This window comes from Dromiciops gliroides, chromosome 1 (genome assembly GCF_019393635.1).
Source record: "Dromiciops gliroides isolate mDroGli1 chromosome 1, mDroGli1.pri, whole genome shotgun sequence".
Lineage (NCBI taxonomy): Eukaryota > Metazoa > Chordata > Mammalia > Microbiotheria > Microbiotheriidae > Dromiciops > Dromiciops gliroides.
In genome coordinates this window covers 428,624,760-428,768,938 of record NC_057861.1, presented here as the reverse complement: position 1 = coordinate 428,768,938, position 144,179 = coordinate 428,624,760, and the positions used below count along the sequence as shown (strand labels likewise).

The following is a 144,179-nucleotide window of genomic DNA, read 5'->3' as shown; positions in this document are numbered from 1 at the left end:
CCTCTCATTTTACCCTTGAGCAAACAGTGGCCTAAAGATTTGCCTTGTCACAGAGCTGTGAATTCAAGCCTAGTTTTTCTGGGGTGCATTTCCAATGTTCTTTCAGCATCAAGTGAGTAGTTCACAGAGCACTGAATTTGGTTTCAGGAAAACCTAGGTTCAGATCTTACCTTAGAAACTGTGTGACCCTGGACAAATCACTAGACCTCTCTGATCCTGAGTTTTCTCATCTATAAAATGGGGATAATAATAGAACTTACCTCCCAGGATTGTTGTGAGAATCAAATGAGGAAATATATGTAAACAGCTTTGCAAACCTTAAATTGCTATGTAAATGTCAGCCATATTGACTATTAAAACACTTTGCTTCTTAGTTACTGATGCAATGAAGAGCTCAGCTTCCTTCCTAATAGGATTTTGGAGGGATTTTAATTAAATCTCACCTTTGACAGGAAGCCTTCCCCAACTCTTAATTCCAGGGCCTTCTCTAGACTGATTATCTCACGTTTATATCCTATATAACTTGCTTTGCATATATTTGTTTGCATGGTGTCTCCCCATTAGATTGTAAGCTTGATCAGTAACATTCGAACACACAGTACCCTGACCCCAACATTTTGATGTCATTGGTTGTCTTTCAAAATGAAGGATGAATAAAATTGTAAGCTCCTTGAGAGCAGGGACTGTCTTTTGCCTCTTTTTGTATCCCCCCACACTTAGCACAGCATCTAGCACGTTGTTGCTGTTCAGTCATGATCCCAATGACCATAGCATGCCAGTACTAGCCATGGGGTTTCTTGGCAAAGATACTGGAGTGGTTTGCAATTTCCTTTTCTGCTCAATAATTCTCTGAAACTCAGCAGCAGGCATGTGATAAAGGCTCATTTATTCTCATTCTCACAAGAAAGGGTACCCCAGTGTGCAGCTGATGGGTGCAAAGAATGGGGGCTTGCAGGTCCCATTTTAACCCTTAATTCCTAACTCAAATGCCCCCCCCTTTTCATCACTGATCGATTACTCAAGGGTTACAATCTACAGACAAAAACTAGCTAACCAGAAGGCAGTATTCTTAACCCTAATTTCCATAATTATTCTTAGCCAATCGGAGAGGTGACACAGGGACATTTCTTCAATCTTTCCTTATATGGACACAGGCCAGAAGAGGACCTCATTGAGACCAGCTACCTGAACCATGTGATCTATTTGCTGGAGGGGAAGGAGGGGGACTGAGAACTTTGTCATCAAACCGGTCTGGAGGAGTGTAATTTGAATGGTGACTGTTTTATCCTTATTGAGAGGAAACCATTCCCTTTCCTCACAAGTGGATTAAGGCAAACAGAGGCTAAATGTCTGAGACTGGATTTGAACTCAAGTTTTCTGACTCCAGGCCGGCCCAGTGCTCTATCCACTGAGCAACCTAGCTGCTTGCCCATAATTTCATCCATGCTGATTTCTTCCTTTTCAGACCTGATCTGCACCTTTCCATTTTTCACTTGTTCTTTACTTCATGTGCACCTGTCTTCTCTAGCCTTGATTTGAAGCTCTTTTGAGGCTAGAAAATGTGTCTAAACTTCTTTGTATCTTTTGTAGCCACCAGCTCACTGGCAAAGAATTGGTAAAGATTATTTTTGCGCTTGAAGGGATCTAAGGGGCCACTGAGTCCAAACCCCTTACTTTACATATGAGAAAACAAGAGGATCAGAAAGTTTAAGTGGTTCTTCCAAAGTCACTTGGAAATTAAGTGGCTGGGGCAGGATTTGAACCTCAGTTTCTCTGACTCAGAATTTGTCCTAAGACAAATTATAATCCTACTATTGTTTTATTGTGTTTAACGTTTGGAAGATTATTTTACATAGCTGGATAAGATTATTGCACATAGCTGGATAAGATTATTACATGTGATTGAATTATATGTGATTGAATCATAGTGTTAGGATATAAACTCATCTTCTGTAGGTTCTTGAAAGCATCCTAGAGATAATTCCAATAGCAGTCTGCTTTGAGTCTCATCCTGCTCTTAAGCAGCTTTGAATTCTCTTGTTGGGTGAATGAATTAGTAAATGAAAAAACATTTATTAGTGCTTAATAAGTGCCAAGAACTATGCCAAATGGGCAACTAGGTGGTTTAGTGGATCAAATGCTGGGTCTGGAGTCAGGAAGACTCATCTTCCTGAGTTCAAATCTGGCCTCAGACACTTACTAGCTGGGTGATCCTGGGCAAGCCACTTAATCCTCTTTGCCTCACTTTCCTCAGTTGTAAAATGAGCTGGAGAAGGAAATTTTCTGGAACTCAGTGGTAGTGATGTGTCAAAGGCTCAGGCTCATTTATTGTCATTGTCACTAGAATGGGCCACCCCGTGTGCAGCTGGTGGGTTACCCAAAAATGGAGGCTCCCAGGCCGTTTTATCTCCTAGTCCTTAATGCAAATGGACCCTCCCCTTTTTCATCATTATTTTCCATTACTCAAGGGTTACAATCTATGTGCAAGAACTGGCTAATCCGGACCCCTCTGCACCCCCACCCCATGGGATAAACCTCTCTATCTTGATTCACTCATCACTGGATACACTTTCCCAGGCTCTTATTAAAGCCCATAAGTTAACCCTCACCTGTGGATACACTCTTCCAGACGGTTCTAAAATAGTTTTTTTGTTTTGTTTTGTTTTGTTTTTTGGTGAGGCAAGTGGGGTTAAGTGATTTGCCCAGGGTCACACAGCTAGTAAATTGTCAAGTGTCTGAGGTCAGATTTGAACTGAATCCAGGGCTGGTGCTCTGTCCACTGTGCCACCCTAAATTAGTTTTTTAATTGATCCCTATTGAGAGGAGTTAACACCATCCCCAGATTCCTCACACTGAGTATTCATTTTGAAAATTACTGAGTAGTCAGTATGGTAACATCTATTAAAATGTTATTGAATTTTTTTGTTTGTTTGTTTTGTTTTTTTAGTGAGGCAATTGGGGTTAAGTGACTTGCCCAGGGTCACACAGCTCGTAAGTGTTAAGTGTCTGAGACTGGATTTGAACTCAGGTCCTCCTGACTCCAGGGCTGGTGCTCTATCCACTGTGCCACCTAGCTGCCCCCAAAATGTTATTGAATTTTTAATTCATTAATGTAATATTTGAGAGACTGTGGGCAACAATTTTGTTTGTGAAAATGTTCTAGGTTCACTGCAGTTAATTTGGTAAGTTCTCAAGGATATTTTAGGATTTTCATCTATAAAACAGGGATTTGTCACGTTAATTTATGAAAGAGCAAGCATCTGATGCATAATTGATTTATAATGCATAATTGGGGGCAGCTAGGTGGCGTAGTGGATAAAGCACTGGCCCTGGAGTCAGGAGTACCTGAGTTCAAATCCGGCCTCAGATACTTGACACTTACTAGCTGTGTGACCCTGGGCAAGTCATTTAACCCCTATTGCCCTGCAAAAAAAAAATTATAATGCATAATTGCATGATTTTTTTCCAGTTGCAGTTCCTATAATGTCCTTTGCAGGTGATCATGGGCAACTACTTGATCTGTGATAATGATCTGGCCCCTCTACACTTTGTTGGTTGATTTCTCAAGTACCTTTTGAGATCTATATTTGTAGTATGGGGATTTGTGAAATGAAAGATAGTGAGCTTCTGATATAGAACTCTAACTACCAGGTTATGTCTTGTTAGATATGGAGAAGGAGATAAATCTTTGCAGACCGCACTAACTCTTTGCACTTTCAACCATTTCCTTGAATAATCTGCATCGATCACTAAGTCAGGAACTCTTAGAAATAATCCATGTGCACTTTCTGGTGGTGATGAGCTGGGCCTGAATTGCCATCATAAACCCCTGTTTCCATAAACATACCTAGATGATACAGGGTGGTACAGCAGAAAGGGCACTGGACAAAGGCCTACGGGGCTGTGCATACCCTTTGACCCAGTAATACCACTACTAGGTCTGGATCCCAAAGAGATCATAAAAAAGGGAAAAGGACCCACATAAATATTTTTGTAAAATATGTATAGCATCTCTCTTTGTGGTGGCAAAGAATTGGAAATTGAGGGAATGCCCATCAATTGGGGTATGGCTAAACAAGTTGTGGTATATGAATGTAATGGAATACTATTGTGCTGTATGAAATGATGAGCAGGCAGATTTCAGAAAAACCCGGAAAGACTTAAGTGGACTGATGTTGAATGAAGTAAGCAGAACCAGGAGAACATTGTACACAGTAACAGCAACATTGTGTGATGATCAACTGTGATAGACTTTGCTTTTCTCAGCAATACAATGATCCAAGACATTTCCAAAGCACTCATGATGAGAAATGCTCTCCATACTGAGAAAAAGAACTGTGGAATCTGAATGCAGATTGAACCATATTATTTATACTTTTTCTTCTGTTTTTTTTCTTTCTTGAGGGTTTTCCCTTTTGTTCTGATTCTTCTTTTACAACATGATTAATGTGGAAATGTTTGATGTGATTGTACATATATAACATATATGTGTGTGTACATATGTGTATACATATACATATATGTGTGTGTATATATATATGTGTGTGTGTGTATATATATATATATATATATATACATACAACCTATATCAGATTGCTAGCTGGCTTTGGGAGGCGAGAGGGAAGGGAAGAAGGGAGAAAAATTTGGAACTCAAAATCTTAGAAAAATGAATGTTGAAAACTATCCTTACATGTAACTGAGGAAAAAATAAAATATTAAGAAAAAAAAAAAAGAAAGATCACTGGACCTGGAATTAGGAAGACCTGACTTCAAATTTACTTCTATTGCTTTCTATCTGTATGAGCATAGGTTCCTCATTTTACCTCTGTCTGCCTCAATTTTCTCAATGGTAAAATGGAGATAATAATAGCACCTACTTTCCAGGGTTGTTGAGATCAAATGAGATATTTGGAAAGCATTTTGCAGAGGACCTGACACATAGTTGGCATTCTATAAAAGCTTATTCCCTTCCCCTCTATTCACATTTTGTTGGATGAGTTCGTGTAGATGTCACCCATAGAAGGCCTTCTGACTCTATTCTTGCATCTTAGCCATATTGTAGGTTCCATCCAATGTCAAGCCACTTTCAGTTTTATTCAGCTATTTGGGGTGGGGACTAGTTGTCAACCCTTACTACTACTCAGTGATGTTTGCTTTTCCAATAGTATTTCTGAAAATATTGTTGTTATTATTATGGTTAGTACCTTAGTAATTACTTTTTGACTGGTAACTGGTCACCTGGGGCAAACCCGCCAGACCAGTGAAGATATATTTCATCACTTAGTAAATGGGAATTTGAACCCAGGAACACGTAGATGGAAGGAATTGTACTGGGAGTAGAAGAATGGTAGCACTCCTACTTTGTCCAGGTTTTTGGAGGTCAAATATATAAGGTGATTTAAACATCTTTAGCTATTTAAAGGCCCCCTGGAAATATCTATTTATAGTCTTTCTTCATACCCAATCTATCTCTAAGCAACTATTAAGCTTCCTGAAACTAAGAAGCTGGTCATCTTAAGCAATTTGTTTACCAAGTATGCTTAATATACTCATTAATGTAATGTCAATAGATTGGCCATCTTTTCCCCCCTATCTATACACTCACATACACTCTTGGATGACAGACAGCTGCAAGGCATCTTTCTTATTACTTTGTAATGAGTCCAGGAGGGGCTCCTTATGTGGAATGATATCCTCCCAAAATACATTCCCCAGGCTCACTGAGCCTTAAAATTCCATTAACAAGGCTTGAAGTCCACAATTAAAGATGTAACCTAAAATGCAAATACCTATAAAAGAGGTAGCAACACACCAGCAAGATGCAAAGGGTAAATAACTGATATGGGGTCAGTCCTTACAGCACATTCTGAGGCGGGCAGAAGGAAACACTACAGGGGAGGAAAGGACACAAGGAAGGAAGCAAGAAGCACTATGAGAAAATAAAAACAAACAAAAAAATTACTGATGTTGGAACTTGACATAGGCTGTGGGCCAAGTCCCTTTATCTACTAAGAAGTAAAATGTCAGGTAAAAAGAAAGGAAGAAAAGAGCTTTAGATGTTTTATTGAAACAGTTTCTATTCCATGTGTTGGGTAGATTTTCTGGAGAAATGAACAAGAATCACACAGGATAGGAAGGAGGGTGGGGGAAGGATTCTGATCTGTGTCACCGGAGGGAGAAAACACACCTAGATGAAATCATAGATCAAAACTGCCTCGCTGCCAAATTTCTCATCTTCTTCTCATCTCATCTAAAAAAAAATCATAGGATTTAGGCATTTCAAATGCTTGTTGAGTGATTAATTCTTCTGCCTACAAATCCCTAATCCTTAGTGTCTGACACTTAAAGATACACTAGAGGATAACAATTTGCCCCCATATGATGATACTTAGCTCTAGCATTTTGCTCATGACAAACCACCTGCAAAAACCTAAGTAAAAATGGCCATCGGGGTGGATAAAAGGAAGAGGAAATGGGATGGATAGGTATTAAGAACAACTGACAAGAGAGGAACAGCTCAAGAGTTTCACTGGCCCTCATGTAATGCCAAGAGACCTGGGAGGAATTGGGTGGACCCCCTTCAGAAGATCTATGGAAGGAAGGATATAGATAAGAGTCATGCATGATGAAAAGCATGGAGGGCTTATGATCTACATGTGACAGGCTTTCCTGCACATGTCTGGATAACCTAGCATGGAGACACCCTACTTCCAGGAGAAGACATCCTGTGTTCCCCTACTACATGGGTGGCAAGAGTCTCTTTACATTGGCTCTATAGCCAGAACAGAGTGCATCTTTAAAACTACGAGACTAGGGGGCAGCTGGGTGGCACAGTGGATAAAGCACTGGCCTTGGATTCAGGAGGACCTGAGTTCAAATCCAGTCTCAGACACTTGACACTTACTAGCTGTGTGACCCTGGGCAAGTCACTTAACCCTCATTGATAGTCATGGTCTCTTTTTCCATGGCATCCAGAAAGAGTGATGATCCTGTTCACCCACAGGAGGAAGCTAGGTGGCTCAATGGAAAGATTGTTGGGTCTGGAATCAGGAAGAACTGAATTCAAAACTAGTCTCAGACACTTACTCGCTGTATAATCCTGGGCAAGTCACTTAACCTCTGTTGGCCTCAGTTTCCACAACTATAAAACAGGGATAAGAATAGTACCTACCTCTCAGGGTTGTTGTTGAGGATAAATGAGATAAGATTTGTGATGCACTTAGTCACAGTACCTGACACATAGTAGGCACTTCCTTCCACATTATAGGTACCATGAACAGAACTAGTAAGGGAGGAAGAGTTGCTTTCTCCTCCTTCCCCCACCCTGTGGCCCTGAGAAATAGGCTTGAGGTTGGGGGTTTGGTTTGATTTGTTTCATTTGTCTTTTTCTGTTATATAAGCAGGTGGTAGAATACAACCATGGCAAACTTAATGCCAAGATTCCAGGCTGGATATATTGTCCAGGCTGGAAAATCCTGAGAAGTCCTAGGCTTAGGCCCAGGGGGACTTTGGACTTGGAACTTGCTGGGAACCTTGGTAGGACCAGGGCTTCTTAAACTTTTTCCACTTACCACCCCTTTTTGCCCCAGAAATTTTTATGTGACCTGGGGTATTAGATAAATAAAATTGGTACACATAACCTTTTAACCGTTGCCAAATTTTTCATGACTCCCACATTCAGTTATGCAAGCCTATATGGGTCACTGTTACCAATGAAGAGAGTTCCCACCAATGAAGAGAGTTCCCACATTGATAACACTGACATTGAAATATAGAAATAGAATGATCCTTAAGGATTAGCAACAACTTTGAGGGTCTTTGACACTTATGGTTATTACAAAGCAAAATGAAAAGGTGTTGGATCTCTGCCAGTTTTGTGATGGCTCATTTCTTTTGATATAAAACCTAAACTCATTGTACCTGATCCTTACAAGGACAACCAATTGAAGTAGGCCAAGGATAGGCCAAGAGCCAAGCACTCAAGCCTACTTTTGATTCTGTTTCTAAAATTATTTGCTCTGAAACCTCAGGCAAGGCATTGGATCAAAGGATCATAGATTCAAAGCTGGGAGAGACTTTAGAGGTTATGATAGCCAGTGCCTTCATTTTACACATGAGGAAACTAAGGCACTAAGAGGTTCAAATGACTTGCCTAGGATCTTGAAGCTACCAAGTATCAGGAGAGGATTTGAACCCCTTGCCTTCCTTACTCCACTTTCAGTGTCCTAGCCACTACAACATATATTGAATCTCTCTCTTTAGATCATGTCATAAGAAAAAGACCAAATTTCAGATCACTAGACCTGGGTTCTAGAAGTGTGAGCCAGCTTTGATTCTGACTTGGGATGTCACAACCTCTCTGAGCCTCAGTTTCTTAATTTATAAGGAGAGGAGCTTGGACTAAGTAGCTCTTTAAAGTCCATAAGAAAAAAAAAATAAAGTCCATAAGAGCTGTAATATTTTATGATGCCTGACTGATTTTCTCTACCAGCAAATGGGAACAATTAGCCATCATCACAGTTCATGGTATTCTGTGGCTCATTGACCTAGTTATTCCGCTGGATTGTGGGGGAGGGAATCAACACACCATAAGGGTGGCTTTAGTATGAAAGTAAAGGGAGAGCAAAAATGCAGCTAGGTGTTGCAACGATTAAAACACTGGGCCTGGAGTCAGGAAGACCTAAGTTCAAATCTGGCCTCAGATACTTACTAGCTGTGTAACCCTAGACAAGTCACTTAACCCTGTTTGCCTCAGTTTCTTCATCTGTCAAATGATCTAGAGAAGGAATTGGCAAACTGCTCCAGTATCTTTGCCAAGAAAAACCCAAATGGGGTCACCAAGAATCAGATACAACTGAACAAGAACAAAAGGGAGGGCAAAGGAGCAAACAGGCATGAACTGTCCATAAATAGAAACATAAGGAATGGGGGTTGGACTACAGAATGGAAACTTTGACAGTACAAAAGTATCCACAATACATTGCGATACTCCAGTGGATCTTGCAGTGGGTCTGAGATCTCACTCATGGGCTTTTCCTTCCTCAACAATGTAGATTCCAAACTCACTCAACAACTTACCCAAGATCATTTGACCATGTGACTGCAACACTGTAATCTATGCCTCTCTGAAGGGAGTATAGACTTTCCCTTTCACAAAGCCATGTTTATAAATAAAGCCCAATGTTTATAGAACAAGACCTACTTTTAAAACACACACACACACACACACACACACACACGCCTCTCAATCTACCTGGCTAGCTGGCAGGTCCATCCCACAAAGACAAGCAGTCAGATGTCAAGAACATGCCCATCATTGAGTTAGGACTTTTGCAAAGATATTTTTTTTTTAAAGATGTGGGATTTCAAGTTGTTTCCGTCCCCATACACTTGGCCTCCTTCCCCTGAATAGGAAAAACTTCCTCACTGGCTTTTTTTTTCTTTTGGCCTGAGCAGCCACGTCTGCCTGGATCTCAGGTAATAAGGCTAGAAGAGAAAGAAAAGGCTAACTTGCCTCAAGCAAAACTACTAACACAATCAGAGTTGGAGAACAGCTGAGGCTTTTCCCCAGGCAGATGTTAAGCCTATTAAAAATACTTCATTCAAAAAAAAAATAGGGGCAGCTAGGTGGCACAGTGGATAGAGCACCCGCCCTGGAGTCAGGAGTACCTGAGTTCAAATCCAGTCTCAGACACTTAACACTTACTAGCTGTGTGACCCTGGGCAAGTCACTTAACCCCAATTGCCTCACTAAAAACAAACAAAAAAAAATAATTCATTCAGAATGGACGATGACAGTTAGAACTAGAAGGAAATTTAGAGATCTAATCCAACACTCTTGTTTTACAAATGAGGAAACTGAGTACAAGAATGGTTACTGTGCCCAAAGTCACACATAGAGTAACAGTAGGGGCAGTCAGCATTCAAACCCAGGTCCTCTGACTCCATATCCAGCCTTCTTTCCACTCCTTTAGAATTAGTGCCTTCCCTCTGAGACCACCTCCAATTTATCCTGTACAGAGCTTGTTGGTACATAGTTGTTTGCACATTTTCTCTGCATTAGAATGTGAACTCCTTGAGAGCAGGGACTGTCTTTTCACTTCCCTATGTATCCCCAGCACTTGGAAGTGGGGGAGAAAAGGGAGAAGCTTTTTTTTTTTTTTGCATGGCAATGAGGGTTAAGTGAGTTGCGCAGGGTCACACAGCTAGTCAAGTGTCTGAGGCCATATTTGAACTCAGGTCCTCCTGAATCCAGGGCCGGTGCTTTATCCACTACACTACCTAGCTGCCCCAGAAACATTTTTTTAAAGAGCCTATTATGAAGCAGGTAGATGTCAAAGTAGAGCACCAGCCTTGGAATCAAAGGAACTCGGGTTCAAATCTGACATCAGACACTAGCTATGTGACCCTGGGCAAGTCATTTAACACCAATTGCCTACCCCCCCCAAAAGAAAAACAACCCAATAACAAGAGGCTACTATGTGCCAGACATTATGCTAAGTGCTCTATAAATATTACCTTGCTTGATACAACAATCCTGGGAAGAAGGTGTTTAAGACAGTGACTGGCACATGGTTAAGTAGGCACATAATAAATGCCAGTTGACTGATATAAATCAGAAAATTTAGAACTAGAGGAGATATCAAAGGTTATATTGTCTAACCCCCTCATTTTACAGATAAACAAGCTAAAATCACACAAGAAGTAATTAGCAGACCCAGGATTCAAATCCAGGTCATGCAAACTCAGATCTAATGATCTTTGAACTAGACCCTGTTGTCAGATGTTGTTGTACAGTACTACCATGTTTTTCTAAAACCAAACACAAAGCACAATTTGTGAAACTAAAAAAAAAAATCCTATCTGCTGCTGTATAGTCTACTCTGCACACTTTGTACTCTAAAGTTCAAAGGTATGAGTAAGTAAAAGTCTTGTGTATTTGCTGGGGAGAGCAGCAATCTAAGGATTGTAAACAGACTTGATATCTGGTAAATTTCCAAAAAATATCTACCTACATCTTATTTAAAACAAAGAAAAAACCCCTCTGTTAACCCAAACTGATGTGACATTACTAATTTTCTCTTATAAAATGGTCACTGAAGGGGTATACCTACATTTGCTAGCCTATTCTACTTCACCTTGAATATGTTTGGCTTCAGGGAAACCAATTCAAATTACTTAAAAATATAAACAAAATGCTTTTTACATACTAAAACAATAGATTTCTGCAGCCCCATATTGGAATCCAAGGCTCAGAAGGTCTGATTTAAAGTTGACTCTGAATCATTCACTTCAATAAGCATTTATTAAGGTACTTTGCTGTGAGCCATGTACACAAAGATAAAAACAAAAAATAGTTCCTGCCTTGAAGGACTTTCCCTACTGCTAGAAGTATATAACATGCATATGAGGATTTAAAATAATAATAATAATAATAATAATAATAATTTATCTTTTTGTACTGATGCCTTTTGTTTTTACATCACCTTCACTTCCAAAAGTATTCCCTTCACCTGATCCCCAATGCAGAGAACCATTCCTTCTAATAAAGATTAAAAAATTAAGAAAAAAAATGAAACAAAACTACTTAATACTTCAGCAATGACTATAGCCCTTTACTTTTTCTTTTATTTATTTAGAATTTTCCCCAAGTTACATGTAAAAAACCAAATTTTTTCACATTGATTTTTTAAAACTTTGTGTTCCAGATTTTCTTCCTCCCTTCCTCCCCAACCCTCCCTAAGAAATCAAGCAATTCAATGTAAGTTATACATGTGCAGTCATGCAAAACATCTCCACATTAGTCAGGCTGTGAAAGAAAATAGACAAAATAACTTTAGAAAGAGGAACACTAACTGTGTTACTCTCCATCCTATTTCCTCCCCTTGATATTTACTCTATTTTCTATCTTCTTTTACCCTATCCCTCCTCAAAAATGTTTTGCTTCTGACTACTGCCTCCCCCAATCTGCCCTTCCTTCACCTCTCCCCCCTTATCCCCTTCTCCCACTTTCCCAAAGGGAAAGATATATTACTATACCCATTTGAGTGTATATGTTATTCCCTCTTTAAGTCAATTCAGATGAGAGTAAGGTTCACTCACTCTCTTGCTTATTTCTATTGTTATGAGTGATTTGGAGCAATCTTTAACATGTTTGTTTATAATGGGGCCACTTCCCCAAAAACATGCTTAGTCATCAGTTCTTGGAACATACATGTCCTCTGCCTACATGACCATGTGGGAGTTCTGCTCATGTATGATTCATCACTGGATTGAGCCCCCTTGCTGGCTATTGAATCAAAACTCTATAGGTATGCTAAAGGGTTGATTGGTCCCTTGGCCTCTCTCTAAATCTTGAAAAATAAAATGGAAGCCACTCTATGAAAGTTATGTTTGAATGAAAGGCATCCTGAGAAGTAAAGTTCATTTTAGGTCATATGGATTACTTTTCTAACTAGAAAAGTTGCTTATGCAGTTAAGAAGCACTGGTGATAGTTGTCAATAAAGGTTTTAAAATGTCACTTCAAATTTCTTAACTTAAGGCTATTTCAGAAGACAAATATCTAAAATTCTTTTAGCTTGCTATCAGTGATCACTTTACCTAACTTTAAAGGTTGTTTCCTATTTTTTACTCCAAAAATCTTCTTTGCATCCTTAATGTCTTTATATAATAAGCTGATTGTCAGTAGGACCCTGGTGATGATCAGCGCCTCTTCCCTTTTCTGATACCGCCTTTTAACTCCATTATTTTTTTTGTTAATCATAAAAGTATTTTATTATTTTCCAGATTCATGTAAAGATAATTTTCAACATTAGTTTTTATAAGATTTTTAGTTCCAAATTTTTCTCTCTCCCTCCCTTCCCTCCCCCCTCCCCAAGACAGAAAGCAATCTGATATAGGTTATATATGGACAATCATATCAAACATATTTCTGCATTAGTCATGTTGTGAAAGAAGAATCCGAATAAAAGGGAAAAACCTAAAAAACAAAAAACAAAAGTAGAAATAGTATGATTCAATATTCATTCAGAATCCACAGTTCTTTCTGGATGTGGAGAACATTTTCCATCATGAATTCTTTGTAATTGTCTTGGATCATTGCACTGCTGAGAAGAGCTAAGTCTTTCACAGTTGATCATCACACAATGTTCCTGTTACTGTGTAGAATGTTCTCCTGGTTCTTCTCACTTCACTTAGCATCAATTCATGTAAGTCTTTCCAGTTTTTTCTGAAATCAGCCTGCTCATCCTTTCTTACAGCACAATAGAATTCCATTACATTCATATACCACAACTTATTCAGCCATTCCCCAACTGATGGGCATCCCTTCAGTTTCCAATTCTTTGCCACCACAAAGAGAGCTACTATAAATATTTTTGTACATGTGGGTCCTTTTCCCTTTCTTATGATCTCTTTGGGATACAGACCTAGCAGTGGTATTACTGGGTCAAAGGGTATGCACAGTTTTATAGACCTTTGGACATAGTTCCAAATTCCTTTAGGGCCATACTAACAGAAGCATTTGTTATTGTTGTTGTTCAGTTGTTTCAGTCGTGTCCAACTCTCCATGACCCCATTTGGAATTTTCTTGACAAAGATACTAGAGTGGTTTGCCATTTCCTTCTCCAGCTCATTTTACAGCTGAGAAAACTGAGGCAAACAGGGTTAAGTGACTTGCCCAGGGTCACACAGCTAGCAAGTATCTAAGCCCAGATTTGAACTCAGGAAGATGAGTATTCCTAACCCTCAAGCCTAGCACTCTACTGTGCCACCTTTGCTACCCATCTCACCTATTTACATAGTAAAAAAAAAATAGCAACAATAAAAACCTCACCAAATATTGATTCAGAAACATATTAAACTGAAAACATGCATATATAAATTAAAAGAACCTCTCAGACTTTTAAATATAGTTCCTTATTCCCTTTAAATCATCCACTGTAAAGCCCTGGGATTGAAACTAATGAACTGAGGTATAAATTAACAAGAATTACTCAAGATGTTGTGATAAAACCAGTGTAATTGGAAAGCCAAAGGGATTTCAAATCATGATGTCAGGTGGGGCTTCCTCTGACCTATAGCAGAGTTATTAGTGCCATTAAGAGAGCAATTCCTTTTCCTAGCATAGCAATGGACTTCAAACTCCCCTGTCATTTGTAAACTATGCTGCTTTAGATGGGATATACTACTCTTTTCAACTTTCAGTGTCTGACATTACCATCATTTGGTAGGGGGGGCAAGGCAATGAGAGTTAAGTGATCTGCCCAGGGTCACACAGCTAGTAAGTGTCAAGTGTCTGACGTCAGATTTGAACTCAGGTCCTCCTGAATCCAGGGCTGGTGCTTTATCCACTGTACCACCTAGCTGCCCCCATTACCATAATTTTAATGTCCAAATGAGTCATTCAAAGATCTAAACCATGGCCATTGGCCTAGAGTCTCTTAAGCAATATCGAATGACTACAGATTCCAAATGGTACCAGCCAAGGTTACAATATGGCCCTGCCCAAGATTTCTGCTGAGCACACCACAGCATTTTATGTGTTTTTATGTTGATTTCCTCAGCACCTATTATTACAATGTGTAGGTACTACACCAAATTAAACATTACAACATAAGGTACAGTCAAAGGATTACACAAACTACAAAGACACAGTCTATTTGTTGAATGATTCAGACAATAAAAAAACAAAACACCAACAGGGAACATAAACAAAAGTTTAACATTCAGGGAAGTAAATTACATTTGTATTATGATCAAAAGATCAAGAAATTCTGGTCTAAAATCAGACTCTTAGAGGACAAGGAAGCTTAGAAGTAAGACAGTCCCCTCTTTTCCACCCCCATCACTTCTATAGCATTATTTATAGGTGGTCAGCTTCCTTCTGCTGGAATACTTCCCTTGATGGGGGACTCACTACCTATGAAGTCAGCATTCTCTGTCTCTGTCTCTCTCGGTCTCTCTGTCTCTTTCTTCTTCTTCTTTTTCACAACACTAATTGTAACAAAGTTCTTCCTTAAAGTCAGCTACAATATTCCTCCTTAGTGACTTGCCTTCCTTCTTCTAGAGCTACCCTATGGAACTACATATGTCATTAGAATTTTTTCATTTTTCTTTTCTTGTTTAAAAAAAATCAGTCCACCAAGTATTTATTCAGAATTTATGATGCAAGTCATTTTACTAGGGGTGGAGTATGCAAACACAGAAGGAAAAATAAGTTCCCTCTCAAATTCGTGATCACTTGAGGAAGGACAATGCATAGTTATTCATAACGAGGGAAATGAGGAGAGGCTTCCAGTTAAAAAATACCTGGGTAGAGCCCTGAAGGAAGCTCAGGATTCAAAGAGATGGAATTGAAAAGGGAATGTGTGCCCAGGAAGGAGGTGTCTGTCCAAAGGCAGATATACAGCAGATAGAATTCTGAGTTTTGGAAACAAGAAGTAGGCAATCATCTGGAACCTAGAGTGTATGAAGTGAATTGATATACAATAAACCTTCAAAAGTAGGAGGGCACCAGATTATGATGGGCTTTTAATACCAAGTTGAGGAGCTAGTATTTTATCCTAGAGACAATAGGGATCCTGAAGTAGGAAAGTAGTTTTTTGAGTAGGAAATTAAAATGCTAAGTGAGATTTGTGCTTAAGAAAAATAATTTGGTGGGGCAGGTAGGTGGTACAGTGGATAGAGCACTGTTTCTGGAGTCAGGAGGACCTGAGTTCAAATCTCACCTCTGACACTTGTTAGCTGTGTTACCCTGGGCAAGTGACTTAACCTTGATTGCCTCAAAAAGAAGAAGAAGAAGAAGAAGAAGAAGAAGAAGAAGAAGAAGAAGAAGAAGAAGAAGAAGAAGAAGAGAAAAGAAAATTTTGGCACCTTAATAGAGGATGGACTTGCAGAGAGGAGAGACTGAAAGTCATGCATCCAATTAGGAGGCTGTTAAAATAACCTAGGCAGGAGGGGTTGAGCGCTTGAACTAGGAGGATCGCCATTAACATACATTTTCAAAATATCTTATTTTGGTTCTGAAAACAAAACTCCAAATAGTTCACTGTGTTAGCATCGACCTAGTGGTCATTTTAAAGAAATTCCTCTTTCAGTTGACAGTCTTCAAATATTTGAAATCTGTTATCATGTTTCTTCTTATGCAACCTCACCAAGTCTTTTTTTTTCTAGACAAAAGAATATGGGGGCAGCTAGGTGGCGCAGTGGATAGAGCACTGGCCCTGGAGTCAGGAGTACCTGAGTTCAAATCTGACCTCAGACACTTAACACACTTACTAGCTGTGTGACCCTGGGCAAGTCACTTAACCCCAATTGCCTCACTAAAAAAAAAAAAAAAAAAAAAAAAAAAGAATATGATTTCCAGACCCTAAATATTCATTGTTGCCCACAAATCAATTAGCTTCTTGGGTAGTCACAACATTCCACTAAGTTCAATTTGAGCTTTCAATCACTTCAAACCCCTAAGACTCTTCTTGCTGAATAGTCAGTAAATGAATGAGTATTAAGTGCCTACAATGCATGGAATGAAAAGATGAAAGGGAGAGAGTCTTTGCCTTCAAGAAACTTACATTCTAATAAAGAGAGAAAATACATACAGCAAATGATGAACAGGGAAGGAACTTTTGGTCTGGAGATAAGCCAAGTGTCTCCCATCCTTTATTTATGTGAATGATTTTTTTTAACCTAAATTCAGGTTCTTACAGCTATCCCTATTAAATTCCATCTTGTCAGTTTGGCCCACTCTTCTCATCTGCCAAGATCTTTTTTGGATCCTGATCTTGTCACCTACCACATTTGGTATCTCTCCCAGTTTTGTGTCATCTATACAGTCAGTGCTTTCCAAGTGAAATGAGTTCCAAAGGATTGGGTAAGTCCTATCATCTGTTCTGAAGAGTTGAAGTCCAAGTTCCTCGAGCGGTGGTATCCTAGCCATTAAAGTCTAGCAGGAGCTGTAAAGCCAAAAATTATTTGTGACAACTGAATCCTAGAAGTTCAAAATTCAGCATTACTTTTCTAAACTACGCCCTTAAATAAGCACTGCTGAGACAGAGGTCCAGATGTCTGTGTGCTCAGGACTGCCCACAACAACAGGCATGTGTATTATGACAGGCATGTGTATTATGCAAGACTGGAAACCCTTTCCAAATAGTGCAGGGAAAATAGCTCTGTTTAAATTGTTATGCCAGGAACAGAAAATGATACTTTAATAATGTTGTTTTCCCTACTGAATGAATTTCAAAAGGGAAATTAATTTCCAGAAGTATATCACAGCAAGGGTATTTTATTCCTTTGGTCTCTTCCTCCTCCAGGATTCTCCTTGACTAGTAGGAAAGGAAGATACATTGAGTTGATCTTCTGCCACCAAAACAGGCTGGGCAATTTTTTAAGATGTTGGTCCACCAGCAAGCTGGCAAGTTACCTCCATGAGACCTCAGGTATAGAAAACTTCTCTCATGGGAAGAACAGCAATATTAGCCCATTGGCCAACAGGCAGAATGTGCAATTCTCCACATGGGAAGTCTGACCTAGAGATAAGACCGTGTTCAATTTATAGAAGCTATGCTGCTCAGCCAAGATTTCTTCCATAAGCTTTATTCTTTTTTTTTTTTTTTAGCGAGGCAATTGGGGTTAAGTGACTTGCCCAGGGTCACACAGCTAGTAAGTGTTAAGTGTCTGAGGCCAAATTTGAAAAATGACTGAAAATCTCAAACCAGTTATTTTATTGTTAAGGGAATTAAAGGAAGACCACAGAGGTGAAGAGGCAGTCCAGTATAATGAAAAAGGCACTCAACAGTTTGTGAGTAGATCTGAGATCAAGTCCCAATAAGCAGTTGTATGATTTTGAGCAAGTGACTTCTCTATACATCAATTTCTTAATCTATAAAATAAGGAGATTGTACTAAATGACCTCTAAGGCTCCTTTCTACTCCACTGCCTTTAGTCTCATGCTTGCTGAATATCACACAGTTCACTTGGTCAAAAAAACTTGTGGAAAATGATAAAAGACTCTCCTTTTAAGAGACAGATATGAAAGATATATCTGATAAGAGGGAAAGCAAAAAGAATGAAATATGGACCCAAAACTCCTGCTTAAATTTCATTTCTGTAGAAGTTTCACTTTTGTTAGTATACCAACTTTCTATCAGAGAAATTAAAGTTAATTAGGGGCAGATTTTTTAAAAAAAAATGTTTCCTTGACCTCCTTTGTATGAATTTAACCACCATAGGTATGCATAGAATATCAGCCAACAAAACCTTTTCTTTTTTTTAGTGAGGCAATTGGGGTTAAGTGACTTGCCCAGGGTCACACAGCTAGTAAGTGTTAAGTGTCTGAGGCCACATTTGAACTCAGGTTCTCCTGACTCCAGGGCCGGTGCTTTACTGCGCCACCTAGCCGCCCCACCAACAAAGCCTTCTAATGATCTATGCATACCTATGTTAAACACACAACTCTAGTTCAGGTTCTAAACATTTCTTATAGCCTCTTAATTGGTATCCCTCCCTGCAGTCTTCACACTCTGGCAAAGTGACACCTAAATGAGTGGTCTAACCTTGTTGCCCCCCTACTCAATCAGCTCCAGGGGCTTACTGTTACCTCTAGGATTAAATACAGACTTCTCTCTTTGGTCTTTGGAAAGCTTTGCCATATACCTCCAGCCTCTCTTCCCAGAATTTTTACACTACTCACCTTCAGACACTCTGTGGTCTAACCAAACTGACCTATTTGCAGTCCTCACAAACAACATTTTATTCCAGTCTCTGTGTCTTGGCACTTCTTCTTCCTGCCTAGAATAGACCCCACACTCTTCAACGGCCGTTTTTGTTGTTGTTGTCTAGACCTTTCCTTTTTATTATTGTTATCCAGTCGTTTCAGTTGTGTCCAACTCTTCATGACCCCATTTGGGTTTTTCTTGGCAAAGATACTGGAGTGATTCTCCATTTCCTTCTCCAGATCATTTGACAAGTGAGGAAACTGAAACAAACAGGGTTAAGTGACTCACCCAGGGTCACACAGCTAATAAGTGTCTGAGACCTCATTTGAACTCAGGTCTTCCTGACTCCAGGCTGCTCTATAAACTTGCTACCTACTGCCCTAACCTCTTTCAAAGTTCCTATCTAGCACTATATGCTTCTTGAGGCCTTTCCTGATCCCTACAATTACTGGTGCCTCCTCACTCAAAAGTATCTTGCATTTACTCTGTATATATTTTTAATATACTTAAATGTGTACATGTTATATCCTCTATTAGAATGTAAACTCCTTGAAGGCAGACATTGTCTTTCTTCCCCCTTGGCATAGCTCCTAGAATATAGTAGGTGCTCATAAACATTTGTCAATTGATAGGAAAGACCTTGTGTCACTTTGTGGTCCCCATGATCTATAAAGAGAAGGTTCTTAGAATGAGTCCCAGGAGGAAAGGAGCATCTAGCATTTTTCGGTCAGAAGGACAATGGTTCACTATGGGACATCTTGTTCACAGCCATGTATATAAACAAAAGCAGACAGAAGTAAGGGTGGTTGGAAGAATACTGTAGCAGTCATTATGTGGGGCTGGCATACAATTAATTCTGTTTTGTTTTTCCCAAGCTAATCGCCCAAGCCTCAGGAACAAAAGCTGAGTGATCAAGCACTGTTCCAAGAACAGTTTTGATATCATTAATTATGTTGGTAAATAAACTCAGAAACAGTAAATGAAAACAAATCAAGCCATATTTCAGCACCCTTGGAAAGTTGGTGTCTGCCAAATGGAAAAGTCCTAAGTGATAGAGGAAAGAAGAGAAACGTGAGCTCGAGATCATAGTAGTGCACACACGTCTAAAAAATACAAAGCATGGAAAATAAAGAAGAAAACCAAAAATTTCTAAAAAGTTAAATGTTTTAAGAAAAGGGGGGGGTACAGAAAGAAACACAGACACACACAGAATCCAACAGGAATTTGCATGTCACTCAATTAGTCACCTGTAGAGTCATCCAGAAAAGAATGCCAAGACTTTTATATAATTTAATGTCTTCAGATGCAAAGACTAGTTGGACAAGTTTTCAGACAGGAATTAAAATTAAGGCAAAAGCAGCAGACACTGCCATTACATAGCAGGCCTAAGGTTCATTAATAAAGAGAAGATTCATGATACATACAATAGAATTTTTAGTGAGATTTTTCTAAAGAACAGTCCAAATCAGCTATCTTGGCACATTCATGATGAACAATTAGTAATCTACTACATAGTTCTATAGTCATATCATTCTGGATTCATAAACATAATAACAGCATTCTTCTCCTTAAGAGCTCCTTTCATGTTAGGATGTCAAGCTCTTTAGAGACATTATCTCATCAACCTCATAACACACATGGGGTGGGTGGGTCATGGAGCAAAGACTTGGATCATAGAATTCTTGGTTCTCAAATTGCTAGTCTAACCACCTAATTAGGTTGAAGCTGAGGCTCCATTTCCTTGGAAGGCTTTTGATGAAAACAAAATTGGAAAAAAGGGCCATTGGTGAAATTCTGGAGGTGTCATTTCACTTTTTTTTTGTTTTTTGATTTTTTTTTAAATTATTTTTCCCCAGCAACAGTGGCTGGGATGAGGTGGAGACAATCAAAGGAAGAGGGTGGAGGACACCAGGCATCGGGGTCATGGCTACCCTTTCACCCAGCACTGCTTAGCAGGAATGGCAAAGAATTGGAGGGTGTTGATGTTCCCAGTATCTTTCCCAACCCCTCTTCCTGCCTCCCTCTGTTATTTCCAAGTTATCCTTATATAGCTTGTTTGTACATATTTGTTTGCTTGCTATTTCCCCACAATTAGATTGTGAGTTCCTTGAGGACAGGGACTGCCTTTGGTCTCTTTTTGTATTCCAGGTGCTTAGCACTGTGCCAAGCACTGAGTAGGCACTTAAATGCTAATTGACTGATCACTGAAAAGGGCAAATGTCCTAGGAGTTAGAACAGCTTTTAGGTGAGGAAATGCTTAAAAAAAAACAAAACAGCTTACAGTTCAGGTTGATGAGAAGACAGCTAAAAGGAAATATAATTTGTCTTTTAAAATTACAAAGAGTATAGATAGAAGAAATGTTTTTGTTTGTTTGTTTGTTTTTTGATGAGGCAATTGAGGTTAAGTGACTTACCCAGGGTCACAGAGCTAGTAAGTATCAAGTGTCTGAGGTCAAATTTGAACTCAGGTCCTCCTGAATCCAGGGCAGATGCTTTATCCACTATTCCACCTAGCTACCCCAGGATATGTTTTTCTTTTAGTTCAAATCCAGCCTCAGACACTTGACACTTACTAGCTGTGTGGCCCTGGGCAAGTCACTTAACTCTCATTGCCCTGCAAAAAAACATCCAACAACAACAACATATCCCAGAATTCTGGGTTAGGGAAACACTTCCCTGAACAAGGAAGTTTTGGGACAAATACAAATTTTGGAAAGAGGCCTGGATCCAACACTTACTAGCTGTGTGACCCTGGGCAAATCATTTTACTTCTCTGGACATCAATTTCCTTATCCCCTTATAAACTAAAAGGGTTGCACTCAAATTTTTTGATTTTTTTTTTATTATTCTTTTTTTCCAGCAACAGTGGCTGGGATGAGGTGGAGACAATCAAAGGAAGAGGGTGGAGGACACCAGGCAAGAGGGTCACTGCCACCCTTTCACCCAGCACTTTGCAACTTTGCAACTCAAATAAGTTGTATTGCTATCTTTTGCTCTTGTATCACCTACATTTCCCAATACGTCCCCCCTCCTCCTCTCAGCAAGCTATCCCTTATAACAAAGCATAAAAAGAAAGAGGGCAAAAACCAGTTCAGCAAAACTAACCAACCTATGAACAAGTCTGACATTATTTGTGGACTGGATTATTTCTAGGAACTATTCTAACTTTAAGATTTATGATTGTGTGACTGTCATTTTTTTTATTTAATTTTTCAACATTTTTTCAGCTTTGAATTCCAAATTCTCTCCCTCCAGCCCCACCCCCCATTCATTGAGAAGGCAAGCAATATCAATTATATATGTGAAGTCATGCAAAACATATTTTGATATTATATGGCTCACATTTTTATAATGGCAAGGAAATCTACTCTGATCTCTCAAGGCCAACCAGTTGAAATGTTCTGCTAATTTTACTTCCCCAACATCTCTTTTATCTATCCCTTCTCCACTCACCCTGCCACCACTCTAGTTCATACCCTTACCACCTATTACCTAGATTATTAAAAGTCTCCTAACTTGTCTCTCTGTTTCCAATCTTTCCTACAGTCCATTCATCCCATGATTTCCCAAATAATCTTCGGAATTGACCATGGCAATCTGTTGCTCAAAATCTTTCGGTAGCTCCCTGTTTCCTCTAGAATAATTGATCAACTCCTTACTCTACAATTTAAGGCCCTCGATAATCTGACTCCAACAAAACCTTTCTGGCTTTGTTCTATATTTCTTTTCTTCATATACTTTGAATTCTAGGCAAACTAGATTCCAACTCTCATCCTTCTTCCCTACCTCCATTCATTTGCACTGACCATCCTTCATGCCTAGATAGTATACTTTTCTTTACTCTGCCTGTTGAAAGGTTCTTTCAAGTCTTGGTTCAGATGCTACCTCCTCCATGAAGTCATTCCTGATTCCTCCAGCTGAAAATGCTCTTTTCCTTCTCAAATTTGTGTAGAGCACTTGGTTCAAATTTAATCTTTACCTTTAGTCATTACACTATCCTTCCCCAACTAGTAGTTCCAAATGTCCCTTAAGGGTGGGGACAGTTATCATTGACAATCTTTATATTTTCAGTACAGAGCACAGTACCTAGAATCAATCATAAGCATTTGTTAAGGATTTACTCTGCTCTAAGATCTGTTTTTTGGGGGGTTTTTTGCGAGGCAATGAGGGTTAAGTGACTTGCCCAGGGTCACAGAACTAAGCTCTGTTTTGGGTGAGTATAAAGATTAAACAGCTAGGTGGTGCAGTGGATAGAGCACAGTGTCTGGAGTCAGGAAGACATGAGTTCAAATCTGGCCCAGATTCTTACTAGCTATGTCACCCTGGGCCAGTCACTTAACCCTGTTTGCCTCAGTTTCCTCATCTGTCAAATGAGGTACAGAAGGAAATGGCAAACCACTCCAGTATCTTTGCTGAGAAAACCCCAAATAGGGTCATGAAGAAGAGACCATGAAATCACTAACCTGTGACTTCATTGGTCACTCAGTCAGTCCTTGATATAAGGAAACTGGTAGCCCTCTACCAACACAGCTCAGCACCTTCTTTGAAACTTATATCCTTGGAGAGCTGCATAGAGCACTAAGAAGTGAAGCAACTTGTCCAGGGAGGGTCCCATAGCCAAATATCAGAGGCAGGACTTGTACCCACATCTTTTTGGTTCCAAGGACAACTCTCTATTTATCATACCCTACAGGCTCTCAGCACAGGCAGAGGCCCTTGAGAAATGATTCAGACCCACCTACACTCTCTTGATATTTTAGAGAAACATTCTTTCCCTCTTCTAGAATATCCTCCTATTCTCTTTTCTCTTCTTTGTTCTGTCCACTAGACCAGTGACTCATTCAACCAACAGTTTCTTCCCTAATTTCCACTCAGCTTTCACTAGTTTCCCTTTTTCCTTTTTTTAAAAAAACAAAACAAAACACCCAAAGGGCCCTTTCAATATCACTTGGTTCAACTCCTTTATTTTGAAAATTAAGAAATGGAGGCCCAGAGAAGTTGGAGTGACTTACCTACAGCCAATAGTGGGAGAGCCTGGATTCTTTATGAGCAAGATAGAAGATAATTTTTTTCTCGATTCTACACTGAAAGAAAATGTGCTCCACTCCCGCCCCGGCACAGCAGTCCCCTCCTGCCAACCTTCTAAGTCATCTTTGACTGGAAAATGATCTCAGCCCGTTCTTTTGTGGGTTCTGCTGTTTCAGGAATTGTTCTATGGCATTCTTTGGAGGTTTTTTGGAGTGATCATGTCATGAGTTCCAAGAGCTTACTGCCTTTTCTCTGCCATCTGCACTGAAAGAAAATGAATGAAACAAGTAATACATCAATGGAAAGAAGAAAAATGACTATTAAATTAGGGCAGAAATGTCCTATTGAATCACTTGGACAGTGAGAGATGCCAGAGACAAAGTCATCAGCCTCTTCCCCACCCACTGAAGCCAGTTAAGAAGAGTATGGACTTGCTAATTTCCAAGCCACTCATGGGAGTTTTTAGGCCCTGGGCCAGGGATAGAGTAGGAATGAGCTGGGAACACAGGGACATGAACCTTCTTCATCAGATGGAGAAAGTGAAGTTATTATGGATGTGATTCTGACCAATAAGGAGAATTGGTCAATGAAGTAGAAATGAAGGGAACTTTAAGAGGAAGTGACCTTTCCATCTTATAGTATGTGATAGGGAAAGGAGAGGAAATTTAGGTACAACTAGATAGTGCAATCAAATACAACTTGCACAGTGCTACAACAAGCAGCCTAGATTGGGTGTGGGTGGATAGGTGGGGGGGGGGGGTAAAAAAACAAACACTCAATCAATCAACAAGTATTTAATAAGTACTTACATGTACTAGTCTGTATTAGGTGCTGAGTACAAACTGTAGAGGAGTACATATAAAGGCATATACATATGTATAAAGTGAATTAATACCTATATATACAAAGTAGTTAAACACAAGGCACTATAGGAAGAAAGTTTTTCTTTGACTTGCTCCTAAATTGGATTTAAGTGAGGCAGAGCTGTGCGGTCATCAACCTTACTCTTTCAGAGTCATCAAAGTCCACTAACAAGATAAAAATCAAGATGACTGGTGATTGCTCTGGATGCAGAGGATGACCAAGCTCTAAGCACTCCCAGTGCCTGCTTTAGCCGCCTTCACATCCTGTTGAAACAAAATGTTCACATCCACCTGTTCTCTCAGGGAAGTCTTCATGTGCTTGGGGTAGACACTCCCCTAACTCACCGACTGTAGGTTACCCTCCACCTGGTTTAGCCAATCTGCTGAGTTGGTTTTATGGCCAGTGCACATGCTACAGCTTCTTGGAGCCACAGATGAGAACCAGGTGGCAGGTGGACACCAAAGGTGGATAAGTAGGATAAAAAAGGCTTAGCAGCCTTCACACCAGAGATACCAGTCCCTCCTTGAACATCGCAAGGGAATCAGGAAAAGTTTCTTGCTGAATCAAGCTGAAGTTTAAGTTATGTCTTAAAGAAAGAGAAGAACTCTATGAGGTAGGCTAAGGGAGCACATCCCAAACACATGGGACAACTAGTGCATAGGTATGGAGACAGAACCTGGAGTATTGTGTGTTAGGAACAAAGAGAAAGCCAGTGGATAAGGTGGCTAACATAGCATAAAATTCCATAGAGAAAATGGACTCCAGAGGCATGTGAAATTCTCAGGGATGAAGTCCTAAAGATATATACACTGACAGAATAAAACTTAGACCCTCTGTTTTCCAGAGCTAAGGCCCAGCAAGCAAGCTGTGCCCTGAGTTTGGCAAGACAACAATCCTTTGCGATCACCCTCTGGATGATCTCAACCCTGGCCTAGTCACATAATTCACCAGGTGGTCTCTGATCAGACAAACACTGCGCAAACTCGGAAAGTCCTACAATGAATCAAACTTGTCACATGTTTGCTGCTTCTTCATTGTCAGTGTTACAGCTCACTGGGCAGCTACCAGTTTAAGTATTGAAATGTTCCTCCACTGCCTGGCCCCCCCACACACACACACACTAGGGGTGGGGCCCCAGCACATATATCTGTAGCTCCTCCTTGCTTGTAAGCCTTTTTCCTCACTCTGAAAATAAAACTTTAATTCCTGACTCACCTGTCTCTGACCTGTTCTGTTTGGCTCTGGCCATTCACAGGTTAGAGGACGGTTCTGTCCTGTTGACAACACAAATTATTCTGATGAGGAAGAAAAGGAAGAAATGTGTAAAAATACTGGGATGGATATATAGGGAATTTATTGACCAATTTAGTTTTTTTTTTTAAAAAAAAGATATACTGTAGCTCTTTCCGCCATCTTGCAGTGCCGCCACCATGGTGTGCATGAATATCCTGGCAGATGCTCTCAAAAGCATCAACAATGCAGAAAAACGAGGAAAACGCCAGGTTCTCATTAGGCCGTGCTCTAAAGTAACCGTCAGGTTCTTAACTGTGACGATGAAGCACGGTTACATTGGCGAATTTGAGATCATCGATGATCACAGAGCAGGAAAAATTGTTGTGAACCTCACAGGCAGATTAAACAAGTGTGGTGTAATCAGCCCCAGATTTGATGTTCAATTGAAAGATCTGGAAAAGTGGCAGAATAATCTGCTACCATCCGGTCAGTTTGGGTTCATTGTGCTTACAACCTCAGCTGGCATCATGGACCATGAGGAAGCAAGACAAAAACACACAGGAGGAAAAATCCTGGGATTCTTTTTCTAAGGGTGTAAAACATACATACAAATAAAATGCTCCAAAAAAAAAAAAAAAAAGATATACTGTATATAGAAGGCAGAGGCAAAGGCAGGGGAGGGGAGGGGAGGGGAGGGGAGGGGAATATTTAAAAGAGCCTTGTCATGGCACATTATATCAGGAGTGCCAAAGCTCTGGATGAATTTAGAATAACAAAAAATCTATTATAGCTATATTTGGAGAGAGATAAAAAGCCAAAGAAGGTAGAAGACTGATGTTCTTGGGTAGGTGGGGCATTGCCAATGGACAATGAAAAAAAGACAGAACTTTTACTTTGATTCTATGTTTTCTACCCAGAAAAGTGTTTGAATTAGTAAAGACAAATATGGCTAATAAAAAGTTGGAACCCAAGAGAAGAGATTTTAAGTGACCATGTCTCTGTTCTCAATGAGTCCAAGCCACCTGAGATCAGTCAAAATGCATGTCAGAATAGTGGGGGAAAAATTGTCCTATATGACATTGTCAGTGATATTTGAGTAGATAGGAAGGACGTCACAATATTGGAGACAGTATACCATCTATATTCACAAACCATGCAGGAACCACAAATTGAATAGCAAAGTTCTTAATTAAAATAGAATAGCAAGATAATTAAAACAGGAAAAAAGCAAAAGAATCAGCCCACTCATAATCAAAAGGGCATAACTCCCTACAAGCATTAATGATAAGTAAGCAGGAATACTCACACAAGGAGTTGGAATTTAGATGTCTGTGTCAGTATGGAAAACTGCTATGGCCTTGTGAGGGTGGATTTTCTTCCTCCACATGGAATCAATCCCCTATGTTCTCTTCCTCCACAGTTTCTGGAACCCAAATATGACAAGCATAAGAAGCAGTGCTTTACTAAATCTGTCCCTAGTTTTAGACTGCTTCAGCTCTCATCACTTGCTCCAACATTCTCCCTGAAGCCACCAAGAAGGTGAATTTATACTCTTGGATTTTTCCTGTCCAAGAGCACCACTATCATACTTCCTATGTAGGGTTCTACCTTCTTTCTTCCAAGTCCATCATGACTCTTATTTCAGTGTCTCTTTCCAACCAGTCTCATAAGATTGTTACATGCTGGTGCTTCCCCTAAAGAGTGCTTCTTCCTTACTTCATGCAGAAATTAGTCCAAAGCTACTGCTATATTATTATTAAAGGGATGCTTTGTACGAATTTAGAATGGGAAGCAGTGATCATTATTCTATAGCACACCTGAATGATAGCAAAGCATTTGACGAAAAATTATTTAGGTAATACTTTTGAACAAGATAGAGAAATGTGGGCTAGATGAAAGTACAGGTAGGTGAATTCCGGAACTGATTGAATGAATGTACCCATGGATCAATACCAAGATCAGATGAAGGAAGTTGGGATTTTTAGCCTAGAGAAAAGTCCATTTAAGGAAGACATAACTGCTTCAAGTATTTGAAGGGTTGTCATGTAGAATTGAATTCTTCTTTTTGGCTCTAAAGGACAGAACAGGGCAGAATAGGCAGAAGTTACGAAGGAAGATTTAAGATCAAGGTGAGAAAAAAAACTTCCCAACAACTAGAGCTATGCAAAAGTGGAATGGTATACCTTGGGAGGTAAGTTAGTTTCCCATCACTGTAGGTTTAGAAGCCTGAGCGTCATTCATCAGGTATGTTTTTTATGAAATTCCTCTTCAGATATAGATTGGATTAGATGTCTGTTCATGTCTTTTCCAATTCTAAGATTCTGTGATTGTGTGAAATAAGATGATACAGATATCCCAAAATAATTTATAATGCCAACTACAATAAAGGCAAGTAGAAATCATTTTTAAAATGTTTGCTGATGAGAGTTTAAAAGACCATACCAGTGAAATAGAAGAGACTCCAGCATTTGGATTCATTTGAGATCATTAAAGTGATAATCAAGTTTTTAACAATGTTAATTATTCCGTGACAATAGATAAAAACATGGTTTTGCTTGGATTTTTTTTCATTCTCATTCCTGTTTTCTCAACAAACAGGAATAGGAAGATAAAAACTGAACTGATTACATAATTCCACATTTCAAATGGGGGGGATTGGATTTGATGATCTTTAAAAATCTGTGCTTTTATGATCTATGATTGGGGAATGGAGAAACAATTTGTGGTATACTGAAGTAATACTGTTGCACCATGAAAAGTAATAAATATGAGGAACTCAGAGAAACATGGGAAGATGTATATGAACTGATGTACAGTCAACTAAGCAGAAGTCGGAAGACAACATGGACAATGACTACAATGCAAACAGCAAGAGCAATAGAATGAAAATGAACATACAATAATTATAATGACTAAACCTGACCCTAAAAAAGAAATGAAGAAATGTACCTGCCTCTTTTCATTGGTGATAGGGTATGTGCATGTAGAATGTTGAGCATGCTGTCAGTCTTGGTCTTGGTATTGGATAGATTAGGGGAACTGCTTTTTTCTTTTTTTAAATCTTTGTTACAAGGAATAGCCCACCTCCATCTGAACAATGGCAAGGGAAGGTAGTACAGAAGTATTATCATCAGAGACAGGGTCTCCTGGATAATGACTAAATGGCTCAAAATCTATTTAGGAACATGGTGGGGAGGTGGCCTATGATTATAGCCCATAAAGAATGTTTATTGTTTGTTGGCCGGGAAAAGGTAACCCTAAAGCCCAGCTTGCAAGCAAAGAAGGAAGAAAAAGTCCACATAGATATTTGAGTTGGCCATAATGTGAAATGCTCAATAGATTTTCCAAATTGGGTCCTCAATATGGAAATATTAACTGTGTTTTAAAATATCATATTATGATATAATGCCTAGATATATTTAAAGGGAGGTTACTATGGTATAAACATAGAGGAAAAATGTTACTCTCATAGAAAACAATGACATTGAATTCCATTATGCCACTTTAAGGCTGTCTTCAAGACAATTATAAAAGAAAAGACACCTTTGAACCAGCAATACCACTACTAGGTCTGTATCCCAAAAAGATCATAAAAAAGGGAAAAGGACCTACATGTACAAAAATATTTATAGTTGCTCTTTTTGTGGTGTCAAAGAATTAGAAATTGAGGGGATACCCATCAGTTGGGGAATGGCTGAACAAGCTGATATATGAATGTAATGGAATATTACTGTGCTATAAGAAACAATATTTTTGTTTTTTGGGTTTTTTTTGAGAAGCAATTGGGATTAAGTGACTTGCCCAGGGTCACATAGCTAGTATTAAGTGTCTGAGGCCGGATTTGAACTCAGGTCCTCCTGCTTATTGTTTCTTATAAGAAATGATGAGGGGGACAGTTTCAGAAAAACTTGGGAAGACTTACGTGAACTGATGCAAGGAGGAGCAGAACCAGAACACTGTACATAATAACAGCAATATTGTAATGATTATCAGCTATGAAAGACTTAGCTACTCTGATCAAGATGGTATCCCAAGACAATTCCAAAGGACCCAGAAAAAACTGGAAAGACTTACATGAATTGATGCTGAGTGAAATGAACAGAACCAAGAGAACATTGTACACAATATCAACAACATTGTGTGATGATCAAATGTGATAGACTTAGCTCCTCTCAGCAATACAATGACCCAAGACAATGCCAAAAGACTCATGAAGGAAAATGCTCTCCACAAACAGAAAAAAGAACTGTGGAATCTGAATGCAGATTAAAGCATACTATTTTAACTTTTGTTGTTTCTTTTTGTTGTTGTTTCTTCTTTCTTGTGATATTTTTCCCTTTTGTTCTGACTCCTCTCTTACAACATGACTAATATGGAAATATGTTTAACATGATTATAATGTATAACCTATATTAGATTGTTAGCTGGCCTGAAGAGGGGGGAGAGAAGGAAAGGTGGGAGAAAAATTTGAAACTCAAAATCTTACAAAAGTAAATGTTGAAAACTCTTTACATGGAATTTGAAAAAAAATAAAAGGTCTGGCAAAATGAAAAAAAATTGGAAAATGAAAAAGAAAAAAGAAAGAAAAGGTAACATAATTTTGCTCTATCTATAGCACCAGAATGTCATTACATTTACTTGCAATGTGTTGCCTGCCTGTGAATTTCATCTTTCCAAAAGTGGTATCTAGGGGTCCTAATCTTTTGTTTAATTCTAGGTGTGGTCTCATTTTCTGCAGAACAAATGAATACAAGACAGGATACATATGTCTGGTGGAAACATGAATGCCAAAGATTTTATGTGCTTTCAGGGGTATTTCATAATAATTTCCTGTAGTTTGATGCTTTTGTCTTTTTAATTGCTCCATTTTGTAAGCACCTGCCAACTACAAATATTCCTGGTCACATTTCAAAAATTATTCATTATTATCATTATTATTATCCTGGGGCCATCCCAAACATTTGCAAGCAATGTTCAGAAAATGAAGGACCAAAAGATCATATTGAGAAGACAGCCAAAAGAAGAAAAAGAAGTTAGGAAGATAGCATTTTTAAATAATTTATTAATTAAGGTATGAATGACTCTCCACTGTTGTAATACTTGACAAGATTTGTAGTAACAAAAGAGATTATTTATTTTTTACTTTCTCCTACACATCAATGAAAAATAAAAGGAAAACAGACTATGGAACTTGGTCAAATAGAAGATGAAGTACTGTTTTTCCAAGAAATGTTCATTTTAAACATTACAAATAATTTTATATTCACAGAAATACAATCTACTGTGCTCTGGCTCACTTACTCAAAGCCAGATCAGCTAAATCTGACCCTCGGGTTTCCAGAAATACCCTGAAAGGCTTGGGACCCTCGATGACCAGTCCCTCCCATTACACAACCAATACCAGGTTATCTTCTGGGGGATGGGAATGTGGGGAGAGCAGCAGATAAAATCATTCTCTTTTCTCCCACTTTAGCTCCATCGAGAACAACAGGTCTTAGAAAAGTGTTCCTTAGTTCAAGGCCTGTGATTGGATTGAGGAAATGACTTTCTGTTTGTTATTCTATCAGGACCCCCTTGATTCAAAAATAACTATATTGGCCCTCAGAACTTAGAATGCTCAAAGTACAAAGTTGTTTTTAGCTATTGGGGGCCAGGAGATAAGATCAAGCATGGAGACTAGCATGGAAACTGACTAGATTAGAAAGAGCAGGCAGAATTTAAACATAGGTCTGAGGAATCTCATTCAGAGCATTAGTTTCCTTTTCCTGTCTCTTCCTAAGCAGAATAGTAAGCTTCAGCTTGGCTGCATAGGAGGCCCCTCTAAAAAGGGGGCTTTTGATGAGTACTGATGGCCTTCCATTTCAGAAATGTTTAGGTGTCTTTTATTTTTAAGGGATAGTTAAGGATGGAATTACAGAAGTAATTTTGTTCTGAGCTAGGAATTTCCCCAATAGTTCATATACATTAAAAAAAAAAAAAACCAACTATCCTCTCTCTCTGTTTATTTAGTGTGATTCAGCATTCCAGGCATCATGTTGACCATTGCTAAAAAGAACCCTAGGTGAACAGAGACACGGACTCTTAACCAGAGTATTATTGGACTTGAAATCTGAAAGACCTGGATTCAAATCCTGCCTTTGAAACTCATTCTCTGTGTTTTGCATGACTTCATATGTATAATGGGTATCATATTTCTTTCCTTCTCAATGGGTGGGGGATGGGGTAGAGGGACAGAGAGAATTTGGAATTGAAAATAAAAATGTAAAACTTAAAATTAAAAAAAACCCATTCTCTGAATGTCATCTTCCTCATCTGTAAAATGGGGATAATAAAACTAGTAGTCCTAATAATACTTCATAAGGTTGTTTTGAGGTCCAAATGAAAAAATGTATGTAAAATACCTTGCAAACTTTAAAATGCTTATAAATGTCATTTATTATACAGCATGTCCCAAAAGTTTAAGTGAAGATTAAGTTATTAAAGCTTAAATGGTTTTTAATTTTTAATTTATATTTTTCCAATTACATTTAAAAACTTTAACATTTGGGTTTTTTTATTTAAAATTCCAAATTCTCTCCATCCTTCCCTCACTTCCCCCCTTTTTGAGAAGGAAAGCAATTTGATTTAGCTTATACATGTACAGTCATGTAAGACATATTTCCATATTAGCCTTGTTGTGAAAGAAAACACAGCCCCCTACCTTCCCAAAATACCCCAAGAAAAATAAAGAAAAAAATTTTAAATATGCCTTGATCTATATTCAGACTCCATCAGTTCTTTCTCTGGAAGTGGATAACATTTTTTCATCCTGGGTCCTTTGGAATTGTCTTGGGACACCATCTTGTTCAGAGTAGCTAAGTCTTTCATAGTTGATAATCATTACAATATTGCTGTAATTATGTACAGTGTTCTGGTTCTGCTCCTCCTTGCATCAGTTCACATAAGTCTTCCCAAGTTTTTTCTGAAACTGTCCCCCTCATCATTTCTTATAATTCAATAGTATTCTACCACAATCTCATACTTGTTCAGCCATTCTTCAATTGATGGGCAACCCCTCTATTTTCAATGCTTTGCCACCACAAAAAGAGCTACTAAAAATATTTTTGTACACATAGGTCCCTTTCCTTTTTAAAAAAATCTCTTTGAGGGGCAGCTAGGTGGTACAGTGGATAGAGCACCAGCCCTGGAGTCAGGAGGACCTGATTTCAAATCTGACCTCAGACACTTAATACTAGCTGTGTGACCCTAGGCAAGTCACTTAACCTCAATTGCCTCACAACCCCCCCCCCCCAAAAAAAAATCTCTTTGGGATATGGACCTAGTAGTCTTATTGCTGAGTCAAAGTGTATACCCATACTCTTTGATCCAGCAATACTGCTGCTAGGTTTATATCCTAAAGACATCCCAAAAAAGAGGAAAGGACTTATTTGTACAAAATATTTATAGCAGCTCTTTTTTTTTTTTTTTGGTGGCTAAGAACTGGAAACCAAAGGGATTACCATCAACTGGGGAATGGCTAAACAAGCTGTAGTATATGATTATAATGGAATATTATTATGCTATAAGAAATGACAAGCAGGATGATTTCAGAAAGACTTGTATGAACTGATTTATAGTGAAGTGAACAGAACCAGGAGAATGTTGTATACAGTAGCAGTGATATTGTTCAATGTTCAATGAAGAACAACTATTCTCAGCAATCAAATGATACAAGACAGTCCTAAAGGACTAGTGATGAAGCATACTATCCACATGTGCTTTTTCACTTTTTTCTTTCTTTTATTTTTTTCTTTTACTTAAGTCTTCTTATACCAAATGACTAACATGGAAATGTTTTTACATAATTGTACATGTATGATCTATATCTACTTACTGCCTCTGAGAGGGGTGTGGGGAGGGAGGGATAGAATTTGGAACTCAAAACTTTAAATACAAATGTTTATTTTTTTTAAAGTGTATGTGCATAGTTTTATAGCCCTTTGGCCAGAGTTTCAAATTGTTCTCCAGACTGGTTGGATCAGTTCACAACTTTATCAAGAGTGCATTGGTGACTACTCATGTATAATTTATATTGAATTGCTTAAGTTCTTGGGGTGGGGGTGGGAAGGGAGGGAGGAAGAGAAGTTGGAACACAAAGTTTTTTACACTATCTTTTTTTTTTTTTTGTGGGGCAATTGGGATTAAGTGACTTGCCCAGGGTCACACAGCTAGTAAGTGTCAAGTGTCTGAGGTCAGATTTGAACTCAGGTCCTCCTGAATCCAGGGCCGGTGCTCTATCCACTCTGCCACCTGGTTGTTCCAGAACACAAAGTTTAAAAAAAAATTGATGTCAAAATTTGCTTTTACATGTGATTTGGAAAATAAAATTCTAAATAAATAAATAAAATAAGAGTGCATTAGTGTACCAATTTTTCTACATTCCCCTCCAGCTTTTGTCATTTTCTTTTTCTGTCATATTAGTCAAACTGATAGGTGTGATTTAGTGCCTCAGAGTTGCTTTAATGTGCTTTTCTCTAATCAATAGTGATTTAGAACATTTTTTCATATGACAACAGATAGCTTTGAATTCTTCATCTGGAAACTGCCTGTTCATATCCTTTGACCACTTATCATTGGAGAATGATTTGTATTCTTATAAATTTGATACTTCTCTATGTATTTGATAAAAGCTTAAATTGTTTTTTAAACTATTAATACTTAAAACTATAGGAAGACTTTTGGGATATGCTATACAATTGCCATCATCTTATTAATGCCTCAGCAGAAGTGGCTGCTGCTACCTCCTGTTAGCTGAAGACCGACAAATCATTACACACACACACACACACACACACACACACACACACACACACACACACACTGCTTACTTGGTGCCAGGTGCTGTCCTGGGTATTTTAAATATCTTATTTAATCCTCTCAACAACCTTGGGAAGTAGGTACTATTATTAACACCATTTTACAGTAGATGAAACTGAGGTAAACAGAAGAGAAATGACTTGCCTATGGTCACATAGCTAGTAAGGGTCTGAGGCTAGATTTGAATTCAGGTAGTCTTTCCTGACTCTAATCCCAGCACTCTATCCACTGTGCCACCTAATTCCAAATAGGAAACTCAGTCAATGGGACACAAAAGTAGGACCTCAGAGACTAGGTTCATCAAAGTTGAAACAGGACCCATAGAACAAGGTTAATCTTTAACCTTTAACCTCTAAGTCAACGTTTAACCAGTGAATTGCTTTAAGGATTCTAACATTATCCTACCTGTCCAGAACTAATCAGAACTGAGCCTGAAGGAAACACACCTGTGCCAAGATTAGGGGAAATAACATTTGGGAGAGAGTCAATCATTGTGTTACATTCCTTTCCAGGGCTCCTTTGACATAGTGTGAGGGGATCAGGGTTTATCTTCACCTTTCCTGTTTCCCTCTATAGATCATGGTCTTAGTCAGTGGATATATATGGGTTCTGGTTCTAAGCTTAGAAGTAATTTACATCTCTGGTCTGGAGCTGAGCAGTACCTTATAGATCATCTTGTCCAACTCTTTCTTTTAATGGATGAGGAAAGTGAGGCCCAGAGAAGTTCAGTAATTTACCCAAGGTCACACAGCTGGTAAGCATTCTTAACCACTCAGTTGCTCAACCTACTCACTTCCCATGAGATACTCCTTCATTCTACTTCAGCTATACCCAAAGATGGTCATACCTTTGATTTTGCCATCATCCACAAATATACCACATTTATATTCAAGAATCTGAAATCCCTTTATCCAACCATTATCTATTGGTTTTTCACCTCTTCCTTTGCCTCCCTTCACCAAACCCTATTCTTCATCCACATTGTGACCTCCAGTCCCTTGACCCTTTGGTTCTCCGCTGTACTAAACATGTTTTCATTTTCTCCTCATCTCTAACCCTTGGTGAACCAATTCATCTCTACTGTCCTCTTGAATTCCTAAGCCCATTATTATTTCACCAATTAGACCCAGCCAAGCCTCAGCCTTGGATCATTCCCACCATTTGATGCCTCCACTCTTACAGATTTGCTTCTGATCAAAGGTGGAGAAAATCATGCAAATGATGGGTTCATTACAAATTTATGTGACATAATATTAACTGGACCCTTACTGCTGCTAGGTAATCCTACTATACTTCCCTTACCAATTCACTATCCCATTCTTGGCAGCAGCTCTTCCAAACCTTTTCATCACTCTTCAAACTTCCCATGGCTCCCCCTCATCCCACTCTCTTACATGAGAACCTTCATATTTTACAGAAATAATTAAGACCATTCTCCTTGAACTCCTTCTTCTCTCTTCCTAATCTCCTATCACTCAGGTACCTTCTGCTATTATCTCCTCCTTCAGTCTTGTTTCATGTGATGAAGTGCCCTTACTGCTTACCAAGGCTAAAACCTCTATTTGTTCAAGTGATCCCATTCCATCTTGTCTCCTCCAACAAATTGCCTCCTCTGTCATCCACACTCTTTCACTAATGTCAATCTCTCCCTCTCTACCAGCCCATATCTCCCTTATCCTAAAAAAATCCTCACTCGAGCCTTCCATCTCCACTATCTTCCTAAGTCTTTTCTGCCTTTTATGGCTAAACTCATAGAAAAGGCCAACAACAATACACTTTCTACACTTTCCTCCTTCTCTCTTCTTGGCCCCTTACAACCTGTCTTCCAATTTTATCATTCCACTGAAACTGCTCTCTCCAAAGTTACTCATGATCTCGTCATTGTCAAATCCAATGGTCTTTTCTTGGTCTTCATTCTCCTTGACCTCTCTGCAGCCTTTGACATTGTTGATCTCCCTCTTCCCCTTGATACTCTCTTCTCTCTAGGTTTTCAGGATACCACTCCCTTCTGGTGCCTTTCCTATGTATCTGATAGCTCCTTCTCACTCTCCTTAACTGGATCTTCATTCATATCACACTCTCTAACCATAAGTATCTCTCAAGTTCTTTCATGGACCACCTTCTCTTCTCCCTCCACTTGATCTCATTAGCTCCCATGAATTTAATTACCATCTATCTCTATGCTGATGTAGGCCTTAAAATTAGCCTCAGGCTCCCCAAGCAGAGCTGCCCTTCCCCCTCCGTTTCAGCTGGGGTTAAGGGTGGGGGGAGGGGAACCTCTGAGCAGGGCTAAGCTGCATGGGAGGCTGGAGGGACACTGGAGTTTGCTTTGCCCAGCCCCCACCTCCTAGAGCACGCAGCATGGACCTTGGCAGCAGCCCTGGGGTCGGCCAGCCCAAGTTTCACCTAAGAGATGAGGTTCATAAAAAGAGATGCAGACAGATGTAAAGAAGGTCGACAAAGCGAAGGGGGCTTTGAGTTAGAAGAAAGGAGCAGTGAAGCAGGGGGCTTTTCAGTGAGGGGGATGCTAGAAGAAGGTTGTTCGGTACAGAGGACACTGAGGAGACCCAGGGGCAAGAGAGATGTGCCAGAAAACAGTCAGGTGGTATAACTTTGCATTTCTTTACCCTTACCTTTTACATTTATTTTTATAAATAAACCCTGCTTTGATTATTTTAAATAAAAGAGGCTTTTTGCTTATCAATTTGGGAGGAGCAGTGTGGGATTTTATAAATGGGCCATATTATATTAAAAGCAATCAGATAGCCAGCCAAAAGTACACAGATTAGGCCCAGTTAGTTAAAATATTTTTACATTGAAATGGCAACCACGAAGGGACTTATGGCCCAATTATAATTTTTTAAAAGTTATAATTTTTCATGTAAGTTCAGTTATAAATTTTTCAGATTAGATTAGCTAGTTAATATTTTTTTTACACTAATGATTCTCAAATCTGCCTACCTTGCCACAGCCTCTCTTCTGACCTCCAATCTTGCATTTCAACTAACTTTTAGACATCTTGAGCAAGATGGTTGACATCTTAAACTCAACATGTCCAAAACCTGCTCTTATCTTACCTTTTACTTCAGAGGACGACACTATCCTCCCAGTCTCTTAAAGTTGCAAACCTAAGAGTCACCTTTGACTCCTCACCATCTCTAACCCTCCATATCCAATCTGTTGCCAAGGCCTGTCAATTCCACCTTTTCAACAACTCTGTCATATGTCCCCTTCTGTCCTCTGATATTGCCACTACCTTTTTGAACCTTACACCTGTATTACTGCAATAGCCACTGGTGGGCATGCTTGCCTCAAGGCTCTCCTCACTCCAATCTATTCTCCATTCATTCACTGAAATTATTTTTCTAAAGCACAAGTCTGATCATGTCACTCCCTTCCTTAATAAACTCCAGCGGAAGGAGCAGCTAGGTGGTACAGTGGATAAAGCACTGGCCCTGGATTCAGGAGGACCCGAGTTCAAATCTGGCCTCAGACACTTGACACTTACTAGCTGTGTGATCCTGGGCAAGTCACTTAACCCTCACTGCCCTGCCAAAAAAAATAAAATAAAATAAGCTCCAGTGGTTTTCTATCACTTTTAGAATGAAATATAAAATCCTGTGCTTGGTATTCAAAGCCCTTCATAACTTAGTCCCCTCCTAACTTAACAGTCTTCTTAAACCTTATTCCCTGACATATACTCTGATCCAGTGATGCTGGCCTCCTGGCTGTTCCATGAACAAGAAACTTCATCTCTCAGCTCTGGGTATTTGCTCTGGTTGTCTCCCATGCCTGGAATACTCTTCCTCCTCATCTCTGCCTACTTACTTCACTGGCTTGCTTTAAGTCTCAACTAAAAATCCCATCTCTTACAAGAAGCCTTTCCCAACTCTTCTTAATTCTAGAGCTTTCTCTCTCTTAATTATTTCCCTTTTATCTTGTATATAGCCAGTTTGTACATATTTGTTTGCTTGTTGTCTCTTCTGTTAGACTGTAAGTTCCTTGAGTGCAGGGCTTTTTGCCACTTTTTGCAGCGCTAGTACTTTGCATAGTATCATACATACTAGGCACTTAAATGTTAATTGACTGACTGAAGTAGCATAGGCAGGATTTGAACCCAGGTCCTCTAATTTCATATCCAAAGCTTATTTTTTATTTTGTTTTTTTTACTGCAGATCTGGCAAAATCCAGCCTTGGACCATTTCCCACTTCTTTAATAAGCAAGATTTGCTTCATCCAGCTAATTCTGTAGTTAACAAGAGGTAACCACAAATGTTCTGACAGACTGCCTAGCTCTCCAATTTAGTAACCTCCTAATCTGTCAATTGTATCTATTCTTTTTTTTGGAGGGGGGCAGGACAATGATGGTTAAGTGACTTTCCCAAGGACACACAGCTAGTAAGTTTCAAATGTCTTGAGGCTAGATTTGAACTCAGGTCCTCCTAAATCCAGGGCCAATGCTTTATCCACTGTGACACCTAGCTGCCCCCCAAGTGTATCTATTCTAACACCTTCACCTAGGACCAGAATCTGACTGCCTTCGATGTCTGTCTGAAGACACCCCTTGGCAGGCACAGGGGACAACAGACAGGGAGAATTTTGCTCTAGAATCAGGGAGGCCTCTGTTGGGGAAGGAGAAGGGGCAAGAGATCCCTCAGCTCTATACCAGATCCAGAATCCAGCCCTCGCCTCTCTTGGGATTTAGTGCATCCATACAAGTTTCTCTACTCATATGGACTTATAATACTTCTCCTCCTTCCCTAATCATTTTTTTCTGGGAGGGATAAACATAAACATAAGATTAATATCCAATACTTCAGCTCTATTTTCTTGATCCTGTGGAAGAAAAAAAAAGAATCCAAAAAGCTGCTAGTCCTGTATAGTAATGTTCTTTGAGAAAACATGTACTTTTCATATAATATATATATTCATATATTATCAGGTTAGCTACAGATAACCTTTAGAAGATATGTAGAAAGCTAAATGAGGAATTACATTATTTTCCATTTTGCTGTGGCTACTTAGTTTAGAAATGCTGTCATTCTGTGGTTTTGTGGTTTCCTTTTTACTAATATGAACCCTTTATTATCTGTGTATATTAAAGGTAGATAGGATTTGAAAGCTATAGTTTCCTCATTTTGAATAATGCATCATTAGGTTTCATTCAAAGCTTAGACCTGAGATATTTGATAGATTTTTAAGATAGAGAAAATATCTCCTTTTCAAATCTGTTTTGGGAAGTTTATACTTTTTGAAACTATTGACTACATAATTCTCTTATGTTTTTGAATTCTGTATACAAAAATATCACAGGAAAAACAAGTAATTTTTACAAAGAGTTATTATTTAAATTTGAATATTTGACATTCAACATGCTCACACTGAGATATCTGCAACTTCTAAATCTGCATTCAGAAAAGAAGCCCTCTAAGAATGAGGTTCCACCACACCACATACTTTTAGTGTGGTCAAGTAATTGTTGCTACCAGAATAGAAACTTCCGTCCCTTCACTTGCACACACTTAAAAATGAAAACTAACATATAATCAGTTCCCATCATTGCTCCCTAGTGAATAAAACTGTGGTGAGAGCTCCCCTAGCAAATTACCCCTCCCCATATCCTCTCACCATACTTCATTTTCACCACATTTAATTTTGACATCTGCCTGTGATTCAGGTAAGAGAGGAAGGATCATAGGAAAGGTAATCTCGATGCAGTCCCAAAATTAGGTAGGCTGGGAAAGCAGTGAGCAGAAAGATCTGGCAAAGAGGATTAATCCACAGGCCACACAAAGCATTGCCTTCTTCATGGGGATTGACTACTCTGTCACCATAGCACCAAAAGAGATTGAACTGCTATCCCTAAACTACAGAAGCGCTCATCAATATTAGGCTGGCCCTGGTAGTCATTTAACAGGTTTGAAAATGAAATACCATTTCTTCCATTTCCATGGTGTCTCCAATAATACTGCCGTACTGACCTTTATCTGAGATTTGGGGTTACACTATCAAAGAATTAGAAATTTCTCAGAGTGTGTCTTCCCTGTTAATCTGTTAAACCACTGAATAATGTAAAAGTAAAGAACAACTTAAATTAACACAGGGGAAAACTATTATAGGATGCCATCTTCCATACAGAGGGCAATTTTTTTTTTATATTTGAAGGGGGCTATTTAGTATTTTTATTTTATAATAATGGCAGAGCTTCATTTGGATTACATGCAATACTTCTGAGTATTAAGATGTGGGAGAAGGTGACTAGAATGTTAAGGGACTGGAGACTAACCAGTATGGGAATGAGTTGATGGAAGTGGGAATATTTAACTTTGGAAAAGGGAGGCTTTGTGAGTACAGGGAAAGCAGAGGGAGGTAGGTTAGCAGAATTTAACTATGTGATGGACTTTGATATGGACGAGGAATTAGATGTGTTCTGTTTTGACCTGAAGAGGACAGAATGAAGACCAGTGGGTAAAAACTGCCATAGCTGTAACTAACAATTTTTGTGTCTGGGGAAAGCTTGGACATAACATTGACTCATATAAATTTTTTTTCTTTTCTTTTGCAGGGCAATGAAGGTTAAGTGACTTGCCCAGAGTCAAGTGTCTGAGGCTGGATTTGAACTCAGGTCCGCCTGAATCCAGGGCTGGTGCTTTATCCACTTCACCAACTAGCTACCCCAACTCATATAAATTTAAAAACAACATTTTAAATAGTTATCACTATACCAAATACTAGAAAGCTCCAAGCTACCTAGAATGAAATTCTTTAAAAATAGAGGCTACCAGTAAAAACACACACACACACACACACACACACACACACATCAAAACCATGTATAAACAACATGAAGTATATACATTACTGTAAAGAATTAATTGTTATTTGAGGTTTTTATGCCTTGGCGTGCACTGGCCTGGGGCTCTGCAAACCAAACGGTGCTCCACCCATTGGTTGTAGCCTTTGCCATGGCGCTGGCATCTCACGTCATCACCACTCACCTACGCCTACATGGACCTGGCAAAATTATAATGATTGGAAGCCTAGTGAGGGCAGTCATGTGACTGTCAGAGCGGCCATCTAATTGGCTGGGGGCTCTGGGGTTTCTGGGATTGGGGGAGTAGAATTCTCCATTCTAGCTGGACCCTGGAAGACTACAGGTGCTCTGCTGTGTATTCTCAGCTGATTCCTGGGCGGTAGTATTTCTTCAGGTTGTATAATTTCCCTTTCCCCATTTTATTTCCTTTCCCTTGATCCTACTGATCCTGTTTATGTTTTTTTTTAAGTTTGTTCTTGTTAAAATAAATCCTGTTCTGTTTTGAGAGAGGCTGCCGGTCTCCTTCCTTGCCCCAATATTGCAGCGAGCCTCTTAGCTAACACTCCGCAATTAAAAATTGGTCTCCACATTACTCTCATCCTTTAACTGGCATTGTCCTAAAGATCCTTTCAGTGAGCCTACTGAAGATGAAATTATACCCCAATACCTTTATTAAATTTCCAAAAACCCCACCTCATTTTATCCATCTGCACAATAGTCCACAGAATATTAAAATAAAATAATAATAAGATAGCAATTAGCAACCTGTCCCAGGACTGTTTCTATATGAACATCATCAAAAAGAAATTATGAGTTATATGATAATATTAATAATAATAGCTAATATTTATATAGCTAATATTTGCTATATGCCAGGCACTGTGCTAAGCACTTTACAAAAACCCTGGGAGGCAGGTGCTATTATTATCATTCTCATTTTACAGATGAGGAAGTTGAGGCAGACAAAGGTGAAGTGACTTGCTGGAGAGTTCAAATCTGGTCTCAGAAACTTACTAACTTTGTGACCCAGAGTTCAATCCTCACTTTATAAAGTGAGTTGGAGAAGGAAATAACAAACTACTCCAGTATCTCAGCCAAGAAAACACCCAAATGGGCTCATGAATATGTGGGTATGTTACTTTAAAATAATGTGAGAGAAAAAGCAGGTCATGATCTAGGACAAGCTGATTATACGTAAGTAGATATTTTACATAAATATACATCCATTTACAAACATCATAAAATATTTACAATTTAAATGAGAAACAGAACAATTTATAAAGATTAGAAAATAATTTTGAGAAACAATTTTATTTAGTGCCCATAAGATTATTTTTTCTGTAAAAGACTTGAATTTATAATAAAATAAATTGGGAGGTAAAACGGGGAGGAATTAACCTAATAATTACATGGAGGGGGGCATCTAGGTGGCACAGTGGATAAAGCACTGGCCCTGGATTCAGGAGACCTGAGTTCAAATCTAACCTCAGACACTTGACACTTACTAGCTGTGTGACCTTGGGCAAGTCACTTAACCCCCATTGCCCTCAAAAAAAAAAAAGGAAAAAGAAAAAAGCTCTGGTAATTACATGGATAGGGATCAGCTATTCTTGTCATAGTTTCTATAGATTTATCTTGCAATTTTCTTTCTTTCTACATTGATGCTGGATGTTTAGTGCCACCAGAGGTAAGAATCTAGGCAGCAGTTTTTAGTTTTTGACCAGTTCTGTAATAGCCCATTAGTATTTTGAAAAGTATTCATGCAGCATCGGGTAGAGCACAGATAAAATAGCTTGTAGACATAAGTTATCCTTTTCTTTTTATAGATTTGACATACCTTTTGAACTTCCAAGTGGAGATGTTCAACAGGCATTTGGTGACATGGAAGCAGAATTTAGGAGAGGACTACATATGTACCTTTGGGAGTCATCTGCATGGAGATAATCACACTTGTGGGAGTTGTTGAGATCACCTAGAGAGAAAATGTAGAGAGAGAAGGGAAGATGTGTCAGAACAGAGCCCCAGCATATACCTATCCTTAGGGAATAGGAAATGGATGATAATTTTGCAAAAGAGACTAAGAAGGAACTGTCACATAGGAAGGAAGAAAACCAGGAAGAGATGCCAAGAAACCCCAGAAAGAAAAGATTTATTTTGGAGGAGGATATAGTCAATAGTATCAAATCACTGAAATGTCAAGGAGGATGAAAACTATGAAAAGGTTATTCCATTCATCAATTAAAAATGACTAAATCTTCTATATCAAAAGAATAGTTTGAAGCTGTGGTATATGATGGTGATGGAATATTATTGGGCTATAAGAAATGACAAGCAGGATGATTTCAGAAAGGCCTAGAAAGACCTGTATAAACCAATATATAATGAAGTGAGCAGAACCAAGAGAACATTGTGCACAGAGACAGCAATATTGTTTGATGAAGAACTGAATGACTTAACTATTCTCAACAGTACAGTGATCCAAGACAATCCCAAGACTATCCACCTCCAAAGAAAGAATTGATATTGCTGGAACACAAACTGAAGCATGCTATTTTTCACTTTCTTTCATTTTTTCCTTTTATTCAAGTTTTCTTGTACAAAATGATTAATATGGTAATGTTTTACATAATTGCACATGTATAACCCATATCTGATTGCTTACCACCTCAGGGAGAGAGGGAAGGAGGGATAAAAATTAGAACTCAAAATTATAAATAAAAATGCTTATTTTATTTTATTTTATTTTGGTGAGGCAATTGGGGTTAAGTGACTTGCCCAAGGTCACACAGTTAGTAAGTGTCAAGTGTCTGAGGCTGGATTTGAACTCAGGTCTCCTGAATCCAGTGCTGGTGTTTTATCCACTGCACCACCTAGTTGCCCCAAAATACTTCTTTTTTTTTTTTTTTGGTGAGGCAATTGGGGTTAAGTGACTTGCCCAGGGTCACACAGCTAGTAAGTGTCTGAGGCCGGATTTGAACTCAGGTCCTCCTGAATCCAGAGCCGGTGCTTTATCTACTGCACCACCTAGCTGCCCCAATACTTCTTATTAAAAAAAAAAAAAGAATTGTTTGGGTGCCCTCCTATGGATACATGGTGGCCACTACCTTGAGGGAAGCCATTGTTCTTTTTCTGCAAGGTGACAGTGAATTCCTTTCAACCTGGTTAACTCTATATAAGATCATTCGTCTTTATGGTTGTATAGTTAAAAATCATAGTCCAATCAGGGAGAAAAAGTGGAGTTAAAATCCAGATGTTAAGAGTAAAGGAGAAGAGTATACATAGTCTTTCCTAGGATCATAGATCCAAAGCAGGAAGAAAGCTTAGAGATCATCTATTTGAACTGGTTTGCATATACTCTATGTATTGCAAATATCGATATCCATTTGCTGACCTTAAATTTTAAATGTGTTCTCATTGAAAAAAGTGTACTTATGTATGAGGGAGCTATACTAAAAAATATCTAATAATCTTGGCCACTGTATTTTATCCCTTTGGGGCTTGGTGCCCCACAAACTGGAAAACTCTGCCTAAGAATTGCCTTGGTCCCCTTTTCCTCACTGATGGGTATTTTAGTCTTGAGTTGAAAATCTTTTCTTAAACTGAAAGAACTGAGGGTAAAAATGTAAAAACTAACGTCTTCTAAATTCACAACGAACACCAAGCTGCACCATTTTGTAAAAGCAAAGGTGTGACCAAAGTTTCCAGCTGTTTGTAAAACGGTTTTCAAATGCTGACTTGTTATTGGAGACCTAAAGATGCTTACATTGAACATTAGGAAATTTGTGTGTGTTTTAAATATGGGGATGGGGTGTGTGTGTGTGTGTGGGTGTGGGTGTTGTGGTGGTGGTTCTTAGGTATTCCTCAATAAAGAATTACACACACACAGACCAATTAGAATTAAAGTGATCTTTTATTTGGTGCTAGAGAAAGTGACCAAGTGGGAAGTCAAAGGGTCAACCCTGGGGGAGGAGGGCTTAGAAACATTCTCCTCCCAGAATAGAGGGAAGGCAAAAGCTTTTAAAGAGGATAGATGGGGTATCCACCTGAAAGCTGGAAAGTTCCCTTTTGGGGTGGGGTAGAGAAAGTTTGGCTGCTTATCATACTCCTGAGTTGAGGGGGATTTTTTTGAAATGATGATCCTGACCTTTGGGGTTATCTGTCTCCTAGCTCTGGTCAGGTAGCAGCCATGCTTAATTGACTGTATTGCTATAGAATTTTCTCTCTCCTTACTTCTTAGGTATATCCATTCTGACATCTACTTGGTCAATCTAAACTTTAATAGTCCCTTGATTCCTCAATATGTCTGTCCTATTATCTGCTCATCTTTGGTTTTGCTTCTCAATGGAGAAACTACTTCTGACTTATCCTAAGCACAATGGTCAGGGATAAGAATGGTTTCCAGTGCATTGCCTTGCAGCTGTGTATGTAGAAAACTTGAAACATAACATAATTGGATATCAATAAGATAGGAATACCAATGAAAAGGGTATAAATATTATCCCCTCTAAAAAGTCCACTTGTTATACTTATTTTAGTATGATCTAGAGATTACAAGCCTAAACAGTGCAGTTACTTTGCATTTACATTTTTTAATATTCTGGAAGTTCCGATAATTTAATAATTTATCAAGACTTTTAGGAGTTTAATGACCTCAAAATCAGGTTCCCAGAACAGTATACAATGATGAAATCTGAAGGCAATAAACTGCACTCTGCACCAGAAGCCTGTAAATGGTGGAAACATTCTTGCTGCTGTTCAGTTTGCATTTTATTGGAAGTCTTTCTGACATCCTTTAATCTACTTGAGGACAAGATAGAGATTAGTTTTACCTGTTGTCTTTGCATCCCTACATTTAGCACTGAGCCTGCCATTTAGCATTGAGCACTGAATGGAATCCTCAAACTCACCTCCTCCCCCTTTATAAAATGTAAAAGAATTTGGTAGAGTATTTCTCTTGGTCAGGGAGTTCTTTCTTGAGATTGGTGAACTGGGGTTTTTTAAAAAAGATTTTGAAGATACATTTCAACATAGTTTCCTCTGTAATCTGATGTATTTTATTTTATGCATTTTAAAACATTATTCTGAGAAGGGATCCATAGGCTTCACAAAACTGCCAGGACAGAAAAAGATCGAGAACTCTTGTCCAAATGCAACTGATTTCATTAATGTTTTGTGTTTCTGCGTCTTCAGGGACAAGGATTCTACTGGACACTATATTGCACCCAATATTTCCTCTAAATGACCAATCCAGCTCTCAGATGGGCACTACAGAAAGGGTGGCTTGAAGAGCCCTTGGGGAGGCTTCACATCTTAGCTTCTCACAGGTATAATTTGAACCTCAGTTTCTGAGAGTGGTAATCACAGCGTATTATTTTCTCATTTGGTTCTATCTTAGTCCCTTATTTTATTCTATAGTCTCCCTAGAGTTCAGAAGTCACCTGCCCCAGAAGTCAACATCTACCCCATTCCCCCCGCCCCAGGTGAAGTCAGAGCTGCCGTCCTTCCCCCTCCCCCCCTGCCCCCTGCAGTGTCTGCATCTCTGCTCAGGGAAGAAAAAAGGGAGCTTTGGGACGGGGATGCCGGAGCCCATGGATGGGGGCGGGGAGGAAGGTAGGCGGGCCCAGGCCTGCGCGCGCCGCTGCCGCCGCCGCCGCGTCACCAGCGTGCCGCACGTGTCCGTGTTTACGTCCCTCGTGGAGCTGGACGACGTCAGCAGCAGAATGGTAACATTGTTGCGGTGATGAGGCGGAGAGTTTAGAGAGACGCGTCCGGCTCTGGTTGGGGTGGGAGGGGGCCGGCCTTGGCGTTCGGGGCTGACAGAGCAAGTCGACCCTAACGATCCTCGGACTGCATCCGCTTCCAGCCCTTCCCTGCTGCTTGCTTAGGCGTCCGGACGTACGTGGGGGCCTCGGTCCCTCTGACGGGAAAGGAGCGGCGAAAAGCGAAGCGGAGCGGGGGGGCGGCGGCCGAAGAGGAGCGAGTTGCCGCAGCGCTGGCGCTTGTAAACAGATCCCTTCACACGTGACCATGTGAACTACCTGCTCGGGCGACGCGTATTGTCTTTCTCGGCGGCCGGAGCCGAGCAACCGCCGCCGCCTCGCGCGCCACAAAGAGCGCGGCCGAGCCCCGGGGCCGCGAGCGCCTGTGCGCGAGACCGAGCGCAAGCGCGACCCGGACTCGCTCCCCCCAGTCCTCCTCCCGCTCTAAGATGGCTGATGGTGGCCGGTGAGGGGGGCGGCCGGGGCCGGTGAGTTTTTCGGAGCAGAGCGGGCGAGGGGGAGAGGGGGGCAGCCGGGGGCCCCGGCCCCGCCGCCCCGAGAGGAGACCCAGCCATGTCGTTCGCGCTGGAGGAGACGCTGGAGTCGGACTGGGTGGCCGTTCGGCCGCACGTCTTCGAGGAACGGGAGAAGCACAAGTTCGTCTTCATCGTGGCCTGGAACGAGATCGAGGGCAAGTTTGCCATAACCTGTCACAACCGCACGGCCCAGAGGCAGAGGAGTTGCTCCCGGGAGCCGGCGGCCGCCCGCGGCGCCGCCGAGGCCGGGCCCCCGCCGGACAGCCCGGGCCCCCGGAGCGCCGGCGGCAGCCCGGTCTCGCGTGGCCGAGGGGAGCCGGCCGCCGGCCGCAGGAGCCCCAGCCTGCGACGGAGCCCGGCCTGGGCGGAGGGTGGCGCGGGGCGGAGCGCGCACCCGCGGGGGGACGCCTCGCCCCGGAGCCCCGCGGCCAAAGCCGCCGACCCGGCGCGGGCCCCGACCAGCCCGGGCCGAAAAGCCCCGGGGAAGCGGGACGCGGTCCCGGCCGAGACGCCCGGCACGTCGTCGGTGCGGGTGGTGAGCGCGTCCGGCGCGGCCGCCGAAGAGATCGAGGTGTTGGAGCTGGTGAAGGAGGACGAGGCGGCGCCGACGCTCCTGGAGCTGCCCGAGCCCGAGGCGCCCGAGCCGCCCGCCGAGCTGGACTCGCCCCCGGAGGAGTGCAGCTGGGCCGGGCTCTTCTCCTTCCAGGACCTGCGCGCCGTGCACCAGCAGCTGTGCTCGGTGAACTCGCAGCTGGAGCCCTGCCTGCCCCTCTTCCCCGAAGAGCCGTCGGGCATGTGGACCGTGCTGTTCGGGGGGGCCCCGGAGATGTCCGAGCAGGAAGTGGACAGCCTCTGCTACCAGCTCCAGGTCTACCTGGGCCATGCCTTGGACACCTGCGGCTGGAAGATTCTCTCGCAGGTTCTTTTCACGGAGACGGACGACCCGGAGGAGTATTACGAGAGCCTCAGCGAACTGCGGCAGAAGGGCTACGAGGAGGTGCTGCAGCGGGCCCGGAGGCGCATCCAGGAGGTGAGGCCCGCCCGGGGACGGGGGAGGGGACGGGGAAACCGGGCATGCGGGCCGCTTTGCCGCCCGAGGCTTGACACTTTGGTATTTTGTAGGGAAGGTAGATTTAGAAGAAAGCTTTGAGAAGTTTTTGGCTGAATACCAGTAAATAAGAACTGACATTTATCTAGGAGTTTGCAAAGGGCTTCTTTTGAATGATCTCATTTTTTCATCTCATAGTGACCCTTTCAGATGGATGCTGTTATTATTCCCCATTTTAGGGATGAGGGTACTGAGGCTTCTAGAGATTTAATATCAGGGTCAGACAGTAAGTTGTTGGGGGGGGGGCGGGGCGGGGCGTGGAGCTTGGAGCCCAGGTCTGTCTCCACTGAGCCATGATACCTTAAAGAATTCTGGTGCCAGTGATGAAGCCGAGAGGCCCAATGGAACCTTGGAGTCAGAGAGCCTGAGTTCTTGACCTCTGGCAAGTCGCTTACCTTCTTTGGTCCTCAGTTTCCTTGTTGGTAAAACTATATTGAAGGTGCTTTCCAGTTCTTAACTCTATTCATCCTGAAGGGTCGTCGGTCTATAAAACCTGGTTCTCTTGGCTTTTTGAAGCATCTTGGATAAGTCATTGTGTAATTGGGACCCTTTGATATATGGTATGTTAGAGCACTGGTCAGGAAGTCAGGGACCTAGATTCTAGTCCCAGTTCTGACACTGTCTGTAGCTGTGTTACCTAGTTGAAGTCATTTAGTCAGTTAATAATCATTTGTTAAGCACCTGTGCCTGAGGAGGTGCTGTGCTGGACAAACAATGAGACACACTTGAGGAGCTTACCTCTTCTAAGGAGGGCACATTCATGTACACCTGCCACTTAATAATATATAGTATATATACACATACAAAATAGATATGCAGTGGTAGGGAGAGCTTCATTAACTGGAAGAATTGGTCTCTTAAAAAGGATCTGGTTCTAGAGCTGAACCATGAAAGGAGCTAAGAGATTCAGAGGTTGAGCTTTCAAAGTCTGGAGGCAGACTTTTCAAAGGTATAAAGTTAATCTCAGTCTATTGGGTTAAACAATCTCCAAAGATTTCAGACAGGATACTCCTTAAGGCTTCCACCTACCATTCTCTGTAGATTTCTAAATTGTACCAGAGGTGCAGGTCTCGGGGCTTATAGATCTATCAGACCCTGTAGAATACAAGCTGTGTATTTCTGTTTCCCACTAGTAATTTCCTGTTATCAGGACTTATTTCCTTAAGTCATGAGTGTTCTACTAGGTTTAGGTAAAGGCCTGTACGTATACCAGATAATTTGACTCACCATATGTAAAAGAAGCAACAGATGATATTAAATAATACATATATGCTTTGAAAGGTTTTACAAGCCTCAGGAACATAACCTTTTTTCACTCTGGACTCAGGTTTCAACTGTTCTCTTGAAGGTTGTTGAGCTCTTCAGCTTTGAGGAGATAAGTCACTAGGAAAAGATTTAATATTCAAATTTAGGCTAAACATTTTTTAAGTTTGGAAATTTTAGTGTAGATTTTTGAAAGTTTTTTCATACCAGTAGTATATGTTAGAAATAAATGGGACAAAGTCTTAATGAACATATGTTCTAGACTGTAGGGCTTGGAAATAATTCAACATTTAGCCCTTACATTAGCTACATCAAATAGAACTTTGAATTAAACCATTTAAAAATTATGAATTCATCGTTTCTTCTAACGGAAAGTTTAGGTTAAATTTTCCAAAGAATTTGTACTCTTTAAATCTTTGCAGTTTACCCACATTCATTTTAGCATTAGTACCATGCAGCTTGAATAAAAAATAGCACCTTTGAATTTTATTGTGCTTTGCTATTCCCAGAGCTTACTTTATTATTGATATAGTACCAAATCTTGATATTAAATCAGATAATATCCATCTTCTTTGTATAATGCACTTCTAAAATCTTTTATTAGAGTTTTAAAAATCATTAGACATTTCATTCATCTGTATTTACAACAATGCTTGGGTCTGAGTGGAGCAGTCTACTGAACTTGCTTGTGCACCAACTTCTGTTATAGGTGTCAGAATTATAAGGCACTTTTTTTGGGTACCTGAATCCCTTTGGATTGGGTCTAAAACAGAGCATGACACTGAATTTTGTGCTGGATCACAGGCAGAGCCAGTTTGTTTATGATGAGACTCCATGTCTTTTCATTTTTTGTCATTCTCTCGTTACTCTCTATGGTTTTTCCTCCTCATCACTTTTTTTGGGTTGTTATTGTTTTTTTAATACCTCAGGACAGACTGATTTGTTTTTTTTCTTTAACTCACATTGATATTTTACCAACTGCTTATCTTGTAATATTTGTATTAACAATATTTAATTTATATTTAAATGATGTAGCTTGGCTATGTATAAGCTGTTAATGTATCTTATGAGAAAGGAGAATGTTAAATTTTTATAGGAAGTAAATTTGGGTCAGAAATGAAGGTTGTCCTACATAGATAGGGGCAATTGAAAGATACAATAAGTATGGGTTTTCTGTAGTTCTTTGAAGGAAAAGTGAAATCCAAAAAAAGTCAATACGTTTTCAGAATGGGATTTATATGCTGGTCAACTTTACTTATCTTTCTTTATGGGGGTATCCAGTTTTTTATATTTTCAGAGCCTTTCAGGTTTTGGATGCTGTGTAAAAAAAAAAAGTCCAAAATAAGTAATAGGAAGTATCAGTTTATAAATTTGCTGGACGCTAACTATATAAATAATACTTAAAAAAAAGCAGTTGTTTAATATTAAATGGCAAAACATCTAATTAGTTGTTTCAATCATTAGTTTTAACTGATTGTTCAATTTCCAGAGAAATCATGGACAGTCTCAATCCTTTTGTGCCACTATTAGCTTCTTTCAGTGGAACCTTTTGTTCTCGATCATCTATTTGATTCACATCTGTTGAATTTAGTCTTGGTTTTAAAATCAAGTATGGTAAATCAGATACTATCCTTGGATATACACCAGGTAAACAAAGGTACAAATATAATTACTAGCTTAGATTTCCTTTCTCCCTCTCTCCCTCCCTGTCTCCTTTCTCTCCCTCTCTTCCTCACTATTAGGACAGAGGAACAAAAATCTAGAACTGGAAGAGACCTCAGAGGCCATCTTACCCCAACCCTTGCATTTTATAAATGAGGAAACAGGTCCAGGAAGGTTAAGTGTGGCCTATGGACATACCAGCTAATCATCACTAGGGATTTGGACCAATCTAGAGCAGGTGCTCTTCCCATTGTACCACTGTAATTTTAATCAATTTTAATTATCCTGCTAGAGAGCTGGCTTGGAAGCCAGGAATGATGATTACCTGGGTTCAAGTTCCACCTCTGCCCTTCCTGGCTGGCTGTGTGACATCTGGGGGAATAACAATTTTCTTCTGCTCTTGGAAATTCTAAGACTAAGTTGTAGAGATAAAATGTCATCCTGGAATGATGGAGTAGGGTTCCTCACTCCTATACCACTAAAATCGCAGATCCATTCCCTATTCCTATTCCTATTCCTAATTATTAGTAAGAACTCAAAATTTTATGGCACTTTAAGGTTTACAAAGTGCTATTCTCACACTTCTAGGATGTGTAAGTAGTGTAAATGTTCTTATCTCCATAATGTAGCTCCCCAAGAGGTTCTATCACTTGTAAAAGGTCACTCAATTACTAAGTGTCAGAGACTGGGACTTGAACCCAAGTCTGACTCCCAAGTTCAGTGCTATTTCCACCTCAGAGTTGCCCTTCATTTAGGTATTTTCTGTTCTTTGCCCTTGAAATGTTCCCATCCATTTAAGGATTATTTGGAGACCACACCTATTATTGTTGAAAATGTTCAGTAAAATGATTGAAGTTTTTAAAAATAGAATAGTCTGTACAACTACATTGTAAACTCAACCCCAGTGGTCTTTCCATTGCTTTGTAACCCTTTTCTCCCCCAGTAAGTTTTCTGAATGGTACCAGACAATCCTGTGAGTCCTTTAATATTAGTAAATTTAGTAGCTATTAAGTTAGAAATACTTTAAAATATTTTTAGCACAATTCTAGAATTTGAATTTGGTACAAGCATTTTCTTTTTATGCAAAACTTCTATGCAAATTATTTAATGGAAACTTGAGAATCTTTTTGTAACGAATAATCACTTCAAAATAATGTTTAGTAAGTTTGGAATTTTTTATATCTAATTTTTAAAAATCAAGACATACCAATCAACATGGTAGTTTATGATTTGGGAGCCAGCCGACTAGGACTTCTAAGATTAGTTGTGCCAGTAATTAATTTTGTGACCATAACCCCATGTTCTCATTTGTAAGATATGCCATGTCTGAACTAAGATTCTGTACTCAGCAGGGAGCTGTTGCAGTGGACAGATCACTGGGCCTGAATCCAGAAAGACCTGAGTTCTAATTTCAAACTCAGACACTTCCCAGCTATGTGAGCCAGCACTAGTCACTTAATCTCTGTTGGTCTCACTCTTCTCAAATATAAATGTAACAACATCCACCTTCCAGGGTTGGTTGCAAAGATCAGATGAGAGAATATTTGTATGTACTTAGTGCAAAGCCTGGCCTGGCATATAGTAGGTGCTTCATAAAATGCTTGTTCCCCTTTCCTCCCTTCCGCCCCCAATGCCTAGTACATTGTTAGTTGTGGGGAGGAGGGGAGACCACAAAGGTAGGCTTTTTGTATCCCCAGTCCCTCAAGCATACTTAACTAGGTTTGTTCAATTGATAATTTCACTTAATAAAAAAAATTACATTCTATTTTGAGTTTATAAAATCCAGATATAAAGAAACCTTAGCTTTTCTGCTCAAAAGAATGATGTAGCACCAAATCCAGAGTCGAGTGTACTTGACACTGCTTCCTTCTTTCACCTTTGGTGAACTTGGACAAGTCATTAACTTCTCTGGGCCTCATTTCTTCCATCTTTAAAATAAAAGGGTTCGGCTAGATCTGATAAACCTCCCTTCTGACTCTAAATCTATGATCCTGTGCCTCGGTAGCAATTAGCAAGGTATGACCGATTGAGAATAATAGGTTTTATATTAGTTGATTAATTTGTAGTACCTGTCAAAAAGATAAATTGAATTTAAACTAAGAATGGCCATTATAGAGAAAGCTTTGGATTTGTTACAAGGTGAATTTACCTTGAATCCTATCTGATGGTTTTTTAACAAATGGAAGTGCTTATGCAGTATGCTAGATGTTGAATAAATATTTGAAGAAATGGTACCACCAAAATAGTTATTCATGGACTATGAGGACCACCTAAAGTCACAGTGTGTTAGTGACAGAACCTGGATTTTTAAAAACCCAGGTCTTTTGACTCTAAAAACTGGTGTTCTTGGTACTATACAGTAGTGTTTCCTCCCGCTCTGTAACCAATTAAAATAATTATTTGTGTACAAAACAACTTTTCCAGTCTTATTTAGTCAGATCCATTTCAGGTTGTTACTCAGATAACTGAAAAGAAGATGAATAAATACTATGTAAACTTGGTAAAATTCAGAAATTGAAATTCCTGGTTACTTGCAAAAAGTAAAGCAAAGAGGTAAGACTTTTGCCCTCTGATTCCAAGTACTTCACAAAGATGGGGGGTAAAGGATAAGGGAACAAGCCTACTGAGTGTACCAGACACTGCCTACCCTGCCAGGCGATGTTCTAAACTCTTCGTCAGTATTTTCTTACTTGATTAGGGCATATTTCTTTACTGTTGACACGAAGAGTAATTCGAAAGAAGCCTAAATTCTATTTTTGATTTGTCATTGGAGTTTTTCTTTAATGATTATATTCAGAGTTGATTTACTCCCAAGAAAATTGCAAGTGGAACTTAAAGGCTAAAATTAGGTAATCTATAATTTTTTTAGCTGTTTTATAGAGTATCTCTGACCATTTATGAAATTTTTTGGGGGAAAGGCATTCATTTTCATACTATCTATATGTTATTTCATAGTTTAAAACCTATTTTTCTGGGCACATTTTTGATTACAAAGCAGACAGGTTTTTTCCTTCCTCAACTGATTTATGTATTGTCAGAAAGCAGAGGAATTGGACACATTCAGCATAAGGCAAAGATGAGAAGGTATGCCTTCACTGCACTGTTGGAGTTGTGCTACTTTAGTTCTGATGTTGCCTAACCATCAGCATTGATAGTCATTAAAATTTTCAAGTATGGTTAGGGGAATATTGGCTTTGAGCAATGGCAACACAGAATTGTTATAAATAATTACCAAGGATCTAACTGAGAAAATGATTATTAATTGTGGGGCTTTGGGGGAGGACCCACAGATAGCCCCACCCCCCAAACTGGCTGGTTTTTCTGAGCCAGCCCACAGTCCTTAGAATGGAAATTGGATTCTCAGTAGATGAAGGTCTCTGCCCTCTGAAGGTCTGTCTTTCACGGGACCCTGAGTTCAGCAGATGCTGACCTCAGCACATGCAGCTCATTTTGATATGGACCACCCTTGGGTCCTGTAAACCAGTGGATTTGAATGATGCCAGCCAATTAGCTTTGAGCAGTATGTAAAGGGCCTCTCTTGTCTGGTCTTCAAAGGGCTTACGTTCTTTCCCATGCCCTCTTGGCTAAGATGCCAGAGGAGGTATGTGTCATGTCTGTCCCCCCCTTGATCTCCTTTCTGTCTAGGTAATATAGGGCTTCTGAACTCTAATTCAGAGCCACGTGCTCTCTCTTTACTAACATTTAATATGATTAATAAATGCTTAATGCCCCAAACTGGTGCAATAGCCTCTAATTTAAAAGTAGCAATATATTAGAAATCCCAGCTAAGTTCCCCAATAACTAAGAACATACAGACTTCCCCCCCAATATTTCTTTCTTTTGGGGGAGGGGGCGGGTCAATGAGGATTAAGTGACTTGCCCAAGGTCACACAATTAGTGTCAAGTGTCTGAGGATGGATTTGAACTTGGGTCCTCCTGAATCCAGGGCTGGAGTTTTATCCACTGTGCCACCTAGCTGCAACCCCCCCCCCCCCCAAACAATATTTCAAACAACATATAACTAAGGACAGAGAAGGAAGCTTCCTTCACCAAGAAGTCAGGATTTTGTGGTCCCTTTGTATGTGGGATGGTGTTCTTGTGTTTCTTTTTAAAATTGTCTCTAAATAATAGTTTACATTTCTATAGTGCTTTACGTATCACACAGTACTTTTTTATTTCTTTTTTTTTTTTTAGTGAAGCAGTTGGGGTTAAGTGACTTGCCCAGGGTCACACAGCTAGTAAGTATTAAGTGTCTGAGGCCGGATTTGAACTCAGGTACTCCTGACTCCAGGGCCGGTGCTCTATCCACTGCGCCATCTAGCTGCCCCCACACAGTACTTTTACAAATATATTGGTTCTTTGAAACAGCTTAGCGAAAAGGAAAATCTCAGTCATGTATAGCACTAAGTGGCAGAACTAGGATCCAGGCCCAGGTTCTCTAGTTCCATATCTGTTGTTCTTTCCATCCTGCTGTGATGTCTCTCACAAATGTATGTCAGAATGCTATGACAATTTTGTAAAATAAACTAAAATGAAGAAATAACAGAGGTGTTCGTTTATAGAGAAGAGTTGTAAGTAGAACAAAGTACCATATGCATAATTTCTTCTGACTTGGAGATTTCATGACTGTATTATAACCCAGAAGTTGGATTTTGGAAGAATTAAGTTTAAATAAGTCTCCTTGCCAATTCAGTGCTATTTGGTTTGAATTGGGACAACTTGCTGTTTTGAGTACCCAGTCCCAATTCACAATCAGCTAAATAATAGATTTGGGAGTAAATTTGAGTTATTTTGCTTTCTACATTTTGTACAGAGGTCTAGATTCCTAGATAGTGGTATTTGTTGTTGTTTGTCCTTCCTGAAGATGGTGTCATGACTTGCAGTGAATTGGATTTAAGTGAGGCAGGGCTATGCAAAACCCACCAGCCTCACTCTCTCCTCTTTAGCTATCTGGGTCTAGTGGGAAAATAGAGATCAGGATGACTGGAATTGACCTAGATGCAGTGGGAGACCTTGGCTTTTTTGGTTTTGTTTTTGGTTTTTTTTTGGTGGGCAATGAGGGTTAAGTGACTTGCCCAGGGTCACACAGCTAGTAAGTGTTAAGTGTCTGAGGCCAGATTTGAACTCAGGTCCTCCTGACTCCAGGCCTGGTGCTCTAATCTACTGCGCCACCTAGCTGCCCCAACATTGGCTTAAAAAAAAAACAACAACCAAAAAACTAAGGTCTTTCCCAAGTCTGTTTGCCTAAGGCAACACCCATTCGATGATTATGGCCAGGTAAAAAAATGAAGCAAAAAATGTATCTTTTACCTAGTTAAAAAGAAAAATCAATCAACCAGACCATCTGGGGGAAGGAAGACCCTCAGGGTTTCAGCCAAGATAGTAGTGTTCAAATCTCTCTAAGTTATCATACTGCTGGCATTTGAGGGAATCTGAGATTGAAGTAACCATTTACCACTTAATTTCCTGAATGCAGAGGGCATCAGAATGGTGATGATACTTACCTTCTTTTTCATTCAGTTAACTGCACCCTAGATGCTTACATTCCTTTATCAATTTCAATACTTACTTTTATGGTTCACTTGATTTTTGGCCAGTTATTTAGGATTATTATTTTTAATTAAATTATTTTCAATTAACAATTTATTCTACCTTCTCCCTCCCACTCGGCCAAAAAAAACCCCACCAAAACTTTGTAACTGCATAGTCGAGCAAAGCAAATTCACGTATTAGCCGTGTCTAACATCATTCAGTAAATTTAGTCTGTTACTTCACTGATAAGAGGTTGGTTGCATTCTTCATTGTTGGTCCTTTGGAATCATGGTTGATCATTGTATTGATCAGATTTCTTCAAACTTCCAAAGTTATTCATTTTTATGGTATTGCTATATTATAAGTTATTCTTTTGGTTCTGCTTATTTTATTCTGTATCAAATAATAATCTTTTCCTGTTTTTTTTTTCCTGAATCTCACTTAGAACATGATAGTATGATAGACCATAATTTGTACAGCTGTTCATTGTCCAAATGATGGACAACAGTTCTTGGCTTCCACAAAAATGGCTGCTTTATTTTTTGTATTTTTGTATTTTTCTTGTTTTTTGGGGGACATAGTAGTATTGCTGAGTCAGAGGTGTGCACAGTTTAGTAACTTTGGGGGGGCAGTTTTAGTTACTGAGTATTATTTTTGAAAAACTGATATTTGACTACTATGGTTCTTCAGATACTTTTCCCCGCTTTTCACCATTCTCTCCAGTTCATTTCTCTGGTCTTATTGTCTTCCTTACAAACCTAGGTTCTAGTTAACATTCGCTGTTTGGTTTTTTTAGAATGCGAATCAGCACACCTTTGTCCGCTATATATTCATTGACAGCTTGAAAAATGTTAATAAGGGTCCTTTTCCTGGGCAATATAGGTCACAAGTGATTGATTGTGTTTTGTTTTGTTTTACTTCAAATAACTGTTGCCTCCTATCAAAGAACTTTGTAATTACAAGAAGGCTAATTTTGAATCCCTGACTATCTAATTGGGACATAAAGCTGTCAGAATCCACATTTCTTTCTTATAGGAGAAACAAACTTTATACCCACTTAAGAATTTTACAGTATTTAGCATTTCTGTGAATTATCAAACTTGTCGTTGCTTGATGTTTTGTTTCTTAGGGCACATGATGAGCAAAGCTAAGTGAGTTGATTTGAAAGTTATAATAATTAGTGATCCAAGACAATGCCAAAAGACTTATGGTGGAAAATGCTCTCCACATTCAGAGAAAGAACTGTGGAGTCTGAATGCAGACTGAAGCATACCATTTTCATTTAACGTTGTTGCTTTTCTGTTATTGTTCTTGTTTATTCTTTCTGTGTTCTGATCATCTGGAAATCTGACATTTTTTTTCCTGCCTTGTTTATTTCATCATTTCACACTACTAATACTGAATTCTCTTTCTACTCACCTATCTCCCTATTTCAGATACTTTGCTTCAAAGCTAATTATTTATTCCACTATCACAGGCTAGCCTTTCCTTTCCTTTGCTTGAGAGAGAAAAAAATAAGATTATCACCCTGTCTCCTAACTTGGAAATTCTCACCTGCTTCTTCCCCTTCCTTCCTTTATCAACAAGGGGTACTATAGACTGTGGGGCATCTATAGTTGCTATGTTAAAAAAAAAAGTTTGAGAAGCACCTAATATAGGGAATGAGAAAGAATTAGGGGGGAAAAAACATTGAAAAGGAGGGAAAAGCTATAAAACTCTGCATAGCCTTTGACCCAGCAATACCACTACTAGGTCTATATCCCAAAGATCATAAAAAAGGGAAAAGGACCCACATGTACAAAAATATTTATAGCTGCTCTTTTTGTTGTGGCAAAGAATTGAAAACTGAGGGAATGCCCATGAATTGGGGAATAGCTGAATAAGTTGTGATATATGAATGTAATGGAATACTATTGTGCTGTAAGAAATGATGAGCAGGCAGATTTCAAAAAAACCTGGAAAGACATACATGAATTGATGCTGAGTGAAATGAGCAAAACCAAGAGAACATTGTAGTCTCAACGTTTCGTGATGATCAACTGTGACAGACAACTCTTCTCAGCAATATATGATCCAAGATAATACCAAAAGACTCATAGTGGAAAATGTTCTCCATATTCTGAAAAAGAACTATAGAGTCTGAATGCAGATTGAAGCATACTTATTTTCACTTTTGTTGCTTTTTGTTGTTGTTTATTCTTTCTTGCTTTTTTTCCCTTTTGTTGGATTCTTCTCTTACGATATGACTAATGTGGAAATATGTTTAACATGATTGTAATGTATAACCGTATCAGATTGCTTTCTGGCTTCAAGAAGGGGGAGGGAAGGGAAGGTGGGAGGAAAATTTAGAACTCAAAAAAAATCTACACATAATTGGAATTTTTTTTATTAAATTAAATTTTTTTTTTAAAAAAAAGAGGGGATAGCCTGCTTTTTAAAGTAGCAGTATTATTTGAATTTGAAAACTGCTTGAGAAAAGATAGCCTTCATATATAAGCAAGCAGTTAATTATATGACAATTGGTGAAATCTTTTCAGAAGAGCATTCATTTTTGAAGACAGTTTTTAAAAACTCCAGTAGGAGCATCATGTATATTTCTTAACCATATTCTACAACTGCATATTTTGAACTTGCTGGTTGTAGCCAAAATTTAAACTAAGGTCTTTTAATTTCTTTCTTTGTAGAAATCAGGTTCTATGGTTGCATTTCTCAATTATTTATATTTTCCAATTTTCCTGAATCTGAGACTTATTCACAGTCCATCGTACTTCTGCTGCTTTTGTTCAGTGGCAAACAACTATTTAAAGATGAAATATGGCTGGGGTGTTATATATCATTTGCCTCAGTTCCATGGATTTAGGAACCTGAAAGAAGGTAATTTTTAGAGCCTGAAAGAAAGGACTTTTTCAATGTCATCTATCCAACACAGACCAGGGAAAAAAAAATCATACAATGAAGTAGTAGCAAAGCCAATACTTAGAACCTGGATTTTCTTAATCCTGGCCCATATTATATAGTTTACTCCTCAGAGCCGAGCCTAGCCTTATCAGCTGTTGAAACCAGTGTCTAAAAGTACTGGAAGAAATGGTCAACTCCATATTCTTATGCTTGCCAAATTTAGGGGTGAGAACTGGAGGCAGTCTGTTAGGTGTAATGGCCTGAAATTCTATCAATCACTGTTTTGGGGATTTGATTACATGTATGATTATGGCTTTCCTCTTTAAAATCTGTATGAACTCATTAGGAAGAATGCCTTGTTAAGGTTTTTTGTTGACTTTTGTTTAAAATTGGGTCGCCTATTTTTGCTTAATTTGAAATGGCAGAGAACAATTGTGTAAATTTTAAAAAATTATTTTTAAGTTTGGCATCTATGCTTGGGCGGGGTGGAGATAATACGGTTTTGGAATAACTTGCCATTAAGTTGTTTTAGGTTCATATTAAAATTAGTTTATATTAAGTAGTTTCGTGTAGTAGAAAGAACACTAAGACATTGTTTTTATTTATATTCTAGCTTTGCTACTTGCTATCTGTGTGAATGACCTTGGGCCTTCTCAGGGCTTTAGTTTCCGCAGGTCCTTCTTGCTCTTGAAACTTTTTCCACTTTTGACTTCTTTTCACCCAAGAAATTTTTACATGACCCTGGGTGTATATAGGTATATAAAATAGGTAAACATAACCTTTTACTGTTACCAACCCCCATATGGGGTCACGACCCACAGTTTAAGAAGCTTTGCTCTAGCAAACATTAATATTCCGGAGAAACAACGTAGTTTTTTTGAATGTGAGATTAAAAGTGTCTATGACACAAAACTGTTGGTTATTTCTGATCAGCCTCTCAAGTGCTGTTTGTAGCTTTCATATCCTTTGACAGCCTGGTCCAGGAAAAGTCAGATACCCCTTAATTCCTATAACTACTTTAAGACACACCTGTTACTGCTGTCACCCTTGCATCTAATGAATGCTTCAGTCCTTCCATCTTTGAGTTTCACTCCATATCTTTATATGAGCCCTTCTAATTGTTTATTGGATCTCTTGTCCTTTTTTTAGGTATTACCTGACATTGTCATCTTCACCATTGCTGATGTCCCTTCCTTCCTTTCCAGTCTTACATTTTACTCCCCAACCATGGCGGTCTATGATCTAGCAACAATAGTCTACTGATAGTTCCTCAGATACATCCTTTGCACTGCCTTTCTCCCAGTCCTGGAGTGCTTTGGCCCCTCATCTCTACCTCTTTGTTTCCTTGATTATATTTATTATTATATTTATATGTCATCTCCCCCGTTAGGATATATACTTCTAAAGGGCAGAGATTGTTAGGTTTTTGTTTTGTTTTTTCTTTCTTTGTATCTCCAGGGCTTAGTGCTGTTTCAGGCACATAAATACATATTTGTTGATTGCTTTAAAATGTCAGTCTGCTTAGAGAAAACTTCCGTTTATGTCCAGTTAAGAGGAAAATTGGTATTTTTATATTTTGTAATCTTTTTCAATATTTAATAAATATTAAGCCCTCTCTACCATGTGCAGGGCACTGTTTTAAGCACAGTAGAAGGTATATAGATGACACAGGTTTATGGATGATAAGGTGTGTACTTATATATAAAATTCACCTTCTAAAATAAGTCCATATAGAGTATAGTGAGGTCTGATGTGAGAGATTATTTCTTTCTTTCTGGGGAAAGTTGAGAAAACCCTTCATGGAATAGGTCGTATTTTATGCTACTTTGGGAGGGGTGGGTAATTTGTCAGCAGCCTTACATGAGAGAGGAAAGCATTCAGGAACACTGAGCAAAAGTATGAAGTAAGGAAAGCAGGAGACTTTGTTCCAGTATTTCCAGTTGGCTGCCACATAGCATACATGAATTGAGATGTGGTGGGAAATAGTATTTGAGATATAAGAAAGGATAGGGCCAAATTTTGGAAATCTTTGAATGCCAGACTGTGGAAGTTGGTAGCCCATGAAAGTCAGTGAAAGTTTTTGAGTAGTTAAGTAGTATGGGTAGACAAATACATTAGGAAGATTGACCTGGCACTGCTCTTTGTGGGTTGGATTTAGAAGAGATGTGAGGTAAGGTGAGAAAAACCGGTTAGACTATTACAGTAATTTTCAGAGATTACACTGAGATTATGAATCAGTATGGGTTTACTGGTAATGCCATTGACTGAGATAGGATAATGGGGGCAAGATGAACCTTTGAGATCAGTGGTATAGATGAGTAGAAGTGCTCAGAAGGTGGTTGAAAAATGAGCCTGGATCCTGGAGCTAGAAATCAGGGCCAGAGATGGAGTTTTGTGGAATTCAGCTCAAACTATCAAGATGATTATTTGAAGCCCTTGGGTAGGAGAGAGGTATTGAGAGAAGCCTGAGACATGCCTTGGGAGTAGGGAGGTTCAAAATGAGCCCTAGGGTGCAGTTTAGAATAGCAAGAAGAACCTAGTGTACATTTATATAGTTACTGGAACCCAAGAGTCAAATATTAATAATGAGTATAGGGCATTGATATTTGAAACAGAAGGATCAAAAAAGATGAGATCTGAGTAAAATATAGTTTGATTTGGCAGGAGATTGTTATTGACCTGTGAAAGGGAGAGAGAGAATAGGAGTGGAGTTCTGCTTTTGCTAGAATTTGGGGAGCATGTTAGTGGTAAGGCAGTTAACCTAGACTTTTTGGGGGGGGGGTTGGGCAGTGAAAGTTAAGTGACTTGCCCAGGGTCATACAGCTAGTAAGTGTCACGTGTCTGAGGCCGGATTTGAACTCAGGTACTCCTGAATCCAGGACCAGTGCTTTATCCACTGGGCCACCTAGCTGCCCCCTAACCTAGACTTTTAAAATTATTTCTACTAATGTTCTCCTAAATTGATGAAATATAATACTTGTATGCTCTCTTTAGATGGTGTGGATTGTTAAACCTTTTGTTTTCACCATAGCTGAGTTATCGAAGTTTGATTACCAGCTTTTTGTTGAGTTGTTTCAGTTGTGTCCAATTCTTTGTGACCCCATTTGAGGATTTCTTGGCAGAGATACTAGAGTGCTTTGCCATTTTTTTCTCCAGCTCATTTTATAGATGAGAAAACTGAGGCAAACAGGGTTCAAACATGGTCACATAACTGAGGTCATATTTGAACTCAGGTCCTCCTGACTTCAAGTCCAACACTCTATCACCTAGCTGCCCTAGATTGCCAGCTAACCATACTAAAATCACAAGATCTTATAGTTTAGAAATGTCAAAGGTACACATTTATACCTTTTCCTGTTAATCTTTGATAACATTTTATTTTCTCAAGATTACTAATACAGAGGGCAGCTAGGTGGCACAGTGGATAAAGCACTGGCCCTGGATTCAGGAGGACCTGAGTTCAAATCCAGCCTCAGACACTTGACATTTACTAGCTGTGCGACCCTGGGCAAGTCACTTAACCCTCATTGCCCTGCAAAAAAATTAAATTAAATTTAAAAAAATAAGATTACTAATACAAATATTGTTTTCCCTTAGAGATACCCCAGGTTCCTTAAATTGGGAATGCACAAGTGGGCTGGTTCTATATTTAGTAACTAGTTCTTGAGTGATATGATTAGTTTTGAAAGATTGAGCTAGTTAATGTAGAGAAAGGACTGCAACAGGTTCTTTTTTTTTTTTTTTTGGAGGTGGAATATTTAGTTGTCTTAATGCTAGTAAATTTGCCAGTTGTTTTACATTTAATATATAGATGGTTGTATCAGGTTTGAAAATGTTAAATACAGTGACATCATTTTGATATTAAAAATTTGAATTAATTTGGTATGAATGTGAATGACAGAGCTTTGTAAAATGAGATAGTTGTGGACATTTATATTCCAAGCTTTTACTACAGTTGTCTTGCCTTTGCAGAAATGTCCTTTCTGTCCTCCATCACTCAGATGAGACCCCTTCGTGACCTTAAATATCACCTCTTGTATAAATCATGTCCCACTTTTTTTAGTCTTTGGTGAATGCCACCCTCTATAAAGTCCTTTTAAGCTTACCATTTATACCACATATACTATCATATATACTATCACTTTTTAAAATCTCTTAGCATATATGTTGTCCCTTATTGTTTATCTTTTAATGGGTTCCAGTTCAGTTTATTTCCTATGTAAGTTAACCCTTCTCACTCTCACCCCCAGTTATCCTTCCACAACTTTAATTCAGGACACTTCTTTGTCCATCAATTTAATCCTATTAACTCTAGTTTATCCATTCCCCTTTCTTGTTTATTTCTCTTTCAGTATAACCCCTTTAATAGCCATATAGAATCTTTGTTATCAATATATTCATAGAATCTTAGAGTTGGAAGGAATCTAATAGTTACTGCAGCTTGAAATCATCCATTTATCACTTATAGATCAACTTATTCCTTGATCCTTATTGATTGTCCAGTGGATTACAAAATTAATGTACACCTTCAGTCTTCCATTGGCTATATTCTTGCTTCATTTACTGAATATAGCCAGTTGTTTCACTGTTAATTATCACTAGCAGAATACAAAATACTATGTTAGCTAAAAGAGATTAACCAATTGAAAACTGTAATTGCATTTAAGATAACAATGTTGGAAAAGCATGAAACTTAATAGCAAGGAAGACAGATTAATAAATTAACAGTGTTAACTGAGATCCTGTGAGCCTCAGTGTGTAAAAGTATTAAGTTCAGTTTCTGCATAATAGTCCTGTAAAATGCTGTTCAGGTTAAGGAATGAGCTATGTGTAGGGGATATGTTGTGTGGATCTGTTAGATTTTTTTTTGTAAATTGTATATCACTTTATATATACATCAGTGCTCTAAGTTTATTACACAGTTTAATAATTACTTGTTAGTTGGATATACATTTATATAAGGTGGTAAAAAATAGAATTTACTTTTAAAATACATAAAATTGGATGTATAAATGTTCACAGCCCCTAGTTTCCAAATGTTTTGCTGTAAAATGTTTCTTTTAACGATTTAAAAAAGAGGAGTCAAAGCAAAGTTTTGTGTTGTCCTGGGAAGAACATCACGCATTAACTCAGAATGACCCAGGTAAAATCTTACTGGTATTATTCCATGCTGTCATTTATTTCTCTTCAACATTTAGTATGTTATTATTATTCCTGAAGCCTTTGAGCATAAATTAAGTGTTTCCTTTGAGGTAGAATTTAGGATTATATACTTAGGATCATAGAATTCAGAGGTGAAAGAAACCATAGCTCTATTTCAACTCTGACTTTCACTCTTTATATTTATAAAGATATATTATATTTTATATTTATAAAGATATATTATATTTATATTTCACTCTTTAGCTGGTAATGATAAATGACATTTATATAGTATATACGGTTTCCAGAGTGATTTACATGTATGATCTCATTCGATCTTGAGAGGGGGAAAGGCTCGAAGTAGAAGTATTATTAGTTTCTTTCTTGCTCAGTTTCTTTATCTATAAAGTGAGGGTTAATGATTTGACCCAAAGTAATACACTGGTATATGATGAATCTGTGATTGGAACCCACGTCTTCTGACTCCAGGTCCATTATTCTTTCCACTAAACCAGGCTGCCTCCCTAAACGAAAATTATTTCAAAAATGCTAGTAGTTTATATATAGTGATAGCTCGCTAATCATTGTAACAGCTCCATCATTAATTTTTTATTATTGTACATTGAGACAGAGTTCCAACTTCATTTGCATGTCCTGAGACTATGGTATACTGTTGAAACTTTAGATATTTTAAATAGAGAGACTATGCTATAGGACCCCTGAGCCCACTAAATAAGACATTTTAAAATAATCAAAGGATAGCAATCTTAAACTTCGTTGGAAGCTTGGAGAAAAAGTAAGAAAAAGATCACAATCTGATAAAGTTAATGTACATTTTTAAGTTTATTAACTTATCTTTGTGGTCCTGTTCTTTTGGTGATGCTTGTCTTCAGTTATGTAGTTGTCTCAATATTCTGCAGCAGCTTCAAAGACAATGTGGTAACTTCCACATTGAGTGACACATGACTGAGGATCTCATCATTCCTACCAGACAGAAATGGTCATTCAGACCTAACTAAATAGAGGCACAGTCATTTCCTGAATTTACAGCAATTATCCATTTCATATAGCTTCTCCTTCAGTCTAGACTAGATTGATTTGAAATTGATGGTCCAGGAACCTTCAGCAGCTAAAGAGCTTCTGTAGTCAGGCTCCCCAAACAAAAACCCTTTTGGGGGAGAGGAACATATTGGGAAAGTTGTAGATAGTGGTGAGGAAGAAATAGTTTAAATTCATCATTATTGAATCACTTTATGCCTATATAATAGTAGTAATGTTTTGTGGCAGCCTTAAAAAGTAGGATTATGACTGAATTATGAACTCAAAAGTTTGGTTTAGAAGTTAATGTGTGGGGACAGCTAGGTGGCACAATGGATAAAGCACTGGCCCTAGATTCAGGAGGACCTGAGTTCAAATTCGGCCTCAGACACTTGACACTAGTTGTATGACCCTGGGCAATTCACTTAATCCCCATTGGCCCCACCCCACAAAAAGTTAATGTGATAGAGCATGAGAAGAATAATCTTAGAGAAAAGAATTTGTTACCTTTTTATGTTTATGAAAATAGATATGTAACATGATTCTACCTATATCAAGGCACTATGGTAAATAATGGGTCAGTTGCCCTAGAATCACAAACTTTCAGAAATTATTTTCATGTTTTTTTATAATCAAATACTGCCAACTAGCATCATTTTACACATACACAATTACTATCCAGGGAATTATCCTTGTGTTATTATTTTATATAACTAAAAAAATAAAAATTATTTTTGCTGCTGATTTCTACTGTATTGATTTTTACCATGTAATTGATTTATGCTGTATTGATTTTAGTAATTGAGTTGGTATGTACCTGAACTTACCTTGCCCAGAAATACAGGTTTTCCTAGTCCAAATTAGTTTAAAGGTGTAGTTGAAATTAGATTATCACTCAGGCCATTAAAATGCCCCTGAGACATCATCTTGTCTATAAACCCCAACAGCCTTAATCTGGTGTCACACCCCAAAAGACATGTAGTCTGTTCTTGCCTATCCTTGTACAATTAGGAGAGACTTGATCCTCCCCCAAGGGGACAAGAAACCTGGTGGTTCTAGACTCTTAATGAAGATTACAAGTACAGATGAGTCCCATAAAACAATATGCTTTAATTGTCAGAGAAGGGTGGGATTAACCATGCCAACCCACTTTTCCTAATGTAGCCACTTATAATGCTTCAAAATTTTCCAGACTTCACCTCCATACATACCTGTTTGGCAATAAAGAGCATTACCCCTTCCCCCCTTTCAGAAATCAAAATGCTGAAGTGTAGGATCTTTTGGATACTTCCATTACATCATTTCTCTTGCAGTGGGGGTTAAGTGACTTGCCCAGGATCACACAGCTACTAAGTGTTAAGTGTCTGAGGCTGGATTTGAACTCAGGTCCTCCTGAATCCGGGGCCTGTGCTTTATCCACTGCACCACCTAGCTGCCCCTCATCATTTCTCATTAGATTAAAAATAAGTGAATCAGAGTTCAAAAAGAGGAAGAGTCTTATTTTGGGGAAGGGAGGATTTTCTAATACACTCTTGTTCACCCAGTAATAACACAGAATTTTTCTTATGTGTTGAAGAGTAAGATGTGTTCTATTCAGAATGCAGTGACTGGTTGACTTAATGATTAAAAATGATTGATAGGGCAGCTTGGTGGCACAGTGGATAAAGCATCAGCCCTGGATTCAGGAGGACCTGAGTTCAAATCCAGCCTCAGACACTTGACACTAGTTGTGACCTTGGGCAAGTCACTTAACCCTCATTGCCCCTCCCCCCAATAAAAAAATTGATTGATAGGTTTCTTGACAATAAAGGAAATTCTTTTGAATAACAAATTCAGAAAATTCTCCTTTGTGCTAGTTCTTCTATTTGTGATGTGTGTTAATCAGAGATGTAATCTTTGACTAAACATGACACTGACACAGAGAATATTTTTAATTAATGCTTGTCCTCTCACCACTTCTTTTCAGCTCTGCCTCTCTAAAAGCTCCTAGGTAGCTTCTCTGTCTGATGCCTCTTTTTCTCAGTTCCCCTCTTACCTCCACTTTTCATTTCACCCAAGCTTCTTCCACTTGGCCCAGGAGTTCTGATCTTTAATAAGCCTTTGGGGTTTTTCCTGGACCTCTGTAATTTCCTTCCTCCTTCTAAAAAAGGCATGAAGTAGCTGCAAACTGCAACAGGTAGTCCAGACCTAAGCAAAGATTAGTTTGAGAGTCAAAATTGGATATTCGGAGCATTAATCTCCCCCTTTAAACTTTCCCTTTTATATATATCTCCCAGGCCAATAAGAAAAGGAGCCTCTGAGCTTTAATCTGTGAGGGATCAGTTTTTATTGCTTGGGAATTAATTAGACAATAAAGGTGAAACCAATTAGGGAAATAAGGAAGTAGAAATACAGATGAATAGTCTTAGATCTAAACTTAGGCTGTTCGATCCCAGAGATTAAGCTGGTATAAAGGAATTTAGGATTTTCCTTTATAAAACTCACTGAATCCCAAACTGCCCACCAGGCTGCGAACCAGCACACCCAAAGACAGAACACCAAACACATGCTTCCGAACTCCTCTCACCAGAGCGCCACCATGGCTAAGTCAACCGCCAGAGAGAGTGAACTTCCATTCCCGCCCTCACTTTTAAGTTGGTGCCCTGGAAGTTCCTCAAGTTTTCCTCCCCAAAAGGGGAGGTCCTTCAAAAGCCACTTCAGTAGCATGTGCAATCTCTCAAATGATTAGGAAGAGTTGATCTGGAACCTATTAGGATATGAGCCATGTGGGGGCAAGGACCAAATTATTGCCCTTTTTTGGTAACCCAAGCTCTTAAGGGTGCCTGAAAGCAAGTATTTAAATGTTGATTCACCGATTAATGAATGTATTGGGCCAACTTGATTATTCATTTAAAGTGCCTGTCCAAGATAACTTCCTTATGTACTGACTCTTTGGCCTGTCACCCCCCTGCAAGTTATGAACTAGACAACAGTCATTTTTCATTCACTTAAGTATGATTATAGATCTCATTTAGCAGAGTTTGCAGTGTTCCTAGACTTGATGCAGTCAGTATAGTGCCATCTGTGAGAACATGGCTTTCCCCATTCATTATTGTTCTTCGTTCTTGAAGAGGACCGTGACAGTTGTCATGACTTGCACTGAATTGGATTTAAATGAGGATGGCCTATGCAAAGTCAGTAGCCTCACTTTCTCCTCCAGAGCCATCTGGGTCCAGTGACAAGATTATCAGATTTTTTTTTTTAAGGCAGTTGGGGTTAAGTGACTTGTCCAGGGTCACACAGCTAATAAGTGCCTGAGGTGAGATTTGAACTCAGATCCTCCCAACTTTAGGGCCGGTACTCTAAACACTATACTACCTGGTTGCCTCTTCCCCATTCAAAGTTAGAATGCCATTTACATTTAGGCATTTGTTTGGAATCCTCCCTGACAGTGGCAAATCCTATTTGTCACAGCATACTTGCTGTTCTGTGACTTGGTTTATATCAAGACAAAGATGATATACAAAGTTCTCTCTGAATCTTTCAAGAAAGTTTATGTGAGAGAAATTCTTTGGAGAGAGCCTTTAAGGTGACATTTTGCTTTAGCAAATAAAATGTTATTGTGTGTGTGTGTGTGTGTGTGTGTGTGTGTGTGTGTGTGTGGTTTGGTTTGGTTTGGTTTTGCTTTGTTTTGCAGGGCAGTGAAGGTTAAGTGACTTGCCCAGGGTCACACAACTAGTGTCAAGTGTCTAAGGCCAGATTTGAACTCAGGTCCTCTTGAATCCAGGGCCGGTGCTTTATCCACTGTGCCACCTAGCTGCCCCCTGTTATTTTTAATAGTCAACAAACAATAAGCACATTGGCATTTTATTTTCTGCTGTAGAATATCAGTTACCGTAGCTTGTCTATTCTTTTCTCATAATTTTGATGGCAGGGCGGAATGGGGGAGGGGGAGCTCAGGGAGAGAGAGAGAGAAAGAGAGAGAGAGAGAGAGAGAGAGAGAGAGAGAGAGAGTGAGAGTGGGGGGGGTACAGGAGTAAAGTTTCTGATCTTGATCTTTTTTGGTGAAAATTAATATATATGAAATGTCTTTTTCTACACCCCACCCCCACCCCCGACACCATCATCATGTTGCTTTTAGCACAGATCTCCACTATTTATACTGTGTCTGGATCAACTACTTTTTCTGTCTGTTTTTCCTTAATGTCATTTCTTTTTTCTGAAGTATAGTATATATTAGAGACTATGGTGTTAAAATCTAAACATGGTGTTTGCATTGTCATTAGAGAAAAAAAACTGATAATAGTAGCCTTGACAGATCTTTTACATTTTTCATCTTTGTCCTCCTGGTTTCATCCTTGAATTACTCTGAAGATTATCTAGCTCGATTGACCTTTCTGTAAACGTGTTTTTTGCTGCTTCTTATATGAAGCAATATTGTTGACAGTCTTCTCTCCTTTTCTGCATTAGTTTATATAAATATATTTTATAAGTTTATAACAAATATTACAAATCACTTATAAATCATTAGTGTTCTGGGTAGCCATCTCTCTGATTTGCGAAGGAGATATCAAGTATTTGCTGACTGATGTGGTTTCCTTTTCTTTTCTTGTTGAGGTGACAAATTTATGTTGGCTAAACATACAAAGAAAATAGACTTCTAGGGTCTTATTTTATTCAGGAAGCATGTACAATGGATAGAATACCAGAAGATCAGCATTTGAATTCTTATTTTGAGGCTTATTTGCTATTTGACTGTGGTCAAGTCGCTGAATCTCTCCATGCTTTAGTTTCTATGTATATAAAGTAGAAATATTAATAACTGTGGTCCCTACTTCATAGGGTTGTTTTAAGATCAAATGAGATAATGTATATAAAACACTTTGCAAACCTGAAAACTAGTTAATGTCTTATGCATGTGCCAATTTTCAACCTTAGCTTATTTAAAAGACCAAGTTGGAGGTGTCTTAATTGCATAGCATACCATGTCTAGCACTTCCCAATTCTCTGCTTTTCTTTTCCCTTTAAAGTATGAAGCTGAAAGAAATAAGTAGTGGTTTTTTTTTGGTTTGTTTTTGGTTTTTTAGTGAGGCAATTGGGGTTAAGTGACTTGCCCAGGGTCACACAGCTAGTAAGTGTTGAGTGTCTGAGGCCACATTTGAACTCAGGTACTCCTGACTCCAGGGCCAGTGCTCTATCCACTGCGCCACCTAACTGCCCCATAAGTAGTGTTTTTAATGTAGTCTAAATGCCCTAGATTTGGCGTTTTGAATACTGAGTTTTTCTATGACTAGCCTTCACATCATCCTATAAATCTGATGTGAAAGACCCACCTAGATTGACTTCTCTTGCGTCCATAGCAGATTCTTATGTCAGTTTGATTCTTATCCTTGAGAACCATTCCAGATCCATCCACGCTATTAGTTATTATTGAACAAGTTGAATTTAGCACCTGACTTTGGTGTGGCAGTTAGAGAAACATTAAGCATCTACTTTGTACAAGGGTACTGTTGTACTAAACGAGATGCCTGTCTTCTGTAAGAGAGATTAAAATCTAGAGGAGGGGAATGACAGTTTCAGTAAGTTACTATTTGAAGGATTGGGTGTATCAAGTACACTGAGGAAGAAAAAGAAAGGACACTTTCTAGGAAAGCAAATACTGTAGTTCAGAGGTTTTTCACCTTGTGTCATGGACCCCTTTGGTAGTCTGTGAAGCCTGTAAACCCTTTCTCAGAATAATGCTTTTAAATTATATTAGATTAATTTGAAATTGTATTACGAAGGAAACTAATTATATTTGAAATAAAGTTATTAAAAATTTCATTAAAAGTTCATTGAGGGAGTGGAGCCAAGATGGCAGAGGAAAGACATTAAGTGCACAGAGCTCCTGATACAATTACCCCAAAAACAGCAATAAAAGAGCCCCTGGAGCAGAAAAACCCACAAAAATACAGGCTGATATTATTTCCTAGCCATAGACAGATTAAAGGGGTCGTGCTGGGCTTGTGAGTAAAGTCTAACCCCACGATTGTGCCGACAGAGACACCAGGCACGCCACACCAGAAAAATTTAACCCCCAAGCTTCTGAATCAGCTGCAACACCAGTGTCTTCTGGAACTGAGCTTGCGGGGAACCAGGAAGAAATCCTGAGCTGCAGGAGGCCCAGGTTGGGAAAGGGGCACAGGCTCTTCGAAGCTAAGAAACCATACCACAGAAAGCTTTGCTGGTTAGTTAATTTAGTAAGTTGGCTTGAGGTTATCTTCAGACCAGAGAACAGGCCAGGCGAGATAGAAACATGTCCTCCCTCAAACCAAAACACCTGGGACCCTATGAAGCTGGGGACAGTAGTGTAGCCTAGAAGCAGGCCGCCCCCCCCCCCCAGTGGGGAGTTAAAAGTCAAGTAAAAGATGGCAAGATGAGCAAGCAAAGAAAGTTGAGAATTATAGAAAGTTTCTTCAGCGACAAGGAAGATCAAGGTGCACCCTCAGAAGAGGATAACAACTTCAGGGCCCCTACATCCAAAGCTTCCAAGAAAAATATGAACTGGTCTCAGGCCATGAAAGTTCTCAAAAGGGACTTTGAAGAGAAAGTAGGAGAGATAGAAGGATGATTTAGAGAGAGGGAGGAAAGAATAGAAAGAGAAATGAGAGCGATGCAGGAAAATCATGAGAAAAAAGTCAATAGCTTGAAAGTCAAATGGAAAAAGATAAAGTTGTCTGAAGAAAATAATTGCCTAAGAATTAGGATTGAACAAATGGAAGTTAGTGACCTTTTGAGAAACCAAGACACAGTAAAGAAAATCCAATTGAATGAAAAAATAGAGGGCACTGTGAAATATCTCCTTGGAAAAACAGCTGACCTATAAAATAAATCCAGTAGAGATAATTTGAAAATCATTCGACTACCTGAAAACCAGGACCAAAATAAGAGCCTAGACATCATCTTCTGAGAAATTATAAGGGAAAATTGCCCTGATATTCTAGAAGCAGAAGGTAAAATAGAAATCGAAAGAATCCACTGATCACTTCCAGAAAGAAATCCCAAAAGGAAAACTTCCAGGAATATCATAGCCAAATTCCAGAGCTTCCAGGTCAAGGAGAAAATATTGCAAGCAGCTAAGGACTGGAGGGCATGGAATATGATATTCCGGAGGACAAAGGAACTGGGACTACAGCCAAGAATCACCTACCCAGCAAAAATGTGTATAATCTTTCAGAGGAAAAAATGGGATTTTAGTGAAAAAGATGACTTTCAGGCATTTGTGATGAAAAGACCTGAATTGAATAGAAAATTTCACTTTCAAATACAAAACCCTGGAGAAACTTTAAAAGGTAAATAGGAAAAAGAAATCATGAGGAACATTAAAAGGTTAAACTGTTTACATTCTTATATGAGAAGACAATACTTCCAATTCATAAGAACTTTCTCAGTAAGGAATACACAGAGGACACAGGTCTGAACTGAATATGAAGGGATGATATCTGTAAAGCATTTATTTTTGTTTATCCTTGTTCTTTGTGGGGCAAACAGGTTGGGGTGTCTTATGTCTGGGGCCAGATTTGGGCTCAGGGCCTCCTGGGTCCAGGGCTGGTGCTTTGTCCATTGTGCCACCTCGCTAACCCACGATGACGTCTTTAAAATAGAGTTGAGGGGTAGGAGGAATAGACTGGGGAAAGGGGAAGGGGGGAAGTGGAATGGGGAGAGATAGCTCACATGAAGGAAACCAAAAAAAAGCTTATGATGGGAAGGGGAAGAGGGGGAAGGAATAGGGCAGAGAGTGAACCTTACTATCATCAGAATTGTCTCAAAGAGGGAATAATATACATACTCAAGTGGGTATGGTAATATATTTTTGCCCTGTGGAAAAGTGGGTAGGGAAGGAGATAAAGGTGGGGGTGAAAGAAGAGGGGAAGGAGGGAAGGGAAGTTTGGGGGAGGGAGCCGTAAAAAGCAAAACACTTTCAAGGAAGGTGAAGATGTTCTGCATAACAGCACATGTACGACATATATTGAATTGCTTGATTTCATAGGGAGAGTTGAGGAGGGAGGGAGGAAAAAAATTTTAAGAAAACAGATTTAGTTCAAGGACCTTAACCTCATCAGAGTGGGCTCAAGGAGGGAATACTATATACACCCAATTGGGAGGAGTAATCTATTTAACCCTACAGGAAAGTAGGAGCAGAAAGGCAAATGAAGGGAGGGTAGAGTGGGGGAGGGGGCAGTCAGTAGCAAAACACTTTTGAGGAGGAATAGGGCAAAATAAGATAGAAAATAGAGTAAATATCATTGGCTGGGAATAGGATGGAGGGAAATAGTTATGATGATTGACTACAATGGCAAAACATATGGCACCTACTCTGCTGGGATACTGTGAAGAAAATTCTTTGTCAAGGTTAAGGTACCTTATAAAAATTATGATGAACAGGATGCTATCAGAAAAAAACGTGGAAAGACCCACATGAACTGAGGCAGAGAGAAATGTACTGTATATAAGATAACAGCAGTAGTAGAAGATGATTTGCTGGGAAGCACGTAGTTATTTTCAGCAAGGCAGTGATCCAATATAACTCTGAAGGACTTATGAAAATTGCAATACACCTACAGAGAACGAACTAATGGTATCTGAAAAGATTGAAATTTTTTTTTGACAACTCCTTAATCTGAAGTCTTGTTTTTATCTGTTTTCTCTCACAACCTACCTAATGTAAAGATATTTTCCATGACTACTCATGTATAACTTAAATTGAATTGCTTGAGTTCTTGGGGTGGGGGGCGGGAAGGGAGGGAGGAAGAGAAGTTGGAACACAAAGTTTTAAAAAATTGATGTCAAAATTTTCTTTTACATGTAATTTGGAAAATAAAATTCTAAACATAAAAAAAAAAGTTCATTGATCCTAGCATTAAGAACACTTGGTATAGTTTACCTAGAGTGTAGAATATGTAGCAGTAATATTTCTAGAAATGTCCACATTATAGAGGTCCTTTTTGAAGGTCAGGTTCTAAAGCATTCATTGGTGGCAATGAGGACTTTTGGCAACTTGGGACCCAGATATGTTTATAAGTGAATTCTATGAAGCATTTGTATAACAATTGTCTTGCAGTTTTAATACTAATGCCAAACTCTCAAGGGAATGCTTTACAGAATTCACTGGGGGGGGACAGGGGGGGAAGCGGGGTGGATCTAGATTATCAAGAGATTTTTTAAAAGTCAGGATGAAGGGGAAATTGCATTTCTGTCAAGAAAATTGCAAATACTGATAGAGGATAAAAATCCTTGGGGAGAGAGGAGGGTTGCTCTCTCATCTTTCCCCTGCTCTTCTCACTGGGCCTCTCATCCTGGGATTTTATGCTGGGCTTACACGTGATCAAATTAAGAATAAATGCTTAATGCTTAAAAAAAAGAGAGAACAAGAAAATTACAAATAGGGTCATGAAGAGTGGGGCACAACTGAAACAACAGATCTCAAACTATTATAAGGCAGCAGCCATTAAAACAATTTGGTACTGTTGAAAAAATAGAGAAGTAGATAAATGGAATAGACTAGACAAAAGAGAATCAGAAACAATGTAATTGAATAACCCAGTTCAATAAACCTGAAGATCAAAATTTTTAGAAAAACACCTCCCTATTTTATAAAACTGTTGGGAAACCAAGGAGACAGTTTGGCAGAAGAAATTAAGCTTAAACCAATACTTTCCATAATAAATTCAAAGTGGATATGTTACCTTAATATTAAAGAGCATAGGAGGGGGCAGCTAGGTGGCATGGTGGATAAAGCACTGGCCCCAGATTTAGAGGATCTGAGTTCAAATTTGACCTGAGACATTTGACACCTACTAGCTGTGTGACCATAGGCAAGTCACTTAACCCTCATTGCCCCACAAAAAAAAGACAAAAAAAAAAAAGAATCACAGACTGTTAACAGTCACATGAAAGAATACTCCGTATCACTAATAACAAGAGAAATAAATGAACATCAAAATAATCCTGAGGTTTCACCTCATACCCAGAAAATTGGCAAAGGTGACGAAAGTTAGGAATAATCAAATGTAGAGATTGCAAAGCAGAATGGTTGTCTGATGAGGTTTTGCAAATAACTTGAGGAAAGAAACAAAGTGAAAAGAAAAGTTGTACACAGCTTGAATGCAGAATTCCAGAAAATAGCAAGGAGAAATAAGGTTTTCTTAAATGAGCAGTGTAGAGAAATACAAGAAAACAATAGAATGAGAAAGATGAGATCTCTTCAAGAAAATTAGAAATATGAAGGAAACATTTCGTGGAAAACATCTGTTTATGTCTCAGTCCTGAGGATATAAGAAGAGCATTGCCAAAGAATGTTCAAATTACTGAACCAGTTGCACTCATTTGAAGCAGAGGAACTAGAGGCCAAATTGCCAACATTCTCTGGATTATGGAGAAGGCAAAGGAGTGCCAGAAAAACATCTACTTTTGCTTGGTTGACTATGTTGAAGTCTTGGACAGTGTACATTAGAGCAAAATGTGGCGAGTCCTCAAAGAGATGGGAGGTACCAGATCATCTTGTCTCCTGAGGAACCTATATGTAAGTCAAAAAGCAACAGTTGGAACTGAACATGGAACATCTGATTGGTTTAAGGTTGGAAAAGGAGTATGACATGGCTGTATGTTGTCACGTTATTTAACTTATATGTAGACTACACCATGAGAAATGCCAGGCTGAATGAATCAAAAGGTAGAATTAAGGTTGCTGGGAGAAATACCAACAATCTCAGATGTGCAGACAATAGCACTCTGGCAGAAAGTGAAGAATTAAGAAGCCTCTTGATGAGGGTGTAAGAGGAGAGTGTAGAGCAGAGATGTCATTGCTGCCAAAGGTCCATATAGTCTAAGCTAATTTTTTTTACTTAAATTTTTTAAAAGTGCATGGCTGTGGGGCAGCTAGGTGGTGCAGTGGATAAAACACTGGCCCTGGAGTCAGGAGTACCTGAGTTCAGGTCCGGCCTCAGACACTTAACACTTACTAGCTGTGTGACCTTGGGCAAGTCACTTAACCCCAATTGCCTCACCAAAAAAAAAAAAAGTGCATGGCTGTGAGAGTTGACTATAAGGAAAGCTGAGTGCTGCAGAATCAGTGCTTTCAAGTTGTGTTACTAGGGAAGACTTGAGAGTCCTTTGGATTCTCAAAGGAGAAAGATCAAATCAGTCAATACTTGAAGAAATTCAGACTCTTCATTAGAAAGTCATATACTGGGGCAGCTAGATGGCGCAGTGGATAAAGCACCAGCCCTGGATTCAGGAGGACCTGAGTTCCATTCTGGCCTCAGACACTTGACACTTACTAGCTGTGTGACCCTGGGCAAGTCACTTAACCCCAACTGCCTCACCAAAAAAAGAAAAAAAAGAAAGTCATATACTGAAGCCGAACCTTAAATACTTTGACCACACAATGAGAAGACTGGACTCATTGGAAAAGACCCTGATGTTGGGAAAGATAGAAGGCAGAAGGGGACAGCAGAGGATGAGATGGATAGTGATATGGAAACAATAATGATGAGTGGGGACAGAACTTCAGGAGAAAGAGGATAGAAAGACCTGGCATGCTATGGTCCATGGGGTGACAAAGAGACAACAGGGGGATTGTAGGAAGATAGGTACACCAATGAATTGTTGGTGAATCTGTATGACCATTTTGGAAAGTTAATTGGAGTTATGCAAATAAAGTCACTAAAATATCTGTCCATTGACCCAGAATTCCATTACTAGGCTTGTACTCCAAGCAGGTCACTGATAAAAAGAAAGACCCCCTCACCCCAAAAATATTTATTGTATTACTTTGCATAAAAATTAAGTAGATGCTCACTGATTGGGGAAAGGCTAAACGGATTTTGATACCTGAATGTTATATAAAGAAGCATGGAAAGGCTTAATGAACTGATAAGCAGAGTGAAGTAAACAGATCCAAGAAAACTATGTACGTACACACACACACACACACACACACCCACCCACCATACCACACACACCTGGTGTAAACAGAACTACAAAACCGTCTAGAGCGAAGGTTACGTTACATTAGTATTGATTGATTTCTCTTCCCCCGCCCCCGTTTTTCCTTTTTTCCCCCCTCTCCCTTTTAAAAAACATTCTTTTTAATGGGATTGTGGGAGGGGGAATACAAGAAGAAATTTAGAATATTTTAAAATATATCCTTTTTTAAAAAGATGGGGCCTTCCTATCAGAGTTCATTAAAAACTTTTCAGTTTCTCAAAGGCAGTTCAGCTCATCTTCCTCTTCCTATTTAATTATGGACCTACATCATTGTCATTTTGCAGTGTATATTTAAGAGTTAAATTGATAAACAAGCTCTATGGGATGTCCATTTCAATTGTGTACATCACAATCTAAAAATCAGCCTTTAGTTGATTTTTCTGACATGGGTAGTTAGGCCATATTTCTTAAGTATGAATCTTTGCTGTGTTCATTAATGTGACAATTATTATATCATCTGCAGATAGTTGCATCTGGAAGTCTTCACTGTCAACAGGGAATTTCTCTCACTTATATTGTGCTAGACAGGCTCCATTATAGATAGAAAGATAGAAAATTTACTAAACACTCACTATATGGCAGTGTGCTCTGTGCTGGAGATGCAAATATACAGGTAAAGGAAACAACCCTTGCACTCAGTGAGCTTGCTACTACATTCTAATGGGGGAAGACAGTACATAAAGAGACAAGTGACAGTGGCAGGCACCATTTTCGAGATATCTTGCTTGATGTTAATGTTCATTGAGCTGTTGAACAATTATCTCTTATCTTTCAAGAAATATTTGGGGCAGCTCGGTGGTGCAGTGTATAGATCATTGTCCCTGGAATCCAGGAGGACCTGAGTTCAAATTCGGCTTTAGACACTTATTGGCTGTGTGACCTCAGGCAAGTCACTTAACCCTGATTGCCTTCAAAAAGAAGAAGAAAAAATAATCTTGTGTAATTTTGGCATGTGTGAGAAACCTCTGTCTGATGGAGGAGTCTTTAAGGCATTTTGTTCCACTGAATCAAATGTGTTTGATAGTCAAAATGAACATCACATCTTCTATATCTTTCAGTCAATTGCATGATGGAGATTTAGTCTCCTTTGGAGTTCTACTTTGAGTAACCTCCATGTCCCTATCAGGGATACCCCTGATACTTGAAAAAATGATTCTCATAAAAATTTGATACAGCAGAGAAATTAGGTTTGAGTTAATAATTACAGATCCTTTTTTATTTGCCTTTTGGGGTAATGATAAAAGTCAGAAACTTCTTTTTTTATTCACCAAAAAAAAATTATATATATATATTTTTCCCAATTAAAGTAAAGACCACTTTCAATTAAAAAAATTTTGAGTTCCACATTTTCTCTCTCCCTAAGACAGCAAGCAATTTTATATAGGTTTTACATATATGCAAACATGTATATTTCCATATTAGTCATGTTGTAAAAGAAGAAACAGACCAAAAGAGAAAAAAAAAACATGAAAAAAAAGTGAAAATAGTATGCTCCATACTATTCAGATTCTAGTTCTTTCTTTGGTTGTGGATAGCATTTTTTATCATGGGTCTTTTAGGATTGTTTTATATCATTGTATTGCAGAGAATAACTAAGTCATTCACAGTCATTTATCATACAGTATTATTGTTACTGTGTACAATGTTCTGGTTCTGCTCACTTTACTCTGCATCAGTTCATGTAAGTCTTTCAAGGTTTTTCTGAAATCTTAAATATAAATTTCTTACAGCACAGTAGTATTCCATTACTATCATATACTACAACTTGTTTAACCATTCCCTAATTAATGGGCATCCCCTCAATTTCCAAATTTTTGCCACCACAAAAAGAGCTGCTATAAATATTTTTGTACAAAAAGGTCCTTTTCCCTTTAAATCCAGAGACTTTTTCCCATGCCTTTGGCATCTTTCCTTCCTTTACATGCCTTGAGAACTTGATGCCGTCAAACCAGGTCACATCCAGCTTGGACTTCTATGTATTCTTGTTCAGTTGCTTTTCACATCTTTGCCCTCTCTTTTTCTTTTTCTATATACATATATGGGCCAAAAAAAGAGTCCAGATGTGGTATTTCCACCATCCTTAATGGTGAAAACAGTTTGTTATAAGAATTCCTGCAGTGTTTCCACATTGTTTTGCTATTATCCACTTTCTAGTTATATCTGTAAAACAACTTTGCTTTGTTGGATCTCTTTAAGCTTTCTTTCCTTGTTTCATGAGGTATGCTGCTCATAATCCTTCATTCTCCTTTAAAACCCCAAATTAATCTTCATGCCATGATGAAACATTGACATGGGATTTTCCATGGGAAAGATAGAGGGATAGTGTTAGAGACTGAACCTATGCTTTCACTGATACAGGTGAATATAACCCTAAAAGGAAATTCCCTTTGCCTCAGTGATTGTTTGCTTTATCTCATATCCTCTCCTTGGGGCTAAACTCTTCTTTATAATTTCACAACATTCAGTTCTATTTATAGTGCTTTTTCTTTCCATTTACACTTTTTTAGATACTGTAAATTGTTTTCCTGATTCTGCTTACTTTGCATCAGTTCATGTATTTCTGTACTTCTCTATATTCATTATTTCTTATAGTACAATAATATTTCATTACATTCGTGCACCACAATTTATTTAGCCATTCATGTATGATAGGTATCCACTTTGTTTCCAGTCCTTTGTTGCTGTGAAAAGTCCTGTGAAGACCTTTGGGCCAGGGAACTGTGGGGTGGAGTGACTTTCTTGAGGTCAGTGCCTAGTGTAGAATCTGAGTCAAAAGCTATAATAAAATCTTTTGTAACTTGTGAACCTGGGATGCTGAAGATGGCAAGATGCAGATTGTATTTGTGTGTGTATACACATGAATATGTGTGTTACTTATAATTCTAAGTTTATAATTTAATAATTCAGTGCTAAGATGTTTCAGGATCACAAGAGTTCATCCCAAAATGTACATTTCTTACTGCAGAGACAACCCAAATATTACCAAAAAAATTTTGTACGTTATAGATTTTCTTCCATTGTAAAATTTCTTAATTCAGAATTGGAGCTGGGTTAAGTTAGGCACAAATAGGAAATAATTTAATATTAAACTTATTGACCAGTGCTAAATTTCAGAGGAGAGTTTGGAATTTTTTCATAGTGGATTTTAGTAACAGATTTGGATTTTTAATGTATGTGTGCGCATGTAGGTGTTACTTAAACTACTTTTATAGTCAAATTGTCAAGCCCCAGTTTTTGAAAATGGAAAGAAATTCTAAAGTTAGGGGAAATGAAAAATAATCATTTGGCAGATTGGAAAAAAACATAGTATTGAGGGTTGAGGTAGTCATATTTTAAATAACTAGAGGTTATAAGGACATATGCATGATAATGTATTTCCAGCCATATGAATAAAGACGGGGAGTTATAAGGGCACATAATCTGCTTCAATTAAAGTTAAAATTTTGTCATTCTTGAAGTATCTGCTTTGGTTGGAGAAGTCAAGTCATATTTGACTTACTGAAAGAGGTGAATCTTGAGCTAGGTGCTAATTTCAAAGCCTTCCAAATAAGGGGACAAAAGCAGTGATGGATTCAGCTACATGAACAAATGCAGGAAACATTCCTAATAATAGTGGAGGGGCTTCTTTATGGAATAGTAAGAGATTAAGTTTGATATGGACAAGGAAGACTAAATGCTGTGGCATCATTTATGTTAGTTTGAATTAGAGCTGGCAGTAGGGAGTCCTAAAAATACTTAAATAGAATGGTATCATGGTGGAAATAATTTGAAAACAGATTCTTCTGGTATGACATTATGAAGCATGGACTGTGATAGGGGAAAATTAGAGAAAGAGAGACCAACTTGAAAGCTCTCAATTATATAGGGAACTCTTCCCTATTGCTTTTCATATTATTCATTTATATTTCTTTTCATATATAGCATGTATTCATATGCCATGAAAAGCACATTGCTTTTCATTCTATTAGAATTTCCGACCCTATTTTAAGGAACTTAATTAAAAAAAAACAAAACATTTTAAAGCATATGCAGTCAGCTTCCTTATTATTAATTACCCTCTAAATCTTCCGATTCTCTCTTCAGTTATTAGAAAAACATAAGAACACAGAGAGTATGGTGGAGCTTCTTGACCTGTATCAGATGGAGGATGAAGCATATAGCAGTCTTGCAGAAGCCACAACTGAATTATACCAGTACTTACTACAGCCATTTCGAGATATGCGGGAACTTGCAATGCTAAGAAGACAACAGATAAAGGTACACATTTTTCTGCCTACCAGGATTGTTTGTAGTGTCGTCATATTTTGGTTTGATACTAAGGAAAATACATTGGACAGTCTTGTAGCTTTTCTTCCCGTTCCACTCTCCCATCTGCCTCATCTTGTTTAGTATACTTGGGGTGGGGATTCTGATGTTCTGGAATCCCTTTTACCTAGAGGGTAGGGTCCACAGTTATGAGGATGATTTGGTGAGGTCAGAAAATTTCAACCCCATGGCATTCAATTATCATGCTTAGATAATATGGATCAGATCTATTGAAGTGTAGGTATTAACAATTTACCTATCTTCACCACTCATCACATGGTGTGGATCTAATACATGAATTTCTTTTTTGATTTTTTTTTTTGGAAATACAAATTGACAGTTTACCATAAGAATTTTTAATTGTCTGAATAATGATGGGAAAGGAAACGTGCTAGTTTATCTTTTGATAATGCATAGAAACTTATTAATTAAATAAGAAATGCAAGCTTTTTTTAAAAAATTACATTTGTGATCTTTGAAACTTTTGAGTTGTCAATCACTTTAACCTCTTAAAATTAGCATTTCTTTTGAAATGATATTGTTTAATAGTGGACAGAGTTCTAGACTTGGAGTTATAAAGACCTAGGTTCAAATCTTGATTCTGACCCTAATTGTGATCAAGGGGCAGGTCACAACTACTGTGAGCCACATGCTCCTGGATTGTAAAATGGACATAATACTTGTAGTGTAAGGTAGCAGGGGACAATGGAAAGAGCATTGACTCTAGAATCAGAGGGTCCCAAATCCTGCCTCTGTACTTTGGTCCTAGTCTCTTAACCTCTTTGGGTTTTACTTTGTCTGTAAAATGGAAGGGGGGAGGAGGTAAGTGAGTAGGACTAAAAGGCCGCTAAGGTTCTTTTTAGCTCTAGATCTGTTATGCCATTCTCATCAGTTTTTTGGGAGGCTCAAATGAGATAATATATATGTAAAGTGCTTCATAAATTTTAATGTACTTTATAAATGTCCGTTTTTATATTAAACACCCCCCAAATTTTCTGTAAGCAGACCTTTTTTCTCTATGTGTTTATTTAGATTTAAGCTAAAAGTGAAACCTTTTTTGACTTTGAAAAGCTCATTTTCAGAATTGGAAGAGGACATCAATTAATTTTGAGTCCAGTTGGATGCATTACTCAGTACCAAATCTTTTTAATTGAAGAGTTGGAGCCCCTCCCATATCTTATAGAAAATGTTGCTTTTAAAATAGATATTTGAATAAGAATAATGTAACTTAAATGTATCCTGTTTTAAAAGATACACACACTTGGGGGGTATATCTTAAATGTATTTTTATATATTTATATTCATATATGTATGTGTTTGGGTTCTAAAGAAAATGTTACATAGCCAACTAAATGATCATTGGAGAAGTTTCATTAAAGCTCATTATATACCCCCATTTTTCATGATGTTTACTCTTTGTAGAATGTGTTTTTTGTTAGGGTAGATCTACTAAAGCAATAGAAACCACTTCATCCCATAGACTTTTGCAGTTTGGTTTTTCTGAACACAGACTTGCTGCAATTTTATTTGAATCATATAAAGAATGTTGGTGTTAAGAATATTAGGGCATGTTCCTTTCTGTGTTGATTTATGTTGATACATCTGATATATTATGCTAATTGTCAGTGATGAAAATAATGAACATTTGCAAAATTCCCCTATAACTATTTTGATGCATCATTGAGAAAACCACATTGGTCTAGATATATGGCACATATGTACTCTTCCTCCACCCCTCCCCTTCCTGCCAGAATCCAGCTTTTACAAAACCTTGAGCTATTAGGACTATTATTTTCATTCTTCTTTACGCTATTGAAAATGTATATTCTACAGACTGTTAATGCTAATGAATGTTTGTAAATACATTTTGGAAAGTAATCTGGAAAAATATTTTTTTCCCTCTTACCTGCAATTCCAGGGCAACTTTCTGCTCTGTGCCTCAGAAATAAGCACCCTAGGCAATCTGCTTCATGGGATTCAGATAGTTACTAAATTATACTTGGTTCCCAAAGATTCTGGAAATCATGGTTTAACTTTATTTTTGGCTGGTAGAGTTCTATTTATTTTTATTCTGAACTTAAGCATTTTAAAAAATACCCAAGTATTTCCATCTATACAGATGAACATAAAAAGGGAATCATATATGAAACTATGAGTTGTCAAGTCAACAAGTGCCTTCTATATGCCAGACACTATGTTAAGCACTGGGGATACAAAGAAAAGAAAAAAAATAAGTTTCTGCTCTTCAAGGAGCTCACAGTCTAGGAAAGCAATTACATACAAACAAGATAAATGTGGGACAAATTGGAAATAATATTCAAAGGGAAGATAGTATTATTAAGGTTCACTTGAAAGGCTGCTTTCAAGAGGTGGGATGTTAGCTGAGATATGAAGGAAGCCAGGAGGTAAAGATAAAGAGGGAGAAAGTTCTAGGTATGGGGAAATGAAGCTAGTGAAAATGCTGGGAGTTGGGAGATACTGTTAGCAAGGAGGCTAATGTCATTGGTCGTTCTCTTGACTTAGGCTACCTAGTCAGTAATCATTCTCACTTCTCACTTGAAACCCATAAAACAATTAATTTGGGTTGGGTTGGGGTTTTTTGTTTTGTTTTGTTTTTTGGAGGGGGGCATGTTGAACTAATTAATGTTGAACAGGAGGGTAAGGGACTATGTGTTATTTGACTAAATGGCTTCTTAGAGCCAAGACTAAAAAAAGTGTGTTTGTGTGTGTGTGTGTTTTTAATTTCATCATTTGGAGATGGAGAAGAGAGGAATGTTCCAGGCTTTGGAAACACCTTGATTGGAGACTTAGAAACAATATGTGAGGGGGGCAACTAGGTGGCACAGTAGATAAAGCACCGGCCCTGGATTCAGGAGTGCCTGAGTTCAAATCCAGCCTAGCTGTGTGACCCTAGGCAAGTCACTTAACCCCCATTGCCCCGCAAAAAAACAATAACAAAAAAAGAAACAGTATGTGATATGTACAAGTAATTGTGAGTAGTCCAATAAATTTGGGAGGAACTACATTGCAGAGGACCATGAAAGCCAGGGAAATACTAAGGTGTGATGATTGAATTGAGACTAGGATAGGAGAATAGTAAAGTTAGTCATTAAGAGCCTACTATGTGCCAGACATTTAAGTACTGGGGATACAAAAGGTGGGGGAAGGGAATCAGTCTTCATTGTCAAGGAGTTCACAGTCTAATTGAGGGGGTGAATATGTAAACAGCTCTGTATAAACAATATATACAGGATAAATTGGGAATAATCTCAGGAGGTAACTAAGAGGACTGGAAAAGGTTTCTTGCAGAAGTTGGAACTTTAGCTAAGACTTGAAAGCCTAGGAAGCTAGAAGGGGAGATGAAAAGGGAGAGAATTTGAAGTGTGGGGCACACACAGCCAGTGATGAAAATGCTTAGAGTCAAGAAAATGGAGTGTTGTATTGGAGGAGCAAGAAGGCTGGTATTGGGGGCAGCTAGGTGGCACAGTGGATAAAGCACCGGCCCTGGAGTCAGGAGGACCTGAGTTCAAATGTGGCCTCAGACACTTAACACTTACTAGCTGTGTGACCCTGGGCAAGTCACTTAACCCCATTGCCTCACTTAAAAAAAGAAAAAGGCTAGTATTACTGGTTACAGAGTGTGGAGGGGGAAAGGTAAGGTAAGAAGGCTGGAAAGGTAAGAAGGGCTGGGTTATAAAGGCCTTTAAAAGTCAAATAGAAGATTTTTTGTTTGATCCTGGAGTTTATTGAATAGGGGGATTATATGGTCAGACCTGTGTTTTTTGGGAGACCAATTTTACAGTAGAGTAGAAGATGGATTGGAGTTGGAAGAATGTTTAAATAGGGAGACCAAGCAGCAAACTATTTTTTAATTATCTTTTTTTATTATGTCAACACATTAAAAATCAGATAGGAACTACTTTTTTTTTTTGTTTTGTTTTTTTGGTGAGGTAGTTGGGGTTAAGTGACTTGCCCAGGGTCACACAGCTAGTAAGTGTTAAGTGTCTGAGGCCGGATTTGTACTCAGGTTCTCCTGACTCCAGGGCCAGTGCTCTATCCATTGTGCCACCTAGCTGCCACCTAGCTGCCCCTAGGAACTACATTTTAATCTGGCTTCACCGCACTTGGGAATATTGTTGTTTGTATGCTGCCTTTGGGTAACATATGACACCATTGATAAGCCATCTTTTTGTCTATAAACAAAACTACACTCAGATCTTCCCCCCAAAGATATATGTCTACCCTTTTCTTTCTTTTTTTATAAAATAATAAATATTCTCTCCCTCTCCTGCCCCTCCCTGAGGCAGGAAGCAATCATATACAGGTTATACATGTGCAATTATGTAAAACATTACCATATTAGTCATTTTGTATAAGAAAACTTGAATAAAAGAAAAAAAATGAAAGTGAAAAATAGCATGCCTTCAGTCTATATTCAGTCAATACCAGTTCTTTGGGGTTGTCCTGGATCATTGTATTACTGAGAATAGTTAAGTCATTCACAGTTCATCAAACAGCATTGCTGTCTCTGTGTACAATGTTCTCTTGGTTCTGCTCACTTCACTATATATCAGTTCATACAAGTCTTTCTGAAATCATCCTGCTTGTCATTTCTTATAGCACAAATATTCCATTACAATTATATACCACAGCTTGTTTAGCCATTCCCTAATTGATGGACATTCCTTTGATTTCCATTTCTTAGCCAACATCAAAAGAACTGCTATAAATATTTTTGTACAAATAGGTCTTTTTCTATTTTGGGGGGATATCTTTGGTATGTAAACCTAGTAGATGTATTGCTAGATCAAAGGGTATGCCTTTGGGCATAGTTCCAAATTGTTCTCCAAAATGGTTGGGTCTTTTCACAACTCCACCAACAATGTATTAGCATCTGGCTTTCCCACATCCCCTCTAACATCCAACATTTTCCTTTTGTTATATTTGCCACTCAAGAAGCAAACTATTGCTGTAGTCCACATGTGCCAGAGTGGTAGCAGTGTCAGAGGACAAAGGTGTTATGAGAGTATTAACTAGATTTAACTATTTATTACATATGAGGAGTAAAGGGTGACATCTAGGTAACTAGCTTGGGTAACTGGTAGGTTGGCGGTACCCAATAGTATGAAAGTTCAGAGGAGGAGTTGGTAAAGAGAGAAGATGAGTTAATTTTTGTGACTTCACTTTTTGTGAATGCTAGGTTTAAAATATCAATGGGACATCCAGTTCATCATGTCTAAAAGGCATTTGAATACTATTTAATAGTTCTGGGCTGATAATAACAATGGGAATATAGAAGAGGGTTTATAAAATATTTTGAGTGATATTAGAATTAGAATCAATAAGACTTGACAACTTATCAGATATGGGGAATGAGAATGGCCATTCTGGAGATGGGAGTCTCAAGTTTGGTAGAAAGGCAAAGCTAGAGTTATGGATTTAAAAGTCATCTGTGTGGAGATGATAGTTGAAATCATGAAGGGAAAAAAAATGAAATTGCTAAGGGGCAGTTGGAGGATTAAAGCTTCCAAGACAAAACCCGAGAGAACATAATAAACTTCAAGGAGTCTGGAAAAGGGGAGACAATGAAGAATTCACAAAAGGAGTAGTAAGTCTATGTAGAAGCAGAAGTTACCTAGAAGACAGAAGAGTAGCAAACAGTCAGTGTCAGTTGTTTGTCCTTCATTGGGGGGGGGGGGCAATGAGGATAAGTGCCTTGGCCAGGGTCACACAGCTAGTAAGTGTTAAGTGTTTGAGGGCAGATTTGAACTCAGGTCTTCCTTCGGAATCCAGGGCTCCTTGCTTTATCCACTGCACCACCTAGCTGCCCCAAGCAGTGTCAGGAGCTGGAGAAGAAAGGTCAAAAAGTTGAGAGAACTGAGGCTTTTGATTCTGAAAAGGCTTCAATAGACTGATGGGAATGGAGAGACAGGTTGTAAAAGGGAAAGTGAAGAAGACATTGTCAATTAGTTTGGTGGTTTTTAAAAACAAAATAAAACAAAAAACTAGACAGAAGGGAGATGGGGTGGAAAGGTTTAGCCGAGGCCTTTTGTAGTATTGGAGAGACTTGACATATTTTCAAGTAGTTGAGAAATAGACTGTGGGAAGGGAAAGTCCTGAATATGCATATGCATGAGGAAAAGGAGGTGATTGTTGGACTAAAGGCCTAAGAATAGCTCACACCTAGGACACAAGTAATAGAACTTGGGAAGGAAAAAAGAAAGGGCAATTTTATTGAGAATCACAAATCTCAGAAGGGACTTCTGTGAGGGATCTTAGAGGCCATCTAAGATAAGAATCGCTTGTAACTTAGCTTATAAATAAGCATCTAGGGGCAGCTAGATGGCACAGTAGATAGAGCACCCGCCCTGGAGTCAGGAGTACCTGAGTTCAAATCCGGCCTCAGACACTTAACACTTACTAGCTGTGTGACCCTGGGCAAGTCACTTAACCCCAATTGCCTCACTAAAAATAAATGAATGGAGTACCTGGGTTCAAATCCGGCCTCAGACATTTCACACTTACTAGCTGTGTGACCCTAGGCAAGTCACTTAACCCCCATTGCCCCGGGGGGAAAAAAAGGAATGAATAAATAAATAAATAAATGCACATCTAGCCTCTGCTTAAAAACCTACAGCGAGGGGAACCATGCCATCTCTTTTTTTTTTTTTTTTTAAGTGAGGCAGTTGGGGTTAAGTGACTTGCCCAGGGTCACCCAGCTAGTAAGTGTTAAGTGTCTGAGGCCAAATTTGAACTCAGGTACTCCTGACTCCATGGCCGGTGCTTTATCCACTGCGCCACCTAGCTGCCCCTGCCATCTCTTAAAGTTAAAAAAAGAGAGAGAATGTAACTAATCTGGCATGATTTCTTCTTTGCAGTCATTGCTTCCTTTTTTTCATGTTTACCAACAATCTCTTCAATAGATCTTGTTGTCCAGGTAAAAACTTTGTTTTAGTGGCCTAGTTTTTCTCCAGCAAGCTACTAGATCCTATCCATACCTGATCCTTCGACTGCTTGCTGGACCATCCCATTCCTAGAAGTCTTAGCACCAAAAGCTTCTGATTTCTGATTGATAGATGGCCAAATGCCTGTAATTTCAGAGGGAGGAAATAAATTAGACCTACCCAGCATGTATGTATCCTTTCCTAGTATCACTTTGAAGCTCTCCTGCCTAAGTGTAGGAGATCAGATGGTACCCTTCTTTGAAAGTACCAAACCCCAGCGTGGAGTGTTAGTGGGCTACCTTATTATTCTTGCCCTGCCTTTCCCCTCTGTGCTTCCTCACATCTTGTCATTTCAGCCCCTGGTTCTAATAAACTGACTTAATACTTTTCAGTATTGACTGGTTCATCTCATTCTTCTACAAAGCCCTGTTAATACTCTTAACAAACCTAACAAATTTGTACTTGAATTTTGCCAGAAGTTGTGGTCTGGCCTATAGTTTATAGACTTCTCTATTCCCTTTTTGAAAAAGTATAACAAAAAAAAGCATAACAAATAACATTTTCAATTTTTCAGTCTGAGATCTCTCACATTCTTCATAGTTGTTCAGATCATTGCTGGTAACTTAACAATCACATCTGCCAGTTTTTGTTTTGTTCTAGTTTCGATGCTCCTGGGAATCTAGTTCAGCAAGGCATAGTAACTTGAAATTATCAGGGGCAGCAAGGTACTCCATTTCTTTCTTTCTTAGCTGGAATTTCCACTCCAAGTTAATTGTCCTCTATCCTTTCTAATGCAGTGATTGAAGATGTTGACAGAGAAATCGGAAGTAAAATGTCTACAAGCTCCTTTTTGGGGGGAGTATTATCTGTTATTGTCCTATCCACCCTATAGTTGATCCTTTCTCCACATGTAAATTGGGTTTTTTAAAATTCCTTTTGTTTTTAGCTTTTCCTCCCAGTTTTATCTCATTCTACAGTTTAACTCTTCTGATGCTATTCTTACTGGAATATACCTTGTTTTTGTATTCTCCTATTACTTTCCCTTGATTTTTTACAGTGTCTTTAAAAATCCAAGTTAGTTGTTAAGTTCTCCGTGCATTTCCACATTGATCTTTTCAAACAGTTCCCGTTTTTCTTCCTTACCAGAATTTTGTGCCTTCAGAATTTCATTCTTTAAAATTTCCTATCACTGCTGACTATTGAATTTTATTCTATGGGATTCTACTTAATCCTTTTTATTGTGAACTCTTTGAAATCTACTCTCCTAAAATTGAAAGTCATCATGAGTCCTTTGGAATTGTCTGGATTAGTCTTTCATGGTTAATCACTGTTAAAATGTTGTGGTTCTGCTCACTTTACTCTGAAAGAGGACCATGACATCAGGAGCCATCTGGGTCCAGTGGCCAGTTCTAGATCAGGACAACTGGAGATGGCCCTGTGTGTTTAAGGCAATTGGGGTTAAGTGACTAGCCCAGGGTCACACAGCTAGTAAGTGTCTGAGGTGAGATTTGAAATCAGATTCTCCCAACTGCTGAGCCAGTGTTCTTTCCACTGTTCCACCTAGCTCAAAATAATCAGGAATGTATCATATACCATCACAGTCAGATACCACAGCTTGTTCAGCCATTCCCCGATTGATGAGCATCCCCTCCCCTCAATTTTCAATTCCTTGTCACCACAAAAGAGCTGCCATTAATATTTTTGTACAGATAGATCCTTTTACCTTTTCTTTGATCTCTTTGGGATACAGACATAGTAATGGTATTGCTAAGTCAAAGGGTTTTCACAGTTTTATAGCCTACTTCCCCTCTAGCATTTATTTTCCTTTTATATCATGCTAGCCAATCTGTTAGGCATGAGGTTGGTACCTCAGAGTGGTTTTAATTTTCATTTCTGTCTTTTCCTGCTGGGCCAGTAGACATCTTAATCTCAATTTATTCAAAACCAAACTCAGTGTCTTTTCCCCTAAACCTTCTCCCTCCCCTCCCCTTCTCTTCCTTGTTACTGTAGTGGGCAATACCTCAGCTTCACAACCTAGATGTTATCCAGGACTATTCACTTTGTCTCATACCTGCCTCTTCCCAATATCCAATCTCTGGCTAAAATCTATAGATTCCACCTTTGTAATATATCTCAACTATACCCCTTTCTTCTCTAACACTGCCACCACCCTGGTACAGGCCCTTATCATCTCATACCTGGAAGCTATTGCAGTAATCTGCCTGTCTCAAGTCTTTTTCCATTCTACTCTATCCTCCATTCATTCACCAAAGTTTTCAGAAGCACATGTCTGACCATGTGAGGCTTTTATGTTCATATTCCTTGTTACCTATATTTTGGCCATTTTGATATATTTTATGGTAGCTATCCATTTACTAAGAGGCAAATTTCAGTCTGTAAGTCAACAAATATTCAGTGTGTACAGTATGCCCAAGCACTTGCTAAACTTGGGGATACAAAAAGACTGTGTGTGTGTGTGTGTGTGTGTGTGTGTGTGTGTGTGTGTGTGTGTATGAATATGTATTTGTGACTACTTTGTTAATTATACTTCTGCACTGTGAGATTTGAGGTGAGGAGGAAAGCAAGGATGAGATTCAGTTCAGTTAAGTTACTCATGTGCTTGCTGTAGTGGAAATAAAGACAGATCTTTTCCCTAAAGAGCTTACATTGGGGAGAGGAGGAGTTTGGGAGGGAATATAATACCCAAACTCATAAATAAATGCAAATTATATCGAAAGTAATACAACATGATTTCAGGGCAGCTAGGTGGCGCAGTGGATAAAGCACCAGCCCTGGATTCAGGAGAACCTGAGTTCAAATCCAGCCTCAGACACTTGCCACTTACTAGCTGTGTGACCCTGGGCAAGTCACTTAACCCCAATTGCCTCACCCCCACCCCCACCCCCACCCCAAAAAACGAAAGAAAGTAATGCAACATGATTTCAAAAGGGAAGCATATTAATGAATGGTGGACAAATGAAGGGGGTGGAGCCTTGTGTAGAGAGAGGTCAATCAGTCAGCAAGCATTTATTAAACACTTCCAATGTGCGGGGAATTCTGTTACAAAGGCAAAAATAATCTCAGCTTTCAAGGAGTTTTCATTCAGATCAAGGACATTGATAAGCCAGACAGTATATCCAGAGGAACTCCGTAAGTCAAAATGTGGGACGCAAAGACTATTGGAATTCTACTACTACAACTATAAAGTGTCTGGTGTGTGAGAGAAAGTGTTGCCAGTAAGGGAAAGGGTGGCAAGGGAAGCATCATCCTGTCATCAGGAGTGAGCCAGGTTTCATTGATTGCCGTGTGATAGAAGGGGTGAGGAAGGAAGAGATTTAAGATTAAAATAAATTTGCTAGGGGCAGCTAGGTGGTGCAGTGGGTAAAAGCACTGGCCCTGGATTCAGGAGGACCTGAGTTCAAATCTGGCCTCAGACATTTAACACTTACTAGCTGTGTGACCCTGGGCAAGTCACTTAACTGTCATTGCCTCACCAAAGAAAAGAAAAGAAATTTGCTAGAGACCAGGGCATTATGGAATAGGTGGACAAATCTTGAGACTTGAGGGAAATGAGTATAAGGAAGCAGGCAGTTAGGGGTAAAGAATGGAATTCAGAGTCACTGGGATGGAGAGAGTACAAGAAAAGGGAGTTAGTCTAACCATTATGGAATAAGTCCAGGCAAAGTATTGGTGGTTGGAAAGAAAGATCTGTTCAGGGAAGTAAGTGATTAGGAATTTCAGGGTTCTCCTTTATGGAAGTTGGTCCTGTGGCTTGTGAGGTCCCTGGAGCCTTGACTCATAGCAGCCAGGAGCAGGTGGAGGTACGGCCTGGGAATCCAGGGGTCCTACTCAGGAAGTAGCATGGAGAGGTGAATATGGTGCTGAGTACTGGAATGTAGGGGTGTCATCTCTGAAGCCCAGAGTGTGCTGGGTTCTGGAGAAGGGCCCAGTGACACAGTGGGGAGGTAGACCCTTCTAGGGGACAGGAGCTTTAGGGTTTGAGAGAGTGTCTGGAGAAGGTCCTTGGGGACAGAAGAGAAGGAAGAAGAGAAAGCTGGTATCTTGTTGGGGGTGAATCAGTATTCTATCTTTGCCTTCCACCTTATCAGAAACTATCTATCATTTGTCAAGGTCTTCACTTGGCACCTAGTATACATAGCAGGTGCTAAATTTTAAGTGTCTTTTTAATTGAACTAAACTCTGAACTAACCATCAAGCCTATCAACTAGCTATATGCCCCCTATCTATTTGAACCTTCCTTGACAGCCATGGACTTAACACTCACTCTAAAACACACACACACACACACTTTTTTGCCCTTGTAACTTTGTTCATATTTTAACTCTTGCATAGAATATGTTCCCTCCTTTGTACTTATTTGAATCCTATACCCTATCTTATCCTACTTTCTCTGTAGTGTTTCACCTCATTACTCCATCCTAGTGTTCTTTTCTCTGAATTCTTAAAATACTTGTCTGTTTTTAACCATTTAACAATTCTTCATCTTGTCTTGTTCTTTTTGTGAATGACTTTGTAAAGGGCTTTGTATTTTATTAAAATCTATTTTCTCCAAAGCTTGAACTAAAGTATGTGTGATAGCGATATCAGGTATGTTTCTTTATCATGCACTTTGGGAGAAAAGTTAATATGCTATTTTCTTTAAGTCATATACATTTAACATTTTGAAGAGTACTTTGTAAGTTTTTACTTGGATAAATTCTCAATTTTGCAGGTGGTCAGGTCAGTATGTTGATTAGGACAATTTTTATACATAAAAACCCTCTCATATTTTTATTAAATACTCATTATGTTTCATATTAAATCAAAGCAGGGACATGTGAATATAAGATTCTGAACTTCTGTTTGTTTTTCTCCAAAGATTTCTATGGAGAATGATTATCTGGGGCCCCGTAGAATTGAAAGTCTCCAAAAAGAAGATGCTGATTGGCAACGCAAAGCCCACATGGCTGTGTTGTCTATTCAAGATCTCACTGTCAAGTATTTTGAAATAACAGCTAAGGCTCAAAAAGGTAAGTTACAGAGTAAAATTGTGCTTAAATTATTTTTAAACAAAGATTTTTCTGTTTCACAGTACTACATACAAAATTCTGTAAATCTGCAGGTTTTCTCCAAAGCCATGATATTAGATTCATTTCTCTCTGTTTGAAGTAAAGGAGTGCTTGTCAGTAGTTATTAAAAATATCAGATATTATCTTTTTCTTTATACCACCAGTCCTTGGATTTTGATTCAGGTCACCAGTCATTTATTAACAACTACTAATGTAAAAGACCCTATACTAGGGACTGGTGATATAGAGACAAAATCAAATTGTCTCTGTCCTCAAGAAGTATTACATTCTTTGGGAGAAGGATGTACCGTGTATAAAGATGTGTCAAAACAAGGTAGGGAAAGGGAAGGAGGTGAACAGGAAAGAAGACAATACTCAAGCCTTTTTTGTATCATGGACCTTTTTGGCAGTCTGGGGTAGGGAGAAGCCTCTGGACCCCTTTTCAGAGTAATTTTTAAATGCATGGAATGCATAGCACTATAAAGGAAATCATTTGCTGAAACAGTGATGAAATTAATCAGACAAGGTCACAGACCCCAGATTGAGAACTGTTATTTTAGGAATGCCTGAGTTGGGAAAAATTAATTTTGTGTCAGACAATGGAGATGTAGAGGAAAGATGCCCAGAGAAGGTTTTATGGAAAAAAAAGTGGCCCCTAAGCTGAGCCTTTAAGGAAGATAAGGTATTTGACAGGTTGAGATGAGGATGGAATGCATTCATTGCATGGAGGTAATATCTATTTATTAAACTATATGAAGTGGGAGATGGTATGTTGGGATCAAGAAACAGTTTATAGACCAGTTGGTCTAGAATCACTAAGTCAATCAAGCATTTATTAAGTGCCTACTCTGTTCCAGGCAAAGACAAAAAATGTAACCATTCCTGTTCTTAAGCAGCTCACGTTCTATTGGGGGAACTGTATGAAGGGAAAGAATGTGAAACAGAGCCAGAAAGTTCAGATTTATCCAGATAGATTGTGGAATGTCTTAAGACTTGGGCTAAAGAGTTTGTAACAGCCACTGAGGATTTTCAGTCAGTGGCGTGAGATGGTCAAGACCTGTGCTTTAGGAAATCTTTACAGAATTTATTGAGAGTATATTTACTTACATTTTCCTTTATTATAGAAGTAAATTTCAGTGGTAATATCTTTTTAAAAAGCACCTTGGGATAAAGTATGAAGTATAAAGAAAATTATTGTCTGTTTCCTGTTTTTAAAAAATGTTCACTTCAGTGAACATTTCCAAAGCACCAACCATATACAAGAAGATTGGGTTAGGCACTGAAGAGTTAGAGAGAGCATTTTACCCTTTACTTAGCAGTACTTTCCTTTTTTTCTTTATTCTTTTCTTTATTTTTATCTTGAAGGGTACATTTTCTAGAGCAAAGACCAGACTTTTAATTTAATGAGCAGGAGTCCTATATATGTGAGAAAGGGTATGTTATAACGTGTATTATTTCATGACTTTAGTTTTATTACTTCAGCTATTAAGAGGATGTTTTTCCCTTTTAGATTCTGTTCCTGAAATGTGGATATGATGTGGGTATTTTCTAATCTTGTGGTTGAGCTATTAGTTTTTAATTTTTGCTTGAAATGGAGAATTACAACCCTTAATTTTACTTATTTATCATAAACTTTTAAATTTTTAACCTTTTTCATATAGGGAGCTCCTAGTGAGTAATTTTTCTACTAATGCAAATTGGTAACTTCTCTGCAAATTATATAGTACTAAGTATTGTCTGCAATATTGAGAATTTAAGTGAATTGCTCCAGTCACACAAGCCAGTATGTGTCAGAAACGGGACATGAATCTAGGTCTTCGTGACTCAGAGACCACTTCTGTCTATTGTGCTGTGATGCCTCTCCTTATTGAGATGTAAACTCTAATGAAATACCTAAATATTAACAGGAAACTTCTTTTAAAATCCATTCTATTCAAAAAAATTTTAGTGATTTTAAAAAAAATTATTGCTGGAGGTGTGAAACCATTCTGGATATTAGTTTGGAATATTTTACATAATTGCACATGTATAACCTATATCTGATTGCTTACTGCTTCAGGGAGAGGTAAGGGAGAGAGGAGAAGGAGGGATAGAATTTGGAATTCAAAATTTTCAACAAAAAAGAAAATGGCAATTGTTAGAGGGAGTTCAGTAGAATAGGTATATTAATATACATATTGGTGAAGCTGGTGTTTGCTTTGAATAGAGCTATCCCTCAGGAAGAATAACCTGCTTTTATCTTTATTTTTTACTTAAAATCTTGAGGAAAGATCCTGTTGTGACCTTTGAGGAGATTTTTTTTTATTACCCTAATAACTATTGAAATACTTGATATTTATAGTTAGGTGTCACATAAGCCTCTCTTAAATAGCAATTTGCATATTCGTATTCTTCCTTTGAAGTAGGTTGTCTTTGGTATCTTAGAAGACATTTTCAGAATTCTATAATAGGATACATATTGAATCTTTGTTATTTATTTGTCTTTCTATAGCTGTGTATGATAGGATGCGAGCAGATCAGAAAAAATTTGGTAAAGCATCATGGGCAGCAGCAGCTGAAAGGATGGAAAAACTTCAATATGCAGTTTCAAAGGAAACTTTGCAAATGATGAGAGCTAAAGAAATCTGTTTGGAACAGAAGAAACATGCATTAAAAGAAGAGGTAACATTATAATAAAATGATGAAATATTTCCATTTGGAAAGGGGGGGGATTAAAAATTTCTTCGATATTCTGTGTACTTTCTTGCATAGAGAACTAGTCTTTTTTGGTATCATATAAGCCATTATATAATTATAGAATCCCAGATCTAGAGAAATCACCTTAAGAGGCCATCTAGCTCAACCTTTGCCTGAATGAGTTTCCTTCCTGCAGAGATATTCTATTCCCCACTTGGATAGCTCTAATTAATAAGATTCTCCACCTACCCCCACATATTAAGACTACTTCTCTGCATTTTCCACATTTTTGCCTTTTTCTGCACTCTAACTAAGCAGAACCACCCTAATCCCTCATCCACACTAAGCCCTTTCAAATACTTGAAGAAAATTTCTCATTCCCACATTGCCTCTTCCTGAGTCTTCTTATCCAAGCTAAGCCCAGGTTCTTTAACTGATTATTTTAAATTTATTTTTATTACAATATTTTAAAATTATTAAATAAACTTTATTAGTATCTTCTGTGTTTACATCACCTATATTTCAATTTAGTCTTCCTTCTTTTCCTCCCAATGAGCCATCCCTTATAGCAAAGAATTGAAGAGAAGGAAAAAACCCATAGTTCCAACTACAGAAAGAGTAGAGGTACCTTCTCATATCTCTTCATTTGGGCCAAAATGGGTCATTATTATTTCATACCATTTAGTTGTTGTTTTTTTCTATTTACATTGTTGTAGTCATCGTATGTAGTATTTTCTTGTGTCCTGCTTACTTTTCAGAGATTGGGATTCAGAGACTTTTGAAAGATTGGTTGCCTATAATCATTACATCACTTCAAGAATAGTAATGTTAAAAAGATAGCCATTGTTTCAGGGAGAAGCTTGAATATTTAAAAAAATCTTTGTGCAGTATCCCAAAAGTAAACCTAATTCATTGGTTATTTGAGACATCGGTCTTAAGAGACCTGTACTGAGGACCAACTCTGGGTTGTCCCATTTAACTGTATATCATAGTCCGGACAAAAAAGTTTTCATCTGCTAAGTATCCCTTATACAGAAAACTTAACCATGGATACATTTGGTAGGCTTAGCAGTGGTCCAGAGCTTGGGAACAATTGGAATAATGTCATCTGTGAACAGGAGCACCTGGAAGGCCTCAACATTTATTGTAAAACCCTCTTCAGTTTTTACTATATTCTGAACATCCTCCATGAAAGTGGTAAACAACTTTGGTAAACATACTTTTTCTCTGTTTTATTTACTTCACTTGATCTTGAAAAAGTTGACTGACCCAATATCAACTATTCTTTTTGGGTCTTGTCAGTCTGCTTTGAATTATAGATATTAAGGTGATTTTACTCATGAAAGGAGAAAAATGAATTATTGAGCCCATTCTATATGAATGCTATGCCAGTAATAGTACCCTGTAATTTAGTTTTTGAAAAACTAGATCAATGTTAAGGAATATGTTAAAGTAGAGGTGCTGTCCGGTCTGATAAAAGTACAAAGCTCCTCTGACATGACAGAATTAAAAATTTGAAAACAAAGACCTAGAATATTCATAATAAAATGCAGTGTTAGACTTGAAACAGATTTTTAAAATTTTATTTATTTTTTTACATATAAGGTATTTTATTTTTTCTATTACATGTAAAGATAGTTCTCAACTTTTGTTTATACAAGCTTTACAATTTCAGATTTTTCTCCCTCCCCCCTCCCCTAGACAGCAGGTAATCTGATATAGGTTATATCTATATATCTATATATCATATCCATATAGATAGATACACACACACATATATATATACACATAATAACATTAATCCTATTTCTGCATTAATCCTGTTACAAGAGAAAAAATCAGAGCAGTGATGCAATGAAGCAGATTTTTTAAAATTTAAGAACTGAGCCCACCAAAATTGTTTCACTGTCTAAATTTTTGTTATCTACATTTATTAGTGCGACTTCTTTTTCTTCCTGTTCCCTTTCATATATACTAAATTCCCTCACAGGTTCCAGAGATCTAAATTTAAGGGAGCAGAAACAGCAGCAGGACATAGTAAATACCTTCCAGGACTGATGTATTTCTCCAGCTTCTTTTGTTTTTTTCTTTTTTGGTGTGGCAATTGGGGTTAAGTGACTTGCCCAGGGTCAAACAGCTAGTAAGTGTTAAGTGTCTGAGGCTGGATTTGAACTCAGGTCCTCCTGAATCCAGGGCCAGTGCTCTATCCACTGCACCACCTAGCTGCCCCAGGACTGTTTTTGAAAGGAATCAGGATGAATCTGAATTTTGGGAGTGGCTGCTTAGTTCTTTTTTTTTTTTTTTCCCAATAGCATGCTACAATCTAATCCTACAACCATTTATTAAATGGATAGTATCAATAAGCCACTGGCACTAGGACAACAACAAGAAAAAGAAATCTTTATCCTCAAGGAGGTTTGAATCTACATTCTTCAATGTACAGCATGTTTGTGTTCATATATGTGTGAAAGTATGTACATGTACATATATGCTGTAATTAAGATTATAGAAGTAAATTCATCATCTTAGATCTCATTACTTAAGTTGTAGGCTTGTCAAGTGGGATAAAATAGAGCGTTTTTTTTTTTTGTAAACCACTTAACACCATTGAAATTTTAAGTTATTGAACATATACGGAATATATTAGGAATATATTTCCATTATTGAAGTAATGGAGGCTCTCTTTGCCATTATCAAAAAGTTACAGCAAATTTAGGACAAATGAAAGACGTGGGTGGAGGACATCTTTTAAGGCAGTGGTTTTGTTATCATACCTAGCTAAATGCTTTTGTGGGGTGGGAAAGTATTTGTTGCTAACAAACAATAAATGTAGTGGGAGTTTATGTTCTCTACACCTCTGTCATAGGTCACTTCTGTTGTGCTATGTAACATTATGAAAGCCTGACAGTACCTGTCTAGGTCACTTTCTTATTTAATAAATTCCCAAGTCCTTTATTTGGTTTTTAAAGCCCTTAACAACCCTGCTCCTTCTGGTCTTCTTAACCCTACTGTAACACTTTATTCTTCTTAACCCTTTACTCTCCTCCACATATCTAAGATCATCACCATGGGCCTTCTTGCTGTTCTTCACCTTCTGTCTCTTGAGTCTATACCTTTTCCACTGGCTGACCCCTATGCCTCTCTTTTTGTGTCTGACTCTTGACTTCCCTGATATCTGTCAAGATTCAACTCATGCCACTTTTTACAAGAGGTTTTTTCAATCCCCCCAAATACAAGTTTTTCCCTCTTTATTTACCATGTATGTATTTTTGTGTGTGTGTGTGTGTGTGTGTGTGTGTATTTGTATGCACAACTTTACTCCCATTCAAACATGAGCTCCTTGCTAGCAGGGACCCGGTTTTTACCTTTCTTTGTATTCCTGGTGCTTAGCCCAGTTGTTGGCACGTGGTAAGCACTTAATAAGTGAATGACTGAAACAATGCTTTTTTTTTTTTTTTTTTTAGTGAGGCAATTGGGGTTAAGTGACTTTCCCAGGGTCACACAGCTAGTAAGTGTTAAGTGTCTGAGGCCAGCTTTGAACTCAGGTACTCCTGACTCCAGGGCCCGTGCTCTATCCGCTTGAAACAATGCTTTTTAAAATTTGATTTTAGAAGAGTCTTAGTTCATAAAAACTGTTAGGATGTCACAGAATTAGAGCTGAGGCTAGGTATTTAAAGTGTACTCCTAGAACAGTTGACTTCTTTGCCCTTTACTCTTTTACCAAACACATTATTTGTTTTAACTTTTAGTGATTTCCTTTTTATATGTCATCACTACTAAAACTAGATTAATATCACCTAAGACATTTCATACAGGAGCAATAAATATCTTTACTCTGTTCATCTTAGCCCTATTAGAAACCACTTACTTCTATTTTCTCCCATTCATAAAACTTTTATTCCACTTATATCAACACGTGTTTTTCACAATTATGCTTGGATTGTTCGTGAAAATTTCATAAGACCTTAAACAAAACTAGCCATCATCTCAAGTTATTTCCTTGTTAACTATTTTCTTGTCACATACATGTTTGGTAAGTAGGAAAAAAAGTCACAGAAGCAAAAAACCTAAGATAATTTAAATACCTGAGGTTTTTTTGTTTTGTTTTGTTTTACTGCCATGATTGATATATAGTTGACTTTATGAATATCATGCAGTTCATTTTTATTGCATCTTTACTTGTACATTTGTTCTTTGGTTAGCTAAACAATTTAAATACAAATAAAAGGAGTAGTAAAATAAACAGAAATAATGAAAGCAAACAGCAAGTAACTTTATGTATAATGGAATGGAAACTATTTCCAGAGTGAAATTTACTGGTTTAAAACTTCTGTCTGAAGGAATACTTTTGCAACTGCAATCATAAAGGTATACATGTTGAGATTGCATATTTCAGATACACATGGTATGACATGTAATATGGGAAATTTATTTCTAACACAGCCATGAATGCTTCAACCCTAAAGTACCCACAGTAACTAAACCTGTGGCTAGAACTAATGATCTTCCCTCCCCCCATTGCAGACCAATAGGTAGGCAGTTTTCTTTGTTTAGACAAGGAAACTGGCTTAACACTGGTCTTATAAAATAACAGCATATCAAAAGTACTATGTGCCAAACATGTAAACCATGTTTAAAAATTCCCTCTCTTCATATTGACCATCTCAGATGAAACTATTAACATAACAGAATGTTAACTGGCTCTACTCTCCTAATATTAAACATAAAAAACCCACATGGGAAGTGTGTGTGTGTGTGTGTGTGTGTGTGTGTGTGTGTGTGTGTCCAAATAGAAGTAACATAATTATAAGTCATAAAAACTATTTGTGGGACAACATGGATGTCTACTTTATAAATTTAGAATGAGGCTGACAAAAATTGGAAGGGTGGTAAATTCTTCCTTCTTTTTCCTGCTTCATCTTCATCTTCCATCTTCTTGGGTGTCTGCTGTCCACGATGTCACAACTGTCTTTTAGTAATTGCATTATTAGTGTGCTAATTTTGAATAATTCTTCATCTTTTAGCAACGGCTTCATCAGAAGCTGCCTTTACAAGGGAACAAGTTTTCTCTGGAGAATTCAGTATCTTATAATAGAACACAGAGAAATCTGGGGCCCTCTCCTTTTTGCTGATTTCAAATGCTTTATATGCTTGTTATGATTGATCCACTCGTTCTTGTAATCACCAGCAGTAACTTCAGCCAAATAACAGCACTAATCTTCTTTTGTTTTCAAATAGAAAACTTTGCTTTTTACTTGTGAAGAATTTGAAACCAAGAACTTTTCCAAGAGATAGTTCTTCATTGCAGATATCTCAATCTATTTTCTCTCTATACTTGGGCCATCTAGTATTTTTTTCTCAGCACCTTCCAACCTTTGCTCAATACTTGAAATAGACTTCCAAGAAGATCTGAGCTCCTGTGACATTTTTATAAGCAACAAAGATTGTCGCCCTCTTCATTGGATCATTGCAAGTCATTGCTTGGTTACAGACTTCACACAAGCTGCCACGTCATCATATTGCTCAGCCAATTTGACTTTCTATACATTTTTATCTGTGATATTCTATTCCTGGAAGATGGGGTTCAGCAGTCTCTGGGTTGAGACAGCAGCAGCAGTGGAGCTGACACTCTGGTCCCATATCTCTCAGTTCACAGCTCCAGCCACCAAAAACCATTTAATGCTCTTTATCGTCTTTTGAGATTATTCCTGAGCTATAAGTTCTCATATAGATGCTTTCTTTACATTGCCATGTTAGGATGGATTTCTGACTTAAAATTTACACTTTGACATGCCATAGCAATTATTCTTTTTCTTTTTCTATACAGATGCAGAGCTTGCAAGGTGGCACAGAAGCCATTGCCCTTTTGGATCAGTTAGAAGCAGATTATTATGATCTGCAACTTCAGTTGTATGAAGTACAGTTTGAGATCTTGAAGTGTGAGGAGTTATTGCTAACAGCTCAACTTGAAAGCATCAAGAGACTTGTATCAGGTATATATATATATACAGTAGACCTTTTTTCCTACAAATGTACAGAGGTCCATTAAACTGTGAGTATTGGGGGAAATATAAATGGAAGCAATAGCTACATTTCTCTTAAGGAATAAGAAAATTCTAACAAAAGTAATATTGACTTCTTCCAAAGCTGTAATGAGTGGTTTGTTAGGCTTTTGGTATCTTTGCATCTTCATTTGAGTTATCAAAAATAAAATGAGAAGTTTAAAAACAAAACATTTGAGTCCAGTAATGTGGATTCTTTAGAAAGTATGTCCTTGATAAAATCTTTTTATGTGTAAACTACAGTTTTTCCCTTCATGGTTCAAAGCAGGCCTTCTTTAAGTAATGTGCAGCAATATTAAACCTACAAGAATAGAAAATAGAAACTTATTTGAGTGTGGATGTAGTCTCTACTTTGTACTGCAGTTTTTTCTAATTGCTTCAGATTTTATCACTTAAATTTTGAATATTTGAAACATTTTTAAATGCATAGAAGAGACCAGAAGGAAGAACAATAGGAAATAAGAAAAACAGGATAGCTTTTAAATTATCATACATGTGAAATATACATAAAAAGAAACACAAGTTGTCCATAAAAGATATTTACAGCTTCATTTATAATCCTTTTTCTTTTAGTCTATATATGGAAATACTCATCTTATTTGGTGTTTCTTAAGTTCAGATTTTTTTTTTAATCGTTAATGTAAGAAGTTTGTACTGTTCAACTTTGTAGAAATAGAAAAAGGAAATACTGAAGGTATAAGCATATGCCCAAAGTATGTTATTACAATTCCATAAAGTTAGAATTTGGTAACTCTTAATAGAAGCAGCAACCCCACTGGTTGCTTATTTTGTAAGAACCCGTAGGAAAAGAAGCATGAGATTCACAATTATAATGTACTATTGTTTGTTTATGAGGATGACACTACTGACTCACCATCAATGGGTCTTAGGCTTTGAATTGATTTTACAGTACCTTGTTGCCTTTTGGGGCTATTAGCATATACTTATAAAATTATTAGCAAGAATAAGTATTACATAGCGGCAGCTAGGTGGTGCAGTGGATAAAGCACCGGCCCTGGATTCAGGAGTACCTGAGTTCAAATCCAGCTTCAGACACTTGACACTTACTAGCTGTCTGACCCTGGGCAAGTCACTTAACCCCCATTGCCTTGCAAATAAAAAAAGAGTAATAAAAGAATAAGTATTACATAAATGTGGCCATGCAGAGGTAATTGATTTAATTGGGGATCAAACTCTGTAACTTTGTTTAAACCTAAGTCACATAAAAGTTCATAGATTTTGGGTATTTGTCCATTTTCTGTTATGCTTCTCACTTCTCTTCTGTGCTTCCAATTCTTCTTCCACTGTTTCTCATTTGAACAATTCAGAGAAGGGTGCTTTTATGCCTTAATTACTGCTACACCAAGTCCATTCTCTTCCTAGCTAAATTAACTCGATATCTTTCCTGGGTCCAATCTAGATGATGTAATTAAGCCACCTCAGACCTTTCAGCTGAAAAGATAGTTGTTTCTGGCCACTCAGATTCAGTAGTTTACGGTTAAGGATAAGCCAAGAAACCAAGAGTTAGTTGGCTTGGGGGGGCGGGGGGGGGGGGGGCAGTGAGGGTTAAGTGACTTGCCCAGAGTCACCCAGCTAGTGTCAAGTGTCTGAGGCCGGATTTGAACTCAGGTCCTCCTGAATCCAGGGCCAGTGCTTTATCCACTGCACTACCTAGTTGTCCCTGTTCATTGACTTGTAAAAATATTTTGGTTTTGTTCCCTTTACTAGCTTTAGCTTAAAAGATAAATGGTGGGGGCAGCTAGGTGGCGCCTAATTTTGATTATCATAAAATATTTCTTGAACACCTCCTGCAATACAACATACTAATCATGAGGAATTTAACACTATGTCACAGCCCTCAAGGGGCTTGTTATAGTGGGGAGAGAAGATATATGTGGAAAAAGTTAAATAATTTGAGATGTATGTATGTGCTAGGTATTAAATGATATCAGTAGGCTTAGGTGGATTTCCAAGATAGTCCCAAGACCATAATTTTTTATTTTCACCTGAATGGAATGTATGAATGAATGAACAAACTAATGAAAGAGCAATGTACTAGGGTGATAAAAATGCAAAGCAAAGATAGTCTTTGCTCTCCTGAAGTTTAACAGTCTAATGGGGAAAACCTCACACATAAGAGAGTGGTAGCTGAAAAGGGTAACTTTGGTTCTGGGGGAAGAGGGTGTGGTGTGTGAAGATGCAGGGGAGTAAAGTAACATATGCCTTTCAGGAGTGACTTCCTTTATTAGATCATAATTCCAGTTATCTAGAGCCACCTGAAATAGTGAACCTAAAAAACCCCCCAAAAAACTAATCATCAATATGGAGGGCAAAACTCAAGGGCATGGTTTCTGGTGTAAGAATTTTGTCCAGAAGTTAAATGGTAGGATATAGAACACATAATCATTAAGTGTTCAAATGAAACCAAGCAGAAGGAAGATGAAGATAGAGAAATAAGGAGGGGTCCCTAAAAGATGAGTGCAAATTTAAAAGTCAAGTTGGACTAATCAAACAGCATTTTGTTGAGGAATGAGAAATACTGAATGACAGTGCAATTAGGCAGATCAAATAACACATGTAAGTAATCAAGAGGCTATCAATTTAAAATAAGCTAACAAATGAATGTTAATTAATCCAAATTAATGCATTTCTTCTCCCCTCCCCCTTTATTGACTTTTCATAACAGAAAAAAGAGATGAAGTAGTGTATTATGACACTTATGAAAGCATGGAGGCAATGCTTGAAAAGGAAGAGATGGCAGCATCTCTACATCTACAGCGGGAAGAGTTGCAGAAACTTCAACAGAAAGCTCGGCAGTTGGAAGCAAGGCGTGGGCGTGTGTCAGCCAAGAAAGCCTACCTCAGAAACAAAAAGGTCTCATGTTTGCAATTTTCTTCAAATGTATAATACAACTTCAAGTTACCCTTTTAGGCATTATTTTTTCCATAGCCGCACTGAAAATTCTAATAGATTTGTAAAAAAAATTCTAAAAGATGGAATTTCTGATTCAGTTAAGTGGTAGCATGCCTATTATTTTATCACAGACTAGCTTAGGTACTCTTTTTTTGTTTTTGTTTTTGTGAGGCAGTTGGGGTTATGTGACTTGCTCAGGGTCACATAGCTAGTGTCAAATGTCTAAAGCTGGATTTGAACTCAGGTCCTCCTGAATCCAGGGCTGGTGCTCTATCCACTGAGACACCTAGCTGACCTCTAGCTTAGGTACTTTTAAGGATATTCTCCTGAACTCTTCTTCTTCTACCCAGCTAGGCCCTGGCTTTTCTCTCTCTCAATACTTGTATTGAAAATTGAAGGTTTTTTGGTTTGTTTGTTTTTTTTAATGCTTACATGACAATAAACATTTTATGGAATTTTTAAAAGCCACAAGAAAAATGACTAAATATGAATGAAAACCAACACTGACACAAAATAGTATTTATCATTCTTTACAAATTAGGTAAAAACCTGTACCTATGTGACCTTTGGTTAATTATCTAACCTTCCATATGTAAATCAAAAGAGTTTGATTACATGACCTCTGGGGTCCTTTCCAGCTCTTAAAATATCATGCCTATATAAGAAACAGTTTTATAAGAACTCCTAGATATAGAAAATTACTTTTTTCTTTTTGGGGGGGGCAGGGCAATAAGGGTTAAGTGGCTTGCCCAAGGTCACACAGCTAGTAAGTGTCAAGTGTCGGAGGCTGGATTTGAACTCGTGTCCTCCTGAATCCAGGGCAGGTACTTTTATCCACTGCGCTACCTACCTGCCCCTCCATTCCATGCTATTTCAAAGAGCCATAGGATTTCCACTTTCCTTGCCCTGCCCCCCCCCCCCAAACCAATATTATTGTATAGGTAGTTATGAGTGTCATCTAGCTTACACATATGCAAGTAAATATTGTTAGAATTTTTTATCTTCCTGGTTACTTAATCTTTTAGTCGGTCCCTATAAAATTCCCAGGACTTTTTTTAGGTGCTGAGTATACAAATACCACCAACCACCAAAAAATCAGTGTGCCCTACGTGGTCTTATTCTACTAAGAACTTTGTGTCCTACTTGAAAATAAAATTAATTTTATAATCATGTGTAAACTGGGGGGGGGGGTTTGCCCATTGTGCCACACATGACCAATACTAATTGGCTCACAGAAAAATTATTTATTGTTCATGGTGATTGCCAATTTTCACATGACCAATACTAATTGGCTCACAGAAAAATTATTTATTGTTCATGGTGAGTGCCAATTTTCAAATGAATTTAGAATGCCTTTTATCTATTGGCTTAATCAACTAGAGGAAAATTCACTAAATGATTTGGCTGTATTTTTACTAGTATCTTCAGAATATCTGTGATAAGGTGATGTTTATTAATACATTGGATTGGATTGGATTATTCAGAGCCAGTGATGAAATATGTGCATATTATATGTATTTTGGAAGTTCTGTCTTTTTCCCTGATAATGGCTATAACTAGTATTAAATCAGCCTAAAATCTAACCTTTTGTAAATACAACCCTTATCAATGATACTCAAGGATTGCTAATTGAAGGATTGGTGATCCTTGAGTATCATTGATAAGGATTATATTTCCAAGGATATACAATTTTATGCTTTGTTTTTAATATAAAATTTGTACAGTCTTACTGTTGTAATTCCTGGTATGTGATAGATTTGAGCTTCATTCCTAATTCCCTGTTCATATGGCTATTCGTATGTAGTGAGTTAGTACATAAACAACTTAACAAGTGAATTTAAAACCAGTATTAACAAAAACTTGTTTTCTTTGTAGTCTTTGGTACATGTCTTCCTTTTTATGACTTTTTTTCCTCATCCTTTTGACCTCCCTTTAAGTCTCCCTATCTCTTCACCATACCGTGACAGTTCACAATATTTGATTTGGTTTTAGTGTTCTTTTCATTTATATTATTATATTCATGAATGTTGTTATCTTAATTTATCAGAGCGTATATATATGTATATACATATATATATTGTATGTTATCTTAATTTATCAGAGTATATACATATATATACATATATATACATATATATATATATCTCCCCATGTTTCTCTGAATTCCTCATAGTCTTTATTTTTTATATCATAGTAAAGAAATGTTATAGTAATATTTCATTACATTCATAGACCAGTTTTTTCATCCCATGACCCAATCAAAGAGTGCCCATTTAGTTTTCATTTCTTTGCTACCATATATTTTGGTATATTTAGTTCTTTCTTTTTGTATTAGACTTTTTTAAGGCATATATAATGGAATCTCTAAATAAAAGTATAATTCTATATTGTTTTCCTGAGCAGATGATCACAATTCCACCAATAGTGTGTTACTGTGCCTGAGTTCTCAGTCCCTCCAACAATGACTATTTCCATCTTTTGTTATCTTGCTCAGTTTTCTGGTGAGGTGTGTGGGGACCAATTTTTAATTGGGGAGTGTTACCTAAGCGGCTTGCCGCAATATTGGGGCAAGGAAGGAGACCGGCAGCCTCCCTCAAAACAGAACAGGATTTATTTTAACAAGAACGAACTTTAAAAAACACACACACACAAAACCACGATCAGTAGGATCAAGGGAAAGGATATAAAATGGGGAAAGGGAAATTATACAACCTCAAAAGATACCACCGCCCAGGAATTAGGTGAGAATACGCAGCAGAACTTCTGTTCTTCCAGCGTCCAGCTAGAATGCCCCATTCTCCTCCCCCAATTTCAGAAAAACCCCACACAGCCCCAGCCAATGGGATGGCTGCTCTGACAGTCACACAACTGCCCTCACTAGGCTTCCAATCATTATAATTTTGCCAGGCCCATGTAGGCATCTGCAAGTGGTGATGACGTGAGGTGCCAGTGCCATGTGCGGAGCCCCAGGCCAGTGTGTGCCGAGGCATAAAACCCTCAAATAACAATTCTTTACAGGTGGAACCTCAGATTAATTTTAATTTGCATTCTTTCATAGTGATTTGGAAAAGAAAATTTTTTGAAACCTGGTTATCATTCCATTTGTAGTCCTTGAGTGAACTGTGATGGTGCTATAGTGTAGTTGAGTGGTGTTAAAACTCAACTAGACATAGATCCTTGTGGGCTTCTGTGTTGTATTATATTTTTTCTTTTATTAAATATTTCCCAGTTATATTTTAATCTTTTTCAATCAGGAATTTTGTGGGCCTCAAGTTTGACACCTCTGGTGCAGTGGATAGAGTGCTTGACTTGGATTTTAGAAGTCTTTTGTTCAAGTTCTTCCTCAAGATTACTAGTTGTGTGACCCTGGGTATATCACTTAACCTCTATTTGCCTCAGTTCCCTCATATGTAAAATTGGGATAATAATACAACAAGATTGTTGTGAGAATTAAATAGACAATATATGGAAAGTGCTTTGTAAATCTTCCCTTGGACAGTTTTTATTGGGGAGTGATACAATTTTGAAAGAATTGAGATACCACTTTTAAGATAAGTAAAATGGTCTGGGAAAATAATACAAAATTTTACCAAGATAGGCAAAAAGACATTAGTAACAACCAAACTACATGCCTACCCTTTCAGCTCTACAAAATCTCTGAGAATGATCTACACATATATAAAGGCATCCTTGACAAACATGAAAAGGGAACATATGAACTTTTGTAAACCATGTTTTGTAGTAGACCATCTTTATGGCCACACAATTGACTGAAAGGTGCTTTAAATGAATATTTCATTGTGTTTATTATTTATATAGCAAAATAATCCTTAAACAAAGACATCTTCCATGTATATGTCACATCCTCTCAAGATAATTTCATACAGTTAACAATATAAACAACATATCCTCTGATTATCAGTATCAAACCAGGCATGAAGAAGAGTTGTATATACACCCATGTCTGCTGTAAAGTACAAAAAGGAGAGGTAAATGATCCTGCAAGTGCTTCTCATTGTGAATTATATTGTGCTGATTGCATTAAGTACCAGAATATTGCAGAACTTCTTAAGTGAGAGATAGAGTCCATCAATACATATGTCTTAAAGAAACAAGGCAGATTGACAGTAAAGAATTGAATAGATAAGAAGTGAACCAGCTGGCTTGCCCTTGTGAAATTGTGTAGCCCTCTTAAATTCAGGCTTCTCTATAAAACCAACCAACCAACCCCATCTTTTTAATGGCAGTATATTTCTGGCCTTGCTGTATGGCTACAAATCAAGAAATACCCCCTTCTACAGAAAGCTGAAACTGAGAAGCACCAAAAAGAGTATTAGAGGAACAGATTTGAGTTATTTATCAATAGGATACCACATATTAACAAAAGGGAAAGAAATGGCAAAAAGGACATAGTCAAAGCCTTTAATGTCCTTTCTAGCTCTAATTCTGTAATCCCATGTATGATCTAAAAAGGAAATGGGCTGGTGAAAAGAGACTATCTGTGGTGCCTAAGGAGTGTTAAAATATCTGTCACATCTGTCTAATTTATTTATTAAACGAAATGGAAAATAATCACTGGGTGTGGGAGCTGAGATGGGTTGCAGTTTGCCGGGATTGAGGGAATGCCCATATCAATGAGATAGCCAATCCACTGAATTATTCAAGAAGTATGTGGCATTGTATCACACACCTCACCCTCCCCCAGTTCTTTAGGTGAGTGTAAATAAAGGAAAGCTTGAAGGGTTCATGATAACTGCATAGTACATCATCCTTAAATTTTTCTTGTGTTTATTTGCCAAATTTTCATAAAGCATTACTATTTGTAGTAATAAGTCACATTTATATGTAGCTCTGTAGAGTGTAGGAATGTATTTTCATTCCAGATAACTCTGTGAGGTACACAGTGCAGCTATTATGTATCCTCATTTTACATATGAGGAAACAGACTTAGGAAGGTACAGTAGCTTGTCCATATCCATGTGGTTGGTTAGTGGCATGACCAGGCCTCAAACCTGGAGCTTCTAGTTTCAAATTCAGTGTTTTCTCTACTATTCTCCATTAATATTTTTTTCATGTCCTAGTGATAAGAACAGTTGCTTCATGAACTTTTTTTTTTTTTTAAGTGAGGCAATTGGGGTTAAGTGACTTGCCCAGGGTCACACAGCTAGTAAGTGTTAAGTGTCTGAGGCCAGATTTGAACTCAGGTCCTCCTGACTCCAGGGCCAGTGCTCTATCCACCTAGCTGCCCCCTTCATTGACTTTTTAATCTTTAAGTAGTTTTACATATGCAGATCTAGAAATTGACCTAATAGGAATTATATGGGCTCTTACCTGCCTAGACTGTTGGTAAATGAATGGCATAGGAAGATTTCGAGGTTAAGGCTAACTGCTACAATAGGTATCAGTTGATAAATTAGTTTGATTTGTATTAATGCACATTTTGTTTTCTTAATAGGAAATCTGTATTGCAAAGCACAGTGAAAAATTCCAGCAACGCCTTCGGAGTGAAGATGAATACAGGACACATCATTCAGTACAGCTAGTAAGTTTGGGTATTTGGTGATTGGGTATGACCTGTTTAATGGTTAAAGCTACATATTTGAATTAATTCACTTTCTTGAAAATTGATTCAGGTTTACCATTTTCCTTCTCCCCTACTTCCCCAACACACTTCTAATACTTTCCACCCTTTAGAGTATGAACATACCTGTTTTGATAATTCTCTTTTGGGGGCTGACCTGTGGTTCAGTTAGTACAGGTAACTTCTCATTTTACAGATACAATGCAGATACACAGTTGCTCTGCACCTAAATAGTGTTAGCAGATTGCCTGGGACACTGAAAAGTTAAGGGACCTTGACCCCAGGTCTTGCTGACTTAAGGCCAAGAGAAATCCAGTACTTTATTGTCACTCCCCTAGAAAATATCAGTCTTTATAAGTATGTAGCTTTAATTCCATACTACTGGCTTAACATAATAAAGGGCAATAATGCTATAGTTGAAAGGATGAATGATAAGCCTCTCTCAAATTCCTTCCAAAGTAGCAACAATTTTTTATGGTTTTACCTTTTACCTGGAGGTTGTGAGAGAACAAAATGAAATTAATTTAGCATTCTGTTCATCATACCTAATTAAAACTGCTAATCTTTGTGTTTGGGAAACTGATTTATGGTATTTCTATCAGAGCCAGAATTACAGTAATAGTTCAAGTAGTTTGGAGTGTTATTTTAGGGGTAACCAAAAGGTTTCCCCATTTATTTTCTCTCCTTCCCTATATTCTCTTCCTTGCCCCCAACCAAAAATGCCCCACCTCATTTATGATTAAAATCATATAATTTATTTCATTCTTTTGTCCCTTATTACATTGGGTCTTATCAATCTGTTATCCATCCCAACAATTAAGGTGTATGTGTGCTAGTCAGTCAGTTATTAAAACTTAAGCATCAGGGGGCAGCTAGGTGGCACAGTGGATAGAGCACCGGCCCTGGATTCAGGAGGACCTGAGTTCAAATCCGGCCTCAGATACTTATCACTTACTAGCTGTATGACCCTGGGCAAGTCACTTAACCCCAACTGCCCTGCAAAAAAACAAAACAAAACAAAACTTAAGTGTCAGGCACTGAATTAAGTATGAGAATACCTAGAAAGGGAAAGTCCCTGCTTTCCAGAACTTGCACTCTAATGGGGGAGATAGTAGGCCAATAAATACATACAAACAAGCTATATACTGGATAAATAAATAGTAAGTAATTAACAGAGAAATGGCACTAGAATTACGAGGAATTGGTAGAAGCTTCCTGTAAAAGAAAGGATTCTAGCTGCAATTTAGAGGAAGCCAGGAGAGGCATGAGGAGCAGCCAGAGAAAATGCCTGGAGCTGAGAGGAGTGTCTTGTACACAGAATAGCAGAGGAGGTCAATGTCACTTGATCAAAGAGTACTTGGGGTGAGGATGGGAGTATAAGAAGACTGTAAATGTAAGGGGTGGGGTGGCTACGGTGTGAAGGGTGTTGAATACCAGAGTTTATTGAGTAGGGGGTGACATGATAGAACTTAATGCTTTAGGAAAATCACTTTGATGGCTGAGTGGAGAATGGACCAGAATGGAGAGAGATGTGTGGCAGACAGACTAACAATAACCAGCAAGCTATTGCATTAGTCCAGGTGTGAGGTGATGAGGCCTTGTAACAGGGTGATGACAGTATCATATGAGTGAAGGAGGCACATTCAGGAGAAGTCACTAGGCCTTGGCAACATATTGAATATGAGGGGTGAGAATACAGGAATACAGAATCTAACCTATGTTGTATGGGCACCAAATTTAATATGGAGAGAGTTAATTGGGTGGCTCGCTGTAATATTGGGTGGGGTTCAGAAAATAATGAGGGACCTCTAGGTCTAAAGTTTACTCCCCTCTGAACTGCCTTTTTTAGTTATTTCTCCCAGGCCAATAAGAAAGGGGATTGACAGTCTCTTTTCCACAAACAAATCAGATTTTATTAATGGGAATAAAATACACAGCAAAGGTAAAATTAATTAAGCCAGTGACAGGGGGAATAGGGAAAGAGGAAAATGGATAATCTCCCTGGCTCTAGCAAAGACCGACAGAATCCCCAAACTCACCAAGCTCAGCTAATTCAAAGAGCTGGATCCATTTTTATTAACTCACCATCACTCTTATTAGCCCTTACCTTCAATCTTCCTAACTGTACGTTTTCATGTTTGCCTCATCCATTAAAAAAAAAAAAGCTTCATTTGATCTGACCATTCCTGCTAGTTAGCCATCATCTTCCCTTCATGGCTAAATTCCTTGAGAAAGCAACCAATAATCTGTGTGTACTGCACCCCACCCCCACCCCACATTATGTACTAAAGCCTTCTGCAATCTGGCTTTTATTGACCTCTAAAGTTATTAGTGATCTCTTAAATGCCAAATCTAATGGACTTTTCTCAGGTCTTTTCCTTCATAACATCTTCTTTGGTAGACAACATCTGTCACCCTTTTGTACTCTCTCCATGTAGGTTTTGGTTTGTTTGTTTGGTTGGTTTTTTGGTGAGGCAATTGGGGTTAAGTGACTTGCCCAGGGTCACACAGCTAGTATGTGTCAGGTGTCTGAGGCTGGATTTGAACTCAGGTCCTCCTGACTCCAGGGCTGGTGCTCTATCCACTGTCCCCAATGTAGGTTTTTGCAACACTGTATAGATCTGACTCCCTAACTTCCCTAGTCAGGGAGCTCCAGGAGTTCACTGTTATGTCCAGCATCTTATATAAAGTTGATCAGGTGACACTGCAGTTTCTTCTCACCTTGAGACCTTTCTCTATCAGATCACCCTCAATCTATTCTGTGTATATTATATACCTAGTTATATAGATGTTGTCCCTTCCATTAGCTTGTGCATTCCTTGAGGACAGGGACAATTTTTTTACCTTGATTTGTATCCCCACCACTTAGCACATACTTGAAGCTTAATGAATGCTTGTTGGACTGAGAGATTGTAGGAAGCCTGGGGTTGTTGGTACATAAATGGGATAACACTTCACAATTTTGCCTTGGCCCAGGCCTGCACGAGTAATCTGAATTGGTAATATGAATTCTTAAATGAAGTTAAAAATTTGGAGTAGCCTAGGAAACATAAATGTATATGAATGCTACATGTTTTCTCTCAAAATTTTGACATTGTTTTATTTTTTTTTAATTTCATTTGATGCCATTTATTTCATTGATTTCCAACTTTCCCTTCTCATCAAGTGAGCCTTCACTTGTAGCAAAAATTTGACCATGACCCATCAAGTATGTATGACAGGATATGAAATATATTATATATATACATATGTCCATCTATCTTTTATCTATGTTTCTATCTATATTCATACCTAGTTCTCCCTCTGGATAAAAAGGGGAGGTACATTTTCTCAGTTCTTCTCTGGGCTGTTTTTATTCTCCTAGTTCTATATACTTTATATCAGTTCATATACATATTCTTATTCTCAGAATTCTTCATGTTTGTTCTTTTTATGGTAATATTCCATTATATTCTTGTACCAAAAATTTTATAGCCATTCTCATTTAATGGGCATATTAAATTGTCATAATTGTTCATTTATAATTTTTCAGAAGCATTATAATACAAGATATCCAACTATTATATGAAACAGTATCTTTGGGTACATGATGAAAAAAACTTCTTTATTTGCCTTTCCAAGAAGGACATGTGAACCATCCTTCCATTTAGTTGTAATTTCCTTTTCTCTTATAGTTTAATTTGTAGTGAGCATGCCATGATTGATATGCTACAATTCCTTCAGCAGTTTGTCTGCTTGTTGATCACAGAACAAGGATCTCATATCAGAGCAATAGCAATTAGGTTAATGTTTATATCTGGTATAATAACTCAGTATTAGTTTGCTCTTTGCTCTTTGGCCTCTGCCATTGTTAACTCTAGAAGTAGGATGGAACCACACAAGACTCATGGCTGGTTTGTGCTGATTTCTTTCATGAGTCACCATGGCCAAAATTCTTGTGGCTTGATACTACTGAAAAATTATCAGTAAGGGGCAAGGACTACACTTATTTTTAGTTTATGAACTTTATGATTTAAGAAAGCTACATTTGAAGATTTGTTACTTCAAAACTCACTTTTAAGGCACTTCACAAGTTGCCTTTAACCAACTTTTCAACCTTATTTCAGTGTTCCTCTTCATTCACTGTATATAGTCCATGTAAAATATGTATTCTTTGTTTTCCAGCAATTATCTGTCCTCTCCCGCTTCCTTGAATGTTTTTGTCATTTCCCCATGCTTGGCATAGACACATACATACTACTAGGTACCTAATCAATCACTGCATATTAAAACTCTTCTCATCCTGCTCAGTCCACTTTTGGTGCTGTCTTCTCCATGAAGCCTTACCTGAGTATTCTCCTTCTCCAACTTCTCTTATACTTCTCACTTTTATTTATCATATTCCAACTGGTGGTGCAGATATTTATGAATATTTCTCCCTCTATTTCCCCTCCACTGAAATACTTGATCATAGGCTCCAAGAAGACAAGAACTTGGGTCATACTAAATTTTTGTATCTCTAGCACCTAGCATAGTGGCTTTCAAAGAGTAGCATTTAGGAAATGTTAGTTGAAATAATTCTTTAACCAAGTCCAGCAGCTCTCTTCAACTTAACCTTTTTCTTTATCTCATAATCTGGCTACAGAATCATGTACCTAACAGCTACCAAGAACACATTATTCCTACCTCTCAAGAAAATGTCTATGGTAACTGTTACTTCCTGTTAGTGATTTCTAGACTATGTTTATGTAGTTACTTTCAAATTTTTTCAATTCATCCTCGAACTAGAGAAACCCTATAACCACATTTGATGGTATCTTGCCTCGGATTCAGGATTTTACCTTCTCCTACATTAGGTAACATGTTGGATGTCATATAGGATACAATAACTTTTCTAATAACTCTGACAGTACAAGAGTACCATGGTTTTTTGTTTTAGTTTGGTTTTTTTGTTTTCATTTTGTTTTGGGTTTGGTGGTTTGTGGTTTTTTTGGGGCGGGGGAGGGCAATGAGGGTTAAGGGACTTACCCAGGGTCACACAGCTAGTAAGTGTCAGGTGTCTTGAGGCTGGATTTGAATTGAGGTCCTCCTGAATCCAGGGCCAGTGCTTTATCCACTGCATCACCTAGCTGCCCCCAAACCATGTATTTTTAACAGCTTGCAAGAACATGTTGAGAAATTTTTCTCAAGTAATACAATCAGAATTCTTAGTCACTTTATTATTTCATTCTCTTTATTTGCAAAATAGGTTGGATTAGATTATTTCTAAGTACATTCTAGTTTTAAATGCTATAACTTGTAAGTGATCTATGAGTTAAAGTAATACATAATCTTGATTTTTATAATTCAACAGTGTCCATATTTCAGTTTTCCACATGTGAAGAATTTAATTAAAATAGCCCTTACTTTGCTATCCCTTCAAAAGCAGTTCTGTTTTCCCCTACATTCCTGTTAGGTTCAGTGACACAGGAAAAAAATGTATTTGTTAGCCTTAGGATATTTTTTTGCTGCCATAGTAACAAATCAACTGAATAACTACAAATTAGCGCTCCAGATTTGACTGAAATATATATATTTTCTTTGCTTCTACTCTCTGACTGCAAAAAGTTCTTTTATTTTACTCATTCTGATTTAATCTAGTCCTATAACCTAAAATACTGATCCTTCTCCCTGAATTTTACGTATGTTTGCTATTATAATTTGGTAGCTATGCATTTTAGGTATGAAGCAGGTAGGTTTTTTTATATGTACTAAATAAAATTTACCATGTTTCAGTCCATATTTTAAAAATCTCCCAGCTAAAAATCAGTCTTCAAAAACATTAATACCCCATAATCAATAATTTATTTAATAAAATCATTTATTTTTTTAAAGTGTATCCTGAATCTTAACATTCATTTCCATTTAAATTAAATTATTAGTTTATTGGCAGTGAAGAATTATAGTATTGGTACTATAAAAATAATTTTAATGCTTATTAATAACATGCCTTTTACTTTTATTTTAGGTTCATTTTACAGGCATACATTAATATTATTAATTTCTCAAAACCACAGAATTACTGAGGAGTTGTAGAGTGATAGGCACGATAATGTGTTATATAAATAAGATAATCTGCTAAGTAGGATTTCAGGTGTAGTTTAGTTTTAATATATTAACATTTTCATTTGTCCATACCTTTATTTCTCCCTAGGCCCCTTATATCTAGTACTCAGATTAAAAAAGTCATTTTCTATATCCTAGTCTTTTCTTAGATTTGGTCATATAAGTAAGTGAAGCAATGAATGCCTGCACCTCTTTTGGGGGGGGGTGAGGCAGTTGGGGTTAAGTGACTTGCCCAGGGTCACACAGCTAGTAAGTGTCAAATGTCTGAGGCCGGATTTGAACTCAGGTCCTCCTGACTCCAGGGCCAGTGCCACCTAGCTGCCTCTTTTCTTAGACTTGAAATAATTATAGGCAAATGTAGTTTTATTATCCATGACTAATACATATGAAATTGGCCTTATGTACCCCAGAATTTACACCTTTGCAGAAAGAAAAATCATGGTAGCAGAAGCTGATTTTTAAAATTAAAAATTCTTGCTTGGATAAAGCCATTAAGTAAGGAGTTGGGAGGACATAGAGGGAGATACAATCTTATAATTCAAGAGAGAAATGGTACCTGAAAAAAGATAGCAGTGAGAAGAAAAGGAGTGTTATTAAAGCACTGGGAGACTAATGTTGATCTTACCTTATGCGGTATTTAAATTTGCTTCTAGCAAACAGAAGGGGAACTGAGTTGAAGTGTGAAATACAAAGTTTCTTTAATATATCATGTCAAACTTTTTGTTTTGTGTATTGGGTAGTGAAGAAACAGTACTCTGTTGCCATGTAAATATATTCGTATCAAGTGTCTACTTTTAAATTTTAATATTTTACTTATATAAAAAACATTTTTACATTCATTTTTTTACAATTTTTGAATTCCAAATTCTTCCTCTGCCCCTCCCCCCCATTGAAAAGGCAAGCAGTTTGATATAGGTTATACATGTGTGGCCATGCAAAACATATTTCTGTGTTAATCATGTAAAAGAAAACAGACCAAAAGAGAACAAAAATAAATAAAAAGTATGCTTCAGTCTGCATTCATATGTCATCAATTCTTTCTCTGGAGACATTTTATCTATCATAAATCCTTCAGAATTGTCTTGGATCTTTGTATTCCTTAGGTTAGCTAAGTCAGTCACAGTTGATCTTCATACAGTATTGCTGTTACTTTTACAGTGTCCTAGTTCTGCTCATTTCACTTTGTATCAGTTCATGTAAGTCTTCCTAGGTTTTTCTGTGAGCATCCTGCTCATCATTTCTTATAGCTGAATAGTATTCCATGACAATCATGTAACTTGTTCAGCTATTTCCCAGTTGATGGCCATCTCCTCAGTTTTCAATTCTTTGCTACCACTAAAAGGGCTGCTATAAATATTTTTGTCTTATAGGTCCTTTTCCTTTTTGATTTTTATCTCTTTGGGATACAGACCTAGTAGTGGTGTTACTTGGTCAAAGAGTATGAATGGTTTTATAGTCTTATGGGCATAATTTCCAATTGTTCTCCAGAATGATTGAATCAATATACAACTTCAACAACAGTGCATTTATGTCTCAATTTTCTCACATCCCCTCCATAAAAATGACTTTTCTGTCATATTAGCCAGTCTAATAGGTGTGGGATGGGGGTGGTAGCTCAGAGTTGTTCTAATTTGCATTTCTCTAATCAGTGTTTTAGAGCATTTTTTCATATGCCTATAGATACCTTCGATGATTTCATCTGAAAACTGCCTCTTCATATACTTTGGCTATTTATCAGTTGAGGAATGACTGTTATTTCTACAAATTTGACTCAGTTCTCTATATATTTGAAAAAGGAAGTCAGTGTCTACTTTGGGGGGGGGGCAGTGAGGGTTAAGTGACTTGCCCAGGGTCACAGAGCTAGTAAGTGTCAAATGTCTGAGGCTGGATTTGAACTCATGTCCTCCTGAATCCAAAACTATTGGTGCTTGCTTCATCCACTGTGCCACCTAGCTGCCCCCCCAAAAGAAACAAACATTTTTTTTCTACTTTTTGAAAACAAAATGGGGTTGTGTTCAGATGATCAGGAAACTCTAAACACATCATATGCCTCACATTGCTTTTAATTTTCACTCATTCTTTCAGTGTTATTTATTGCCTGCTTTGTGTATAATAGTATGAATAGATATTTAGATGTAAAATGTGCTCCTACAACCTCAAGGAGCTTGCAGTCTCATTGGGAAGGAAAAACATGGATGAAATATAAAATAAAAATACAAACCAATATTGTTAGTACTTGAAGTCAACCAACATTAAGGGCTCACTTGTGCAGAGACACTATTAGCTAGGCCTACAAAGCAAAAAGCAAGAAAGAAGCATAGTCTCTTGCTTCTTTCATAAAGGAGCTCTTTTCTGATCTACCTTTCCCCTTGTGCATCAGTTATTATAATTCATGATAGACTATCATAAATATATGTGAGAAACCTTAAGAGGTCCAGGGACATGGGGACAAGAAAGTTATGGACTGCATTGCCTTAGATTGAACTATAAGGGAGTGGAACAATTTCAGGAGAGATCCAGGGTAAGTCCATGTTTAGAGGGTCAGCAGGTGGACAGGATGAGAAAGGCTGGAAGAAGTTACAGAATATGAGTCACGTGAAGGAGAGTAGCATGAGCTAATGTGGTGTGAAGGTTACTTGGAACCAAAATTTACAGGGCACTAATTATCGGGGGGAAAAGAATGATTCAGTAGGGAGTCACTGAACATTTTTGAGCGGGGCAGAGAAGCATTGTGATCAAAGCTGCATATTGGGAAACTTAAGCTTGCCTTGTTAGGAAAGGTGAATTGCAGTGAGAGAGACCAGCCGTGAGGCTATGAGAGTATCCCAGGCAAGAGGTGGTAGCATTGGCCGGGGAAAGACAGATGTAGGGGATATTCTCAGTAGAAAACTTGGCAACTGAGCTGAAAGGGACTTTAGGGATCATTTAGTTCAGAGGAGTCAGACACAGTCCATAGTTCCCACAAGTGCAGCCAGAACCAGATTTACATGTAATTGGGAAATATTTTAACAAAAAAACACAAAATGTGCAGTCCACAGGCACATCCTTATGTATAGTTAAAGGCTCCCATTTCTGTTTGAGTTTGACACCACTGATCTTGTCCCATCTCTTTTTTACAAATGAGGAAACCAAGTCCCAGAAAAGGGAAATGACTTACAGCAATCTCAGAGCCAAGGCACAAACCTAGGCTTTCTGATTTCATATCCTGTGTGCTTTCCATTGAACCCTCCTTGGGGCCAAGGTACAGGGAGAGGAACAGAAAGGATGAGTCTGTAGGGGCCAAATTTAATATGGGGAGAGTTAATTGGGTGGCTCGCCGTAATATTGGGGGTTCAGAAAATAATGAGGGACCTCTAGGTCCAAAGTTTCCTCTCTTCCAAACTGCCTTTTTTAGTTATTTCTCCCGGGCTAATAAGAAAGGAAATTAACAGCTTCTTTTCCACAAACAAATCAGGTTTTGTTAATGGGAATAAAATGTACAACAAAGGTGAAGTTAATAAAGCCACGGACAAAGGAATAGGGGAAGAGAAAAATGGATAAGCTAAGCTGACTGACTCAATCCCCAAACTTGCTTCTAATTCAGCTAATTCAAAGAACTGGCCTCGTTTCTATTAACTCACCACGTGGGGTCCATAGTTTCTATGGGAGTCAGCTGTGCAACCCCTCTCCAGTAAGCTCTCGGAAGCTCACCAACAGGAAAGAAGACTCCCAACTTCAGCATTCTCTTTTCTACCTTTTCTCTCCCTCCCCCAAAAGGGAGGTCCTTCAAGCTGGATGGCTGAGATTGGTCCCCCTGCTGACATCAGCAGTATATGTCCCTCATGGCAGGCCAGGTGTGGCCTTTATCTAATCATCCCAAGTAGGTACTTAGTTGGTTTCTCAAACAATACTAACTCACTCAGGTGGGACCCCTGGGGCGTCTGCCAAATTAGATTATTTTATCATACTCCCTCCTTTGTTTTGTTGAAACACAGAGTCTTTCCTTGATTAAATAGTAAAAGGTAACAGAATATCATACCCTATGCTAACAAACTATGTTAATAACAATATAGGAAAGGGAGAAAGGGAAAATTTTGTCCAGAGGGGCAGTCCCTCATAGACCTGCACTTTGATCATGTCTACAGAGGGAGGACCTCTGCAAAAGAATACATATTACAGATGGTGTATATAATAACAGAAGGAAAAAAACAAAAATGTTCATTTAAAGTCCTTGAAATCTTATCTTCATTGAATGTTAAGATGTCATCAGGGAGCCTGGGTTCTGGTTGTCTCTGGATACTTTTACTTTAGCTGTTTGCTGGATTTTCACTAATCTTTAGTATAGCATTATCAATGATCAAATTAAACAGTGAGAGCTCTTCAAAATATAATTCATATTTAAACTCGATGCATACAGCGTGTTACATTCCCCCCTTTGGAAGGTATTTATACCTATATACAATACAGTGTTGAGGCAGTTATGCAATCTGTAACACTTGTGTCTGAATCAAGGCTAAATTTAGTGATGTGTCCGTGATGACACTTGAAAATGTTATGGAAAGGTTACCATACCACATTTTGTGGTTCCAAGACATCTAGTAATTGCACTAGGCTCCAGGTGGATGGATTCTGACCATGCCACCAGACTGAATGAAAAAAGCCGCGTTAAGTTAAACCAGGTGCATGTGTTAGAGCTTCCATGACACCAGGCCATTTTTGGAGGGAGAGAGGAAGAAACTGGACTATGTCCAGCAATTGTGATCTACATAGCCACTATCATAAGCAAACTATGGGCTTCCTGAATGTATTTGGCTGTTCTCTCAGCTTCTATCAGGGCATCTTACGTGTACCTCTCTCTCCTCCTCTCGTACATATATTCTCTCCAGGACCTTTCAAGCTCATTCTAAGAGCAATTAGTCTCTGAAATGGTAAGTTTCCATAATTCATAAATCTCATTAATTTCACCAAAGGCAATGTGATGGTAAAAATGCTGCATAATTTAGGATATACTTGTAATGTATACAATAATTCCAAACCACACCCAGAGTATACACAGTCACAATGGCATATAAATGATAAATGAATGTAAATGGCTGATAATATTAAACATTATTACAGAATCTTCTTTGAGCAAGTAAACCACATCATCTTGTACATGAATTCTCTAATTAGTATGACAATAACAAATACTTGAAGTGATAATCAATTTATCAAAAAGAAATAAAACCTCAGTCAGTGAGACTCAATATGTTTATTGATTGCCTTACAAACCAAGCCATAGGGTTCAATTACCCTTTGTTTGGGGTTTTGTGTGTTTGTTTTTATTATTAACATAATCCCATAAACACTCATTAAACCCATGGTTCTTTCAAAAAAGAAAATTGTGATAGCTTCAGCTTCTGAGGCTTAATGGCCCCACCTATATCTTTAGTTGTAATGATTGCATTATCCTTAGTCCAGTCCAGGTGATAGATTCTTGAAGTCATCAGAGTTGAATGGTATATACTTGAAATTCATTCAGCTTACAAAATTGAGTCAAAAAGAAAAAGTCAAAGCAAAAAATCAAGAGGTTTCCTAAGTATTCTTTTGTTTTTGTGCTGACCTTTAGATGCCTGATCTGCAAGCGCTGGTGCCAGAATGCTCTGCTTAGCCCTACTTTCTTCATTTGCCTCAAAGATAGAGGTGGCAACTTCTTTAATCTTTTCTATAGCCATATCTTTCCAGCCTGGACACTGTGTTATAAAATATTTGCGGATTTCTGTCAAGGATTGGTGGACAAATGTGTTAAATAAGCACACTATAGGAGTCCTTTGAATCTAGTGGGTCCAGTCTTGTAAATTGCCTAGCCGCTTCACAAAGTCTATTGTAAAACCTATTAGGTTGTTCATTAGGCTCCTGAGTGATTTTTAAGGTCAGCAAAAAAAACTCTAAGGTGTGCTGTTACTGTGATAAACAAGGACACTCGCTGAGGGAATGTAGAACTAGAAAACAGGAACTTAAGCAGGCAATGACTGAGAGTCTTAAAGATTTCTTCAAGGGAAATCGGAATAATTATGGACTTATCTTTGGACTTATATTTTACAGGCTAGTGAAAGAAAAGTATGCCATCATTAGAAAGAAAATAGTTTCAAAGAGGGTTGAAGTTTGGAGAGAAAAATAATGAGCTCTTTGTGTGTGTGTGTACCATTCTAATTCCAAATTCAGTCAGCATGAAATTTAAAATTCTTAGGAAAAAATTCTCCAAAAAATCACCCTTACAAAAAATTTTATTCCGGCACCACCACATGCATCCATTGGCTTATTATCAACATATAGTTGGCAGCATTTTTTGCAGATATATTCAGTTTTGCTGAAAATTATTGTACCACCTGTGACAGCTAATCTGCAGAAAACTTCATGTGGCATATTCTTTTTTTTTAAAGTATTTAAGATGACTTCCACTTGGATTGACAAATCAAGTTGGTAGTTTATCAAAATTCTATGCTTTTAGGAACTGTCTAAATTACTGACTTGATTTTCTATATTTAAAAGGGACACTTGGGTTGGCAGACTATTAGCTTAAAGCGCTTAGTAATCACTTTGTGTACAATTCCCTTTCTGATTGGGAGTTTTTTTCCCTCTGATTTTACTATTAATGATAAATATGAATAGAGATGTCTTTTAATTGATGTTTTATGGTTCTTTATTAGAAAAGAGAAAAGTTACAAGATGAAGAAGAAAGAAAAAGCACCTGGGTTAGCCAAGAAAGACAGAAGACACTAGACAGACTTCGCACATTTAAGCAGGTAATATATAAAATACATTCATTTACAGTTTATTATAAGAATGCAAAGAAAATTGTATACATACTTCTAGGATTTCTGTATACTTGATTCTTTAAATGTTTAGAAAATTACAAGTGAAATTTAACTATATAAATTTAACTATATTTTGATTGTAAAGGTATAATCTTTTCCCTGCTTGTTTTTAGAGTTAATATTTATCTGACTATTAAACTATTAAAACCAAGTCTTCAGTCCTCTTGTTCTCACTTTAACATTGTTCTACTGCTATTTGCCAGGTTCAGCAGGAGGGCAAGGAAATGACCTGGCTGCTCTGATAAGCCTCACTTCCTTGCAGTCCTGTTAGATACTGTACATCCAAGTGCCAGGTTTTGCTAGTTAATTTTGGTATGCACCAATGGGTAGGATCCCAGAGATACTAATTTGATGCATCTTTTTTAGCCACACTAAAACACAGTGGAATGGCTGTCTCAGTGATTGAAAAATCTGTCTGTGAAAATAACTAAAAGCCTACTGACTTAGTTATCAGTTTTAAATACTCTTGAGCCTTAGTGGGGTCTGTGTTACAGAACTACATTATAAGTGAAATTTTCTTCTAATAGTCTTTTTAGTAGTTGAGTGACTAGAAATTCTTACAACCCAGGCTATCACCTTATCAGGTCATATAAAAAGATTCCAATATGGTTAATCCAATAAAAATATAAATCGTATCCTATTTGCATAGCAAGGATCCAATAAACTGTAATGTAATCAGAGCTCTTTAACTTCAGACATTCTTTTCTTTTAAAAAAACAAAACAAAACAAAAAAACAACTCCATTTTTAAAGTTTTCATATGAAGAATATGTTAATGGGACTAAAAATAATTCTTTGTTGGCTAATTAATATAAGTGAACAAATTATGCATCTCTTTACTCTTCATATCTTCACATTTTAAATGGGTAATTATTTACAATGGAAATTTGAGTAAACAAGCTCAGTCTGACTGATTCTTGGTAAGGTAAGTCCTTAGTAAAGGAATTATAGTGGCACATGTTAGTAAGATGTATCAGATTCTGATTGCCTGGGTTTTCAGTGATAAAGTCTGCTGTATGTCATACAACTTTTGTTCTGGTTGTCTCAAGAGCAACTTTTGCAGGAAAATATAACAATAATATCAGAATTTTAAGTTACATAACAATATATCTGCAAGCATTTTTTCTTTTACATGATTTAACCAATTTAACTGTTTTCCTTTAGCGGTACCCTGGACAAGTCATACTTAAGTCAACACGACTTCGTCTAGCTCATGCAAGGAGAAAAAGTGTTGTTAGCCCAGTGTCTGGTGTAGATCAGTCTCAGTCCCTACCAATAACCCTAAGGACAGAAGAGAAAACTGAAGAGGGGGAACGAGGAAAAGAGGTGCTTAAATCTTTACAAACCAAGGAACCCCAGAGACTGGCACAGCTTGAAGAGCCTTCATTAGCACAACTTGAAGCTACTTCGTTACCTCCCAGTGGTGTTACCTCTGAACTGCCTCATGTTACACCTCTTCCACTTCTTACTGATAATGACCTGATACCAGGTACTGTTACTGTTGTCCCACTCCCACCACCTCTTCCTCCAACTCCTCCTCCACCACCCCCACCACCGCCCCCGCCACCCCCACCCCCTCTACCTACTTCTAAGGACGGTCCCACAGAGTCCCTGGAGAAAGGCCTTTCTAAAGTGGAAGGTGAAGAGAAGAGAATCCCAAAGTCTGCCAGTGCCCCCACAGCACATTTCTTTGACAGTAATCAGCTGGTTAGTGCCAGGAAGAAACTTAAAAAAACTGCTGAAGGTTTGCAACGGAGAAGAGGTAATTTTCTTTTTCTTTTCTTTTCTTTTCTTTTCTTTTCTTTTCTTTTTTTTTTTTTTTTGCGGGGCAGTGAGGGTTAAGTGACTTGCCCAGGGTCACACAGCTAGTGTCAAGTGTCTGAGGCTGGATTTGAACTCAGGCCTTCCTGAATCCAAAGTCAGTGCTTTATCCACTGTGCCACCTAGCTGCCCCTGAAGACGTAATTTTCAATAAAAGTATAGTTAAACTTTTATTTAAAGTGAAGTATACCTATTGCACTTTTATTTCATAGTTCCTCATAAAGCTTTTTATTTTTTAAACCTTATGTCAGATTTCATGAAATTTAGGAATTGCATACTGCCATTAACAGTTCTCCATTTTTCTCCTTTTCATGAAAGGGATTAGTGATTCTTGAGTAATATGGGAATGGAAAATAGTTATTTTAGCATGATCATCAGAGGAAGAGATCTTACTTAGGATAAGTTTGGTAAGAACTGATAATAGGTATAGTAACTAGAGAAATAATGGATGTTTACGAATGAGAGTTTTGAAGTATCTTAGATCAATTGATAGCAAGAATTTTTGAAATGTTTACAGTGTGTAAGTTCTATGAGACATTAAAAATATATATAAGAAGCTTACACCATTTAGGAAGATACAATAAGAAATCTAGATTAGAATTGAGCATGTAAATTATCTAAGTTAAAGAATATCAGTCACTAAACTGAGCAAAAAGTAATTATTATTTGTTCAGTTTAGTCAAAATCTAGATGTTGGGGCTATTTCAAGCTTAGAAAGCAGCTCGACACTTTCCCTTTCTGTAAAATAAAGGTTTCATTAGATCACACATGGGCTTGACATCTGGCTTACTTGAAGCCATTGTCCCCAACATTTATACTTTTAGTGCCCAGTTCTTTTTCCCTTAGATGTCCCTTGCCCATAGTTGCAAAGTATGGCTGGAATGCCAACTGCACTCATAGGAAAAATTAAGAGGGACATTTTTAAAAGAGCTCTAATCAGAATAAACTTTAGCTGCAATAAATCTATACTTTAATTTTAAAGGGTGATCTTTTAAACTCTTAAATAGTTCTTTGGTTAAAAGGAGAGAGAGAATTTGATTCTTTATAGGTGAAGAGTTTGAGTTATAGGTGGCAATTGTGTTTTGCCCTTAAACCTGTTAGGAACAAAAATTACAACCTGAAAAAAGTGGTATTTTTAGGCAGTTACAAGAAGTCATGTTATTTGTCCTTCGTTCTCAAAGAGGACCTTGACATTGGGGTGGGGAGTAACTTACACTGAATTGTATTTAAGGGAGAGCTGTGAAAAGTCACTATTCTCTTCTTGAGCCATCAGTGGTATAATGAAAAGGACATCGCTCTTAAAATCACCTGACCTGAATTTGAGCCTCACCCTAACCCTCACTTGGGCAAGTCATTAAACTTCTCTAGACCTCAGTTTTCTTATCTGTAAAAGGGAGATAATACCATTTACATTGTCCACATTAGGTTAGGATTGTCCCCAGGAAAATATTTTTATAAACTTCAAAGATTTTTAAGAAGGTGAACTTTTGTCTTAAGAATGTGTTGGACACCATTAGGGCATAATCACACTTTATGTCTTTAAAGACAACAGTTCCCTAATCTTAATTCTTTTACTTATCAGATATGAGAATACCAATGCACAGACAAATCAAAGTAGAATTTGTATTTTTCCTATGCAAGTTACTAGGAGCAGCTCTTTAGTAGAAATTGTGTGAATAGACCAAATGGTCAAACTTATACTGTTTTCACTGTCTAGTTCTAGTGATTACAAAATTTCACTATGAAAATTCTAATTGTTTATTTTGTTTTTGCTTACCAAAAGTGAGTTCACCAATGGATGAAGTACTGGCTTCTTTGAAACGTGGTAGTTTTCATCTGAAAAAGGTTGAACAACGAACTCTGCCTCCTTTTCCTGATGAAGATGATAGTAATAACATCTTGGCACAGATAAGGAAAGGGGTGAAACTGAAGAAGGTACAGAAGGAAGTTTTGAGAGAGTCCTTCACACTTTTGCCTGATACAGACCCACTAACACGTAGCATTCATGAAGCACTTCGAAGAATTAAAGAAGCTTCACCAGAATCTGAGGATGAAGAAGAGAGTTTGCCTTGCACAGATTGGGAAAACTAACATGTAAATGGTCCTGTCTTTGTCAAAAACATTTTCAGTTGTTTTTTTTTTCTTTCTTTCTTTATTTGGGGGCAGGGATAAGGGTGATTCAAATTGGGTTATAATTTGGGTTAATTATATTGTTTACCACTTTCTCACAACATTGTGTCATGAATAATAAAACTTTTTACATTTATGCATTCCTTAAATCAGTGCATCAGAGAAGTAAGTTTTTGAGATCTAAACACCTCTTTCTAACAGAGGTTGAATGATCCCTACAGTACAGCTGTTTCCTTGGTAATATACCTTATAAAAGTGAAACAAACTTACAGATTAAGTCATCAGCACATTCTAAATGTGGACTTTTTTTTTTCCAATTTTTCAGTGTTTCTGACTTGAAGAAATTGACAGTCACTATTTCAGGCTAAATAATCTCAAATCAGAAAAAAAAAAGGGCATTCTATACGCAATGAACTTTTAACATTACCCTCCCAAGGAGTCACTTTTCTAATAGTATATCTTGCCTAGGTCATGGAAACAAGCTAATAATAGTTGCTTCTGTATTTTTCACACAGATTTGTAGGCAGTATAGCAAATTACTTGATAATTGCCAATAGAAAACATGTTAAGAAATTCACCTAAGGATTTCTCTTTTTGTGGTGGTGGTAGTAGTAGGGAGGTGTTATTATGAGTTGAACCACAAATAACAGCTAAAATTAAGAAAGGAAATTATCTCATGTTTAAAATAGTAATATAGCCCCATGCATTTTATTTGGTCTTATTAACATTTTTTTAATAGCTGATTGGTTGTTTGGTTTTTAGCCACTTCCTATTCACAAATATAATAGGTGCTATGCCTTTGTCTTTATCTAGCACTTTGATTAAAAATGTTGACCAGAACAGGACCAACCACAGAGCCTTCTAGCCCAACGTTAGAGACACTCCCTACTCCAAATGGATGTTGATCCATAATAATGATGGTGGTAACACATCTAGGTTAGTCCTCTAAACATTTTGATAAGAAAAGCTAAATACATCTCCCCCATTCTCCATGATCATCAACAGCAACTTAGCGAAATACGTTCTTGAAATACTCCAAGCTATAATTGGTTGGGGCTGTATCAAGTGATTTAAATTCACTTAGAGCAATTAGATATTCTTAACACTTAGGATTTTAATTCCATATTATCTTGAGCTCATAATATCTCAGATTGAGAGCTTGAAAGGAATTCAAAGTTCATCTAGTTCAGAACCCTCATTTGATAGATGAGGACATTGAAACTTTGAGAGGTTGTGGTTTCATAAGTCTAAATCCTAGTACTTAGAAATTCAGTGCCCTTTTCCTATACCTCCCTGCCCTCTGAAACATTTTTGTTCTATCCACTCTAATCTTAAATTGACTTTTGGGGGCAGCTAGGTGGGGCGCAGTGGATAAAGTACCAGCTCTGGATCCAGGAGGACCTGAGTTCAAATCCAGACCCACACACTTGACACTTACTAGCTGTGTGATCCTGGGCAAGTCACTTAATCCTCATTGCCCCACCAAAAAAAAAAATATTAAATTCACACTTAATTGAGAAAACAAAAATAGAAGTTAGGTATCTTCATTTGCCTCTGCTGTGCACTATCATTATCTTGTTCATCATTTTCTGGACTTTAGTCATCCTGATGCTATTCTTATAGGGCCTTGCTACTTTTCCATTCATCTTTGATTTTTACAAAGTCCTCTTCAGGTAGTGAAGTCAATCTCTGGAGATTTTTTATTTGTTACTAGAAGTATTTGTCATTTTGTCTTGAGAATTTAGTCTTTAAGAGTTTTTAGTCTCAGACTGTGGCATCTATCTTTTCATCAAAATTGTACAGTCATATCATTCTCCTCTCTCTCTCAGTGATGAACAGAAAGGACTTTGTTTTTCGAAGCTCTAAGATAACATGTCTTCCAAATATCTAGTCGATAACTTCCCCTTCACCAACTAACCCCAAAATAGTTTTACAAGTCATGTCTTCTACTTCCTAAAAATGAAATTTTCAGCAAGGCAAGTCAGGAAATTATTTTTGGTTTTAGTGGAATGATCTCCAAAAATTCTCCAGACAGCTGAATTAACTGATTGTTACTTTATCTGCCTTTTTGCCAGTTCTGTCATTTTTAAGTAATTTTAGTCAACTGTGCCCTCAATTATTGACTGTATATAAATTCCTATTTGAGCCTCACAACAAACATATCAAGAGTCGCTATTAATTATCTCCATTTTACAAAGGAATAAATTAAGGCCCAGAAGTTCATTGACATGCTTATGGTCACATAATGGCACTGCCCGGCTTGAACCTAGCTCCTCTGACTTCACATTGTTTACCACTAACCTTGTTGCTTCTCAAGCAAATGGGTGATTGAGTTTCTTTTTGGTAATTTGTATTTGAATACTTAGAAGTTTAGCACTAAAAAAGACTTAATGCAATCCCATCATTTTATGGATGAGGAAAACAACAAGACTTAGTTTAAGGCCTAAAGTAATTTATATAATTCCTACTTTTTGAGTAGCAAGGATGGATAAAGCCATAGAAATTTTGTCTTTGCTTTATTTTTAAAGATTGAATTTCAAAGTCATTCATAATTTTTAGATAAGTACTATATATACATAATTAAGAAATTTATAAAAGGTACTTTAACTTGGCTTCATTTAATTTCTTTTATTAATTTTTTTCTCCCCCTCAAAAAAAAAATCTGCTTTCTGCTAGTTGTGTGCATTGTCCTAGGCCCTTTAAAGGAAGGAAGCACATTAATGAGATGGTACTTTTCCTCAAAGACCTGACAGTCTAAGGTTTGTGCTAAGACATACAAAAATCACTTAAGAAAGTGATTTTTTTTATAATATTTATATAATAGAGCTGATAAGCAGTTTAAAGGAAATATAACTTGCTGGAGTATTGGGGGTCTTGGCTTGTTAAAAAATTTGGATAGAACAATTCAAATGATGGACTTAACACATCATTTCACCCTTAAAGCCAATGTTATGGATTAATCCCAGTATACTTACATGGGGAAGCTTGACAGTAAATATTGTCATTTAGACCATTTGATTGCATATTTTGGTTGTACCCCTGACACACAGAACACTGACTACATATGGAAAAAAAATGAGCCTTATTTAAATGTATTACTAAGGCTTTAAAAACATTCGTCCTATGTTTCAAATTTATTTTTATTTTTTTTAAATGTATCTTTTCACTACCTGTCCACAAGGAGGCAGGATGGTATAGTGGAAAGAATACTGGATTTGAAGTCAGAGGACCTGGGTTTCAATCCTTTTACCATCCATGCTACCTTGGTTAAGTCATTTAACCTAAAAGCTTCAATTTCCTCCTCTATAAAATCAGGGTTTGGCTTAGATGACCCTTTAAAAAGGTCTGTTTCTGTTCTAAATCTTTGACCTTTGCAGTCTCCAGTTACATGGTACAGATAAGTGACTGTTTTTCAAGTCAGACACACAAAAAAAGCTCTGTCCCATACGTCAAAAGAAAATTTTCATTTGATCACAGTAATTTCTGGAAATAATCTCTAAATCGGTTCAGTCCTTCACAACAAAGAACAGTTAAGCAAAAATACCCATCACAGTGACCACATTTAATAATAAATGTAACATTCTACAGTTAAAGCATTGCCTTTAACAGGTTCTTTTTTAACATGATTTTGTTTTTGTTTTTGAAACAGGTGACTTAACAGCCACTGAGAGGAAAAATAATGCCCACAGTTGAAGATTATCTTCCTACTCCTTTGGGGGAAATTTGTAAGCATTTTGATGGTGCAGTCTAACCTGCATTAATTCAGTGTGTGAAAAGGGAAGCTATTTCCTAGGCCATCTTCCTGATTCTATCCATCCCAGCACAGAGAGGTTAAAGTGAATTTTAGATGTGCAGTGGATGGAATCTTAACAAAGAGAATGTCTCTAGGATACCCTCCCACTTTTTTTTCAAAGCACTTTTTTCATTTACATCAATAGAGTGGCCAGTTAAAGTTAGAAGAATGCTGTGGCATTGATGAACATCTACTGTGAGTTGTATCAGGACTGCTATGAAATCTGCCCTTCAGTGCACTGAGAAATACAGCTTCTTTCACATCAGTTTATTCCACAAGCAGTTAAAACGTCTTTTTTAAAAAAGCAAAGTCCTAGTTTACCCTAGTTCCTATGACAGGCATTTATAAGAAATTCAGATGGAAAATAACCCCAAACTTCCATAATTGTTCATCTCCAAAAGAATTTGCATATAGATGTGAAGTGACATCTAAATAGAGACGTAGAGTAATCATGGAGATACATATATTAATATTTATTTACGATGACATAATACACTTAACACGGCACATTTTTAGAAAGCCAGAGTCTTACACTTTGTATGTTTTTTGAAGTAAAACTTTCCATGTGCTTTAAAATAGCTCTTCATAATTCTAAGTTTATAGTAGTTTGAATTTTATGTGCAACTTTGTTATGAGAAGCAATACTTTGTAATTTGATAGGACTTCAAATTCTTTTTACTCTTTCTGTTTAAACTGTTACTTGATAACTGTAACTCATGAAATTTCTATTTGGAATCACATGAAGATTACATAATGGGGACCCAGTACTTTAATCTGTATACTATATAAATCAGGTTTTGTGCTCCACAGTTTAAAAACAAAGTGCTCCACAGTGACATATCCAAAAAACCCCAAAATACATAGCCTCTTCAACTGACAGTTCACTAACTTTCAGCCCTCTAAGTAAAACTTTGTTGAGTAATCTTCTCCATTGACACTCTGAAAAACAATCACAACTGAAGACTAGTAGTAGTTTGTAGGTAATTTATTATTTTTTTTTTTACCGTACCAGAATACTAAAAGGTTATTCACAGTTGTGAATAGTTAAAACATCTCAATTTGACTAAACACAAATTTATCTAAAGTCTATTTAAACTAGGTAGAACACTTGAGTACAATCTTACTCTATAATAAGGGGTATCTATCTTGGACCCTATACAAAAAGAATTAACTATTGCTGTAAGAAAGGGGCCTCACAAAATTCAGTCCTATAAGACCTTTAGTGTTATAGTAAAAGTCCCAGTATGTATGCACTGCTACTCATGTGTTAATGAATGAAAAAAAAAATGGTAATACCATACTATCAACCCCATTTCTTTTCAAACAATTGGGAGACACGGAGAGTCAGCAAGATGCCCTGCAAAGGTCCTAAGTCTTAGGCTGTTCAGATGTCTTGGCTTAAAAAAAAAATAACTTGTCTATTTAAGTATTGATACTGCCAAGTGTTGTTTGTTGGAGAGTTTAAAGAACTATTTGGAAAGTGCTTGTGAGCAGCAGCCTTTTTCCAAAGTGGCATTCTTTTTATTCAGGCAACATTTTACAGATTCATATATTATTTAGGCAGATTAGTAATACCAATTTAATATATGAAATTTAGTTATGTTAGAATCTTTAAACAAAGAAGTATTGCACGACAGTGAAACAAAAGTAAAATTTGCTTTTTAATTTTAAAAAAGTTTGCATTTAGTGATAATGTTTTCATTTTTAAAGCTAGAAGCTTTGTAAACAATACATTAAAAAAAACAAAGTACTCCTCTCAGCTATTCCTTTGGATACAAGTTTTCTGACCCTAGGTCTTCCTAGCCTGTTTTCTTATTTATAAATAGATAAACCAATAACAGGCCCTTTTTAAATTAAGAGCAATATGTTCGTGGCACCTCATTGTGGGCTTATTTCACATGTTTCAGAAGTTGACTTAAGGAAGATCTGTCTTCCACCACATTCAAGTACTACAAGCACTTCATTATAAGGCAGTCTTAATTAAAAGTTTCCATTGCTATTTCCCTAATGGCAGTGTCACAGCAAGACTACATTGTTTATATTGAGTTAATTTCCAATGGCAAGATGACTGATTCACTCCACCAATTACTAATATAATTTATGGTTTTTTTAACATAAAATTTCAGATCTGAACAAAGTTAAATAAGATTATATTCTTTCCTTAGTACCCATCCCCCATTAAAATATAGACTCATTATACTGGCCTTGTATGTATATTGTAGCTATATTTATAAAAATTTTAATAACCATTTGTTATATTGAAAAAGTTGTCTGATTTATTTCTCTCCAATTAAACCTGATTCAAACAGTTTTATTACTGTTAATTTATCATGTTTCCATAATGAGAATTAGAAGTTAATATACAATCTCAGTCCAAACTGCCATGTTTTTAAATAGGGAAGCAAATATGTATTGTCTTTGGGGTGTTAAAAGATTAACTTTACAGTTCCCTGAGAGTCAGTTTCACATATTTTTCCTATTAATAGAACTGAACTTGTATATATAGCCATGTACAGTGTATAGAAAAAGTATTCCTAATGCTGCAGAATCTTGGTGGTGCTGTCACAGTATGGAGAAATGCCTGACTTAGGAGGCTTTACAAAGATTGTTATCTTGCTTGTTTGACATATCCCTGCAGACTTAATGAGCATGTGAGTAATAGAAAAACAATTAAGTCCCAGTTCCATCCCCTAAACCTTTGGAGCAGAAATGTTTTTATAAAGTGCATTTTGAAAAGAGACTCTTAGTCCTTACTATAATACACTGCACAGTATATTATTTCATAATACATGAAATTATAACCATTTATTTTACTTTTATGTATCAGAAAGCATCCACTTGTTTATTAACAAGCTGAGTGATACTAGATCACCTAGGGGGTGGGATGTATGAGGCCATTTACTATAAAACACAGTTTTAAGACAAGAGGAGCATTACTGCTGCCAGCACAGATTCTAAGAATTCATACTCATAAATGAAAGGAAAGTAAGCCAAAATGAAAGGACAATATCTGATTTGAAATAAAATCAACAAAAGTTTTTATACATATCCATAAAATTGTATTTTAAAATCATTTTAGTCATTTGTTATGTTTGCATAAGCTGAAGATAGCTTTCTTTTAGCGTAGGGGAGAGGTTTTCTGGTTGTGATTTTGTTTTTATAAAACACAAAACCCTGTTTTAGAGTTTTATAATCTAAAACACAACACACCACCACCACCACCATCATCATCAGCTATTTACTTGTAAAGAACTTGTGTCCTTAGAGGCAATATCAGGGATTTGGGATTTCATATATTTTACATGGTTCTTTGTAAAGAGCCATTTTGCCTTTAACATGTTTTTCATTTGGTAAACTATTTCAGAACTCTGACAGGTGCATTATTGAAATGCAACCAATTGATAAGAACCATAAGCTTAATTGTTGTTAACCCTTGTTCTCTTTGTTGCACTGAATTAAGAAGATTATAATTTATAAGGCTCTATTCATTTTAAACAGATTTTATTTTCTTTTTAATATATTATTCTGTTATTTCTGATAAATTCCCAAAAGCACGAAAGAAAAAACTGTACACATAGCATTCGAAAATTGATGTGTTACAAAGCAGTGAGGGTGATTTTAGAAAGAAGAGGTAAAAGTGGAAGCACCTTACTGTTGGAGCACATTGCATTTATTTAGAACTACTGCCAAATACGGTAGTTACATTTTGAACTTTCTTGCAAAGTGCTCTCTATCTAAAGCACACTGACCAATGTCACTGCTAACTAGTTGCTCTGTAAAAGAAGCAATGGATATTTTCTAGCCTATAAATATAGTATAATTTAAGAAGTTTTCCTACAAAATGAGTTTATATTGCTGCCTAAACTGTCATGTATGTAAACGTTTAGAGGTTTTTAAAGGTGGGAGGGAGATGCCAGTATACTTTCTGGATTGATTTTTATACATGTTTATATATATGTGTGTTGTGTGTGTATGCACTCATGTGCATGCATGCATATATATATAAATGTTATTTGTCTTGTCTATTGAGTTATTTTTAAAGGTCTGTTCATTCCAAATTCCTAAATTTGACCCACAATGTTTACACCTTGGCACTTGTAGAACTGTGATTCCAATCTAACAAAACAAATCCTTTATCATTGGCTTTGAGGAATTCCAAATTCACTGAACAAATGTACTTCCCTCCAACAGTGCTTCTGTGGTGTGGAATTACAGAAAATATCTCTGATTTTGACAGTGAGGAGCCCTTAGCAAATTTGTGGTTCCACAATATATACAGTAGATTTGGGGGGGGGGGGGGAAGGCAGTAGTGGTTCTAGTTAACAGTGGAGAAGGTTGTCCTGAGTAACAGGGAAAAAAAATACACACATAATTTGTTCAGAAGGTATGATCCTCACACACAAAACAAAGGGTTTGTTACTTTTTTGAAGACCTGCATGTTAATTATCCCTGGTTGAATGGTAAAGGGTACAACTGCTATTCTGACTCCTCACAAGATCTTCTCATTTTAAGAAGTCACTTTAATCATGAAGTGGTATTTTTCCCCTATTTATGAAGCAGGCGGGATAGACAATTTGACCCACACAACGACTTCTTTACCTTTGACAGTATCTCCACAGCCTCATTGTACTGTATGTCTTGCCAAGTTTGAAAACCACAATATTCAGTTTATGAAGAATAGAAAGCTACAGATCATTTTGCATGATTGCAGCTCATTAGGGTTAATTAAACTGACATTTTTCAGCCTGTCTGGATAAATGAAAATTCTAATGACAAACTGATCCACCTTCACTAGCTTTGTGCAATATTATAAAAATAAAAATAAAAACACTAGCACATTGTGCTTGGCTTTAAGAAGTTCCTTAACAGTTGCATTTGAGTGGACATTTTAAATGCACATTGTATTGTAAATGCCAATTCTTGCAAATTTACAATACTAAATAATATTCAATGTTCTAAAGTATTAAGTAACAAAGTGTAAAGTAAAAAACTAAGCAAGCATTTAGAGCAATACTATGAAATCTCCAATAATTGTTTCAACTGTTGCCTTTTTCTTTTTCTTTAGTGCAACTTTTCTGCAATGTAATTATTGTATTGCTTTTTATTTCATGTTTTTTACACTCATGACTTCAGAGTTAAAATATTCTACACCAAGTACTGCAATCACTTTTCTTGTACATGCAATGTAACAACATACAGTTTTGGTGCTTAACAATATTCCTTTTTTTTTCTTTAATAAAGGATATTTATTTGAATTATTTGATTTTGCTCACTCAGAAATGATTTCTGCATATTTGTGATTTTCATTTTAGGTGGAATGGATCATTTATGTAAATCTTACTTTTCAAGCATGCTGTAGAATTTAATTTTCTTTCTTACTTTTCCTTCAAAGTTTGTGGTAAAACATTCTCATTAATTGAAAGCATACACAAGACCAGAGGCACTGATTTTAACTGTAGATTCTTGAGGGGGTAGGTAGGGGATAATCTTGTGATTTCTCCCAGTTAATCAAGACATTTTAGCAGTGATAAAACCAGAAGTTGTGTTGAATTTCACTTAATGTAGTAGTCATTACTAGGTCATATAACTTAATACAAAACAAAAAAGGAAGCCTTCTTGTTTTAAGGTGTGGCAATAATGTTTTGTGGAAATGTTTTATCTTCTAGTGGGGGGAAAGCTGGCTAGCTTGGTGGGTTTTAAACTTTTGAAGATAAAAGTGCTAGATCCCACTTTTAATAAGGAAATGTGATTATGTTATTAGTATGGATTTGGAAAAAAATTAGCTAAAATTAATCTCCAACTGCTTTCAAATGATATGATTGTCTTAAATAATTTTTAGAAATCTACTTTAATGACTACCATTTTGTAATGAGAATGAGAGGAATTCTAGTTTCCTATCTTCTGATGTAAAACTACTTCCCAAGGAAAACCTAAAAATTAATGTAACAAACAGTAAGAAAAAACTTCAACTAGATTCCACAGATGAAAGTCAGCTTAAGTGGATTGTCCACTTCATTCACAGATTTCTAATCTTTTGCTCTCCTGTTCTCTTCATGAAGCCCATACCTTTGGGTTATCTCTTCCAGCATTCAGCACTATAGTGTCCCTCCCCTCTTATACATTGCTGCTTGTCCTATTTCTGTTCCAGAGCAATAGTCCCTGAGAAACTTACTAAGAAAGCAGGAAAAATTTAGCAAAATGAGGAAACCAGGCAATTCTAGCTCTCCTGAGTTGAATCTTAAGTGTAGTTGGATTTTTAAAACAGGTCTGCAAAGTAGCATTGTGAAGGTAAATAGATTTTAGGTTGTATTACCTTTTTTTTTTTTTTTTTAGTGAGGCAATTGGGGTTAAGTGACTTGCCCAGGGTCACACAGCTAGTAAGTGTTAAGTGTCTGAGGCCAAATTTGAACTCGGGTACTCCTGACTCCAGGGCCAGTGCTCTATCCACTGCGCCATCTAGCTGCCCCATGTATTACCTTTTTGACAAAGAAACAACTTGTTTTTATGCCAGCGTCCAAAACATAACAAATGATCTCGGGGTTTGACCTGTTGGAGATGAATAGAAAAGGTTTTTGCCTAATCTTCTACTGAGCATTAGTTACTTTGGGTTACTGAATGTTATGTGATGTCTTGCTAGCCAGCTTATTTTATTTTCCATTTCAATTAATGTAATTCACGTGGCCCACTGGAGAAAACCTGGCCCTCGATATCAGAGTCCACAGTTTGATTTTGTGGAAGGAGAAAGAAAAGATTTAGGCTTCATGTAGCTATGTACTAATGGGAATCCACTTAAGGAAGTAAATATACATTGTTCAGCATCCCACAGTACTTTCATAAAGATTAATCAAATGCAAAAGGTAGATAAAATCATTTACAGACGGTAATGCAATAAAATTACTAATGCATAAAGGAAATTAGAGCAAAAAATGTAGACAAAATACAGACTAATGACACTGAATAACAATTGGGTAAAAGAAACTATAAATTATAGATAATAGTGTTAAATATTACATTGAAACAGTATGGCAAAACATTTGGGATGCACATATAGTAATCCTCCGAGGAAAATTTATACCTCTAGGAAAAATATCAAACTGATAATGAAAATTTTAAAAGTAAAAAATCAATTATATGTCATGAAACTGGATAAAACCAAAAGCTGCTTTAAAAAAAAAAGTCAACATAAAATGAAAAAATGTAAATTCACAATAGAAAAAAAATATTGTTTCTCTGATAACGGTTTGGTATATAAAGTATGTGTGTGTGTAGCTAATAGCCATTCTCCAAGAGATAATTGCAAAGTACAGTATTCAAACCCACAAATGCTCCAAATCAGGATAAAAGAAATGCAAATCAAAACAACCTGAGGTTTTACCACACTTTGCATATTACCAAAGATGACAAAAAATGGCAATAGCATTGGAAGGGTTGTGAGATGATAGGCATGGTAATACATAATTGGTGGAGCTGTGAAATAGCAAAGCGTTTTGGAAAGCAATTTGGAATTATGCAAATGTGACAAAAATGCCTAAACCCTCTGAACCAGTGATTCCATTACTGGGTTTATATTCCAAGTTCCTATATACAACAAAATAGTTCTAGCAGCACTGTGATAACTAAGAATTGGAAACAGTAGATGCTCATCAGTTGAGGAATGGCTAAACATTCTGCTACATGAATGAATAGACTATTACTGTGCTGTAAGAAATGTGTGTGATAAATGCAGAACCATGGAAAGAGCTCCATGAACTGATACAGAATAAGCAGAGCCAAGAAAACATCTAAGAACTACAACAGTGTAGATGGAAAGAACAGCTACACACCAAAAAAAAGTGAATGTAACATAAAGGTCAACAGGACTTGAATATGAGAGATAGAAGGTGGGTGGGCCACAAGTGTTACACTGAAAAAGTGTGGGGAAAATGTACATGTATCAGTTGTGATTTTTTTTTTCTTATTTGAAAAATAACTATTACATGGAATGACTGAAAGGGGAAGAGGAAGGGATACTGAGGCTATTGAAAAGAAATTGATGAGTATCCACAAAAATAAAAATGACCAAACAATGCGAAATGGTCTTAACCTAGTAATTGGGGGCAAGGGGGCAAATCCATAAATTGCCAAAGAAAAATTTTTGAATCAAATAGATTTTCCATTGGTTTCTATCATTTAAAGAGCAATTAATAAGCTACTGCTATTCTCCAAAATAAGAGGCAAGTACACCACTTTTAGGAGATAAAGTACCAACCAGAACCATAGACTAACTTCAGTAATGAATAATGTTGCAGTAGATAGAGCCCTGAGCCTATAGTCAGGAAGACAAAATCCTGCCTCAGAAATTTACTGGCCATGACTAGGCAAATCAATCTTCCTCAGTTTACTCAACTGTAAAATGGGCATCATGACACCTACCTACCAGGGATATTTTAAGAATCAAATAAAATATAAGTGCTTATTCCTTTCCCTTTTTTTGTAAATCAGAATTACAATCCAAAAATAATTATAATTAAATCAGATTTGTACAGGGGTGCAAAGATCGTTCCCCCACCACTAATGCTTAGCACAGTATTTGGCAAATAGTAGGCATTTAATGTTTATTGACTCACCTATAGTGAAAACAATTAGCAAAATTAAACTGCAAAAATTACAAAAATCACATTTCACTAGGTGTAGAAAAGGCTTTTGAAAAAATTCTTAAAAACCCTAAAAAAGGCATGAAAATCCCATTTTTTATAGAATCAAAAACATTAAAAACCAAGATACACTATTGTTTGCAATGGAGAAATAGTAGAAACTTCCCCATATCCCAAAAAAAGCAAGGATTCCCCTTTTCATTAATATAACCTTAGCTATAGCAATAGAAGTATCAAAAGTATAAACAGGAGACAAAACTATCTCAATTTGCAGATGATAGGATTATGCTTAGAAAACCCTAGAGAAATAGCATAGAAATGAAGATATTTGCAACGAGGTTATAGATTGCAAAATCAATCCACAAGAATCAATAGTATTTCTTTGCAGTACTAACAAGGTCAGAAAAAATTAGGATCAAGCCATCTTCTATATAGCTACCCAAGTGATTTGCCTAAAGCACAGACCTCAGACTTTGCTTGTCTACATTATAAATTGCAGTGGCTACCTACTTTAGAATCCAGTACAAACTCCTTGGTATTTAAGGTATTTTAACAATTTGACTCCAAACTATCTTTCCAGTCTTATAAATTCCTCCCCTTTGCACATTCTGTCATCCAAGCAAACTAACTTTTCCTTACACATAATGGTCCATTTCTTGTCTTGGTGACTTCCTCCCTGGTTATCTTTCATGTCTGGAGCACACTTCATCAATTCACTAATCTAATAGTTTTCCTTCAATGCTCATCTCAGGTGTCATCCACAATGAGGCCTTTCCTGATCTCTCCAGTGCCTAGTCCCTTTGCCAAATTACCTTGTATTTACTTTATAATTATACACACACACTTCAATGGACATGTTTGGAGAGGACCGCTTCATTTTTGTCCCTATGCCCAGTGCCTAATACACTGCCTGGTATGTGAGTACTTAACCACTTGTTGGTTGGTAACATTTTCTATTCAAAATGACCACAAAATGCATAAAAATATCCAGGAGTTAGAACCCCCCCCCACACACACACACACACACACCACCACCACCACAGTATTTGACATTTAAATTAAGTAGGAAGAGATTAGGTGTTCATGGTTGTGCTATATACCAAAGTGAAAAATGGCAATGTACAATTTACAATTTACAGTTTTAGTATGTCAAATTAGTGAGATGTGTTTTTCCTAAGTATCAAGAGAAATTATAAGGAAAAATATGAGGGCATATAGCAACAGACTCCAAGCTCCATTACAAAGCAAAACTATTTGGTATTGATTAAAACACAAAAGTAGATCAGTGGAATAGACTAAATAAGCAAGAAATAGAGGTAAGCAAAATCATCCGATTAATAAGCCTAAGAACATAAATTACTGGAGGCTGGATGCCCTTTTTGATGAGACAAAAATGAAGTTGGATAAGAATTAGGATTTAAGCCACCATTTTACACAACATACCACAATAAGTTTAAAATAGATATGTGATGTGAAGAGAAAAGATCACACCATGAAAAAATTAGAAGAAAATTAGAACAGGCACCATTTGCAACTATTGCTTTGAGGAGAATTGACTAAACAAATGATAGATGAGATTATAAAAGAACAGAAAATTCAGACCATGTAAAATTAAAATGCTTTTGCATTAATAAAATGACAGAAATAGAGTGGTCCAAAACATTTGCATCAAACCTCCCATAGTCTGGTATCAAGACTGTACAGAGAATAGACCAAATACATAACACCAACAGTAATTCTCCAAAAATTTGTTGAATATAGTTTTTAAACAATTTGCAAACTACAAATGATCATGTGAAAACATGTTCCAAATCACTACCAGCACTTATTTTCTCTCCTCACCCCTCAACTAAGAAGAAAAACCAAAATCCTTGTAACAAATATACACATTCAAGGAAAACAAATCCTCATATTGTCCATGTCCTAAAAAGTATATCTCATTCTTCATCTTGAATCCATCACATCTATGTCAGGAGGTGAATGTCAGATTACCAGCCCTCTGGAATCATGATTGGTCACTGCTAATCAATTCTTTGGTCTTTCAAAGATGTTTGTCTTTACTATGTTGTTATTATTTAAATTATATTCTTTTGATTCTGCTCATTTCAAAAGCCTTCCCAGGTGTCTCCAAATCCTTTTGTCATTCTTAGGGCACAATAGTATTCTATTATATTCATATGCCATAATTTGTTCAGACATTCCTCAATAGTCAGGCACCTCCACCCTGAACCCAGTTTCCAGTTCTTTGTCACTATGAAAAAAAGCTATTTTAAATATTTTTGTACATATAAGTCCTTTTCCTTTTCTTTTTCTCTCTTTAAGCATAATAGAGGCATTACTGGATCAAAGAGTATGCTTGATACAGTAACTTTATGGTCATAGTTCCAAACTGCTTTCAAGAATGGCCGGACCAATTAGTAGCTTCATCAACAGTACATTAATATATCCATTTCCCCACAGCCCCTCCAACATTTGTGATTTTTCCTTTTTTTATCAACTCTGCCAATCTGATAGGTTAATATAACCTTTGACAGGATAGAAAAGACACTCATTAGAGGGAGTGGTTAAAGAGAGGTTGAATGGCTTTAGAAAATTCATTTTAAATGGTGCGCCAAATGATGACTATGATGTTTAATTAATCAATGCTATTCAATGAACTTTCACTTGAATGCTATAACCTTGTTTTACCTTATAGTGAAATTTTGACCTTTGTTTTGGCATATCATAAATTTGTGAGTAGAAATGTCTTGTGTCAGAAAGATTTTCAAAGGCTGGATGGATTTCTGTCCCTTTCAATTTTTTCCCTCAGCAGAGATGCTTAAAATTAGAATAATTTAATCAATAAAATATCTCTGGCAGGATTTGTGCCCCAAATGT

At 37.6% G+C, this 144,179-nt stretch overlaps 2 protein-coding genes across 5 annotated transcripts; both read left to right on the top strand.

The window, feature by feature from the left end:
- Positions 1-26,039: 26,039 nt before the first annotated feature.
- Positions 26,040-26,482, top strand: LOC122737272 (40S ribosomal protein S15a-like). The gene has a single exon (XM_043979751.1). The coding sequence runs from the start codon at positions 26,040-26,042 to the stop codon at positions 26,430-26,432; it is 393 nt and encodes a 130-aa protein (XP_043835686.1). The 3' UTR covers positions 26,433-26,482.
- Positions 26,483-47,180: 20,698 nt separating this feature from the next.
- JMY (junction mediating and regulatory protein, p53 cofactor) lies at positions 47,181-132,920 on the top strand. Of its 4 annotated transcripts, none has more exons than XR_006353275.1 (11): positions 47,181-48,837; positions 82,540-82,713; positions 94,585-94,735; positions 97,266-97,435; positions 103,278-103,443; positions 106,199-106,386; positions 111,881-111,967; positions 124,759-124,854; positions 126,090-126,687; positions 128,530-129,812; positions 132,526-132,920. XR_006353275.1 is itself a non-coding variant. In XM_043966983.1 (11 exons), the coding sequence occupies exons 1-11, from the start codon at positions 47,845-47,847 to the stop codon at positions 132,532-132,534; spliced, it is 2,784 nt and encodes a 927-aa protein (XP_043822918.1). In that variant the 5' UTR covers positions 47,181-47,844; the 3' UTR covers positions 132,535-132,920. The 4 variants fall into 4 exon arrangements, 3 of the variants coding, with proteins under 3 accessions (XP_043822918.1, XP_043822895.1, XP_043822908.1); XM_043966983.1 differs by having other exon boundaries at positions 128,530-128,681; XM_043966960.1 differs by having other exon boundaries at positions 128,530-128,840.
- The last annotated feature ends 11,259 nt before the right edge of the window (positions 132,921-144,179 follow it).

Bases quoted from the DNA above. Each gene is read 5' to 3' on its own strand.
- LOC122737272 (XM_043979751.1), top strand. From the start codon at position 26,040: ATGGTGTGCATGAATATCCTGGCAGATGCTCTCAAAAGCATCAACAAT.
- JMY (XM_043966960.1), top strand. From the start codon at position 47,845: ATGTCGTTCGCGCTGGAGGAGACGCTGGAGTCGGACTGGGTGGCCGTT. The intron at 106,387-111,880 runs GTCTCATGTTTG...TTTTCTTAATAG, and splicing joins CCTACCTCAGAAACAAAAAG to GAAATCTGTATTGCAAAGCA. The intron at 124,855-126,089 runs GTAATATATAAA...GTTTTCCTTTAG, and splicing joins GACTTCGCACATTTAAGCAG to CGGTACCCTGGACAAGTCAT.